The 144,179-nt window shown below is 39.0% G+C and overlaps 2 long non-coding RNA genes across 2 annotated transcripts; one reads left to right on the top strand and one right to left on the bottom strand.

Annotated features, from left to right (window-relative positions):
• Positions 1-10,485: 10,485 nt before the first annotated feature.
• On the bottom strand, positions 10,486-20,581 carry LOC134419871 (uncharacterized). Its single transcript, XR_010028184.1, has 2 exons — positions 20,148-20,581; positions 10,486-11,255 (listed from the first exon to the last, which is right to left on the bottom strand). It is a non-coding gene; the product is annotated as an uncharacterized LOC134419871 (long non-coding RNA).
• A 23,321-nt stretch (positions 20,582-43,902) lies between these two features.
• Positions 43,903-92,369, top strand: LOC134419870 (uncharacterized). Its single transcript, XR_010028183.1, has 3 exons — positions 43,903-44,048; positions 85,412-85,686; positions 92,133-92,369. It is a non-coding gene; the product is annotated as an uncharacterized LOC134419870 (long non-coding RNA).
• Positions 92,370-144,179: the final 51,810 nt, after the last annotated feature.

Genomic DNA, 144,179 nt, shown 5'->3' with positions numbered 1-144,179 from the left:
GTCTTCCAGTTCTGTTTTTTTTAAGGGCTGCTGGCTTAGATCTATCAACCAGTGTCTGCTTTACAAGACTGGATAGGATTGAGAGATTAGTAGCAGTAATGGGAAAATAGGAACTGGGAAGTAAATATCTATTGGAACTTCTTTTTACTGTATAGAGAAATGGAAGTCCGACAAACAAATGTTTACTAGATTCAGTTTTCAAATTATATATTAAATAATAATAGTTCATTGATTTTTTTGTTCCCCACAGCCCACTGGGGGATCTATAAAATTGTCTAGAAACTAATGCTTCCAAGTTTTAGTCATAAAGGATATGGAGAGGAAAGGCAGAAGAGGGTTCCATCGCAATAGTTTCTATGATATCTCTATCCAAGGGTCTGAGGGACCATCAGGATAGGCAGGCTATGTAGTGTATCATTTAACTGTTGTGAAGTTAAAATTACACAGTTCTGCACAATAAACTTCCTAAGAGTCTTGGTCTACCCTGACCTGCTTCTGTTGAGTGAGCACAAAACACACTCACAGTTTTCATTTATGGAGAATAACGAAACATATTTGAGAGAGGGGCAGCAAAGACTCAGATGTATCTATATAGTTCCTTACAATCTACAAAGCAAGCAGAAGAGAATTTCTGGTGGGCTTGATTTATTGATTTTAATCTGCAGTGAACTGACAGAATGTTTCTGTCCTGCAGCACACCTGTTAAAAAAGTATAATTGCAGAGAAGTGTATGAAATAGATCATGGAAATGTTTCCTTCTGGCTTTTCTTCTTGGCAGAGGTGCTAAATGGTTATTCCTTTCATCATATGGTTCTCACACTGTAAAATATAACCTGCTTTTTCTCTACTGCATAAGTCAGGCAAACTGCCCATGCACTAGCAGAAAAATAAATAGATGACCTTTCTGAAACATTGAAAATTTTCAGGGCTTTTTAACTGGCATTTCATTTGTGTGTGCTGCAGTCACTTGAATTGGCACACTTTCTGTGACTTCACATTTCTCCTTTCTCCACATCAAATATAATTCATTTTGAAAATTAGCAGTGACATTTTATACTGAGGCTTTATTAATCTTTGAAGTTATAAGATCCAGTCTTCCTTTGAGTGGAACATTTATAAACAATATCATTAGAATTCTTCTAACAGGTCCCAATTAAGAATATGGAAAAAAACCCGAGAAAAGATTGTTATGTTAGACTTGTGAAAGTCCAAATCCGGGACAAAAATAGCAAGCACACCCACATGGATGTCCTGAGGACACAGTTCTCTCCCTATCTCCTCTATCTCTGATACTCTACTGGTATGAGGTAGTGATATAACTGTTTAATAAAGAAGTGGCAGGGGAATAAAAAAATATTACCTTAACTATATTCTTTAGAATTTCGTTTAAGGGAGTTATCTTTTTGTATCTAATTCAACTCTGTTTCTGGTTCATTAACAGTTTGGAAATTGCAGATGAATGAACATAGGCATAATAACTTAGAAGGGTTGGTTCATTTAAATGAATAAGTGAGATTGTATGTGTTGTTTATGTTGTACGTGTCCTCTAAAGATCCAGCAGATCTAATAACTTGAGTCTCAGTGATGACAAAATACTACTCTTTCATTATTGAAGCCAGATATTATTTTAAAAATATTCAAGAAAAAAAATAATTATCCCATGTCTTGGGACTGCCACATGAATGTCCTTCGGTGAAAAATTACTTATGTATTCGGTATTTCTTGAATGGCTTTAGTAAAGCATATGAAACATATTAATACAAAATTCTCCCAGAGCACTGACACGTGCCAGAGGGCAGATTAATGAGAACTGGATAGCCAAGCCACCTGCCTGATTTTTGCACTGACAATTCACTGGTGTTTTAAGAAATTGTTAAACGAGTCTGTAATTTTTCATTGCCAGAAGTACAGTGTCTTAGACTTTCCTTGGGTTCTTAATCAATATAAAGGGTAACAAGAGAAAATAGTCTTGGCTGCAGGGGCATTTGTACCACTTCTGGCTGTAATACCAATATAGCTGCCACATTTGTCACCTGACATGGCAATTATGTGTTTCTCAAAGAGGAGGCACTTGGTTTGCTGTATTGTGGCTCCATATTTACAGATGCTTAGTCAGTCAGAAAGATTATCATAGAAAATTCCAGTTACTTACAAAATTGACACATAACATATCACAATCAAAACTGACGTATCTCTTATAAATTTTCTGAGCTCTTAGATAGTTAATAAAGTTGTGCTGTTTTGCTACTGTAAACTTTTTTTTTTTAAAGAGTGGGAGAAGATGCCCATGCTTGTTGAAAAAGCTTTGATTCACGTGAAGATACCCAGATTGTTTGCAAAAGACAGGTCCCAGGCAAAAATCAGACAGATAATAGAAGTTGCCATCCCTTTTTTTCAGTTCTACCCTATGAAATCTTGGTATGCCCCCATTCAAAAGGGGGGAATTCTGTCTACAAAGATTTAAACTCATGCAACCTTAGATACAGAGAATAGAATAGAATAGAATTTGAATATTTGGCCAAATAGAATTTGAAAGGAGTTAAAACTCAAGTAGGCCCACAGGCTAGAATGAAGTGTGTCAAAGGTTTGATCTTCTGATTTAAGAAGTATTTAGGTGTATCCCAGCTACAGTTTTCCCAAAAAGAACTGTCTTCCTTACCCAAACTTTCCAGGAAAGTTAGCATAATTCACTCCTTAGGCACAGGATACTCATAACAGGTTTTTTGCCCAGGGCTACGAGTTTGACTCCTGAATCTGGAGGATTTTTTTTTTCTTTTCAGGATTTTCTGGGATTTGGTGCAGCTGGGCTTTTTTCCCCCTCATTTTGCTACTTCTACTGAATTAATCACTTGATGGGAAGCAGTTGAAACTGAATAAGATACAGGGAATTCAAACTGAACTTGAGCACATTCATTCTCACTGCAGGGCAGTGTGAGAAGCTTCGCTGATGCAGACCAGATTTCTCACACCAGAACAATCCATCTGCCTTCCTCACCAGCCTCCTCAGGGGCCCCTGAGAAGACAAGAGCCAGCCTTGCTCTCTGCTCCTCCCAGCCCCATCATGCAGGTGGTGGGGGATGAGACACCCATCCTACAAGCTGCACTTCAGATGGTGGGCGCAGATTTGGCTGCGTGAGGTTGTCAAGCCATGCCATAGGAGCTCTCTCAGTGCAGCAGTAGATGTGTGCCTGTCTCAGGAGCAACCACCATAGTCTCCATCGTGTGATCATTGAGGAATGCACTGATATATTTAGTGTCATTGTGGCATAACTTCACCTAAGTAGAGGGGATGGGGAGATCTGGCCCCAACTGCTTCCATCAAAGCCTACGGGACTTACTTGTGCAAAAAATAATTCACCCCATTGTAGAATAGAAGATCTGCAGAAAATGTGTTGTTGTGTTTGCTGCGAGGTTTGAAGGAAGTAGCTTAGAGGAAGGAAATTTATGTCTGTTCCTCTCAGCTCAGCGAGAGAGATTGCACGCAGTTCAGTTCTTGCCTACAGAGCTTGTCTCAGGTCAGTGCCTACACAAATTAAATTCCCAAATTTGACAGATGGGATGTGTTTGGTGTGCATGTTCTCAGTTGCGTGCTGTGTCCCTACATGAAGTAGCTGGAAAAGGAGAGGCGTTGGAAAGGGGATGGGTGTTGTTTTGGGAGAAGGTTCCAGGTCTGGCAGGAGGACAGTCAGTGCAGCTTGGGAGGCTGCAGCTCAGTGTGACACAGACCACCCTGAGGGGCACAAGCAGCACCCAGAGACAACCAAGTGAACTTCCTTGGGATCAGAGGAGACTGGAAGAGTTTGGTGCGGTCCAGAAAGCCACACAGCTCTCCAAAGTGATTCCCATGAGAAAGGGTCTCTCTCCAAGGTCACAATGAGGAGAGGAGAGATTTGTTTGGAAAACTGTTTCATTTTCATTCTGTCAGATGTGGTCACTTGGAATTTTTTGCAACTTAAAAGCCAGATTATTTCTGTTTGTTTCATATAACTTATCCCTTCTTCAGTTTGAAAGCCTTTTGCCTTCTTACATTGTCTTCCTACAGACTGAGATCTAGGCAGAGCCAGATCGCACAATTGCTGCCTTTCTATAAATCAGTAATTTCTGGGCATTCAGTATTTCTATAGCTCCTGTCTGTAAAAGACACTATCAGCTGATCTTTGGTGTGGCTTTCAGTTGGTTTTGATGTGATAATAGAGCTGACAATAACTTCCTGCATGTGAAACCTTTGTTCTGCAGCTTTGCTATCTGGGTGCTGCCTTCTGCACCAACACTGTCTGGTTCAATGATTTTGACAGAAATGTCTATATTTTTCTTTTCTGGCCTCTGTATTTTTCTTAGCTACTCTTCTGCATATGTGCTTAGGTCTGTAGAGCTTTTGATGACTCAGCTTGTTTGAAATGTGCAGTTCTTTGTGGTGCAAGTAGGAAGAGACCTAAGTAAAACAGTTGACTGTGACAGATTGTAGGCAGGCAGGGCTCTTCCTGTGCTTCATAAAATCTGCTAGGGTGCACGGCTGTGAGAGGAAATGGCGCCACGAGTCTTCTCACCATATATGGGTCTGGAGAAGTATTTATATTTTCATGTAAGGCTAAGACAGATTTATTCCCAGTTCATTTCAGTTCTTGCCGCTCAGTTCTGTTTTTATTCACACTTGCTCATAGCTTTCACACACTTGCACAATCACATGCAAATTTGAAAATCTGCATGAAAAACTAATAATAGATTTGAAGGTCATGATGTTATTTAATGCTTTAGGGAACGTGGTACAGTGAACATACTATGCAGGAAGTGCATCTTATCAAGCAGGTGCCCTTGCCATGTTCAGCAAATGATACTTCTACGTGGTCCCTGGCAGGCGGTCTCAGAGCTACAAGTGTTCAGTACATCTGGCCCTAATGCTTGGGGACTACATCAGCATAAAGGCTGCCATTTCTAATTACTGCCAAATCAGAAAGTGCAGCAGGAGGATCTTTCTAGTCCCGACTTCTTCCGAGTCATGTGCCGGTCCTGAGCTGTAGCAGTGTGTAATGAGCTGGTGGGCATTTGTTGTTCTCTGCAAGGGTCCTTTCATAGGGCCTTTCAAAAAAGTCTCTGCCCCATCTTTAAGTATTCTTAGACTATTCTCATCTAAAGAAAATGTGGCAGGAAGAAGGAATTAGAGCTATTAAACACTCAGATAAGGAGATGAAAATATAGGAAGTAAATAATGAGACAGGTAGGATAATATAAAAAGAGAGTGCTTTTCAGTCATTATCAGTCTTAATGTTGAAAGTCCTTAAGTCAAAGGTATTAAGGCACATCCAAACATTTGACCATAATCTGCAGTGTAAGAAGGCCCTAGAAGACATGATGAGGTTTTGAGAATCAATGTCCTTGTCCATCATGGCCAGGATACTCAGTGCTTGTGAATATATGAATATGAAAGAATGTTTGTTAAAGAATGAATGAGTTAAAACCATGTGAGAAGGACAGTGACTGAGTGAAGATAATTTTGACTGAAATAAAATTGCCTATTTTTCCTTTCTGGTCTCTCACCAAGTTTAGTCACAATACTTGTGTAACACTGGTGCCATCAGTTAAATTCAGAAATACATAACCAATTTTACATTGTGTTAGTGATGTTATAACATTTAGAAGGGATAGGAGAAGAGGCTCATTATATTTTGATATTGAATATGTGTAATTCAGAACTTAAGAGTGAAGAAGCACCAGGACAGCATTATTGTTCCTTTCCTTGACATGTGAGTAGGTAGGTAAGGAGGCCCTGTCACTACAAATTCAGTATTAAAAATGTATATTCTGTTGAGAATTGTCTACTTTTATTAACAGCAAGTAGAATTGCCAAGTTCATTTTTCAGGGGAAGCGATGTTGCTACTGGCACTGAATGTATTCCTCAACATTTCCAAAAGTGCATTGTTGCATACATTGTTTGTGTAGCATTTATTCATGTTGTTTGCTATGTTTCTCTATGTGATCATAGTGATAGACTGTACTGTTGAATTCACAGTTCTCAGTTTGCTTTTGGGTCAAATGCTGATGAAAAGTGCATCATTCAGCCAGAGCCATAACACACTGCCTCGCAGTTGCTGAGGCTCTAAGGGTTGGTTATTTGCAGGAAGAAAAGGACACGTTCCTGCATTCACACACTGGAGCAACAAATGAGAAATGGGATCACGAACTGGGAAACACAAGGGTTTTATATCTAAACCACTGTCTGGATGCATTTCCCTTGGGGAAATGTGCTTTGGGGAAGTGCTGTTGCTGGTGCATTTCCCCTAAGCACGGTGGGAAGGACACTGCTGTGCTGCTCAGCATTGCCTTTGTGAAGTGCCACGTGCTCTTTACAATGGCACGGACCCCTCTGTGCCAATGGGAATTTCGCCTGCTATGAGCCATTAATACTGAGGTCACCATCTGCTTCTTTCTGCTTCTGGGTGAGACAAGGACTGTCTTTTTTCTTTTTTTTTTTCCACACAGTTTGCAGCCAATGTTTGAGTTTTAATATCTTTAGTAAAGGAAGAGAAAGAGGTGCATCAAATGAATAATTATCCTAGAGGCTTTTTGTGCATTAGTTACACAGGAAAAGCTGTCAGACTGCAGTCCTGAGACCAACAGTGGGAGTTTATAGATTTTGAAAAGGTGGCAGCTCAGACTCTTCTTCTGTATTACAACTCTGTGAATGTGCTGATGTGGTTTTACACATGAAACTATTGCGCTCAAAATTTTAGTCCTGGCACTCATGTACTATCTTCTACAATACAAGACATAATGGTGCTTTCTGATATGAAAATATTTTTCTCCATACGATCATTTGCGCTCTTCTCGCAGAGTTTAAAACACAACCATTTTTATTTTCTAATGTTGCATCTTATTTGTGCAGGAGCACTAATTACAAAGACACAGAGCAGTAGAAAATCTGAGTCAAAATGTCAGTGACGGCCATCAGATTGGAGAAACACACTGTCTCCATTAAAGTGTCGTTAACCTTTGGTTGAATCCAGGACCAAAAGCTCTCAAATTAATATTAAGAGGGAGTTTGCAAAATGAAATGCTGGAAAGATGAGTAAAGAACCAACCCAGTGCACTGACCAAGCTAACTTTCAGGACATTTAGTAGAGCAGCATTGTTAGGGAATAATGGGCACTTTTATTGGTAAACTGAGCACTTTCAGTGTAGCTAATGAGACACAGGAAACATGCAGGTTCCTCATACAGTTTTTCTTACCACTTTTCAGATTAAATTGGCAGCACAACATCTTTCTTCTATATTGTAATACAATATTTAATTTAAGTTTGAGCGTTGGTTTGAGATACATTTTGCATGAAAGGTCTTTCACAGAATAACATTGCTGTATTTTTACACTGTCGGATACAAGAAGCAAATGTAGACACATGAGATATACCACAGAGGTTGTTTGAGGTGAGAGCTGAATAAGGTAGATAGCAGATCCAGTATCCAGTCACTTGAATGAAAAGAACACTGAATGCCTGGGACAAAAACTGCGGAAGTGTGTTTTTGTTAGAGTGCTGTGGGTTGCGCCCCCACTCTCAACTTAATCTTTCCTACTGCAGTTTCTGCTTGTTTAAAGAACTGTCTTGTTGAAGTCTTAATGTGTCCCCTACTCCTTTTCAGATGAATATTTATTGACTCATTACAAGATTTTACAAGTAAAAGCAATGTTGGGGATTATTTGCTTTTTTTCATCATGTTCTAAAACTTCCTAAGTGATCAACAAAGAAATTTTGATATTTCACTTGACATTTAGATTTTGCATAGTGTCATGAAACAACCAAATATTTCCTCTAATGACTAGTCTGGGAATCCCATATAAATAAAGCCATACTTCAGTGTAGTATGTTTGCTTATTTGTTTAGACAGATAAAACTGAGGAGTTTAAACAACATGCCAAGGGTCCCCCAAATCTGACTAGTTTTATTATTTCCAGATGTCACTTTGTAATACCTGTTCATTGCAGGCTGAGGTCAAGAGAAGGGTTTTTCAGTGGTATCAGACAAAGCTGCAGTATGCCTTTTGTGACAACAGAAATTCAGTGTGAGATGAATGCAGCACAGAATACTAAAGCTCAGTATGCCCCAGTTTCGTGGCTGACTGGAAAGCAGGGCTGTTCCAAACTGAAGGTAGAACAGTGGGGGGTTCTCCTTGTACAAAAGTCGGGTTCTTGTTTGTCTGCCAAGTCCCAGCTATCCCCAGGAAGTGGAGCACTTTTAGAGACTGTTACAAATCACCAATACTTGAAATACCTCTTCAGTGTACTATATTCCTTTCAAATATAGGAACAAACATGCAGATTTTGGAAAAATTAAGCCTCTGTTGCATATTCTTACTTGATGTCTTTGAGGAGTCAAGTGATAGCTTTTCACTCATTGCCATTTCCTATGCTAATTCTGGTAAAAGTAGTAGTAATATTGGGACTTAAGGTTTTATATTTCATAGAATCACAGAATGGTGATGTCAGAAGGGACCTCTGAAATCATCTGATCCAAGCCCCATCTCAAGAAGATTTGCCTAGAAGCAGCTGCTGAGGGGCAATTCCAGGAGGATTCTGAACGTGTCCGAGTATGGTGACTCCACAGCCTCTGAGTTACCTGTGCCAGTGCACAGTCAGCCTCATAGGAAAAATCCTTTTCCATATGTTCCAGCAGAATTTCCTGTGCCTGCTTGTGCCCATTGCCCCCTGTGCTGTCAAGGTGCTTGAAGATATCAGGTTATTTTGCCCCAGTATTGACCGGTTACTGGGGTACACGACTGGTTACTGGTTTCAAACTCAACTTGGTGCCACTGATCGCCACCCTGTGGGCCCTGCCACCCAGCCTGCTTTCAATCCATGTCAGTTCTGCTTCACCTCAATTTTCTTCAGATTTTCTTCATACTGAGGATAGATTGTTACTCAAATCTAAGTAGAGCTGAAACAATCATATATCAATAGAAACAGTTTGGTCTTAATATATTTTAATTTTAGATTGTAGTGGTTTGGTAATGCAAATGAATGTGGAGATCTGTCACTATAATTTTGTCCAAAATCCTGGCAGAGTTTTCTTTTAGATAACTGCTAGTAGGAGATAAAATACTGTTGCTTCATATTTGATTTTTTTCCTTCACCTGACTGTTTCAGTACAGCATAGTGTTAAATTTAGTTACCTTTTCTGTTTGCTACAGGAATAGAGAAAGTACTTGTAGAGCACAAAGCTGATGATTGCATTACCACCTCTAGACATGAGAAAGCTTCAGCTACTCATTTTGCTCGTGGCTTCCTAGCAGTTCATGCTAGGTATGGACAGCTGGATACTTTGAGGTGTCCCCAAACCACTGAATTTTGGCCATTTAGCAGTTGTCCAGTTCTCCTCACTGATAATTTGCATTCAGAATAGTGTTCTCTTGCTAATTCCGTAAGTGTTGGACTAACTCCTGTGTTTGTTGGTGGATTGTGTGTTCTTCATCTGAACTTTCAGGTTTTTGCATCAGCTATCTTGTTATGTGGAAGTGTGACTACAAACTTTGTCAAACAAAAACTGAAACCTCTAATGTCCTGTACTTATGCTTTTTCAAATTAACAGAGACTTCTGATGATGAAATTCTAGTCAGGTAATTTTCAGTTTGCTAAAATGAATTTTTTTAATTGACATAAGGCATCTCTAAAATAGGAATGTTATTTGGTCTTTGGAGGAGATTAAAGAATAGTTGTGTAGTTTTATTCTGCTCCTAAACCTTTCATGTCCAGTGTCCCTTTTATCTGTGTCTTGATGTGACAGATATTTTCAAATACTGAGAGTACTTGACGCCTTTTTCCTGAGAAGTTGCTTTTATTTTATTTGTTTTCCTTACCTTCAGTATTTCTGGCCAGAGCACAGAAGAGCTTGCTTGGCATTGCAAATCACAAAAATTCAAGATTCATCAAAATATCAAAGTTTCTTGGTGCAGCATCAACCCTTTAAGTCCTTTGAATTTTGTCTAGAGTTTATAATATATCTCTGTCCCTGGACTGTACAGGGTGTGTTCTTAAGCCTTTTAATGTTGCACAGTCAATGGAAATGCCACAATTAACACGATATTACTTATTTTTAAACTAACCTTTTGTCAACAAAAAATCCCTTTGAGCTGCTCATTTAACTTGTTGGGTGTCATGCCTCTTGTCCCAGGGGAACCCATCCCTCGCTGTCTGTGCTGTGCTGTGACATTGACAGCTTTTTGCTGAAGGGAATATTCACATATTTTTCCCAGGTAAAGAGACAGCAATATGATGAAATTTTGGGAAGCAGATACAATAAGAAAGGCAATCACAAAAAAAATACAGCTGTGGGGCTCACAGGACTTACACATAGCTGTGAGGCCCCTGTGTTCTATTCCTGGCTCTGTCATTGTCTGGTGCTATTGTGAACTAGTAAATTAACCTTGTTCTGTGACTGCAGCACCATTTATTAAGTAGGAATGATAATGCTTAGCACCACAACGGGGCAGTGTAATTCTTTGCTAATTAATATTTATTAAGTGCCAGATTCTCCATAACTCTGCACCTTTGCAATCATTTACATCTGTGCAAAATGAAGACAAAGTGGCTGAAAAGTGCTGTTATATTTTATACCTACTGCTTGCCAGCGTGAAGGGTAGTACCAAGATTGCAGCAATGGAGGATCTGTCTCAAATAATTTTTGAGACACTTTTGCCTGTAGGCACAGACCTACTAATTCAGGAGTGGAAGCACCCCTAACACATATATCCACAATTCTTCTTCTTAGAACATGGCACAGAGCAAAGTTACTGTCATGTTACTTAAGGTACAAACTTGCAGGACACTACTTCCCAGCTTGCTGCCTATGTGCATATTCTTAGATCCTAAGGTAGTTTATCTGCCAGTGCAGAAGGATTAAAGTCTGTTATTTACTGTGACAGTGTAAAAATTAATACCCCAGCTGAACCTTGCAATAACTCTTTTGTACCTCCAGGTTATTTTGATAAGCTTAGTGATCACATATTTTTAATTTTGTTTCAATATTGTAGCAAGTATTTAAAATATGATAAGGAATACAGGAATTCAATGAAACAAAAGAATTTAAAACTTTTGAGTCTTTTGCAGGTCGTTTGCCTGCTTTCTTTTTATATGGAAGAAGGCTTCAGATGTGAGCTTATTTTCCTTCTTTCCTTCAGTAATATTTTCCTTCTGGAGGTCTTTCAGTTGTCCCCAACAGGTGAATAGAATCACTGCTCTGTCATGTTCTTGGTTAGGCTGCCCAGAAGACTGCAAGACAAAATGCCACCTTAATTAATTGATGAAAATTAACAAAGAAAACGAGTAAGAGAAAAACCATCAGGCTAGCACAGAAGATGGGGGTGAGGGGGGGTTGTGATTTGGCAAGATCTTTGCAGAATCTTTTTGGCAGGTTGATACAAATCAATGCCTGTTTGCCATGCCTGGCCCAGCTTTTCTCTCAGCTAAATTTAAAGCTTCTTTTGAAATCTGACTGCATGACTGCACACTCTAGGCTATGGAAAAATGAATAAGAAGTGCCAGTAGTTTTGGAATTAAGAAAAGGAAATGTTACTTACTAGATTTTGCATTTACTGTTCTCATAGGCTGAAGGCGGAAGGTTATTGCAGCTTTATTCCTGTTCAGTTCAGGTTTCATTTGAAAAATTATGGAAATAAGACATTTTGTTCATTTTCTGTCCACTTGTCCTCAATTCTTTGCTTTGCATACAGCACTGGGCAGAATAATGTATATGTTAATCACAAAATTGCTTTAGTGCACATTCTTATTGCCTCTTTGATTATGGGCCTGTCACCAAGAGCTGAGCTGCTCAGAATACTCTCTGATTAATCATGTTCTCATCAAACACTTCACTTGCAGAGTATCAGATAATGATCCTCCTCACAGAGAGTTAAAGGTTTTCCAATAAATAGAAACTGTGGCTGTTGAGAACTCCAGACAGTGTGCTACCCAATAATTAAAGTGATGGGAAACTATTCTGTCTGTGCTTGTCTCTAGAAGATTAGCACATTAAAATATTCACTCTTATGATTCCAAGCAAAATCTAGGGTAAGAGAAACACCAGATGAGGTGATATGAAGTAAGCATGAGCATGATCAGCAAGTATGAATCTATATTAAATAAATGCCCTACCTTGCAGGCTCCATGACAATCCTCCATCTGCTGTTATTGCACAAACAGAAATGTGTTTTCTTGTGGCATCTGTTTGTGTTTGTGTTTGCTCACAGAGAGTATCACGTAGCTGAAAGAGTCCAACTCATCCTGTCATAAACTTTATCCTGTTCAATCTGTCTGCTTTAGCCACTGTAATGTGTGCTCTAGTTCCTTGTCCAGTCTGTAGCTCAAGAAACAGGATTTTCCCTGGAGAGTCCTTTACCTTCTGACACTGTGGGTAATAGGTATTTTATATTGCAGATTGAAATGGACCAGTTAGAAAATAGCTCTTGATATTCTTTAGTACAGAAAATAAAACAGGTTCCAGAAGGCAAAACTGAATGAATTAGAGAGGCAGGAGGGGAAATCTGCTTTCATGCCTTGTCTGCTACATAAATATTTTGAATATTCAAATATTTTTATTGTATATCCTCCTTGATTTTTACACTCTGCAAGGCTGCAAGATGAAGGGGTATGAAAAATCTGGAGCTGCCCATTTCTGTGATGTGATGACGGATACAGGACATACTTTTATGTATACTATATACTTATAATATGTACATTATAAATGCATATTATATTTTGAAAAGACATCAAATCACTAATTAAAATAGTGACCACTTACAGATAAGTCAGTAATCACTCAATAAAAATGATGACAGTAGTTTGTTGAGGTTTTTTAGGTCTTGAGCAGAGTGAGATATACCTCATCAAAAGATAGGGTTTATCAGGTAGCTGAGTTACCAAGAAAGTGGTTTACCAAGCTAGCACATACTGCCCGATTTCAGTACTATTTATGAATTTGCTCTTAGCCCATGGCAATCATAAAGTAAATTTGATTTGGTTTAGTCAGCACTGAAGCAATCTTAAACTGGATCAGATTCCCTCATATTGAGGGAATATGAGGGAATACAGGTAATAAGGGTAAATACCGAGTGTATTTTGGATGAGCCATGGTAAGCTGTCAGACTCCAGTAAGGTGACTGTTTGCCTTATTCCTTTTTCTGCTCCAAGCTGCAGACCACACAGGTGTAGCTGCATTTCTCTTCACAGAGAAAAGCAAGGCACAGCTTCCCAAGGATATTTCTGGGATTCACATTCTCTGAACCTCAGAGAAAGAAAAAAACAATTCTTATTCAATTGCTGCTCCTCTTGCTGTTCACAAGAGGAATGCATTGTGGAAGATTGTTTACAAAGGAGAATTGGTGTTTGGATTCTGGTGTGAGTGTTTTGATTCATTGACCAATTGAAGCCACGTGTGTGTGTTGGGACTGTCGGCTGACAGTCACAAGGTGCTGTTCAGTTGAGTGCAAGGCAGATTCTGTGTAATATAGTGTAATATAATATAGAATTATACAGTATAATAAAGTAATTAATTAGCCTTCTGATATCCATGGAGTCAGATGCATCATTTTTCCCTGCCGCGGGGGTTGCCTTTGTTTCCGATAGAGAGGGAACAGAGAAGAGGTTTAATACAATAGCTGATGTAAAGATCCTGAGTGTCAGGAGACCTTCATTTAATCTCTGCTTTTCCACTCACTTGAAACATGACGCTGAAAAAATCATTACAGACCCCACACCAGAGCGCCTCCAAATTCTGGTACTGCATAGTAATTCTCATCTACTCTTGTAAGACATTTTATATCCTCTGATTAAAGGTTGAATTTAAAGGTGTATCCTTCCATAAAGACTAATTAGGTCAGGTTTTGTTATGTATTAGATTTTTATGAATGGGTCCCTTAACAGAGAAAAATTCTCTATGTTATCAAATAACTGACTAAATGTAAAATCATTTTAAATTGTGGCTTAAGGGCAGCTAACACCAGATACCCCTTTAATCAAAGGAGTGAAAACTATTAATGAGGGTGAAAGTGAGCCCTATATGTCCAGGTTGTGTGAGACTTGCACACTTGTTAATAAAACACAGAGTTAATTCTGTTGAAATTTAATTTTTTGCAGCACAGTGACTTCCTGAAAGGATGGTGAATCATTCCCTGCATGTTTCCTTGGCCAGAGCTAAGAGTCACAGGGTTGGTAACCTGTTCTGCTCTAGGCATGGTGTTAGCACTCCAGTCAGAGCTGATATTCCTTCACGTTAATCTGAGAAACAGCAAAAATGCTTCTCTCTAATCCTTTCTGGGGGAGGTAGAAATCATGTCTGTGATTTGTTTCTGTTCTCACAGGGCGTGCAAAGGGAAATCTGGCCTGTTTCTTTAAATGTACATCCTCCATTATATTTTCCTGGGGGAAAGAAGGCTGCAGATCTGTGCCTGGCAGTCTGAGCAGAAAATGGTAATTCTGTGATAAGCAGGTTTCCTATTCTTTGGGTGGTAATTGCACTGTCCTATGATGGTTGCTAAAACCCCTGTGATTTCTGCAGTGGTGAAATAAAGTGAGCTCTGCTTGTGTGTTTGGGCTGTTGGTGCTGGATTTTCTCTGGTACTGTTAGCATGGTCCCTGAGCACCTCACAGGTAGGGACAGAGACTTGGAATATGGGCCAGTGTAGAACTAGGAAAGAGAGTGGGTCAGATGCATGGATGGGATAATGTTGTCATCTGAAATGGAAAGAAGGGGCAACAAAATGAGAACTCAGGGTCAAAGGTTTAATTTAGAAATTATCATTGGAAGCAGCATTAATTGAAAAAGTCATATGTTTTCTCTTAAATATTCCCAAATTTCAATCCAGTTGTTGTAATTTGGAATTTAACATTTTAATTATACTAACACATTTTAATCCATATTCACTAAAGTTTTATATGTACTGTTGCAATTAAATTTAATCTAAACCTCAGCAAAATCATCACTTAGCAACTTTCTGCAGTCTGCCCATGTTTGTAGATGGGAGGAAAATATTGTTTCAACTGCTACATTTGAGGTAGGAATGGACTGAGCAGGTTTCCCAAACTTTAAGAAGTAAAGAGAATTAAGAATTGGAAATAGAACTGGATTAGTTCCTACAAGCCTCATTAGTTCCTACCAGCCTTGTTCAGCTCGTTACTGAGCCTCTCAGTATTCCACGAGCTGCTTCAGGGAGTTAAACTCATTAGGAAAAAAATCAAAGAGTTCAGATTTCCTCTTCAGAATATAACTATTTTACAAATAAAGGACTGAGTGATCAGTGCTTGCAAGGGGGAGAGAACGAGTGAGGGTGGAGGTTGGCTACCACTGGTAGCCAAACAAAGTCACTGAAATTTTATTCATTGAAGGCAAAGTTGTGCATGAAATAATTTTGAAATGTCACTCACTTTGGTGAGTTTTCTAGATAAGAATTACACTTATGCCAAAATATTGTCATCAAGTCTTTGTTTTAATTTACCTTTGAATTATGTCATGAGGTTTTCTGTTCATGGTTCAGCTTTCCCACTAATTTTTTTTTCATACATTATAAAAAAAAGTATTATTAGAAACATTCTAGTGAAACAAAGCATTTAGCAAAAAAGTTGCTTCAGGATAAAATGAGGTTTGAAGGAACACAGTGTTGCAGTGGCATGGCAATATATGTGTTTGATAGAGAGAAGAGGTAATTTCAAATTATTTAAACCAATGGAAGTGGTTTGTTGATTTATTTGTAACATGTATTTAAAGGACAATTTATGTGAAATACATACCATCATCCAAAGTTCTAGAAATATTAAATTTTTTTATATATTGGTAATTTGTTCTTGAAAGCAGTGTTATGTTTCCTATGTGGTGGTGAAAATTATATCCTCATTGATAATAACAGTTGAATAAACCTGATAATTCATAATTGTTATTCTAACTCATGAAAGGAAAACAAAATGGTAATTGCTGTACCTTAATTTTAAACCAAAAGCCTAGGGAGCTCTGCAGATTAGTAATTCATTCTAGCAGAAAATTTTGAGATATTCTATTTGGGACTCAAAAGGTGCTTAAAATCTTGCAGTTTCCTTTAAAGAAGAATTTCAATAGTAGTAAATAATATTTGTTATCACATTATGCATTTCTCCAGATGCCTAAATGCAGCACAAAAATCAGCAAATATTGTATATAAAATGAACTTTCTTGTGTGTATTCTTTTAGGCATCTGCTTCAAGATTTTCATTTGCACCTGACCATGAAGTTCTGGTTTTGCTGTGGTACCTGGTTTTCCTGGATGGTAGACTGTTCACATTTTCTCTTGTAAAAATGCTTCAGAAGAGCAATAGTCCTGAAAGCGGTACTGGGTACTTCAAGCTTAATGTTCTATCTCAGCGGAGATGAAGAAATCATGCAATGCTGTATTGATAGCAAGATATTAGCATGAGGCCAAGGTTGGAAAATAAATATCACCTTTAATTCTGTTGCATTTTGCATGTAGATTTGTTAATGCATCTAAGAGTATTTAAGCAAATGTGGCTTGTGTAGGAATCCCAGATGAAAAAAACTTAAAATCCTAAATCCTTTTCATATTCACACTGTTGACTCTTGACTTTCTCCTGTTCATATATATATATATATATATATATATATATATATATATATATATATATATATATATATAATTTCACTTTTGATTCATTAGTCATTTAAATAAATTAGTGACTACATTTTTTTTCAGTAATTATTAATTGATATAATGTATGGCATTCCCATGTTAGGGAACCCATGGTCAGTAATTTCACTGCAAGAAGAGCAGGGTAGTCTGAACTTCTGAACTGGGAAGGTGGCAGAAGGATTGTTGTCCTTGCTGCTTTTGTAGCACTAAGAGGATGGAGGCAAATGGCTACACTGTGTTGACTTTTTTACTGGAGCATCCCAGTGTCTGTTTCTCTGTGAAGCAGAGAATTTCTCCTTTCTCTGAAGCAGAGAATTTCTGCATTGAATGTTTTCCAGATTGCACAGAAGCAGAGATAACAAAATTTCCATCAGGATGACCTGGTAGGAAAAGCACGGGGTGGGGAAATCATAATGTGTGAGTGCTGTTCCTTGCTCTGCTACAGACACCTTAAATAACCTTCAACAAGCCCATGAGAACTCTTTAGCATTTCTCCTTGCATGATACCTAATTCTGAAAGAAAATATGAGTTTTATTGTATTTGTCTTTGCCAACACTAAGTTCTTTCTGAAAAGGAGTCATTATAACAATGCAAAATATTAATTCTTTGACTTTTTAAAAAACTAATGACAAAGGCAATTCTTCTTTTTTGTGGTAGCATTATGTGTGCAAAATTAGATTGGTAGCAATGGCTGAATCAGTACCAAACTCATCAGATCTGAGTCAGCAACTTAAAATAAGATTTAATTTCCTATTTCCAGTACTCTGGATTCACTTTTATGCAGAGAAATTGATTGAGTATTTATTGAGCGATACTGCAAGGAAAAACCTTTTATTTTTTCAGCAGTAAAAACCTTTTTTTTTTTTCTACTCTGGATATGTAACCAACTTTGCATTTTATTTTCAATAGAAGCATCAACTAAGCTTGAATAATCCATACTTCTCTAGCCTGCATCTGATTAAAAATGATCAATTTACTGGACCACTTTTCTATCTACTGTTTAATCGGTAATTGGTTTCAAGTGAAAAAAATACTTCTGTCTAAAAAAACACATTAGTCTTCCAGTGTCTGATGGGAGGTGAATACTGAGGAATATTGATGATGCATATGCACAGAAACCTAATTCTCTAATTCCTGTTTTTCTGCAGCCATCTCTTTTTCATGGAAAACATCCTTCAGTCATTCATGAAAAAATAAATCCATATGTTTTAAAGCTGTTAGGAGGCAAGCAAAGACAGCCTGATACACTCAGCGCCCTAATTGTAGTGTCTTCCCAGGTTTTTCTGGACACACAGGCCTTTACTAAATAAATAAATAAATAAATAAATAAATAAATAAATAAATAAATAAATAAATAAATAAATATAAAGTTCCCCTTTTACTGTCTCACGTGTGCTATATTCATAGATTTCCAAGGAAATTGGCCTGGTCACAGCACCCCCAGTGATGGATCTGTAGCTCTGGCTCTTAAAGCATTAGTGGTCTGTGATGAGCAGCACGGGACAGCTATGAAGGATGGATGGCTGATGATTTTGGTGAAGCTCTGTAAGCATTTTCTGCTTATCTCTTTTTAGTGGATCTGATTACCCATTTTTATCACTGATGTAGACATGTTGATGGTCTGCATTTTCTGTAAGAGTAAATGTGTAATATCATAAATTATTCATTACACCTGTGTGTTTCAATCAGAAGAGGACACAATAAACATCAAGAAAAACAGTAATAAGGGCAATGAAATCTGTGTAAGAGTCCATTCTTGTTAAGGTACTGGAAGACATAAGAGATTGCTCCAAGCTGCCCATACACATATTCTGCTTATTTTTATTAGGTAAAAAACCCTTCCTATTAATCAGTGCATGTCATTGGTTCCTTGTGGAGCAATGTGAGGACTGAGCAGAGTTGACACTTTATGAATGGGACAGAGTTACACAAATGTTCCATGACATGACTCATATTTTTTTTCACTTCTAAATCTTGCTGAATAAACTCATTCCTGCATCCAAAATATTATCTTTATTTAGTTTTGGCAGGAGTGATTTATATCTATTAGGGGCTTACTTAAATGCAAAATATGTTTTAAAAATATATATATGAGTAACATTGATTCATCAGGGTTTTTTATGCTTTAATACCAGGCTAAAAACTCTTGGCTATGTTCAAGTAAGCATCTTAATTCAGGGATCATGTCTGTCTCTGATCCTATGACTGTCATCGCTAATGCTTGTATTAACACACTCATATATCATGAGGTTACAGTCAGATCATAAAATAATCACTGGATTTCCTTGTTAACTTTCATAATACAAGGTTATTAACTCCAGAATTCAAACACTGCAGAATTGGAAAAAGAAGTGAGTTTTCATATCTAAAGCTTTAGTAGAACAATTGTACACAAGACTTAATGAAGAAATTAAGAGAAAAAGGACACTTTGTAGTCAAGGGTAGATCCATCCTTTTTCTGATCTTGAAACACTGTAGTATCTTACTCGTTTATCAGATAAATTTAGTCTTAGTGCCATGCCTTTCTTCCCCAAAGTCTTATCAGTAGAATGTGGATAAAAGGATTTGGGAACAGAAGTCAGTTAAGTTTATACTATGACAGGATAATTTGGACTGGAAAGAAGCACAGGAGATCTCCAGTTCCACCTCCTTCTCCAGTCAGGGTCAGCTGTGGGTTGGACGGGGACACTCAGCTGAGCCTTGCAAACCTGAGGATGGAGGCAGCACAGCCTCTCTGGGCAGCCTCTTCTGCTGTTTGACTGCTCTCATGGAGAAAGGTTTTTCCTTGTGTCTGTTCTGAACTTCTCTTGTTCCAGCTTATGCCCATCCCAGCATGCAGCACTGTGGAGAGGCAGGCTCTTTCCCATAACCTCCTCAGGGTGTAGACAGGCTGCTGCTGTAGGGGTCTCCTGAAATCCCTGCTTCTCCATCTGAACAGGCACAGCTTCCTCAGCTTCTCCTCCCAGGACAAGCAGCCCCCAGCTGTTGTAGTGTGTTCTTAAGTTTCTCGTTTTGTCCCCCCATTTTAAGTATTATTCCCCCTTGTTCTATGTAAAATGGTTCTGCCCTCCCCAGTTTTCCCGCCACTGCCCTCTTGGCAGTTACGTTTCCATGGTTACCCCTTCCCCTGGTTTTGTGAGTTAAGTAAGTTATATAATTTCCCCTCCCATAATTTTCCTTATAAGTAAACTTTTCCTCCTCCCTGGGCCCAGTCAATCACCCCCCACTCCTCCTCGTCTTCGAGAACCTTCTTCTCTCTGGAGGTTGTGGTTGGCTGTGGTCCCGGGGCCCCTCCTTTACTTTGTACTTATTGGATACTTTCGTATGTCGATTATGTGCTGTACTTCCCTGTCCCTTTCCCTATTGGTTAGCTGGGCATCCCTCCTTTATCCACCCCCCTACCTTTAAAACCTTGTTCCTCCCTCTGTTCGTGGCCATTTGCTGGTTGGTGCCTTCTCTGGGTTGGTGCTCCCAGACCATCAATAGACTGACCTTCACCCCCAGCAAGTGGTCGCTCCGTTGTCTCGTCTCTCCAGCGCTGCGAACCCGGTCCGCGATCCAGCCCAGCCCGAGGCCGAGATGCCAAGGGGGACAGGCCTTCGATGCAGCTGAGGTGTCGGCCCATATCCTTCAGCTAGCCGGACTTTGGCCACCTACGCCTCGCCGCACCCAGCCATCCTGATGACCCTCTGCTGAACTCGCTCGTCATCTCTCCTGGCAGACCGAACCTGGACACAGCCCTGTAACTGTGGTCCAACATGTGCATAGCAGAGGCAGTTCATCACTTCCCTTGATCTGTGCTGCTGCTGCTGCTGACACAGCCCAGGAAATTGTTGGCTTTCCTTGCTGGCAGCACACGCTGTTCAGCAGTGTCCACCAAGGCTCCCAGGACCTTGGCAGCGCAGCTGCTCTCCTGCTTGCCAGGAGGCACTCTTCAAAGTACGGATCATAGAATGAAGACATGGAATATTTTATTCTGGTTCCCAAGAAAGATATTTTGACATATTTTTGTTCTTTATGTTTTCTTTGAACAATTAAAGGTCAATTACATCGATCCAATTTTGCAGAGAACTAAAGTTATGACAGAACTCTACATCATCCTGTCTGCGTGTCTTAAATCAGTTGTAACTACTAATCTATCCTTTTTCCCAGGAAGATCCTAGCAAAAGTTTCAAACAATATTATTCTATTTATTGAATTCAGCTTGATTGGAATGTGTTATGATTTTCATATTTTACTGATATTTTATGGGAGAGGAAAATACAATATGTAAATTGACTGTGCAGGAAGAAAAATGGTCAGAAGAGGAAAAGTGAAGCAAAAATAGTATCTGCCAGACAACCAGCAGTTATTCTTTTGCAATTGACTTGTAAAACAGGAACAGGATTTGTGTGTTTCAATCATACCAGTAAACAAATAAATGAAGCCCTTATGCAGCATTTTATGCAGGATACTGTGGACTTTATAGCTTGGTTTTTTTGCCATTTGTAATGAGAAAGGGCAACAGATTGGAAGAAGGCAGCATTAAACCATAAATTAATGAACTGTAATGTCTTTAAATCCCATTGTGAGCTAATGTTAGATTGTCATTGGTTAAATGCTTTCAAGGACTGATATTAATAACACTCTAAAGGGAGAGATGTCAGCTCCCTAATGGAATGGGGCCATTCAAGCAATACGTTTGCAGACTGGTCAGCAAGCTAGCAAGAGCAAAGTGTATGCATGGAGACAAGGAAAAGGGAAGATCAGAGGATCATCACTTAATCCTTCCATCTTAGATTGTCAGAGATGAGAGAATAAATCAGTTTTTCACAAGAACACTTTGTCCTGCTGGGCTTGTGTGATGCTGCAGTTCCAGGAACAAAAGCAACAGGGGAAGATATTTATTACAATACTGCTCTGAAAATGAAATGAAAGCAAGTAAAAAATCCTGCTCCCTAATTACAAAACAGAAAGTTGTTAAAAATATCTCTGTGTTTTCCATTGTGACAGTAACATTCATCCTACAGGGGTTTAGAGATTTTCGTCACTTTCCATGCTTAAGTATGGGCATTCATTTTTGCCATGTTTCATTGCAGCTGCTTAAAAAATGGACATTGGAAATAAAAGAGAAACAAGTCTTTAAATGAAAATGCAGAGGTATTGTAGTAGGACAGGATGGAATTTAGCCAGTTCCTGAAATAATAACTGAATTGATTTTTTTTTTCTTTTGAGAAGATACAAAATTATACTTGAAGGCACATACTACCAGGTCTGTCAGAGGATTTTTCTTCTTTTTTTTTTTTTTTTCGTGGAGGTGGAAGTCCCTGTGGGTCAAAACCATATGCTCAACAGAGATTGGGTCTCCCATGCTATCTTTCTACTGTTACAATGTTCTCTAGGTCCAGAAACCATTCTCTCTGAGCTGTGTTAGCTGCGACAGAAGATGAGACTGGTGCGGGGTCAGATGGTTCAGTACGGGCAGTGCACTGACCAAGATACACGATGGGAAAGCCAAGACAGTGCTGGAGGCTGAAGGATTGCTGGAAAGGCATGAAGAGGGCTTCTGTTAATCCCAATAGAAGGCACAAAGTGGGAGGAGAAAAATTCTGAACGTGGGAGATGAGTTGATATTTTTATTGAGAACTTTTGCCTAGATTAGTTATAATTCTGGACATTAAGATTGCTCACATATTTACAGGGATTGGTGACATCTGTACCCAGGCAGCATCTTTCCCTTTGCTATTACAAAAAGGGTGTTCCTCTGGGAGACAGGAATGGAGAAAATGCTTCTATTTTAGAATAAGAACTGTGGAGATTACAGGGTGGGTGATTCAGGGATAACCAAAGACATGCTAGGATGTAATTGCTGTCTGTTACAAGCACCATATTTAAAAAACAAAACAACAAACCAATATTTTTCATAATGCAGGGGTTTCATCTTAACCTAGGAACACACAGCAGTGCAAAGATGATTAAAAGGTTGCATCTTTTAGTTTTTGGAAAACAAGATCAGCAGATCGTGATGTGTTGGTGGGCGGGTAGAGAGATTTAGAGTCTGCATAACAAACTTGGGAGACACAGATATATCCTTTGGGACATTTTGTCTGTGTGCCAAGGAGCACTCCCTCCTGCAGCACACAGTGTGACTGACGGTTTTAGTTAAGGCTTCAAGGTCACACCCTAATGTATGGGGTTGATTAAAAGATTATTCTGCCATTATTGTACCAATTGTACATTGGTATGGCGCAGATATCTTCTAAAATATAAAAAGAGAATAATCTCCTATATTTCCACATTGATCTATTCTAAACCTAATAGTAAACTCACAATAGCCAAAAAGGTAATAACATAAATACCCTGAAGGGTCTTGTTCCCATTAAACTTGAGAGAGAGATGGATGTGCCTTTCAAAGGACTTTATTGGTTAAATGAAATCACACAAAATAGTCCAATCTTCACAAATTTTAGAAGATGGTACTGTGGCCTATAAAAGGAATGTATTAATCTTTAGCTTTCTTAGTTTTTACATGAAAGACTGTAATTTTCTGTTAGAAAGAAGCATTTTTATTAGTTGTCTGAAAGCAGAAGAAGAGTAAATTTTTACTTTTGGTTTAACAAAAATAACATTGTATACTTTCGGCAAAATATTTCTTGGGAAATACACATTTGAATAAAAAGAGGGTGGGAGCTATTAAGAACAGATATATACACTGAGACTGGCGATAGGAGATCACATGGGAACCTAAGTGATTCTGACAGCTTTTCTGTTTTAATGGTATTCTTGTTTGAGAAAACCCTGGATAAGAACTTGTACTTCTTGCAGCTGCCTATTCTGTGTGAAGCAAAGAGTTCAACAGTTCAGGTATTCCTGAATGCAGTTTGCTTAGATTTCCATCATGGAAAGAGAGCTGTGCTTGATCACGGTGACAGCAGAGGCTCTCAACAATGCTGTGCCAGGCATCAGTGCAGAAGGTGACATGTGGCTGTTGTAGACAAAAGGAAAGGAAGGCAGCAGAGATTAAAATAGTTTTTAGGCATTTTTGAGGATGTTTTGCAAGGCACTGCAAAAAGTTTAAATATCAGTGGTGGTCCACATACTCATTTGGAAACCATCACTTCCGAGATGATCACAAGGGCTCATGAGTCAGGGATTGTCATCCACATCTTCTGCCCGGGTGTGCAGTGAGGACTCCAGTCCCTTTTTAGACAGACAGAGAGCAGAAATTGTGTATATGTCTGACTGCCGGCACAACTTTGGGACTGACAGGAATGGTTTCTATTTTTCCTTCCCCATATGGACTTTCAGAGGAGCAGTGAAGAAAAGCAGTTATTTCTGTTTCCCATACTTCAATTTTCTTTGTACAGAGAAAAAATAAAATAGAAAGAAAATTGAAATAGGAAAAGAAAGGAAAGGTGAATAACAAGGAAGGTCAATTATCAGTTGATGACCATGAATATTGAAATATATGTTATCCCTAAAAGACACAACTTGTGGTGGCTACCCCACACTTTACCCTTAGCAAGTGTGAGAGATTGCTTGTCTTTAGCAAGATTCCTCTCATCCTGTCTGCAGGAACTCTTCAACACCATGTCTGCCCATCCCTAAACTATAAATTCAGCTTCCAAAATCAAATCTGTTCTCTTCTGCATCTCTTCAGTCCTGTTATTTCTTATCAGTGTTAGTTGTAATTTTTCTCTTCTCTGGCCTTTTTGTGCAGAGTGATGTCTGTGTTTTCTATATCTGGCAGAGACTGTGCAGATGAAAGGCTCACAGGATGTGTTCCCACCACTCATCCAAGTGGAGAGGTCAGACTTGAGACAGAACTGCCCTGATCTTCTGCACCTCTCTGCTTTCCTGCAGCCCTTGCTCCTGGGAAAACAATGTGACTCCAAAGAAGAACTCTTTTCCCCCATTTGCAAAGGACACTTATGTTTCCAAGGGAAAACTGGAATTATTGGGAGGACTGGAGAGGTGCTCAGCCAGCTGCAGCCATGGTGGCGTGACTCTGAGCAGCACAGGCAATGCTGTAATGAGCAAGATGCTGCCAACTGTTACTTCATCTGCCTTGAGAGTTTGGGAGTAAAAAACGAGGAAAAGGAAGGAAAGTGCAGCCAAAGGCACTTAAATATCATTAGAGTTATGTAAATCAGGCAAGTTAAAAAGACAGAACCTAAGTGTTATTTCCCTCCAGGGGAGTTCTGGGGATAACTGAAAGAGGGGAGCAATGTCTTGAAGAAAGATGAATTGACAATTTTTCTACTTGAGATTTTCTTTGAGTAGATGAAAAATTATCCTATATTGATGTCTTATTTTGCAAGAATGATAAATATAAATACAGAATTTAATTATTTAAGAATAGTATTTATCAAAAGGCTCATTTAACATTTTAGCTGCATGAGACATATAGTAATTATATTTTTTTGGTTACTCTCCCAAACTGATTAAAATAGTTTAATTGTACATTTCTTAAATTATTTTGGGTTGTACATAAGAAATTCAAAGCTCAGGGTAGATAGTAAAAACATGGCTATTAAAGACCATGACAGATATGTATTTCCATGGTCAGGAGCCTTTACAGCTGTGACTTTAACTGTTGAGAAGATATTCCCCACAACTATATGTGTTAACAAGGCTAATGTTCAGCAGGGGTGCAGGAGGCTGGAGCAGAGCATCCTGCTCTGCACAGCTCTGCTGGAACGGGCGTGTGTGACTGATGAGAGCCATCAGTTCTGCTCTGTGGTTGCCCTTCAAGGGAGTTTGGCTCAGGTCAAGATGGGGTGACTCTGTTTATAATTGCATGTCTCTGAATGTCCCAGATCTTTGCATGGAGGTTCAAAATTAGGAGAAACTGAGTTGTGATAATCAGGAGAGTGTGGAAAAATTACTAAAGAATTCTCTTCTCTGTGTGGCAAAGGACACACAGTAGCACTTGTTAAACCAAAACGGTATTTCTATGTCTCAGATTTCAGCTTATGCTTCTTCCCATTCACTGTATGGATAAACAAAATTCTTATCTGAGTTATAGTGCTAAGGACAGAGATATTGACATGTGGGGACATGAATTTCTGCATGTAGCCATCTTACTAGAGCAATGCCCCCTGCGAAGAGAGAGGCTCGGTGTAATCAGAGCTCTCTGCAGTGGGAAGAGAAGGAGCAGATGAAGAGGCGGGGAGTTGCCATAAGAGCTGAGGAGCATCCAGCCAGGGGCAGTGCTGGGTTTTTTGGAGAATATGAGCATGCACAAAGGATTCAACAGCTAACAGAATACAGACAAAGCCTGGGCCCAGTACACAAAGTGCTTTTGCTTGGAACTGCCAGTACATCTGCGCTGCAAAATACTGGCCCACAGAAATAACTAAGAAAGCTGACTGTGGCTGCAGAGAATTTTGCCTGGAAGAAGCAAAATGCTTCTCAGGAGCATTTTGCAGACTATCTTGTGCACCTAAGCCTCCTAACAGAAATCTTCACCTTACATTCTCCGGGATGTTGTGGTTATGTCCTGATTCTCAAAGCAAAGAAGTCAAGACTGATGAAGTTTTGATGGCTGAAAAATCTGAGCATTTGTTACACAGGGCTTTGGCATAATTTGTAGGCACAACCCTGGCCTTCAAATCAAAGTAAAGTGAGGGATTCAGAAACTATTAATAATAAAGAGTAGTAAATGGGGCTGTCTTAACCATGTATCATGGCACTAAAAGTATGCAAATGTTTCTGCCATCATGAGGAGATGTAAGATTTCAAATCCCGTGAGAAGTGGTACGCTACCATAGCTAGGCCGGGGCTTTTGAGGATTTTGTCAGCCCAAAGGTATTCAGCTCTAGGTGTGCAGTTAAGGGTTAAAGACTGGACAGATACCTATGGATTTGTCTGAATAGGAAGAGCAGCAAGTGAGATTGTTGTCATAGCAGTTGCTGAGAGAGGAGTCTTTTTGGAAAATGCTCTTTAGTTGTGTTTTAGCAGTTAGTTCACCTGAATAGTGAATGGCACTTCCAATGCAGCTCATGTGATAGGGGAAGAACAAGAGGTTGGAGGCATGCAAGCCTACTTACTGTTTTGGAAGCAAAATTTTCTCCTCCAATACTGACACTGGATGTGCTCAAAGTTGATTTCTTAGCTTTCTTTGCAGGAAGAGAATAATAAAATACTGAAAGACTTAAATATGTGAAATCTCTTGGAATTACTAAATTTACTACATATGAAGAAAAAAATGCCTGAATGCTTAGAGCTTTAATGACCTTTGAAATTATTTTTTGCTTTGTGTCATGCCATGGATATTGTGTACACCCCACGGTATCCTTGAGAATCTTCTGCTCTGGGGACAGTAGTAATGTGACATGGATATTATAGATTGTGCACCAGGATAAGCCTGTTGCTTTTCCCACTGACTGTGAGGGGACACTGCTTGAGAACACATAAAACTCCAGGTATTTCAACACAAGTGGCTGTTCTTGATTTTTTGTGAAGTTGCATGAGGCTCTCACATCTGCTTGACTCAGCAGTAGGACAAAATCCATGTTAGAGTGACACTGCATAGAGGGGACAGAAAATCAGGCTCCAAAGAAAAACTGCTGTGTTTCAGCCTTACCGTAAGAGGCTGCTCTGATGATATTGCAGCAAGACTCTACTTTTTACTGTCTAACAGATGTGAGCCATAGGAAACTGCACAGGTACCTGCTATTGGGCCACTCCACTTGAGAAGCTTTTGAAATGAGTCATAGGTGCAACCAAGTTGTAGGTTCATAACACTGTTTTATTCATTAGTCTTAGCTGAGAGGTACATCAGTGAAGTTGTGCTTTTAGATGTACAGGAGGAAAGATAAGCAATGAGCTACACTTTTTGGGAACCTGAGAGTTCTACTGAAAAGATGCAAAATGGTTCCCAGGTCAGCAGAACCTCACCTGCAGAGCTGCAGAGGTTGGCAGTGATGAGGAGTCCTCAGACAGCCAAGAAATGGGTAACCTAGTCAGTCTGGACTCAGCACAAGTTAGGAAATAAGGGCAGCTGCCGCTCACAGACTCAAAGTGTGATAAGAGGCAAGGACTTCCATCTGATGGTGAGTTCAGGACTCAGCTGGGTCTCACAGATCCTGACACACAGTGGCGGAGGAATCAAGGGGCTTGACCAGCAGCAGGAGCCATCCCAGAGGCTCAGTGATTTCTCTGTTTCTCTGCTGGGGAGCCAGTGTGGCTCACCCTGCTCTCCAGCACAGTGCAGGTCCTGCTGAGCTCCTGCAGGCTTTGTAAATGGACATTTTCTGTGTGCAGAGGGAGTAGGACACTCTCAAAACCAAGGAGGGGATACTTTATGCTATTCTCCCTTAATTGTTGTGCTCCCGCCTTGGAGTGCTGTCTTACAAACTCCTCCAGGTGAGGAACTTGGGAGATGCTCATGCCCTCTGCAGTTCAAACAGCCCCAGACCACAGAGTTGCTGCCCACAGGGAAGCAACATATGCCAGGCTGAGATGCACAGGTCTGATTTCCTGTTCCCTGGTGATACAGATGATCAGCCTCTGCACAGTTTGTGTAAAACAGTTACCATTCTCCAGAAGATTTTGATGGCCTCTCTGCTGAGATGGAAAAGTTTATCCAGAGTGGGGAATCTGAATGTATGCCACAATCTCAGGAAAAGGAGCAGGTCAGTCATCATACAGAGGTGCTGTACCCTCCTTTAAATCCACTGACCTTGGCTACATTCACATAAGATGAAACCGCCTACAAGTGTGGGGACTGTCCCTTTGAAAGCCATGAAAAGTTGTGGAAGTTGTTCCCTAAAAACCATGCTTTATCTCCAATACTTAATGAGGCCTCAGAAACTTTTATAAAATTCTTGTTGGTACTTGAGGACCTAAAACTAATCCTGACTATGTGTTCCCAGTTTTATTCTGCTATGCTTTGTCACCTTTTAAAGTTTTCTTGCTGAGAATAACCATCAGTTCCTGGATTTTTCTTTGAATGTTTTTTATCTGTCATCTTAACAGCACTCTGTAAGAGAGACCTCATGGCACTGCTTTCCTGCTCAGCTCAAGTTTGAATATGCAGTTTGCATAAGGCAAATAGAAACCACCACATGCTCCGTTTAGAAATATTGGTAAGAAGGCAGAACAGTATAACATAGGAAGAGGCTGCAGATGAAAACATGTTTCCCACAAAAATCTTTGAAAGCAAAAGCAATATATATATATAAATTGCAAGAAACTCTCCTCTAGGGATCCTGGAAACACAAATGCATGAATACTCTAAGATCAATATCAGGAAAGCAAATACATAACACATCTCTTGTGGAGACAGGGAGAAGTCAGATCCAAGGTGCACAATGCACCTGGAGTGGGGGGTGAGGAGGATTTTAGTCAGCCTTCAGGGGCAAGGAATAAAGCCCCTTCTCCCAGCAGGTGACCAGTTAGCCATAAACCAAGTGAAAATGGGAACCTGCCCTCTCTAGCCTCTGATGGGGACCTCACATTGTCTACACCTGCTTCTCATGCACCTCATGAGCATTTCTTTGCCTGCTTCAGTTCCAGATATGGCTGATCCTGGGCTCTGTTAGCAGGATGAAGTTAAACACCTGGCCTGATCATGCAGCAGCTGTAACATAAGGCAGCACTGGACAGTGTTTGAAGTGTGGTATTTGTTTACTGTTTATATGTTTTGCAGATAGGTACTGTGTCTGTCAGCATGTTCTTTTAATCAAAGGTTCTTTTCTCTTGATCCTGTGAGTGCCTCGAGGTGCTCTGTCTCCTGGGACAGCCACTTGTATAGTGATGTTACTAAAGTAGGAGTGAATTCTGAATTCTTTTCTCTCCTTTAGATGATAAGAATTTGCTAATGTGGTGTGGCTGTTTTGCACAGGTGCTGTGATGCATAATCCTGTTTTAAGTGACTATCTTGTGTCTGCTTTGCATTACAGGAGGCACTGAGCCATTGAATTTCTCTTTGGGCAGACCTGATATGTCAGTCCTGGTGAACAGGCATTTCCAGTGTCATGTTGCATTCGTCTGACCTGGAATTCAAAGACTTGTCTTTGAAGACAACTGTTTCTACCTTGGTCAAGAAGAAGTTTATATTTTGCATGAAAAAGATGCATATAAGAAATCATAAAGAGAACCAGAAATCCTGGCTCTATTTAGGCTCAGCTGAAAATAAACACTGCCTTTAACAAGGCCTGAGAGTGAACCTGATTCACTACTTGATTACTCCAAAAGGCAAAGCTTAGGGTTTCAAGTCTATTTTTTCCTTTCTTTTTGTCCTTTTTTGTCCTTTTTCCTTTTCTTTTTTCTCCTCCCACCTCCTTTTTCCATTTATTTCCTTAATAATGCAATTCTATCTCTATTTTTCTTTTGCTTATTCCTACCCCTAATTTTAGGCATAGGCAGAATGGAGTGTGGCTGCTTAGTTGGCTCCATGCCAGTGTTGGACCTGGCAGCCACTTCCTTCTGCCAGGAGAGGTGCTGGGATATGGAGGCTGATAGCAACATTTGGCTGAGGAAAAAAAGGTAATGAAAAATCAATGGAAGAAAAATTTCTCCTTTGAAATGTTTAATTCTGCTTTCCATCCCACCTGGCAGCAATAATAACCTGGCCATGTTTTCTCCTCTAGTGGTGTTGACATTGCTAAGAATACTCAAATCAGCTCTGCTTATAAGCTTTTCTCCAGTGACAGTCAAGACTAGTTTTACTGGAATTAAAGAAAAGCCTGACTCTTCTGACTTGAATGCCTGCTGGATCTGGTTCAGCTTGTTAGACACCTGTGTCTTAATTTAGGGTCCCATCAAATAAAATACAGCCATGGGAATTCTCTTTGCAGGATTCTCCAATGTCTAAAGACATTTTTGATGATTTCATATCTGAATATATCAATGCATCTTAATTGTTTTACTTTTGTGTTTATTTCTTAGCTTAATAGGGGCAAATGGGGAGAAATTTTAAGTAGTCTTTGGAGACTTTAGATTTTTGTTTAAATAGTTAGAAAGCTGAAATATAAATAAAAATGGTGTTACTTTTTAATAAATTCTAGGTTGTTCATATAAACTGAAATTTTCCCTGCCTACCCTGTAGGCTAGCTAATAGCTTCTGCGCCATATTCCAGGCTTGTCTATCTTGTGCACTGTTATTCCTTTGGTCTTGTTGAATACATTTTGCCTTTGGTCATACTCATCTTAGTTGGTGCAGCAGTGAAAGGAATGAGTTTCTCTGAAGGGGGTTGGAAGAGATTGCAGAGATGTTTGTTTAAAGATTTACCAAGGGTCAATAGGAAGTGCATTTGTCTCCTGCTAAATTTATGATGAGTCTGCAGCATCAGTTAGTTGCATTATCTGACAGCCATTGCTTGAATAGTCTGCTGTCTTCTGGGTGGTTTTATAAGTGATCCTTTCTTCAAAGTTTATGTGCATTTGTGAGCTGTAAAGCTCTCTAGCAATGTTTGTGCAAGTTTATTTTTTCCTCCCAGCAAATTTCTAAAGTTGTGCTTAAACAGCAGCAAAATGCTTTTCACTTGCAAACTGCTCACTGGGCAAAGTGAACCTCTAAAAGCAATTCTGTTAGAGGTAGGAATATGTTTTATACAGAAGAACTCCAAGTATAGAAAAACCCAAAATTACTCAATGGAAGCATAAAAAATTGCTGGCATAACCAGGATTTTCATTTGCTGACATATTTTTTTCAATGTTATGAGGTATCTCATGCCCACTGGCAGCTTCCTCAGGTTTATGTGGCACTCTGAAAATCAGCCTAGACTGAGGTTCTCAGCTTGTAAGTGCATTTCAAAACCTAGGCCTATACAAATGTTTATGCTTGGTGTTAAATCAGCTGCAGCCATCCTGGACCATTTTCCTTAGGATTTATTCAGCTTATGTTGCTTGTGCAGTTCTTCCTTTTATAACTCTGTAGCTACCACTGCCCAAATTAGCTAGTTTAATTCTGCATTGGGTTGTATTATAGGCAGCCTAAACCTTTCTCAGCAGAAGAATGCTTACTTGGTATTTTGGGAACTTTTTTCACTGGAGTAGCAAGTTGCCTGTGGGATTAGGAGTCTGCCTATCTCTGCAATCCTGTTGCTGAGTGTTGGCCCCTGGGTTTATCAGTCATTGTGATTTGTGTAGTTATGAAAAACTGCTTGCAAGTGTTTACATTAGAGATGTCATCCTCATCTCTGTGTGTAAATATGTTGCTGTTCCTATTATTTCCCCAAACTGTTGATTGTTAATCTGTCTTTTTCAATGATCACACCCCCTGAACTCCAGTATGCAATAAATTACCTTCTAATCAAAATGGGCTCATTTGCCAAATGTTGCAGGAAGCAACCTGGCAGAAATTTATACTTAGCTGATAAGAAATGTCAGAGCCAAATATTCATATGTTAATAAGCAGAGCAACAATGCTTACATCCACAGAATTCCCTCAATCAAAGACAAAAAGGATTGGTCTGGGCAGATCACGTCCACAGTTTATTTCCACAGTTTATTACAGGACTCCTCTGCCCTTCACTCAATGATTTCCCAGGGCTTGTCCAGCTTAATTTTAAAGGAATCAGTGAGGGAAGATTTCACCGTCTCTTTCTACTCTTGCAATGCTTTCTTCTGATGCACATATTGCACTCTATTTTTCTTAAGTTCACTCACATTGATATAAAAGTATAACTTTTGAATGAGTCTCATAATTAAATACTGTGTAAATTTAAAACTTAACTGATGTACTCTGTAGTTTCTGATCCTTTTTAGTTGTTTTTTTTTGCTTGGTTTTTTTTTAATTCTAACATGTGCTATCAAATATAAACTGCTGAATTGGAACCTAATGTAATCCCTAAGAGACTCTTGCTGTTGTTGTTTTTTTAATGGGATCTAAATTCCTGACTCTTTCATACAAAAGCAAAGTGACAAAGTATTTCAGTGTAACACTGTGTATTGAAAAGAGATGTGCCTAAGAATAGTATGATTGCTATTGCTATTGCTTTGGCCACACATATTTCTATCAGTGACATAAATAATCTAGCAATGCTCAAGAGCTCAATCAGCACTTCACTACCTTCTTCATGGCTAAACAGGGCCACATCCCCTGATTATTGTGCAGTCTTAGTGTTTCTGTGTATTTGTCCAGTAAACAGGACCAGATTGCCACTTTACATTTATTTTGCTATTTATCGAGTGTTAAACTGAAGGAACCTGTGCATCTTTCTTCTGGATGAACTTTTCAGGGATGTGTGTGTTACACATTGAAGTACAGCACTGTCAATTTGTGCAATGGAATTGTTGTCAGTTCAGATCATCTTTCCAAACAGTTCACTGTAAACTTGGTGGAACAAATGAGTGCATGCAGTCTGAAGGGATGGGAATTATGTATCATCCAAGCAATGAGTGAACTGCTGTGATATTATTAGTTTTTTTTTAAAGGCATGAAGGAAAACTTTAGTTGTTGTATTGCATGTTATTGTAAGAGCTGAAAGAAACCTGCAAAAAATTCTACTTAATGCTATTAAAAATGACATTAGGTGACAAGAGTCTTGAAAATCTTTTCTTTTACCTTTCCCCTTGCTCAGACCTAATTGCCTTCTAAATATGCTTCCTTGTGTAGCTCTTGCCCTCTACTGGAATAAAGGAAACACAAGCCTGTGTGTCACCACAGCAGGATTTGAAAATGGTGTCTAGTTTTGCTCTTCCTTAATGGGTGAAATAAGTTTCAATTAAGATTTGTGTTTGTTTTGATCTAGAAAGCAGAAAATATGAACGACTGCAGTGTGCATGATTTCTCTCTGTTGGCTGGAGGTCAACTGTTTGTTCTTTGGTACAACTTTTGGTACAGCTGTGCCCTGTGTTGGAAAACTTTAGATTGTTCTGGTGGTTGGAGCCTGTAGGGTACTTGCAACAAGAAGTCCTAGGAGCTTTTGAAACTCTGTGCTGTCTCCCTAACTAGCAGCATCTCCTCTCTTTTTTTATTAGAACCAGAGGGAATCACTGTTCTGTGTGTGCTGAGAAGGTCTGCAAACCATGAAATGGGAGATGGGCACAGTGGTTGCTCCAAACTTTAGAAGATATTGACCCTTGCTCTTAATGAATTGCAAATAACAACTCAAATTATTGGTTAAAGAAATAATTGTGCTCCTGTCTGGTTTTGTTGTTATTACCTGTAACACTCATCACATCCCAAATCCTACAGTGATAGGGGCTTTAGCACTTGCAGTTAAGCCTTGCTTTGTCTGGAGGGAGAAGCCCAATAGAAAATTAAATGTATCATTCCTTGTTTTTTAACTTCTGGAGGGTGCCCATTTAATACAAAACTATGGACATTTGTAATGTAGCCCATTTCTGGCAATGGCAATGGTTTTGGGGTGCCTCTGTAATGCTGCCTCTGGAGCAGCAACATGTCTTGAGCTTGTTACTGCTGTGGTTGTCTCTGCTTCTGTCACAATATTGCTGACAACTGGCTTCACTCTTTAACCCTCAGCCTATTTTCAGCTCTAGCCAGCTCTGCTAGGTAGCTAGCTCCCTCATTAGGAGATGTCCTCCTGTCCTACACTACTTCTGTCTCCTTGATCCTGCTCTCATTCTGTCCCTCTCTTCCCCCCATTTCCACTTGTCCCTTTCGCTTGCTGGGCTTTGCAAAGATTCTTCCATAAATGGATGCAAAGGTAAATACGTTCCCTATCATAAAAATCTGCAGTCTCAGCTCTTCTTTTTGGTGTGTCAGAGGTTTAAACACTGTTGTTTCCATTTGCATCTGGTCTCTGAGGCAAAATTTTCACCTCTCTGTCTTAAATAAACTGTGTTCTCAAACATAGAGAATTTTAGCCCTAGCCCTTTCAGAAATTACTCTCTCAAATTCTTCTGTGGAGGAGGAGAGGGAAAAGAAATCAATAATTTTACTGGGAAGGAGGACAGGAAATCACTGTGTAAAATCTTGCAAAATCCTATAAACCACAGAGTACTGCCAAGACAATTCTCTGGGTATCATCTGTGCTCCTTGGTAAAGAACAGGCCAGAGGAGAGGCCAGGTTACCCTTCAAGGAAATAATCCTGGAGCTGGGAAGCAGATGAATTTCTCTCTTCCACCAGAATTAGAAATTTTCCAAGGCAGGGACAGTAAATGGGCTGCATAGTAACAGTAGCAGGAACATGCAGCTAGTAAATTAAAGTTAAGTAGCTCAAACATGCAGCCTAATATTAATAATACTAATTAATATCGTTAAGGTTGCATGGCCAAGCCTGTCTCAAGTATTTCCAGCATGAAGCATGGCCATGCAGCCTTAATTCATCTGTAAGCATGTATTCTTCACAGTGTAATCCCTGATTGCATTTCTCATTGGTGGTTCCCCAGGATGGTATTGCATCAGCCTCTGCACAGCAGCTGTCCAACAGAGGGGTGAGGTAGGAGCGGGAAAGGAGCACTGCTGCTGTAGGCAAATGAAGTGTGCAGAGGCAAGGGTGTGCCTCAGGACCAGTACTGCAGGCAAACCAAGTGTGCAGAGGAAAGGGTGTGCCTCAGGACCAGTACTGCTCAGTACCTTCAGCAGTGACACAGACAGGGACATTGAGTGCACCCTCAGCAGACCTGCAGATGACACCAAGCTGATTGGAGGGGGTTGACACACCTGAGGGATGGGATGCCATCCAGAGGGACCTGGACAAACTCGAGAAATCAGGAAGTGGGACCACAGGAGCCTCATGAGTTTGAACAATGCCAAGTTTGAACAATGCATGATGCTGAACCTGGGCCTGGTATCAATACAAGCTGGGGGTTGAAGGGATGGAGAGCAGCCCTGCCAAGAGGACTTTGGTGGTACTGGTGGGTGAAAAGCTGGGCATGAGCTGGCAATGTGCACTGACAGCCCAGAAAGCCAACTTTATCCTGGGCTGTACCTAAAGAAGCCAGCCTGTGGTCAGCAGGTCAAGGGAGCTGATTCTCCTCCTCTCCTCTGCCCTTGAGACTCCATCTGGAGTACTGCAACCAGCCCTGGGCTCTCCAGCACAGGAAGGATGAGGACCAGGAAGGTGATCTGAGGGTTGGAACGCTTCTCCTGTGAAGACAGACTGGGAGGCTTGGGGTTGTTCAGCCTGGAGAAGTGAAGGCTGCAGGGAGACCTTTCAGTGCCTAAAGGGAGCCTACAAAAACAAATAGAGACAAAAGTTTAGCAGGGTCTGTTGCAACAGAACAAGGGGTAAATCTTTTAAATTGAAAGAAACTGAAAGACCTTTAAGTGTTCCCCAATAAATTCTATGATTCCATGGTTTACAAACTGTCCTGGGCAACACCATTCAACTACTCTTTCTGTGTTATACAAAGCCTTTCCTTTCAGTTATGCCTCGTCAGAGGTGACTATTATTTTTGTGTGTTTTTCACCTATAAGTTGACTCGCAGAAGCAGTGACTACATAGAGATGTAGCTGGAATCTATAGACAGATAAAGAGCAAGAAAACGAAAGAGTTGTCTTGCATCACATGGTGGACTCAACCATACATTTATGAGTCTTACAGATATTTGTTTAACTTGTTCTTAAAACCTGGGGTGACAAATCCTCCAAGCAAGCAGCTTCAGCATGCTATTGCAGTGTTTATTAAAAAAATTCAAGTGTTTTATCTTGAATATTCATCTTGCAGTAATGTATATGACAAGAAAAACAGGTTTAAGAGGATATTGAGATCATACTATAGTAGGGGTTTTGGCGAGGCTTGGTTTATCTTTTAGTAGCAGCCTTTTACATCTTTGGAGACTTTTGGTTTCCCTCAGCCTTTTAAGGCTCTTTGGAGCTTATCTCTTTAATCTGCTTCTTATAGGTGATGTGTCTTAACTTTCTACCATTTTCATTTCTCTCACCTACATGTTCTTTGACTGAATTTTATTACTCTTGAAGTGTCTTCCATCAAATGAAATATTCCTAATGAGGTCTTATCAATGCTAAGTGCAATAGAAAAATAACTTCATGTGTCTTGCAGGCTCTTTACAATGATACAGGAAAGCCACAATTTGCATTCGTATCTCATCTTGGATTTTAATAGGAATGAAACAGCTGTTCCACTGATGGTGTTTTCAGAAATGGATGGAACAGTGTGACTGGAAACTTCCAAAATAATTCAGCTTGAGGGGAAAAAATGCTTCAAGCCAAGTAGTTGGATTGTAGGCAAAAAGAAGGCTCAGGTAATCTTGAAATAAGTTGACCTTAACTTTACCTGTAATAAATTTACCTGTAATAGGTGTCTATGCAGACCTTCAGACAGATTTTCCTTACCACCCCAGGGAAACCTTAAATATCCCTATTGAATGAGTGGTCAGAAAGTAAGTAAAATGGCATGAACTCCATCAGCCAGTGACTGTAATGGGAACAGATTTAGTATTCAAAGAAAAATAGTTTGCCTAGGGAATTGTCGTCATCATCATGTCTTGCACTATAGGGTATAGATGTGTTTTGGTTTTATTCTTTTGAGAATTCCAATGAAAGCTGACTAAATCAAAATTCTCCTCACAGTGGATTGAATGCTGATGAAGATATAATTTACCATGTTACAGCTGCTTGCAACATAGTGAAGTTATGATGTGTGCCTCTTTCATGTATAAGTAGTATTCTTTCCCAAAAAATAAATCTTCGGTATTGATTGGTTGGTATAAACACATCAAATATTATATCCATTATCTGCTTCCCTTATTCTGAAAAGCACTTGACTCCTACTCAATCCCCAGCTGAGAGGCTCAGTAATTCTAACGAATATTTGAAATAAAAAGCAATGACTACTGTCAGCTTTTTCCAACAGGTTTTTGGGTTTTTGTTGACAGGCTGTGCAGGGGTGCACTGTGGTTCTTAGGCCCTCATCAAGAATTTGCAAGAATCCTTGTAGTACTTTATTCTATGGTTAAAATCTTTTGCTGTTTAATTCTTGGTGTCTGCTTCCAAGTGATTATTTACTCAAAGCTGGCATAAGAAATGGACTTATGTAAAATGTTATCCACAAATTATGGTGTCCAATTTGTATTAAACCCCATCAAGTAAAACAGTGCATTAGTTCAGGGTTCTGGATAGTTTGTTGTGATGGTCAGTCACTGTCAAGCCTTGGCACTGTCAGGCTCATTAACAAGATTGCTCTAAGCTGCTAGAGAAACTGTTGCATTAATTGTCATCATCAATGTCAAGAGGAATAAGGTCTGAGCTTTGAAAATGGTGGCAAGGGAAAATGAAGGACATAGTCTTAAAGGTGTCTTACTGCTTCATTCAGAGCAGCAATTACCTTTCTCAGACCCAGATGTCAAGACAGACTGGATACAAATAATATAAAGATTAACATTTCCTCTGATAAATATGTTCGACTTCGCAGGGATGCTTCTGACATCCAGAAACATGAGCATCATAAAATCAGATGCAATTCAAGTGGAAGGCTGAGTTGATCTCTACACATGCAAACACTCCCAAATGCTTCTTTGGGAGATCAGATCTGTGTCTACTTCTAGGGAATTTTGCAAATCTTGGGTAGAACACTTCTTACAGAATGTAGCCTGAGTCCTGCTAGGTAAATGGAACATTTTCCTTCTTCATTTAATTCTCTGTTATCCACGTTTAGTTGCTGTCATTGATGTGACTGAGCTGAAGCCATTTATCATGGTTCTAAGTAATCCTTTATTAACTAATTAAGACAGTGAACTTCTAAAATAGCTTCAGTATAATCCCAACAGAGAGGGAAGCCATGCTAAAACTCTTATAAGTGAATTGCTGTCACCTAGTATTCTTTTGTATTCTCTCACATCCTTAAAGCAATCGGAGTCCCTCATATTTTAAGGGGACTGCAAGCACGCGTTTTGTTGACAAAAGAGGATTTTATTTTGTGACAGACATTGACATTTCTCTCTTACCTCTTCCTGGGAAACTGCTAACTCAGATCATACTCAGTTGCCTGCATGCCCTCATCATGGTTCTGCCTGAAAACTCTTGAGGATAATAGCTCAGCTGTGGATACCATTGCAGTATTCATGGTCCAATTGAGGAAATACTGTAGTGAGGAGCATAAGCATCTCAACATTGTCCGTATTGATTTGACGAAAGCATCTAGTGCTTTCACTTGATCTACTTTCTGAGAGTTGGTGTGAACTAGATTGTTCTGATATTCTTTTAGCCCTTTCTATTAGTGATGGGAGAGATCCTGTGCAATAGAAAATTTTTCTTCAGTGGAGTTTAATCTTTCTTCTGTGGAACTTTGTATGAAAGATGGAGTAGAGCAGGGTTATCTACTCAACTTCTCATTTCAGTACTGTGGATCTTGACTTTAGCATGCGAGATATAATGAGGGTAATTTCTTCAACCCAAGCAAATTTATTCAAATCTAAGTTTTGTGAAACTCGTCAGCAGCAGATCTATATAATTTCACTGCTTTATAAGATCATCTAAACATTTTTACCTTGCAAAGAGAATCTAATGACAAGGATATATTTTGCCTTTCTCAAAGCCTTCTCTTTGTTGCAGTTACAGACTGAAAAGTACATATATTCTTGATATTTTTTTCTCTCTTAATTGATGATTAAATACCTCGGTGTTCCTGGAAAATGAGCATTTCATGAAAGACATTTAAAAAATTTCTTTTGCATGAAGTACAGATCACCAATTTATCCTTTGATTGTCTTGGCACAGGCTAGGCACGGCATGGAGAGGCAAATTCCAGAATGCTCAATTATTGGAAGATTTCTTCTGAGTTAGCCTGCTTGTGGTGACAAACCACCTAAGTGACATGCAAGGACATCCCTAAGTTCTTCCTAACTGCATGCCAGATCAATGATTGTGAGGATTAAGCTTTGAGACATCTGGAGACACATCTTTCCTTATACTAGCATAGCTCTTGATGTGAAACATGCAGCTAACTTGGAGGTCAAGCAAAAAAATAAGTTGAGGGATTCTTTTGCCACTTCTCACTCATCTAAAAATCATATATTCATCTTCTAACCATGCATGTTATGTGCAGGATTGGGAAATGAAATAAGGCCTATTACCCCTTAAGAAAGAGAAATTAATTAATTTCATTAATAAAATGAAAGAGAGAACTAGAGGGAATTAACTGGGTTTTGAGACGGGGTGGGAAATTTTCTTTGATATTTCTATGTGGCACAATGATGTGCTGTGGTCAGTGCCTTTCTGAGTGAATTGAAATTAGCTGTTCCTGACAGCATTTTAAAACAACGACTGTGCTCTATTAGCATGATGCATACCTGCACTCTTAAGCATAATCTGCATTGCCTTGTGATGGCAGGTCTGTGGTGTCTGTGAATTGATTGGATAACCTGAGCCCAGCTAGGGCGGCAGTGGCACCTACATTGCAAAAACCTCCTTAAACCCAGGCATCTCAAATCCAACACCCTGTGCTAAAGGACTGAACTGCCTGTAGAAAGTACTTCTCTTCTCTTCTCTTCTCTTCTCTTCTCTTCTCTTCTCTTCTCTTCTCTTCTCTTCTCTTCTCTTCTCTTCTCTTCTCTTCTCTTCTCTTCTCTTCTCTTCTCTTCTCTTCTCTTCTCTTCTCTTCTCTTCTCTTCTCTTCTCTTCTCTTCTCTTCTCTTCTCTTCTCTTCTCTTCTCTTCTCTTCTCTTCTCTTCTCTTCTCTTCTCTTCTCTTCTCTTCTCTTCTCTTCTCTTCTCTTCTCTTCTCTTCTCTTCTCTTCTCTTCTCTTCTCTTCTCTTCTCTTCTCTTCTCTTCTCCTTTTGCCCTCTCCAACAGGAGCACCAATGTGAGAAGCCCTGTGTGTGGGTGTTATGTGGTTGTGTAGCTCAGACTCTAAACACAGGAGTTGAGTCTCTGAAGCCATTAAGCTTTCCCTAGAGCTAAATTCATTGTATATTTTATGTTTTGGAAATCATAGTGTAAACTAACAGGCTCAAGCAAAGCTGAAGAGAAAAATATAAAAATAAAGAGGCATTTGCAGGGCAAAGACTGAAAAAACAGTCTAATCAGATTGAAGGGGACTTTGTATCCAGTGCTGCATACAGTTAATAAGATATAGCTGTGTGCCTTGCTGTACTGGGACTTCATGGCCCTGTGTCTGGGTTGCTATTGTATTGAAAAAACAGGGGAGGCGTGAGGAGAGGCAACAAGGATCTAATCTTTGAGAATGTGTCACAGAGGCCGCCCCCAGGGAGGACACCAGATCTACTTGGCTCTTGCTCAGCTTTGTACATCAGCACAGCTCTGTTACAGTGGTGAAGAAAACACCCCAGATCCCTGTGCAGTTCTTCTCTCTGGTGCTGTTACAGCCCCTGCCTGTGTTCTGACACTGGCCATGAGGACCTTTATTCAGACTGAGAGATTATTGAGTGGTGTGCAGCTTAGCCCAGGTTCTTGTAAATGCTTGAAGCTTTCTAGCTCTGGTCAAACGAATTTCTTATTATTGTTGGTGGTGCTGTCTGAATTAAATTTCAAAGCTTAATGGGTTTTAGACGTATGTACCAACTAGATTTCAGACAAAAAGGCAAACACCAGTGTCGCAGACATTTTTTCACAGAAATAATTTCTTTAAGATTTGTGCATCTTCTGGGAAGCAAGAAGAAGAATGTAAACAATTGTTATCAGCTGCTGTGAAATGTAGCAGGTGCTCTTGTGATTAGATCATGTTCTGTGTTTACAATTGGGGGCCAATCACAAGACCAGCTCGAAAACAGATTCTCTAGACACAGAACTTTGTTATTCATTCTTTCTTTTCTATTCTTAGCTTAGCAAGCTTCTGCAACTTATCTCAGTATTCTTTTTAGTATAGTTATAATGTATTACATATCATATATATCAATAAATCCAGCCTTCTGATCAAGAAACAAGATTCTCGTCCTTCTCTCATCCCAGCGACCTCCTCAAGTCGCTGTAATACACCAGAAGTTGAAAGGCTGTAATGGATTAACAATACACAGGGCAGTTACATGTTCTGCCAGGTGAGATCCTGTAGCTTCATCATTACTATAACAGGACTATTTGTAAATTAAATTACAGTCCTAGTGAGAGACTACTTGTAGAGGTTTGTTTTTACTTTTTAACTCTTGGACCATATTGAAATGTAAATGTAAAATATCAAGGTATTCGGCTGATTGAGCTGTCTCAGCTCTAAAGTTTGGTCTCAGTAGTTAGGCAGCATCTCCAAAAGGGTGCCCTGTAACTGCAGCATCTCTCTTTTATCTTGTAGTTGCTCAGGAGGGAAGTGGAATAGGAGATGTTGTGCAAGATTTCTGGGCAGAGAAGAAACAGGACCCTAAGATGGCTAAGGTCATCTGTCACTGAGGCAGCGTGTTCAAACAAATGTAAATTAACGTTGAACTTATCCAAAACGGAATAGCTGATCTTATCTGAAAAAAATCAAAGTCCTTATGCTTTGTATCAGGTTGGCTCAAATTTTTTTGTTTAGGCTTTACTGAAGGAAAGCTGTAGATCTGTGTACCTTTCAAAGTGTTCCTGCAGAAAGTTTCCCTAAAGAAATATTCTTTTACTGAAAAATTCTTCATCCTGCTCTGTCACTCAAACCTAGCAACCTCAGGGCCCTGTAAAAGTGGTCAATTTCTAGGATCAATGAAGTCTAAATATATAATTAGATAAGTGATAGGGACTAAAAGGAGCCACAAAACAAAGAAATTAATCTGGTAGTTTGTCACATCTTTGTCAGGTAAACAAAACACTTCTATTTGAAATTTCATGTTGTTACAAATTTCTACATTTGATGTCTGTGGTGGGTTGTCTGTGGGAGAGAAAATATAAGAAAAGGCTTGTGGGTCAAGACAAGGGCAGGGAGAGATCACTCAGCAGTTACCATCACTGGCAAAACTGACTCAGCTTGGGGAATTTAATTGAATTTATTACCAGTCAAATCAGAATAGGATGATGAGAAGAAAATCCAAATCTTAAACATGCCTTTCTCTCACCCCTCCCTTCATCCCATACTTAATCTTATTTCTGATTTGTTACCTTTGCCCCACCAGTGGCACAGGAGGATGGGGAATGGGGATCATGGTCAGTTCATCCCACAGTGTCTCTGCCACTCCTTCCTCCTCAGGGGTCCCTCCCAAGGGATGCAGCCCTTCATTAGCTGCTCCAGGCGTGAGTCCTCCTGGGGTCACCAGTCCTGCCAGCAAACCTGCCCCATCGTGGGCTCCTTTCCCCAGGGTTCAGAGGTCCTGCCAGGAGCCTGCTTCAGCTCAGGCTTCCTGTGGGCTCCTTTGGGCATCACCAGCTTCAGTGTGGGGCTCCTCCATGGGCTGCAGGTGGATCTCTGCTCCACTGGGGATCCCCGTGGGCTGCAGGGGCACAGCTGCTTCAGCGTGCTCTGCACCATGGGCTTCAGGGGAATCTCTGCTCCTTCCACCTTTTTCACAGACCTTGGTGTCTGCAGGGCTGTTCATCTCCTGCAATTCTCACTTCTCTCCTCTCTGGCTGCAATTTGGTTCTGCACAATAACGTTTTTTTCCTTAAATATTTTATCCCAGAGGTGCTGCTGCTGTCACTGATGGGCCTGGCCCTGGAGAGAAGCAGGTCCCCCTTGGAGCCAGCTGGTGTTGGCTCTGTTTGACATAGGGGAAGACTCTGGCAGCTTCTGACAAAAGCCACCTCTGTAGCCCCTCGGTTTCCAAAACCTTTCCGCGTAAGCCCAAATGCAATGCCAAAGCGTTTGGTCCTGAACCAAACCCTAAACCTTTCAAAGCAGAGATGGAAATACTGACGGACAAGGCAGAGCAAGCCCGAGTACCTCTGATTGAAGAGTCCAGGGTGACAAACATTTTGAGAAGCGTGTGCCTGGGTGAGGTGTGGGTCAGGATGTCCCATCAGTCACACTCTCCCAGACTGTGACCAGGTAGTTCAGCCCAGGGAAGGCTGAAAGGCAGCACAGAGGAACAAGCTGAATTGCTCTTCTCATGCTGGGATGAACTGGCCTTCAGAGACCTGTGAATGGTAATGCTGCCTAGAAGGTTGAAACTGCAACTATTTTGATTTGATGTAGCTGAGTGAAATAGATTGTGGAAGACATCTGCTTTGGAAATGTATCTGGCACAATAAATAATATTTACATGACTCTTCCAGGAAATACCGCTGTGACATTTACTGTTGTTTGTTGGGTTTTTTAAAACCTGTATCCTGACTTAACCTTTTTTGAGACTGAGATATCAGCTGCTTCAGAGAGATAGCTGATACTTGCCTTTCCTCCTCTGAGCAGGGGTTTTATTTTTATCACGAGTGCTACAGAAGACATATGGCATTTCACAGGCACTTCCAGATAGTTACTCAAAGGGTTTTATAATTTGATCCCTGATCCTACACTGAGTTTTTCAAGAACCATCCATTGAGGCTTGCAGAGCCATGGCAAAGAGAGTAAAGTGCCCTGAGATTTTAGGGTTTAAGTGCATGTAGTACAACATGGGAAAACAAGAATAGGAAATACATCCCACACTATAGCCCCCACCAAAGGACCTGAGCAGTAAGGAAAACAGCAGTAAGTGTCTATGAAATGCTTATTCTTACCTTGGCATCTTTTTACTTCTTTGTTTAAACAGAGCACATATGTAACACAGATTAATTAATTTGTAGACTAAAATCTAGAAAAAGTGGGATGAAAAGTCTTGTGAAGATGAATAGTAGAAAACAGATTTCCAAGAATAAAATAGAGAAATGAGAATCCAAAGTTTTGGGGTTGGGATTTTGTCTATGTACTATGGATAATATAAATTCACATAAATTTTAGTGTAGCTTTTTCACACTATTTTGGCAGTGATCTTGACATTTTAATAGAGTCATGGAAGTGTATAATAATAGTGTATGATTTTTGGGTTTTTTTGTTTGTTTGTTTTTTGTTTTTTGTTTTTTGTTTTTTTTTTTTTATTTAATGTAAACTATTTGACATAACAGTAGACAATATAGCATCTTGAAGAAGAAAAATGCGGGCTACAAATAAGTATCCTAAATTAAATGTAGCAATCATTTAAGGGAGTCTTGCTCATAATTTTTTGCCATGTGACTTGCAGCATTGGGAAGTTGTTTAAGGAAGGAATTGCTTCATGTTGTAGTTACAAAGTACTCCTCCACTAAAGGACCTTGAGATGAAATTAACCTAACAATAATAAATATGTACAAGGAAAATATCATTGTAATGGAAGAAACCAGTTGAAAAAGTATTAATGGATGTGGATGTAAGTTTCCTGACAAGTGTGTCTACAGAAAAGACAGTTACCTGCAGAATACTCCGTGCTTTCTTACCAACTTTGGAACTACTTTTTATTCTTCCCTCCAAAACTTGTGGTCAGTTCTTTTCCTAGCTTTTCTGATCTGTGTTTGCTAGAGTGCATGCCCTTACCTGTCTGTGACTTGTTAAAACAAAATCATCCTCATGAGGTTCTGGTGTCATTGTCATTGAGAAAAACCTTCAGCACAAGAGAAGAGCTCAGCAACCTCAGTGCACATTTCCAAGACTTATTGGTATAAACAGCCATCTGACATCCTTAAGATTTCTTAGACCTTTATAGCCTTTCCATTTTCTCTGTTTTCATGTTTCCCATTAATATCAGCTACTTTGTGCTGCTGCTAGACTCTGTGTGACCTTCCTATGCTATCTTGATCTCCTCTGAGCAGAAATTCTCTTTCTGCAAAAGGCTGATATTCAAATCACCACCAAGTGACAATGATGACAACTTGATGTCATTGTGACAGCAAAGTGAACCCTTCCATGCGTCTTTGTATGCTTGATATGGGCATGAGCAGGATACACACTCAGCTGTTGCTGTTAATGTGGTGAAGGCATGTTAAAATGGAGAATACGAATTCTTTTTGTGATAGTGGTTTTTGTTTTCATGCTTGGAATTTCACAGCATGTTGGCTTAACTCTCGTCAGTCTTCTTTCTTCCTTTCTGTCCATTTACACAAGCCTCCCTCTGGCAAATAATTTTGTGGGGATTTTAACAACTTCAGGATTTTCTCCTCATTCCCCATTACCCTTTCCCCTTCCTACCCACACCTTTCTTTTCATTATTTCAGTAAATGAAAATATCATGTGGAGATACATTATGTTGTCAGATAACATTTAGTTATCCTCCTTTGTCAGTGGAGAACCAGAGGTGATTGATGAGCACAGACTGCGTTAAGATGGAATCATACCAAGAGAACATGTGTTTATATTTCTAAAACTTGTAGTTAGAGGTTTGAGGTTTAGTAGCCCTTCTGTCGTGGGGTGCATGTGAATCTTTGAGGGAATTAGGGGAAAGATGTATAGGAAGGGTCCTTTATTTGTAATCTTCAAACTTACTCCAGGTCAGCAATGCAGAAAACCTGCTGGTTTTAGAGCTTGTACAGGAAAATGATCACACCCGGTCTTGGTCTTTCTGGACAGAAATTGCTGGGATTAGATTTGTCATGAGTGACACATCTGGCCTCTTTTAGAAGCTGGACTAAATGTCAATGGACATGTGAAATTAATGGTATTCTTTTTATCTTTGTGTCTGTTTCTATTGCAAGTTGCCTGTATACTTTGCAAGTGTACCACAAAAAACCTGTTATATTTCTTTCCATGGATGAGTAAAAGAAGGCAGATCCTAGGACTGCCTACCCAGATCTTTGGACAGTATTAATTTGGAAGGAATTGTCAGAGAGAAGGGTGTTTTGTAAACAGTTTAATCTGTAATCTGGTGCCTACTTATTCCAAGGTGCATCAGTCACAGCTGAGCAAATGCAGAGAAAATGTTTTCAGTTATCCTGATTGTTAGATTGATTATCTCTCAACAGCTCCTGAGTCGTGAGGGCAGTGGTTGCTGTGTTTGGAAAAAGCAGTGAGGGGAAGGCTGATGGCATGCAAGCAATGAAGCAGCATTTGCAGAAAAAGCAGTGGCAAGTGGTCTCATGGGTATCTTCCCTAAACATAAACTGGCTATTTCCCCTTTTCCTGCTTCTCCCTGCAGTTTCCTTGAAAAAATAATCCTGTTCATCACAACTAGAAATTTCTGGAAACGTATCAGATCTGATCAAACTTACTAGGAACATTTTCAAAACTAGGATGAATTGTAAAGGAGGGTTTGAGAGAATAGACTGGAATACTTGCGTGAGTTTTGCATGCTCAATGCATCTGATAATATGTGCTGACCAATTTAGAGAAATTTCCCCCACCACCCACCACTTTTCCTCTCCTTTTTTAAGGCCTAGTATTGTCCACCTTAAATATTCTCAAAAAATGACGTTGCAATGCCAAGAAAATTTTTCTCTCTGATCTGGCTGAAACTGGAAATCCTACAAGAGTGTGATATGTGACGTGGACTAGATAATGCTCTCATGGGATGTGATATTTTCAAGCTGCTTGTTCTGTGTGCAGCTAATCCATTTCCATTGGCATCATGGCTGCAGATTAAGCAGAGTCCATCTGCACACACATGTTACCTTTTATAGGGCAGAAATAGTCCTGTGGGACTGACAACTTTCTCATTTGCTGCTCTGGCCCATATAACTCTGAGTCACAAACCCACGTGAATGGATGTTACTCCTTTGGAAGATTCAGCTTTTCTGGAAGTTAATGGAAAGTATATTTAAAAAACCCTGCTTTTATTTCTTTTGTGGCGAAGCATCCTATATCATTAGCTTTCAACCTGTATTAGTCCAATAAAGGCAATTAGTTTTCCCCATGGCAGAAAGCCTGTTCTGTATTTGGCAACTGCCCTTGGAGCATATCCTTGGAGCAGATGGCTGCTTGCCTGCCAAATAAGATACAAATTAGATTTCCAGATGATTGAGTGACGGTGGCAGAAAAGCAGCCGCTCTCCCTAACTCCTCCTCTCCTGCAAATCCGGTTAATCAGGGAGAGCAGAGCCACTCTCTGCTGGGCGTGCGTTCTGCAGGGAAAGCCTCTCTGTGCACAGGCCCCACATCAGGGAGGTGGGATAAGCTCAAAGGAAATGTTGCGCTCTCTTAAATATTTATTTATAATGAATAGCAAATCTGTCTTCTACACAAGTGAATTGCCAAACCTTATTTAGTCCATAAAGAAGGCAATAAATTAGTATCAATGGTCCCCATAAGTGTCTCCATCCAAGTCCTGCACTGTGTTGTAACTAGGCTGAGCTTCCATGCAGCAGGAGGATAACTGTGGAGCTGTATTGTGTGGCAGAACTAATTATGATCAGCTTTTAGGTTCAAACACCATCTCCCCATTAGCTGCATCTGCATATCTAGCAAATGGAAGTGCACTCTGCTTGGCCCAGGAGCAGCCTAGTAACTTGTGTTTGCCTCACGTATTATTTCTTTCTGTGTTTAAAGTAAGACACAATTTTATATTTAAACATGGTTGTTTCAACACAGTCAAAGGTAAGCAGGTGATTGCTGACAGGTAAAGGTGACAGCTGGACAAAGCACTCTAGTTCCGTTCCAAAACCCTTGGAAACAACCACAGACTCACCACGCACCTATGAAGTGCAGCCAAGATACATTTGGAACCTCATGTTCTAGCTAGATAACTGGGAAAAAAAAGAACAGCAAAAACAAAATAGCTTTGGAAAAAGACTTGAGGGAATAAATAAAAATATTTTTCTCACAGTGGAAAAATAAATTCAGTAGGACCACTAGTATGCTCGGCTACAAAAATGCATTTCCAATAAAGTTAGCAGTTATGCTGGTACAATTGTGAAGGGAATCTGGCTTAGCACAGAAGTCAGGGACCAGACCTGCAGCTGATGTGAGTACATGTGGTCTGTACTGAAGTCCAGGGTGCTATATTTATCTGCAAAAATGTAAAGAGTTGGCTCGAGGACAACTACAGTCTAGGGACGACTTCTGCTCTTCCGTAGTCCATTTGCTCTTCCATAAAATGCAGGTTTCTCTGCATCTTTGCCTTCTCTTCCTTTCATACAAATAGTGTGGAGAGAAAGATTTGTAAACCTACAATAATTTGTCAAATTTTCAATATTGTTTTCTCTGACACATAATTCTTTCTACTTGGTGTATCAATGATTACATAGATGTAAAACCAACTATATTAGTGCTTCTGTGAGGCAAAAAGTAAAATATTGGTTGTAGCTGTATTTTCAGATTGTTTGTAAATTTTCTACCCTTCATTAAAAATGCATACATTGACTTCTGCAGCTGTCCTTCAACCTAAAGAGACTTGGTTAAAGAAATGCATAGATTTATTTAATTTTTAAAGAAGAAATATAGAGAGGATGAAGCCAGAGTTGGCACAAGGCTTTTCAGTGGGGTCAGCAACATTCAGATTTGCCATCCAAGGGCAGCTGGGGAGTGGGGTGTTGAGGCTGGCTCGAGGAGAGGCAAGGAGGACTCAGACGTGCTCAAGGTGGATGCAGGATCTGGGCACAGGGAAGGACAGCTGGAAGACCACTGGAGTTTTTCTCAGGAGACAGAGTTACGAGATTACAGCATCCAGGAATTAGCAAAGCCTGTGGCAGAGGGCTTGGAATAAGATGATCTTTAAGGTTCTTCTAACCCCAACTGTTCAATGATTTTATTGGTAAGTCAAAATTTTAATACTAGCTAGTATGGAATTTGATGAGGAGGAGCAAGCAGGAAGGTCTGTGAGGTTTGCAGTGTGGGGGTTCTTCTTTTCTTCACACTTCTGCTTCACTGCAAAGAGGGATTGTATGGTGAAGTTCCAAAGAGTGCTTTGGAGAATCAACCAGGTTTTCTTCTCCTGCTAATGCTCAGGATGGGGCTACAAATGGGGCAGCAACAATCCCTACCACTGCTGTGGGGCTGCCTTAAAAATGCCTCAGAAAGGCAGAGCTGTGTCAGCAAGAGACCTGTTGTGACAGTCACAGAATAATCCCACAGTGTCAAGGCAGGGTGACTTGCCACCCCAGGCCTCATCATATTTTCTTCATATAGGTTCTCTGGAGGAAACTTCAAAGTTTGGCTGTGCTCTGAAAAGAAGTTAGAAGGGCTTTAAAGTTTCCATGCCTCTTATTCCTCAAAAAAACCCGCTCAGTTTAGAAGTAAAAGAAGGTTCATTGTCCTGCTGTTTCTTTGAATGTTCAAGCTGAACATTTTCTCTGGCTTCCACCTGTTACAAAGGCATTCTGCCCCAGATATAGATCCTCTAATGATATGTGTGCATTGGTTGAACAGCTATGAGGTTTTCTTCTAGTTTAATCTAATTTTTGTTTATGTCAAAAGCTCAAAGTAGACAAAGTTGTTACTGGTTCAGGTGCATTCACAGGTTGTCCAGTGTTAATTTTCAATAGTTCTTCTGTGGAAAAGATATATTTTTGTATATCTCTGTGCACTAGAGATTTAGAAGAAACTTAAAACTCTGAGCCTGTGAAAAGACACTTTTTTTTGCTAGTAAAAGCTGCAGCAGTGGTACACCAGTGTCACTCCATTGCCTGAAAGCAAACAGCCATATTGATTTAAGGTGAAAAAGAACTCACTTTAATTTACCTCCCTTAGCTGTATTGGCTTTGAATTGGTATCACAATAGAAGCCAGTGGTAGCCTTAAATGAATAAGCCTAAAAATCACTAAAATCAGTGCACTAAAATCAATAAGCCTAACAGTCACTACACAAAGAAAATTCATCTAAAAGCTAAGCCTGTGTCCTCAGAGAATCATGTTCAGCTTGGAAATATTAGTGGATATTTCTCCTATTTTGCAAGGTTGGCGAGAGGTTATTTGGTTTTGATTTTAATTAGTTGATGGACAAACTGAGGCATAAACCATAGAAGACACATCTGTTGTAGTGCATTGTCTGTGGTACAGGTAATACTTGATTTAAATCTTCTGGAATTTTTATTTTTACCTTGCTATAGCATTTCTAGCATCTAAGGCCTGAAATAGGAAATGCCCTGGCATATGCATCAGTATGTGCATTTCTATGCACTACCAATAAAATCTGTCTTGAGAGCAGCATACATGCAATATGTAGACAAGAAAATGAATTTTTTCAGCAGAGCTATTTTCCAGAAATCCTGTGGAACGTTTAATCTCCCATGAACCACATTTATTTATTTATTTATTCATTCTTTCATTTCATTTTAACTCTCCCTCCCTTTTGAAGCAGGAATCTTATGCATGGAAGTGACACGCTTGGAAAGCCTGACATGGACCACCAGGGTGAATTGGTGCTATGTACAAAACTATGGGAATATTCAGAGATGGTGGTAGGACAGACCCTGGCTGCCTCTCTGTAGAGGAGTCCATCGCATAAAACAACTGAGAGGTGGATGGCAAATGTTTTTTGAATAATATTTTCTTTCTCTTTGTTATGAGTCAAGTGTGTATGATTTACTAAATGGTTCTAGGACATACTGTGCCTCCTTGGGACTGAGGACCTGATTACAGTATGACCAGATGCTGGAGTTTATCCACTGCTGTTCACGCTCATAAATCAGAGCTTCTCTGTACACCTAACCCTTCAATTACCTTCTCTCCAACAGCAGATTTTTCATGTCAGTGCTGAGCTTTCCTTCCAGGCTCCCTCCCTTCTCTCTGCCCCATTTATTAACCCTTATTAGAATGACTCTGCCCTAGCAGACCTGTTCTGGTGAATGTATTCATACTTCAAGCAGGCTCAGACCTATTTTAATTACTCTCCTTTTGGTTATTATTGCCTCTGTCCTCAGACTATTTTATCTTCTTTCCCCACTTTGAAAGGATTTGAAAAAGGTTTTGCAATTTTGCAACATCAGATGGAATTCTGCTGATCAACTAATACAATTTCTAATATGATATCAGGTCCTCAGTAAATTGCACTTTCTCTCTTCAGCTATCAAGGAAAGCAAGAAAACTTCAAATTTTGTATTACAGCAAAATTGCCCTACAGTTCACAGTATCCATCACTTCTACCTTTTTACAAAAGTTAGGCCTCTGTCATTTTGATAGAGAGCAATAAGAAAGAACAGATAGTAAGCACATCTCAGTAGAAATTTATAATCAAAATTAAAGTCTAAATGCCATAGAAATATTTTTCTTATGTTTTCACAGCCACTGTATTTCTAAAAAACCCTAAACTAACAAATAAGAAAAAACCCAACATGCATCCCTTACCCTCCTTGTCCCCTTCCACTGTGAACATTTTTGCTATTGAATCAAAATCTAAAAATAGTTTTAGAAAAGGTGGATGTTTGTTGTTTTGGTCTAATTTCAGTTAACTTTGAATCAAATGAGACTGGATAGACAATTGGAGAGAATTGCAGACTGACAAAATATGGAGTGGATGCCATAAATAATCTTAACTGTTCTGCTGCCTATCTTCATATGGTGTGAATTGTATATAAGTATTCCATTATAAACAGCTTGGCAGAGTTAATCATGTAATCAGAATTATGTCTAAGCTATGATGCTACTTGTTGCATTTTTATCGTAAAGAAGAGAGAAGTTATGATTTGTTGTAAGCAGTTTGTGGTTAAAATGGATAAATATTGCTGGGATGGCCCTTACATGTTTCATGGGGAAAATGCTGATGACATTTTCAGTTTCTTGCAGAATCAGAACCTACACAACCGTAATAATAAATGTGCTGTACATTATTTTCTTCAGAGCTTTGTGTTTGCTTGATGACTCTCTGATCCATGACCTACTATTAGGATTTCTTACAGGAGCTTAAATTAAAAATACCAGTTAAAAATACCAAATGAGCTGGGCATTTTATTGCTGTATCCATAATGTGCTGTAATTAAAAAGAAAATAGAGGATTTGGGAAAAGTAGAGCAAGATTTATGCTTATGCTTCTGCTGCTTTCATTGCTGATTGTCAACCAGTGAGACACTGTAGCTGGTAGCAGTGTAAACCTTTTCTTAATAATGAGGGAGTAGGCTGAGACTTGCATCAGGGATGGACAATCTTATTTTCATTATCACTATTTTTACATTTACTATTTACTATTTTCACATTTACTGTTTACTATTTTTATATTTTTTTATCTCCTTTCTTCAGTGTTTGTTGTTGCTGTTTGTCAGCTATAGAACACCGAGCTAGGTAAACCAAAAGCTTGAATCACGTACAAAAATTAGCAGGTAACCAGAAACGTTTTCTTTGAACAGTACTGCTCCCTGGTTCATATTGTTCTCTGTATGAGAGCATCCATTTCATGCTCTTTGAAGCTTCTAAACAGAGAAGAGACTTCATCTTGTTCTCAATTGTTTAATTTTTTTTAAAGGTATTTTTCTTCAGTTCAGCCATAAGTTTCTGGTTAAATGCTTCTCCTAAATGGTACCAATACAAGGTCTATTTACCATTTGCACAGATTTTCACTCTGATTAATAATTTTAATTCAGTTTCTAGCATGATAGTAGTTGCTAGCAGCTACTTCAGTGGCATTGTTCCTATCCTGTTTAAAGACCAGCCTTTTTTCTGGGTTATACCATTTCAGATTTTATTACTGAAGTATTTGTGCTGTTCCTTTATTTTTTCAAAATACTTTTTAGTTGTGGTCACTCCTGTTCTAATGCATTTGCCTGTAGTTAGTTGTCTTAAAAGGTAACTTTCTTCAACAAGAAATGCAAAGTTTGTACAGATTTTTTGCTCTTTCTTTGAATATTGAATACTTCATTTGTTTATAGACGTAGGCTCTCCAGAGGGCTAACAGCTGACCAAACTTTGAGAATGGAAGAGCAGTGACTTTGGTTTTGCCCATATAAGTTGCAAGGTTTCTGCATACTACGAAGAAAACAAGCGTTTAAACTTGCAAATGTCACAGTGAATGGTATTTTCTCTGGCATTTATTTATTTGGAACTTCTTCTATATTTTTATATTTCTTTGCTCTTTTTTTTTTTTGTTGTGAATAACTTCAATTGTTGTTGTTTCGTTATTATTTTGTGTGGTTCCTTCACACCAAAAAAAATTGAATTTTTCCTTCAGTTACTCTGCTACAGAAAATCATACAGTTCCTATTGAAACACTTCTGGAAGTCAGTATAATCCCAGTGGCATTCAGAACAACTGATGTGTGCTAAATGGGATTGCAAAGAGAGCCACTCTTCATAAAACCCTACATGCCAAAATCCATTTAATGCTCCCTTTTAAGAGCCCCAGCTGAGAAAGTGCAGAGTTTTGTTAAGCTTCACAAAGTAACATCTTGCTCCCCAAGCAAATGCAGCTAAGGTGGATGGGTTCTAACAACATTGTAGGGAAGAGAATTTTGATATGCTTAACAGTTGCAAATTTAAACGCTTGTTTTCTTCATAGTATGCAGAAACCTACGCTCTGATCTGCTGCCTGCAGGCTTGATGTGTTACTGTCCATACTTTTTGACTTCTACAGGGAAATTAAGTTATATGCAATTAAAAAGGAGCATGTTTGCATATGTCATTCTCAGCTGATTGGCAAACACAGGTTATGCTAGAAAATCACATGGAACTGGATAGCAAGACTCTAGAAAACAACAGGAGAAGTGTTGATTTGGAACAGCCTTTCCTGACTTTGCATCATTTCTACATGAAACTCCTGGTTGGAGGGATCCTAGTGACTAAAAATGGTGACTGAAGCAAGAAGATAAGAGAACAGGTTGTGAGCCAATTAAAGCTGATAAAGAAATACAACATCAGGAAGTGTCTGTCTGACTCAACCCAAAGATGGAAGTCAGGAGATCTTATCCAAATTATCATTAGACTGAGTTTCTGTACATAGTTTTGTATAAAGGTCCTTTGTGTTAAGCTAACATCCAGAATGAAAGGATCCTTTTGATCATTGAATAACCTCTGTCTTTAAATAGGAGCCAAAGCTTTGCTCAGGTAACATTACAGGTTCCCAGAGAAAGGAGTTTAAATATGGTGTGTGTGTATCATCTTGCTGGCCAGATCTTAACATTTGGCAAATGAAGCGGGAGTGTGTTGTCAGGCAAGGGAGGCACACAAGGTCTGGCTGTGGCACACCTGGTGGGTGTGTTCAGACAGACTGACTGGGCCCAAGGAGCAGTCAGACATGTAACATCATTCCTCTTTTATTCCCCTGCTACAGCACAGCATGGTGGCTGTGGTGCTCACATTTCTTGTGCTTTCACCCTGCTCCTTTCCCTTGTGTAACACTCACTCACTGACCACAGCGTCTCGTCTGCTGTCATATTTTCCTGGCATAGTAGACATTATTCCCAAGAACATGCATCAGTCTCCTGATGCTCCTTCTCTACAGAGGAATTTTTGTCCTTCTTTTTTTGGTGCATCATTAGCTTCATAACATTTATTTGGGGCAAGCCTCACCACAGATTTGTGCTATCACATCCATGAATGGCTAGATATGTACAAGTTATGGGTTCTTGCCAGCATTCGTAAAATTGTTTTTGTCCTTTATTTTTGCTGGCTCCTGATCTACTGAAACTAATTCAGTAATTTTAATTGTTTTATTCATTTGGAATTGCAGTATTAATCAAATATTACAGTTGTCTCAACTGCACCTATCTATTCCGCTGTGCTCCCTCAGTGAACACTTGGATGCACAATGATATTACTTCCAACCAAAGAGAAAAATATTTTTGCTTCATATTTCTTCTTCTCTTCTGAGTTTGTTCATTCAATATAGAAGTCTGCTCTTGTCTTACTCATGGAAAATTTTATTGTTACTGCACCATAGTCATGATCAAACCCATGTTTTCTATTGATTGACATTTCAAACTTTTGAGGGAAGTATATCCCACTCCTATCTAAAACTGGAGGAGAGCCAACATCACCGTACAAAGCAGCTTGATTCCTGGTAAGGCTAAATGCTTTATACAGACCTCAGCAGGTTTCCCACCTCTCCAGAATGCACAGAGCACAAAGCATTTCCAGTGCTTCCTCTCTGGAAGATTTTTTTGAATCATAATTTAGCACCATATATGAAAATTCATTTAATCAGTAAATTAAATGCTTTTATGTGATCCTGGGTGTATTTAGAACTTGGTTAAGAGGCTCCCAAAGTAGGCTGAGTACTTTTGTCCCCTCATCCTATTTCTATTGTCACTAATATCTGTAAATCTTAATTGAAATTACAGAGCTGAAGAACTGTGCTAGTCTGTACTCAGCTGGGATGGGAAGTCACTCTCTGGTCCTGGGCCAGCAAAGTAATCAACACTGCTTAACCACTCCTAATTGCACAGGATCAGTGCTTTAAAGTTTGAAATAAGATTGCCATACTTCAAAGTTAAAGTTAAATACAAGTAAGGGGCTGTGGGAGTTTGAGAGAGAGTGATGGAGTGGAAAAGTCCACTAACCAGGACTATGATATTCTGTATCTCTGGATACTAACCCATTAATAGGCAAAGTGCTTTTTTATTTAAATGCTTATTCTGACTACATAGTAATTATGAACTTCTTTTCAGAGTTAACTCTTGGAAAAGGACACATCTAATATGAGGAGATATGTATTTATCACAGCTTGTGCAATGTTGATACAGGTGCTGGGGAACTACAGAAAGTGGTGCCGAGTTAATCTGTAATCTTCTGGTGTAGAAATGATTCTATGTTTAATATCTTGTTGACAAGTTTGGGGGCTGAGGTATCATGGCCATGAATAGTAAAACATAGGATTAGGACTTTGTGCAGAAATTGTTCTGTTCCAAAACAGAAGGAAAAATATCTGCCTGACCCCCATGGGAAATCTGACCTGTTCTCCAGATGAGATTTCAGCTGTGCCTTTGTAGCACTTTCTCTCATGCCTGCACATTCCCTTTACACTGAGTATTTCTGTCTACAGCAGCGGTGTGGGATATGATCTTGCTAATCTGGTTCTGAAACACCCTTCTAATTCTTCACTGCATAACTCAGATGTCTTTGCATGTATGTCCTGGGAAGACGGGGCAGTCCTGTGAAGAATTATTCTGCCCTGATTTTTTGCTTTTGTCCAAGATTTTGGGTCACAAATGCATTTTGGTTCAACTCTCATCTGTCCCCTAGAGCTCAATTTAATTTTTACAGCAAACACCACCTCTGCTGTGCCTCCTTCTCTGAGGTGTTTGCAGCTGTTCCTATCTTTGTGAGTCTCAGTGAAATGTTTGTTTCTTGTGGTACTGCCCAGTTTGAGCTCTTATTGGAGCACTCTGAGGCTCTGCTGACAGAAGGTGCCCTCCTCCTGCCCCTGGCTTTATCACGCACTGTGTGTATTTAATCTCCCCTGCTCTGATGTGGTCTGAGGGCTTCAGCAGGCTGTGCCATCTTCCTGAGGGGACAGGACTCTGGGGACAGACACGCCAGACTGATGGTGAGAGAGAGAGAGAGAGAGAGAGAGAGAGAGAGAGAGAGAGGAGGCTTTTAAATACTGTGTGCTACCTGTCAAAGAAGAAAAACACCGAGAAGTTATAGCAAGCAGGAAGAGTCTCCGCAGACCTGACAGCTGAACTTCCAAATGAGCTGTAAAGTGCTTTTCAGCTCTTTCGTGCATCGGAATTTAAAATGGTAACTGCTCATGAAGATGAGCACTCTCTCTGCCTTCTGCTGACTTCTGCAGAAGGTGTGGGGAAAATGCATTTTCAGGCTCTGCTACAAGGAATTGGGGCACTTGGGTTTAATCAGCTGGGAAACTCTGCTTCAGAGGATAGTGCTCTGTATAAGCAAATATACAAAAATATCTCGTTCGCTCTTCCATGGAGTATCATAGAAATTTGAGATTCCAGAATTTAAATGATGAGTCTCAAGACTCCTTGGCAAAGTTGATGCATCTTGGTTGCTCTGGTGCATGGTCCACAATTTCTGTGTAAGATATTGCAGAGTGGTCCCTCGTGAAAGCCTTAGCATGGACACAGAGAGGTTATCAGACATAAGGAAAAGGGAAAGTGCATACAGTATCCAATTGATAAGACGGTGACCTTATTCTAATCCTATTTAATCACAGAATATAACTAACTCCAAAGGTAAAAGCAGTGATTGTATCCTATGAACAACTCTTATTTGAGAATTGTTGATGCATCTTGCTCAGATAAATGTTTTTTGGTTATTTGGGTCTGGGCTTTTTGTTGTTGTTGCTTGTTGGTTGTTTCCTTGACAGTAAAACCTGTAGTGTGCTTTTACTTAAAATTAGTTATAATGACTAAATAATAAATGAATGTAATAACTAAATGTCAAGAAAGATTTCTTAAATGTATTAATTGCTTGTAGGACAAAGGGAAAATTTTTCTTATATTTCTAACCTATCTCTTATGTAGGAAACATTTTTCTTCTGTACCACTCAACACATCTAAGACAGATGCAAGAAAAAATACAGATGATAGATCATACAGATGAAGACAAATCAAATGTTTTTCTTGTGCCAAAGCATGTAAAGACATGCTAAAAAGTGGAAGGAAATAATGACTAACTCAAATACCTAATTTTTTTTCCTAAAAAAATCATGCCTGATTACTTTTACACATACTCACTTGGAATGATAGTCTTATAAGTCTATAGGATGAATTCTTAATTATTTCTTCTTACAATACATAGGGGACAACTATGTATGAGAACTATGTATGAAAAATGTAGGTTAAGAATACTGGCAATATTACTAAAATCATACATTATTTATCAAGTGCTGTGTCTTGAATTCTGATCTGGTGTCAGCCACAGGAGATGTTTAAAAAATGGACTTGATCAGTATAGTCAGGCAATTGACTCTGCACTTGTCCTAAATTCTTATTTGACTAAAACATTTTTTCTTGGAGACAGCAAAGCATTTCAGTTGGGTTCCTCCTCCAAGTTGATGCTCTTATGGATCCAATTTCTTCTGTTCTTTAAGGTTTTTCTTGGGAGGCAGTTGAGTGGTTGTACTTTGTTTCTGTGTTCAGGAATCTTATCTACTTATTCGAAGTAACCATTGCCTTTCATGCTTGGTGTTTTCTGAAGACTTTCTGGTTTTATTTTTTGTAACTTTTCCTCTGAATCTGCATTCTGATGCCTAAGAAAAAAAATATAGTACTGCAACCACTCTGTGCCCTCTCTATCTCTGTCTTCAGGATCTTTTCCTTAGTTGTTCTTAAAATACACTCCATGCTTTATCTGGGCTTGACAGGATTTACTTTTTTACTTTTTATTGGTTAACTGATTTGCACACACCCATACCTGGAATTTGCTGTGTTGTAGTTTTCTCTAATGCTGTAGCAGGTGATCTTCTACTCACCAATCCTACAACAGTGAGTACAGCTATTATAAAAAAAAGATTATTCTGTTCAACTACAAGGAAAATGAAGGACTTCTTTAACTGTAATCCCTTTTCCCCACCCCTTGCTCCTTTTTGTAATTCAGAAAGAACTCCAGAGTTCAGTTTCAGTAGGGAGCTTTGTAATAATGCAAAAATATAATTCCTTATATGATCCAGCAACTTGTTCCTTTCAGCAGTAATATGAATGCAAAATTAGAGGGTTAATACAGAGGGTTATTATAACCATCAAAATAGCATAAAATTGCTGTTATTGTAAACTCCTTTTTATTGTTCAGGCTTTTGGTCTCACTGCCTTGTTTACCATCACAGCAATTTTCTCTTTTGATGTGATTTCACCTGCTTCCAAATAGAGCAAAACCAGAGTTTTGTTTTGAACTCAGAGAATATTTTACACAGCAAACTCTTAAAATATGGTAATTTTGAACATGAAGTATGCTTAGAATTTCAATAGGGTTCAATCTTCATTAAATCAGTCCTAGGTGAAATCTAGTGTGATATATTCTTTCATGATTTTGCATCCTAAATCAAAGGCTACTTAGTTGAAATCTGAAGCTTTAAATCTTCTGTCAAATTTGACAGTAAATATACATAGATTTAGCTGGTAGTTTGGCAAATATTTGTACTGCTAGAACAAGAAATTTTGAGGGTGAAGTCTTAGTAGAATTACTCAGATTCAATGACGTTAAAGAAGCTGGAGGAATTTTTTTACTCATTTCTTGTAAGTGATTTTGTAAAAAGAACATTTTCCTCTTCCACTGCTGTCCTGATAAAACTGTTGTAAAAGTTAAAACATTTATCAAAACTGCCACAGATCCCATGACCCATAGAAGAAGGACTATCAGACCTTAATTGCAATAGCTGTGTAATTGCAGAACTTCCCTTTCCCTGTTCACCTACTCTCTGACCTTTATGTCAGCTTCTAATTTCCTTCTGTAATTGACTCTTCTTTCTAGAGCAGGAAACTGTGGCAGCAAATGCATTTTAGTGCAGAGGAAGATCCAAACAGTGCTGTAAAATCCTATCAAATTTACTTTAAAATCAAGTTTTTGGGGGAAAAAACAAAAACAAAAAACACAGGTAATTTGAACAAGTCTCAGATGAAAAAGAAAATAGTTCACCTAAATCTTGTTGTGGGCATTATATTTTCAATATATGAAGTTAAGGACTTCAAATACTACCTTCCAGCATGTGCAAAAGACAGCTGTTGGCTCCGACAATTGCTCATTTCAGCAGCACATACTAATGGAAGTCCACCCTAAGTTAACTTTGCCTCAAGGAACAGCTAATCAATGGAGACAGGAAAGGAGAGGAATATACCCTGAAAAGTTTTACTATTCTCATACAAAGTGATGTTTCTGTATCATGCACATTTCTGTATCTTTTCTATGTCACAATACATGTCAACTTTATTTCCTTGAAGAGACTTCCATTTCAGCAGTGCCTGTCCCAGCTTTCTCTGTGTTTATTGTCAGTAAACACAGGAGTGATTGTGAATTCACAGGAGTGATTTGTGAATTTACTCACGAATGCCCTAATCTTAGTGGTTAATCAACAGCACCAACAGTCAGTAACACAAAAAAATCTGGGGTTAAGTTCCAGGCTGCTCCAGTAGGAAGTAATATTTAAATGAATTGAAGCATCTGGTTGTTAGATAATGTTGTTGTCATTTAGAACAATTGAATTCTGAAGAATTACGTACATCTTTTACACACCTTGTGGCCACAAACTCAAAAGATAAAACCAGTTTATCTTGTCAAACTTAACAGACCCATCTACAGCTTTACAGAACCCAGAAGGAAGTACAATAAGATGAAAAGAATAGTTGTAATTTTTCATGTCCCTTGATTCCTGCATTAGGGAAACAAACTGTAATACAGGATGTTTGCTGTAGACATTGTACTGCCTTGTAGTCCATGATTTTTTCTGCTGGCTGTGTGTTTTTTGTTTGTTAGTAATATGTTTAGGTTATTGAGGAGTAGAGGGCCAACCCACACCTTTACTTGGGTGTTTGAATCACAAAATTAATTATCTATTAATCTATGCAGAATTCAAGAACAAAATAACTTCTGTTATTATGCATAACTATCAGTAGGGACTGAGTAGTCTGCATAACTAAAATAAATAAAGCCAACCAAACTCAAATCTTATACATAAAACAACCTCCACCTTCCCCCAGTGAAAAGTTTTCTAGAACTTGGTCCTCCCCAGCCAGAGAGAACCCATGGTGCTGTGAAGGGGAATGGCACAGAGTAGAAATGTGTGTAGGGAAAAGCACAAGCCTACAAATACTGAGTAGAGCTATGGCACCACTAAAGGGAGAATTTCATAATTTGGCTTAATTCTCTCTACTTTGTTTTAAAGAATAATCTTACAATAATTGAAGGGTCAGCCCTTTGAAATGAGGAAAGAAGCAGTTGTTTTTAAAGTTTAGTTAACATACAAACTTCATAGCTACATTCCCTTCTAAAGTTTTACTAATTTGTTTTCCTTAGGGGCTTCCAGAACAAGCATAGCCTCTGCTACCTGGTCTTCAGTATCTTTTGTGTCAAATGCTATTTTGACCACATTTGGCCTCAATGAGGATAAACATCCATCTAGAAAAGAGTCTCCTCACCTTAACCTGTTCTGATTTCCCGTTCTTTCATGGGATTATTCAAGATCTCAGTTCGTATCATCCTTTTTGAATCTACTGTACCTTAAAGAACAGCTGTCTTTGGAAAACAGGTATCCAGCATCAATTTCATTCTCATCAACTAGATCAATTCAAGACACTCCTTAAACATTAAGATAAATGAAAAATACATGTTTACAGAATTTTCTAAAATTTCCCAATTCAGTAAACATTTCAAACTCTTCCATGACTGGCAAGATAGAGTACCTGTCTCTGAGACAATATTTTTAGGAAAGACCATAGCCAAATAGGATGAAAATAACAGAATTGTAGTCCAGTAGCATGCAAAATAAAAATTTTGAACAGCTGTTGAGCCAAAGCTGTAATTCATACATGTATGTATGAAACTGGCATGCATGATCTTCTTTTTCGTTGGATTAAAACACTTTAATACTCAAGAACCACTGAGCACTAATCAGACTGTAGTAAAAATTTGCTAGAAACCAACAATAACATCTAGCTTTTTTATTTTATTGAGGACAATCCAGAGATATCTTACAGTTGAATATTATAGTGCTGAATTAAATGGAGCTCTTATTTCCTTGAAAAGGTCAAAAGGTTTCATCCATATTTTGTAGGGTGCCAGATTGGCTTCAGCAAAAGGAGGCTCACATCCTAAAAATTTCATTATAAGTGTGTTCTCTTTTAATTTTTTCAGAAAGCATTGGATATGGAGAAGATAGGAGATATTCCAATATGAGAAATCTAGTACTTCAATTATACATTATGGATTTGCCTCCTGGTAGTAACTCAGAGCAAAATCTTTACAGAGCCAGTGGCTCTTTGAAATCATATAATTATTTTCATTCCACTTTCTTCTTGATACTCCTTACTGACTTTTCTCCCAACTACAACTAAAACAGAATATTGAAAGTACCCGTGGAATTCTAAAGGAGAAGAAAAATGACCATTCCTTTTCAATGACAATGACAGAACTTTTTATTCCTGTCTTTAAAGTTTCAGATTTGCCAATTTATAATTCATAGTGATGAGAGGTGGCTCAGGCCAAGTGCCAGAATGATTCAAAGCAGCTGACATGCAAAGAGGTGCTCTCTCCTGTGTATATATTTCACTCACAGGAAATAACTGCAGATTTGCATAGAAGCAGTAACTAGATTAGCTTTGGTGGCTCAAGAGCTCAAAACCCAGTTATCCCAGCCTTGTGCTGTGCTCCACATCAGTGAGTTCTCAAACAAATATCTTGGAAAAAGCAAGTATAATGTTTTGCAAAGATGAGTGGGTTTAGTAACTAGAGTATAACCAGAAAATAATACTTTGTATTATTTAGATTGACTTGGAGACCTACACATCATGTTTCCTAAGTGCTGCTGTTTGTGTGCACCTATGCAGAGCACACATAAATAGCATAGTTCCAAGACAAAGGGATAAAATAAAGTTTTTGTGCCTACAGTGTCTGGAAATCGGTGACAGAAAACCAGAAGAGGGAAAAAAAAAAGCTTATATGAGATAAATTAGGAAGAATTAACAGAAACTTAAATAGTAAATGTATTCTGAAAGTGGTATAAAAAGCATCAGGAAACACCAAAGGCCACTTCAGTGAATTGGAAATGTGCATTCACATGTAAAGTTGTGAGTCAAGTAAGGCACAGCTGAGAGAACAGATTTGGTAAAAGCTCAGGTGGAAGGGGAAAGGGAGAAGTAATACATAACTAACACAGAAATAGGATGCATAGTTTTTCTGATGTAATAATGCCTCTTTGGACTGAGTGAAAGGTAGAAATAGTAATTAGACATGGCTTGAGGCACGTTGGGTAAGCTGAGCAATGGGAAGTAGCAGAAGAGATTAGTTTCTCCAGGGAACACACAATGTGCACTGGTCTGGCTAGACAGCCTTGTTTCTGCATCTCCTCTGTTTATTGTGCAGCTGCTCCCAGCTGTCAAAGAAAACTCTGTATGATAATCTCTAGGCATATCACTGTTGTTACTTTGCACGTATTGAGGAAAGTACGAACTGACAACCTACTCCCTGCCCAAGCAGAAAAAAGATTTCATATTCAGTTTAAAAGATGCGTTTGCTACTGCAGCTTATGTCCAGCCCAGAATTAGTAGGTTGATAAAGACTTCAAATGGCATTTCATCTAAATATAAAGAAAATACTTGTCCCATCATACTGTCTGAAGATAAGCAATGATCCAAGAGAGGCAATAATGTTTACCTTTTTTGTAGTTATATCATGTAGTGTAAAATATAGGCTAAACTTTGAATTTATCCCTCTTTTATGAAAGAAAAATCACTGGTGTCTGAGGATGGAGAGTATATGGATAAGATACCCATAGAAGCTACAGTGTTTTTAACTTTAGCATTGTGTGCTACCATTTCATACTGTACCTAAAAAGGTTAAGGAAAAAAAGACAAAGATGCTAGTTTCAGAGTGATGCGAAGTAGTTTTTTTTGTTTTGTTTTGTTTGGTTTTTTTGTTGGTTGGTTGGTTTTTTGTTTGTTTGTTTGTTTTTGTTTGGTTTGGTTTTTGCGGGTTTTTTTTGATTTTTTGTTTTGTTTTTTTTAGCTGAATGTTGAATTCCCTCAATTAGAGATAATTTGTAAGGATTATTTCTTCCTAAAATCACCAATATAATTGACAGGGGCTGACTATTATGATGGCAGGTATGCTCATTGAATTCCCATTCAACACAATTTAGAGAGCCCCTGCAGGGAACACAAAGACACTTGGTAGACAAAACAACCAAAGACGTCCTCAGCCAAGGGAGAACAGGTAGAGAACTTCCATTTCCTTGACTAAAATTTCTTTTTTTCCACTGACTGCTCAGTTTCAGCCGATTTCCTTAAACCCTCAACCTTTTGTCTTCTCTTCATTATTTCCTCAAGAACTTTTAAGCAGAACTCCCTTGTGATTATAATGTCTGAACCCTCTTTAAAGTAAGAGCTTTTGTTTAAATAAACTTTCCCCTTTTCATTAAAAACCACTTTCCTCTTGTAAATTAAAACTAACCTTTGGAATATAATAGTGATTATAACCTGATCTTCTGCTCTGCACACTGAACTGGGGCACCTGATCTAGTTCAGAGTGCTATAAAGAATGTTATCCTTTAACTACAGTTTAAACATGATCATAAGTCTTTTTGAAATTAGGTGAACTAAACAGGCTTATTTTCAAGCACAACTTACTAAATATTTTGAAGTCATTTGCATGAAATATCTGAGATATCATGCTCCAAAGAACTGGAATTAAATGGGAAACTGGTTGTAAAATCAGTGAGATGGCCCTGAAGGAAAATTTATTCTCTTAATAAATGTTTTTGACATAAAAATACATTAGTTTCCTATGTCAAGAGATTAACTGTTTTCTAGCTAATATTTCCATGCAAGACCAAATTGCATAATCCTCGTGAAATGAGAATACTTTCAGCCAGGAAAAAAAATTATGTCGCCTATAGCCAAATTTATTATTCACTTTTACTAGACAGTCTTCTTTCTAAATACAAAAGCAAGAGTAACTCATGCTTTAATACAAAACCTTGCTCCTGACTTTCATTAAGACACATATCCCAAGTTGTAGAAAACATGGAGAAGGGAGAAAAATGCCAAAAATGCAGCAGAAATATTTATGACCAAGCCCTTACTTATACTGAACTAAATAACTGTACGACCTTTTATATTTCAGATGTATTTTCAGACTCACACTGCATATAATCAGGCTCATCTTACCCCTAGCTGAGTTCTAGGGATTTTAAACAGCAAAATACAAACACTGAGAGTGGAAGCTTCCTTTTGTACACTTAACAGTTTTGGAGCACAGAGGGAGACACTTGTTTAAGGGGTAAGGCTGGGACAGCAGCAGCAGTATTTCTTAGTAGACAGCATCTAAATATCATGGATCATCAGCTGGCAGTGCAAGTCCAGTCAATGCAGCTGCTGCCAATTTAGCTAAGTCAAGGATGCTACCTACAGTCCTGTATTTTTCTTACCCACCTGCCCTTCCCCAGGGTCTGAAGTAACCGATGGCTTTGGTGCAGGGGCAGAACAGGGAGGTGCAAGTCCTGGATCCACTGAAAAACTGAACAGCCTTGAGCAAACAGCCTTGGGAGGTCTCCAAAATAGTCTCACTGTGCTTGTGCCCCTGATGAAATGCAAATGATATAAACAAAAAGCACTATGTTTCCAGGCTAGAAAAAACAAGAAAAACATGTCAAAATGAGCTGGGCCATGTCTGCAAGTGGCAGTTTTAGGCTTCTACATTTTATGCTGAGGAAAAGACTTCTGTGTTCAGCCCTGTATTTTTTGAGAGGGGGTTCTAGGTAAGAGATTAGAAGAAGAGAAACAAGGCATGGACATAGGATTAGAAGGCAAAAGGAAAAGCTTAAGGTGAGGTGGCTATTTTGAATTCTGTTTAAAAAGTTAAGCAAGAGCAAAAAACCCACCAAACCAAAATTTCTACCTCCCAAACAAACAAAACCTAAATGCCGGCCTAAACCCCACCGAACAAGCAAAAAAAAAAAAAAGAGACAACCCTCCCAGCAAAAAGCCCACAACCCAAAACACACAACCCCCCCCCTTAACATGCAATGAAATGCAAAACTTGCAAAAAACCCAGCCAAACCACAGAAAACAACCAGAGACCAAATGAGCAAAACCCCAAATCCCCCACCTTACAGGGACTGTATTATTCTGTTGTAGGAGTGGGTGTGAAATCCTTCTGTAATTGAGTCAAACCTGCTGCTGTTCTCACATTTACAATAGAGGCCAAATGCTACACAAGTACCAGAACAGGTCTGCAGCTGTAAAAACTACTAAGGAGTGGATTGCCTAATTGACTTACTCTACAGCAATCTAAGGCAAAGTCAAGTAACTTCCCCCTGCTACCCTCCCCTAAGTTTTTACAATTGAGACACACACCTCAAAATTATGATTTATGAATTATAAGAATTGATCCTGTTGCTACACCTGTTACCCTGTGGTTGGAGCAAGCATCTTACTGCAATTCTTCTATCAATTCAAAACAGCTCTCATGGCTAATACTGTGTGACTTATTTAAAATGCCTCTATAGTAATGTGCCATTCAAAATGCTCTCTACCTCCTATTTTTTGGTAGCTGCATTTTCAAAGATAGCTTTGTGCAACTAAATAATTCATCATTTTTTAGTATAAAATAGTCCTTTTAAGAATACAGATACAGGGGAAGTGGTGGTATACTCTACACCCTAAAAATGTGTTTGCAAGACATTAATATTCTTCACTGGGACTTACCAGAAAGTGCAAATAGAGACCCATTTATCACAGTCTCAAATTCTACATGTTCCTTTAAATGCTGATTTTTATTGCAAAGGCTTTAATTCCCCAAATGGAAGCACTAAGCACCAGCCCATTTTGTTTCTGGCAAAACTGGAGGAAAGCTTATTTCAAATTTCTAATTAAAATTCTTTCTTGCTGTGTAAGGAGCCCTGATGGGATTCCTCAGGGTAGTTGGATGGGTTTCTGATTGAATTACAACTGGCCCAATTGCGTGAATATTTCATTTAAATGTTGTGAACTGAAAACAGCAATTAACAACAACCTGAATAATAAAAAGCACTACTTTACCTTCAATCCTCTCCTCTCCCTCAGCTGATTCAATTTAAATGCTTAGTCACTACGAAAAACAAAAACAACCAAAACAACCCAAACCAAACAAAAGCAGAAACAAAAAGCCAAGCAAGGGTGACTATGGGGGAGAGGAGATGTCTACAGTCCTCATCCTGCAAGTCAGAAATACTTTGCCTGGAGTTGATGACTGTGGATGTGACACTGTTGCAGAACTGCCCTCTCTGTGCTTCTGACCTGCCATTTATTCAGTATTCTACACTGTGGTTTTTGTCCAATCTCACTGAAGGTAATTTCAGTCTATGGTCTCACCTTTTATCATTATCAGCAGCAATTTTTTTTTTTACTAGAGAGCCACACTGCCCATAGATTCACTGGTGAACATTTGCTAATCTGGTTAAAAATTCTGAAACTATCAGATTGGAAAAACTCTCCCAGCCCTACACATGACCTTCTGAGTGAATTACCCACATTTACAAATTAACTTTTAGGCCAGGGCAATTTAAAGTGATCCAGCTGTGCCTAATTGCCTGGCTGGATTATAAATATCTCCCAAAGAATACAGTAATATGAGCTGATACTTAGGATGAAACTACAAGAATTTGGGGAGAATTATAGTAAAACTAAATGCCAGGATGATATGCAATTTCTTTTGATATGTTCTAGAAAGCCACTATTGTACGTACTCTGCCTTCAGAGAATCTGTTTTTCTTGCATTTTGCAGCTTTGTCAAATCTAAAAATTAAAAAGCTCGTGAGAATTGGTCTAAATCTGGCCCAAGATCCACTGTTTCAAAAATATTCTTAGGAATTGATGACTGATTGGACCTTGACAACCGGAAGAAAATAAGTTGATTAATTATAACCTTTACTGTTACTTCTTAGTGATCCACAGCATTTAAATCGCTGACTTGATTATCATAATTGCAACAGCATAGTGACTAAATCAGGAGAAGCTGTTACTAGGACTAATGTGTTCCTATAACAGAGTTTTCTATGACTGTATCAATATCCATGGTTCATATTAAAACCCCTCCTTTTCTTCCCCCATTAGGAGCTGCTCAAGTTAAGCTAGCACAGACATACTGGGGAAAAACCCCAAAACCAAAACCAGAGCCATTGAAAAACATAGGAAAGAAACCCAAAAGATAATTAGTCTTCTGAAAGCAGCCGTGATTATTTCATATGTGAAATGGAGTCAGCCCAAGGCACGGCATGAGGATCAATGTTACAAGCCTCAGATGCAATGATACAGCTTTATTCTGGCAGCTGCAAACTCTTCTGGCTCTGTCTGTCCCTTGTCAGCACAGAAGACACTGTCACTTTGTCTGATTAGTGTGGTATTATGGGCTGACTCTTCCACAGAAAAATGAGCCACTCTACTTTGTTTCATATTCTTCCAAGTGATTTGCAGTTGGAAATACATAAAAATTGCATTTACTTGCTTAATGATGCTATTTTTCTAGATTTTGGGGCTTTCTTCTTGGGGGCAAAAATCTGTAGATGATAGAAAATTTTAATAATATAATTGTATGTCTATATTTATATAGGTATAATAATATAATTTGTCAAATACAAATGGAATCATGTTTTGCATATTACATATTTGCACTTTATTGTTCTTTTTTTACAGACTAATCTTCATACTTAAAAGACAATTCGCCCCCTGAATTGTGCAGGTCTCGCTTTGTTTTTGAGCTACTATCCTCACACTAGGAGCAGTTCTCTCAAATGTACTCTGCCTGAATTTCTCATTCTAGTCTTTGCTCCAAACAAATTCAAATCTGAAACAAAATTCAGCTGAAAGCAATATGGCTTGGATTTCAGAAAAGGTCCTCACAATAAGCCATAAGGTTTTATGTTTCTGGTGCAAGTTTGTGAGCCAGATTTGGTACTGCTAGAGTAAGCCACAAACAGTCTTAGAAAATCAATTTGTAAGCTGGAACTACCTTAGACCAAAATCTCCATAAGTTAGGGCCATGCATCAGTGAGCTAAACTGCATTTCAAATCACCTTTCAGCTCTGACACTGAGCTCAAACTTCCACCAACATCAAAAACATTCTGACTGCATTTGGATGCTATGCCTATGAACAACTTCAGAACACTCCTGAGGAGGAAATGTTTAACAATGGATCAATTTTTATTTCATGCTATTTGCATTTAAAAATTTACCTAGAAATCAGTTTGGTTCAAGGCAGACTTTGGCTTCTAGCAAAAAGAGAGGAAATAGAGATGGGTAGGCAGGAGGACAAATTTTAAGATAGTTTTAGAGACAAAAATAGCAAACTGATTTTTTCTCTGTTCTGAAATGTAAAATGATAAGGAAAAAATACCTGGATTTAACCTCCTTTAAAGTTTGTGAGCCCTAACTTGATGTTAAACTTGGTATTTGAGCTGTATGTGATAACTGGTGGCTCAGTCTGTTTAAGTGAAGATTTGATATCAAGTTTTTGCCTTTGCATGCACTGATACCAATCAAAGTCCCAATCTGACTGTGCATTCAGATTTTGTGATTGGTCAATTTATTTTTTTCTTTGTGTATTTATGTTGTTTTAAATTTTGAAGAAGGGGTATTTTTATGGTACTTACAGAACCATTACCTTAAGTCTGATTTTGTTTAAGTATAATTGCCCTAGACAAGGTGGGGGTCTAGAGCCAAACCTCAGAATAATCTACATGTGCCAGGAGTTCAAGGAAGGAGTTGAAAATATGTTCTTCATCAGCACAATGACTGATCTGTTTAAGAGGAAAGGCATCCACTCCAAGACTGACATTTGTCAGAACTGTGTGGGCTTCAGTCATCCACCCTAGCACAATTTAGCTTTAACCAGCCATTTATGATTACAATATTCAGGCTGTGTTCAGGCAGGTGATCATTCATCTCTCCTTAGCACTGGTGAGGCCGCAGCCTGAGTGATATCTCTTTGAGTGCCTCAAAATGAGAAAGACATTGACTTCCTGGAAAGAAAGGTACTGGAAGAGCTGCCATGCAAGGAGACACTGAGAGAACTGGGAATGCTTATCCTACAGAAGTCTCAGTGGGGATCTTATTAAATGTGTATAAATACCTGATGGGAGGGTGTTAAGATGACAGGCTCAGAATCTTCTCAGTGGTGCCTAGTGGGAGCATGAGAGGCAGCGGGAACAAACCGAGAAACAGGAACACACTTCTTTAGCTGTGATGGTGGTTAAACACCTGAACCCTGTTTCTCAGTACAAGAAAGATGTGGGATGTTGAAGCAAGTCCAGAGGTGGGCCACAAACCTGATCAGAGGCCTGGAGCAGCTCTCCTGTGAGGACAGGCTGAGTCACTTTGGGTCATTCAGCCTAGAGACGAGACGGCTCCAGGGAGACCTGATTGTCGCTTGCTGAAAGGGGGCCTACAAGAAAGATGGGAACAGACTTTTTCATACGCCCTCTTATGGTAGGACAAGTGGCAATGAATTTAATTAAAAGAGGGTAGATTCAGACTAGCTATAAAGAAGAATTTTTTCAAGAGCTAGAGAGGTGGTGGATGCCCCAACCCTGGAAACACTCCAAGTGGGGTTGGACTCGGCTCTGAGGAACCTGGTCCAGTAGAAGATGTCCCTGCTCACTGCAAGAGTTTGGACTGGATGACCTCTGAAGGTTCCTGCCAACCCAAACCATTTCGGGATTCTGTGATTCTATAAGAGCTTGTCCTGAGGACTGTGGAGTCTTCATCCTTGGAGGTGTTCAAAACCCATGGGCATGGTCTGGGGCAGCTTGCTCTGACTGGCCCTGATTTAGTCAGGAATGGGTGAACTAGCTGATCTCCAGAAGATCCTTCCATCCACAGTAATTCTGTGCTATCTGTCAATGGAAGGCAAGCTGTGCATGGGCTTACACCAGCAGCTCTTATTGTTATCCCTGGGGTGGAAATCCTACTGTAAACTTTCCCACCAGTGGAGTTACATGGCTTACAAGGAGGGGTGTAGGCAAGGTAGGAGGGTAGAGAGATGCCTTACGTCCCATTCCCAGAAATCATCCTGCCACCACTGCCAAACTGAATTTTTCTAGCTATCATGCACAAATGGAATCATGTTTTGCACGTGCAATGAGACAAAATAATTTTGAGTCTAGATGGTGAAGAGCCTTGAAAATGCACTCTCACACATTATGAGAAGCTCTTTGAAGTGCACCACAGGTTTTAGTTTTGCTGTGGAACTGTTTTACTAAGTCCAAATTCCTGACCCCCACATTATTTTTTGCTCCCTGTGGTATTAGATATGACCTTAAAAATGTGCTGAAGAATAGTGTAAGGCTAAAGCCTTATTTCTAAAAAGAACTGGTTTAAGGATTTACCAGTTTTGTTTTTCCTATGGAAAACATTTTCACCCATCTTTACATTTAAGCTATTTCAAAGAAATTTCATTTTGGAAACACAGGTGAAATATTTAAAGTATCTTGTTTGACTTTTTTGACAATACAGCATTTTGATTTTGCTCCAAAACAGCATGTCTAAATTGAACTAGTCTTAAAAGTTTCACTAAATTCATAGGAAGTCAAATTAGGGTAACAGCTTTTGATTCTAATCAAAGCCAAACCAATTTAATTTTCCCAAGACCTCACAGCTTTTATACATGAATTTCATTTTGCAGTAAACCTGGAATATCTTCTGTTGTTTGAAAACATAAGAAAATATAATACTTAGAGATCACAAAACTTTTCACTAAACAAAAAGACTGCAGTTAATTCCCATTTCTTTACTAACAAAATATACTCCATTTATGTCATTAGATTGCTGTTTCAAAAACCTACTGTCACAAATATAAATTAATATAAATCATCATTATTGTAACAATTCACCAGAAATATCCCATAATTGAGTAAGTACAGGTGTATATTTTTAAAATCTGCACTTCTCATATCCTTCCAGGTGTTGAATAATCTATTTATTTTCTAGTTGAATTTAGAATTCCTGGAATTTCAGAACACAAAGAATCATTATTACTCTTGAATGTCGCTCCAATTTTACTTGGCTGCAATCTTATCTATTCAGATTAACTTTATTCCTGCTAGCTAGGAAAATTTGTTTGTCTGCAGAGAAGCTGCAGGTTGAAAGTACAAAAACATGCAAGATGGGCAATGCTTTCTATCTTACATGCAGCAGGAACATATCTTATTAGACTTCAGATTTTAGCATTTTTATTTCTTGAAATGAGTCAGAGCCAGCTGGACAGCTGTAACTCCAGAGCCCAGTTGGAAGTTCTAGTCACAATACTTAATCTCTCTTTTCACTGTATAAATAGAAAACTAGGCAAACTAAATGTAAAAATCACATAATGACTATCATAACTTATAAAAATAGATTACAGCATGCTTTTGTTCAATTTTTTTATAAATAAGGGGATAACAGAGGAGTTAATTTAAGGGGAAAAAAATGGTCGCCACACATTATCTATTTCTCTGCTTGCCTAGCATATAAAAGTAGCTCAGAACATTTCCAGTGTCTGTAATGTACCAACAGCTAGGTTCACACAAGGACCCAAGTATTTAAGTATCACTTTAAAGACATAAACCCCCAGCTGGGATCTTCAACACCCCTGTCCAGCTGTCACTCTGGAGATAACTAAATCGTGTGCCACTCTGTGTGTGTTTTCCACTAGACAGGCACAATGAGTCCTGGTGGTGATTAAGCTGCTTGGTGTACAGTTCCTGGGCACCCTCCACCTGACACATTTCTCTTCCTGGCTTGGAAAAAAAATCACCCAATTAGACATTTGTGGTTCCACTACTCCACCTGCCTTTGATTCCCCAGAAAACACGTGCTGTGGGGGTGTTTTCCTTTTATCCAGTATCTCCATCACTGAAATCTGTGACCCCTAGCAACTTGCAATAGGCAGCGCATCAGGTGACAATACCCAGGCAACTCAACCCAACCTGTTAGGATGTAAACCACAAAGCAAGCTTAGCAAGACTTCGGTTTTTCCTTATTCTCATGAAATATGCACATCACTATATTCCCTTTAAAGTGTCTATCAGGCGTATTGTAGCTCTAATGCATTTGACACAATTTATTTTATAAATGAAATTTGGAATTTCCCCCGGTAAGGATTGGGTTTCTTTATAATTAATTTTGGAACCATTTGTATTGTACTTATGTGGATTTCATTGTTTAAAAAAGGAAAGCTATTCAATTTTAACTTGAATAACAGTATTTAATTTTATAGATTCTTGCTCAGAAGTCTAAGAAGTGAAAGGAAGATAAAACCTGTTTATATGCTAGAGTGTCTTTCCCAAAGCTACAGGTTTGATAACGCTTTTAGACAAGAGTAGTGAATTCATATCCCAAGGGCATGCAAACTGTTTTTCAGTGTTTTCTTGACTTTTAGAAGAGACAAAATAGAGTGGATCACAATGCACAGCACTTTTTGATTTATCTTGATGTTTAGATTATATGGATTCTGTATGAGAATTTATCATGTACCTTACTGCAAATCAACTGCTGTGTGAAGAGTATTTCAGAGGAAATAGCTCACAACCTGGAGTCTATTCAACAAAGTCCAATCAACTCCCCTCCTGCCCCAGTCCTAATCAAAAAGACCCAAACCTACTGAAAACACACTGACAATCTGAAACAGAGCGACCTGCCCCTCTGACTTCGAATAAATTGCTTTCTTAGTATGCTGTGCTGTGGTTTTCACTTCAAAAAAAGATTGTAGTATTCCCAAATAGCTTTGCAATTATAAAAGAATTCTTCATCTAGCAGCTGGGAGACTTGGAGGTTGGAGGTTAAGAAAACACATCTATTACAGAAGACCCGAGGATGCAGTAATTAAGTGCCACAACTGAATCATAACTAGATGAAATCTCAAATCAGGTTGCATACACACAACTGTATTCCTGCTCCTATAGCACAATACACACTTCTGTCATGACTGAGTAATTTTGCTCATGCCACAGCAGTTCTCATTAAGAATACTTGCAGAGAAATTATCAGGGAAACCAAAATGAAAGTGTACAGTGACTAGATTTTGCTTTCCGCTTAAAAGATGGATATCTTGCCAAGTATGCCCACAAAACCTGAAACACTGATGTAACTGGGAAAGGAGTATGAATTTCTGATTAGGAGTCAGGGGCCCAGACATCTTGTTTTGCTCTTTTATTTTCATAGAATCATAGAATGGCTTGGGTTGGATGGGACCTTAAAGATCACCCAGTTCCAAACCAACTTCTCTCTCTAGACCATTCAGCCTTCAAGAGTTCCAGGGCTGGGGCATCCACAAGGTTTTACGCAACCTGTTCCAGTATCTCACCACCCTTACAGTGAAGAAATTCTTTCTAATATCCAATCTAAACCTGCCTTCTTTCAGCTGATGGCCATTCTTCTTTGTCCTGTCACTATGGGCCCTTGTAAAAAGTCTAGCTTTCATTAATTCTCCATCTTTACAATTAATTTTATTTATTACAGTATTTGTCTTGGAGCTGTCCAGAAACAGGACATTGGTTTTTGCTGAGCACTTTAACACAGAACAGTTGAGGTAATTTCTTTATGGGGAAACTCAGGAGAGAGCCAAACTGCATTTCCAAACTTTTTATTTAGTACATACTGGACAATCATATAAACAACCATTTAGAAATAAGCTTCTTTTTATTCAATTAAATTAACTCAGCCTAAGTGTAATATTGAAGTATCTGTCAGCTTGTTATAGCCACAAAAATCTCAAATTAAAGTACAGCCTTCACAACCAGGTTGGTTTTATCCCAAAACCAGCCTGCTTTATAGCCCTGGAACTCCTACCATACTTCAAGTGATGGTCAAGCAATAGGAACTTGTGGTCTACTCTTTTATTTCAAATAAGAAGCAGAAGTATAAGGGCTTTGTTGCTAACACAAATCTGAGTTACATACCATATGGCCAGTTTTAGATAGCAAAGCACCATGCTAGCAAGAGTTTACAGTACAGAGGAGATCTTGCAATTTAAAACCCAACACAAAGTTCCCCTTTTAGATATGCTTAGAAAGAAGAGAACAGAGGAAAGGTACACAGGACTGTGGCTGCAAATGGCAAAGCTGTTATGTTAGGTACTACTGCAGTTTTCTTTTTCACTGGCCCTGTATATCCCCATGTCCCTCATTTTCATTCTTTCTGATAGTGGCCACATAGCACGCCACAAATTGATCCCATCTTGCTGCCAAGTCCTGGCAGGAGTGTGCAATGTGTCACACTTCTCTGCAAGTTTTGGCATTCTCAGAGCACATCTTCCCCTCACAGGCAGCTGAGAAATAAAGTGCCCCACCTTAGACTTAGTACTGAAATAGAGTGTTTTCCTTCTCTGCACAGGAGACACAAGGACAACCCTGCCCAGCCTCAAGCAAAGATGTGAGGCTGGTTCACCAGTGTACTCTAAGTTTCAGGGTATTCAGCTGGGACCTCAACAGCTTCTGTAGAAGTTCTTTCCCTTGCCATGAAATCCTGAAATAGGGACTATAAAACAAGTCTTGGATCAGCTGAACTGGAGTGAAATATTCTTGACTTGTTGCATCTTGTCAAATCAAGCTAGAGACAGACTTAGCCAGCGACTATAAGATATTCTGGGGCAGGGTACTGTCTCCTGGGTAATGCATCTAACTTTGTGTCAAATCAAGGAGAGAAAAAATTTTATTTTTCCTCTCACCAAAAAACTTTAAGTGTGGCACTGGTGTTCATCTGTCTTTTTAATTTGATGAAAGGGCTGTAAAGTTGGCAGGATATTTCCCTAAACCTTGAGGTTAGATGTCTGGGCCTGGAAAGAGTGGTTCAAGAAAACATGATTAGAGAGGTTCCTGGGGAATTTTCTAGTTCTTGAATCCAATGAGTACTCTGCCTTCCTATATTATGCCCTGAAAAGTTACCCTGAGCTCTTAATAGGCTTACATTAAAAAATGGATCTCCCACAGCCACAGTAAAATGACATGCCTGCATGACTAAGTAGCATTATTCTAATGATAAAGCTGTGCAACCCAAATGTTTCTCATAATTTGCATAAATACATAAATAAATAAAACAATCAAAATCTAGATGTTGCTTTCCACATTGCAGAGTAGAATCTTGATTTGTAGCTTTTTCATCTGCTTTTGTTATTCAAGACTGCTAGACAAGCTCAGCAGCCAAAAGATGAGGGAATGGGTTCGTTTTGTAGTTCTCATTTGACCTGAAGAAAAACAGGACCTGACATCTGATGGAGAATATTTGTCTTAAAGAAAAGATTTTTAATGCACAAAACCTTCAGTGGCTGTAAGGCAGCACAGCCCCTCTGCAGCAAATGCTCATTTCTGCCATCTCAGACTACAGAGCACATTTTCTGGGCTCCCATGCTGTACCTCCCCACCTCCTGTCACAGAGGCTGCACTGATGCTACAGGCATCAGCTGAGAACCCAGGAGATTTTGGATGTCTCTCAGTATGTTTAAAATCCAGTTTAATCTTAGAATGTAGATGGAGGATAAACCCAAAGCTTTGTTTGATTCTTTTAAAATCTCTGGGGACTGTGTAATTCCACCAATATTTGAACAATACTAATCTGTAGAAAAAATCAGGGGGGAAAAAAAATCTCACTCTAATTCCTCCACTTCTGAGCAATGTTTTGAGAATGAGGCTTAAAGTCAGAGGCACACATCCAATTTATTTGAATTTCAATTACACTGTGTCTTTCTCATCTCAAATCTGACAAAGCTGAGGGCATGTGAAGAGCAATGTTTCACACAAAAAAGAGTTTCATACAAAATACTCATAGCTTCACAAATATATTAGCAACCCTGAGGAACTCTAAATAACTAGATCTTATTTAGCCCATGGAGAAAGAAACTCAGCAATTCTGCTCAGATATGGTGCATATTTTTCCTCAGCCTCCACAAATACACCCACTTTTATAATATCTTTTCTCATTACTCTAACAGAACATTTTTGTTACCTCTTGGATATGCAGCTATTACACACCTTCTATCCCACTCCCCTCTTAAAAACAGTGTTAGTTCTATGTCTCAAGGAAATTATAAAATCAATCTGTCTATCATAACAAGCAAGAGAATAATAAAAGTTCTTCGCTTTCAAACTAATTTGTACTAGCAAAGCCAACTAGCCCTTTCTCTGATGCCTTAATTAAATGTATTCATCTGTCTGATTTCACTCTAGAAAAATGAAGAATGAGGCAGAGGGACATGAACATATTTTATTTTACATAGGCACACATGATTTAGAAAGTAGATTTTACATGCTACCGGCATTAGTGGCAAATGTTCCTGCTAATAACAATTCCAGCCCTTTCTGGAATATTCAGCCATATTCAAACATACTTTTAGATAGAGGACACATTGGCTTGTCCTGTGATCTGGATTTGTAGTCTAATTTTATGGCTAAAACCAGACTGTTGATACCTTAACCACTTTAACAAACCCATAAGTGACAGAACTGAGCTGCACATATTGTCTGTCACTGGTAGGCTTCCATAATCATCTTCCTTAAACACAATTTTTTTCAAAATGAGACAGAAGAGAAATTTTGTCTGATTCTTACTACCTTTCAACAGAATAATGCTGCTTATCTGCATCGTGCTGTCTATTCCAACATGAATAAAGTTAGGTTATATCCAGTGTCTGAACAGGAGACGTTTCCCATTGCAAGGCTTTATGAATGGTTTTAATCTCACTACTAAATGATTCAACCCCAGCTAGAGAGACATTCAGAGAACGGCCCCAGTGAAAAGTCCTTGTAGTCTTCTGCAGCATTACATCTATTAGACTCTTACTTGAAACTGTGATTACAGTTCTGTGGAGCAAGGAGCAGATGCTCCCAGCAAAATCCTGCTCAGCCTTAAGAACATGCTAATGTACATTGATTTATAGACAGATCAAAATGTGCTACATGAGATCACCTGACAATTATCGCACAGCATGAAATAAATGTAACAGAGTTTAAAGGATACTACTGTCTATAAGGAAAGTTTACAAATCAGTCACCTCAAATGAAAATGGGAGGGAGAAAGAAAATAAAAAAAATCTATAACTACACATATGCATATATTTAAATGAATATGTGCCAGAACAGTTTGAGAATCAGAGAACCTATCATAAAACCCTCTTCATTTGTCATCTTTTCCTGGTTTCTCCAGTCATTGCAATTACTGGGGAGAAAACCATGGTTAATATATACTTCTGTAGTGCACACCACACTGTCTTGTATGGCATTTTTGGGATTATGGCATTAGGCATGCATTAGCACCACTTCCTACAGCTTTTGTGGAGTGCTCCCTTCCTCAAGACGTGCTAGTGAAACCAGGCTTGTTTTAGTGGGAGCTGGTGCTGGAACCAGAAAGGCCTCCTTCATCACTTTGCTAAGGGCAGTCAGTATTCACCAGGCATACATCCATTTTCAGAATTTGCTCATTAAGACCACTTCATGCCTGAATTCAGAGACTAAAAGCTAGTACAAACCTATTAGAAGCTCTCCATAAACTGCGGCAACAATTGAATGCTACTTGAGGGCTCATATAGATGTACACTACTAAAAATAAAGAACAGAGTAAAATGAAGAGCAGAAGAGATATGAATTTGGTTCATTCAGAAACAAAGTGTTGAACATATCTCTTAAATGAACCTACTTAATGCAGCTAATTAATGCAAATGACTAGAAAGCATATTAGCAGACACCCCTATCACTGACTTGATGCTTTCTGCAAGTTCACAATGTCATCCTCCCTTTGCCAAGCCAGAAGTTGCTGTATAAAACAGCATCTAAATTAAACACTATACAAGAAATGTCCCTAATAGCTTTTAAATATAAAATGTGTGGGAAACAGCTGAGTTGATTCTTATGTTGAGAAGTAGAGAGAGAAAGAGACTGGGGTAAGAATCAAAAAGAGGTTTAAACAGCATTGTATTTCTTCAGGGATTTCAGCTGTATTCACTCTAAGAAAATTTACAGCACTTGGAAGCCCTTCCAGTATCCAATATTGCTGTCAGAAATAATCTGAAGAAGATTTAATGAAGCTGCTGTGGCAATCAAGGTCTACTGAAAGCAATTCTTTCTGGTTGTGGAGACCAAGATAAAAATCCAGTTTAGGAATATATCCAAACTTTCATATGACAAACACAAGATTTATCGATATTTCAAGACAGAGGGAGATAACCGCCACTAACTTTCATGTGTGGTTTTAGAACAATTAAGCATAAAATCTCAAATGCATAGTTTTGAGGATATATTGGTACAGATTTCCCAAACTTTATCTGTATCTCTGTCAAGAAGTTGGAAAATTTTATCAAGCTCACATTTCCTGATGATATTTTGTATTTTCTGGTCCCGGAAGCATAAGGCTTGGCATTTTTCAGGTGTAAGTGAAATCATAGTGATGGTTGTTGTCACAGAAAGTGGAAGCAGGGGACCATATACTTCAAAAATAAAATCAGTCTTGATTTGTTTTGAAAATTTGAGCAATAGGTCTACTTCTTTGTCTGAACGGGTTATTCAGTTTCAGCTACATTTTTTGCAAGATTCTGCAAAAAAAATTTAGTATCCTCCAAAGAGCCTGATATTAGAACCAGTTCCCCAAAACCAAATGTTTTTTAACCACTCAGCTTTTTGTCTGATATAGGAGAAGTGTGACTCAATAATTATATACTAGGCAAATGAAAATAGGGTTTTATGCTGCTGTTTTTAAACTACCAAATCAAAGCAAGCAGTCAGCAAAATACAGCACACAGAAAATGAAAGAGTTTTCTCATTTGCCAATTAATAGGAAGACTGAATGGTGAGAGCATTTTCGGGTTATCTAGCAATATTTGCACCTATTTAAAGCACAAAGAAAAGGCAGGTGAAGAGGCAGGTGAAGCATGCATGGGACAGAGGTTATAAAAATTACAGCTGTATTAAACTCCTTCATCCAATTAAGTACATAAACTGGTGCTGCAGATTTCATCTGAAAAAGTTAGCTCACTTAATATCAAGAGACCAAAAGGAATTTCACTGTAAAGCAGATCTCCCCATACCCTCCCTGCACCTGTCCCCCCAACAAAATGACACCTCTGCAAAATTGAGCAGCCTTATCCATATTTCTTGAGCTGCTGTTTCAGCTCAGAAGGAATGAGCTTGCTCTCTCGCTTCTGACAGTCCCCTAGCAGGATTCTGAAAAGATCCAGATTAAATCAACCCAAGCAGATACAAAGTGCAAACAGAACACTGCACCCAGTCTTAGTTCCATAAAGAAGTGTACTCTGGGATCCACCCTCCCAAACATCTGTCCTAAATAGTTCTGTGGGGAACAGCTTAATATCACCCATTGCCCAAAACCAAAGAAAAATCCTTCAAAAACTTGTTCTGTTTGACCTCCTTGAATAATCTCTTGTACTACCTGCTGCCTCCTTCAAAATTATTTGGCCTGTCTTGCATTGGTCACTTAGCATTTTCTCCTTATGGTATTTTTGATAAAGATTTCTTCCCTCAGTCTTGGAAATGAATTAATAAGGCCATGACCAAGTTCCACTCCTAATCTATTAAATTCTTCCTTCCTTTTCAGAGACTTATATACAGGCAGCAGTTCTATTTTGTCTGGGGTTTAACGCTTACACATACTCTCCACAAGATTTTTCCCCTCCAGTCATTCAATGCACTATTCAAATATTATATTTCTAGCATCAGTTTTAATTCAGATTGACAATAACAATCTTTCCTGAGTTCTTTGACCTTTCCCTCCAGGAACTTATCTCAGTTATCCCCAAGGCAATACAAGGGACAGGCCATTACAGAGCTGGGACAAAGTGTTTTGTTAGAGTTCAGTGCCTGAATCAGCAGTATGCCGGCTTAACGAGCTGACACAAATTATTGTGCCTTTCTGGAAATAAGTGGCCTTCTTGTCTCAGGAGACCAATGTGAAGTGACATATTGAGGCAGTACTGGCATTTCCATCACCACTGTTCCCAGGGCTTGAGCCTAAGGACAAGGGTACCACTCAACTAAACAATGTGCAGCAGCAGTACATAAAATGTACATGCAAAAATTTGCCAAGTCATAGTAAAAAGAAATCCCTTTGACTCTTTTTGAGCCATGGGTTAAAGTAACTGAAAGAAACTGTAAAATGAAATCGTGTTTGTTACATCAGTTTTTACATAGGGCTCTGTGTCTTCTTGCACAGGCCTGGAATCATGAATAAAGCCAGGGAAATCAACAAAGAGCAGGAAACAAAAAAAGGAAATTTGGCCATTTTCCTCATTTCCATCCCTACTTGCCTTCATGTAATGCCAGGTACTTTGGTAAATATCTTAGTCAAGGTAGAACAGTGGTAACAGAGAAAGAGATGTGTTTGTGGGCTAAAAATCCAGTCTGGCCATTTCAAGCCAGTGTCAGTGTCTAACACTCCCTGACCTACAAGATGCTGAGCATCTGGTACTTCATCCTGTGGGTATCCCAGGGAACACAAACTCTTCTGGTATCAGGCCTAATCCATAATTCACTTCGATGTGAGAGCAAAAGAAGATATCAATGAGCTGCAGGTATTCAGGTTACCTTGAGGGACAAATGGGCAAGAATCAGCCTCCCTGTGACAAAATCTCTATTTAAAGCAATGAAACTTTGTATACAGATAGGAAAACCTCAGTTTAATCTGCTTTGGGTTTATGACAGTGTGCCACCGCTAGTAGGACAGAACACAGGAGGAATGGAAGGAAGGAATAGAAGGAAAATATGTTTTTTTAACATCATCTTCCAATTCCTTTTAAGGTTATTTTTCCAGCACCCCATTCTTCCCACCTTACTTCACAAAGAGAAACATAAAACACCAGAACACAGAGGTTTTGCCCGACAGCTTGTTGTGCCCAGACAGAAGGTATTTGGCATCATAGTGTAACAAAAAAGAGCACTACAACAGAAAAAAATCCCTAAAGTCACGAACATCAGTCAGATAAGGTGACTGGAATAGTGGAGCACTCTTGCTGCAAAGGAACAGACATTAGTGCTAGCTTTGAGTGATGTCTCTGTGCCTTCTCAATGCATAGTCCCTGCTGCGCCACGCTGAGACCCCAGGAGTGTCTTCAGTACCTTGCCTTCCTCACTTTTGGTTATTTGGTGACACATGAGCAAGGAGGCTGCTGATCCACTGAGCAGTGGACAACTGAACCATTTTTATTCATCAGCTCCCTCTTTAGCCATTTCAGCCTTTTCAGCTCTCAATAGGTGCTGCCAGCAGACAAGAAGGCAATTTAAAAATTTAAAAAGCGTCAGTGTGTCTTGGATAAACACAGGAAAATAATGCTACATTTTAGTAGTCCAGTCAGAATTCAACTCCCAGCAAAAATGAATTTCACTGCAGTCTACTGCAGTTCTTTCTGACACTGAAAACCCTACTGAAAACGGCCCCTGTCCTCCTGCTGCACTCCAACCCTCCAAGGACCCAGTGCTGACAGGTACCACTGCTTGATTTTTGTTGTGTACCAAGTGCAGAATTAGTCTTTGGTATTCGCTAAATAAAAATCATTCTGTTGTATTCCGCTTGGTCCCCGCTGCCTCTGAGGTGGAGGTTCCCCAGCACTTCTCTCAAAGCACGAGACAGTAATTCTTTATTTAAAATTATGTTTGTCTCAGTCTGTTAAGCATGGTTTTCACTGTACTGTGAGCCTGCATAATACCTGGCAGAGCAGGGAAATAGAACTGTTTATTCTGTCTGACATTTAACAAGAAATTCAAAATGTGCTAAGCAGAATGCCTGTTGAAACACGGGAAGCCAGAGCTGTACTTGATTTCAGTTCAGATTTTCCTCATACCTGCGACTGTACAAAGCTGTGATTCAGCTGTGTTCCACTAAACAAAGAAAAGATTTATTGACATTGAACAACTGAGTATTCAGTATCTGCACATCACCTGGTTTTAAATAACCCAGCTGGGGTATCAGGAGCAAACTCCCTCTGTTGCTTGGCACTCAGACTCTGTGCACTGAGCTCAGCAGGCAGAACTCAGCTCAGCTCAACTCAGGGCTAGCACAGCTCTGCTGTTCTTTCTGGACCAGCACAGGCAGTTCTGCTTGGCCTCTCAGGAGCTGCATCAATGCACCCAATGTGGTTCATCCAAAGAGTTTGGTGTAGAATGGAATTAACCAGGCATAACTGGAGCTATATGATTATACTGGTCCATGATTAGCATCACAGGAGAAAGTGAGGAGACCTAAAGTTTCATAATGCCGGTCAGAAAGTGCTTCCATTAAATGCTTCATGGAAATTCACTGACTTTCAGAGGTTCTTTGGGTGTCTGTTGTTGTTTTGTTGTTGTTTTTTGTTTTGTTTATTTTTGTTTGTTTTTCTTTTTGTGTGAGGATGGCTGCACTTCAATGTTTTTTTAAATTTGCATCTTGAAAGCATTTCAAAGTAATCTAAACCTTTTTACATTTTTGAAAATGAAGAATTCTCTTTTGTTTACAGTGATTGTTTTAAAACTGAAGCAGTTAAAGTTTAAATAAACTATTTTGCTTCAGCTGATACTTTGCTTTAGATTTTTTTATTCAAAAACTTCAAACAAGTCTCAGTTTGATACAGGAATACGTGATACAGTAATATCTGCAATCTCTAGCTTTCTCATCCTATCCTATTCAAACCAGTTCTGCTTGTCAGGAGAGAAATCCGACACAGAGTTTGCTGAATCACTGTGCTGTGTGGAAGGCTCCAGGAAGGCTCCAGAAGGATCAGACAGAGGGTGAACTGCAGCAAGAGTCAAAGAGGCTCTGAGGCAATCACTGGTTCAAGGGAAACTTGTTCAGCTGTAAAATGTCATAAGGATTGAAAAGTAGGTAGTTAGGTGAAAAGCTGCGAGGAAGGAAAGGAGTGAATATATATTGGGGAGGGGGTGGTGGGTGTTGAAACTGAGAAAGAACAAATGAAAGAATGTTCAGGCTGAAACTCCAAGTCATTGCCCAAGGTAAGAGCAATTCCAGCCTGTGCACTCTTTCAGAAAGAGGACATGCTGCAGGATTATGTCTTCATTTAGCTTATTTCCTAGTCAATGATATTCAAAGAGAACATGTCTTACAAGGAAGAGTTCATAAATCCAAATATTATGGTTAGAACCTTCATTCAACCTTCAGTAAATTTAGCACTGGGTAAGAAGTTGCCAAATTGATAGCCCTGAGAAATGAAGCCCTAAATTTATCAAAGAGGAAGATATGCCAGAGATGGTGTAATCGCAGACCTTCTGCATATCTTTGGAGGTCCTGATGGAGAATATTTAAGGCTAAAGAAGGAATTCAAGGCCTCTATCTCTGCAGCGTCTGTCAACAAATGATCTCTTGTTGATTCTACTCTGCTAGCAGCTGAACAGAATTATCATCACTGGAACATTCACAGAGCTATAGTGAAGCTAGTGGGCAGGTGGCCCTGCTCTGGCTTCAAACCACAGAGTTGCTGCCTTCAATCCAGTAATAGATTTTTAAAGTCAAATTGCAGAATCGGAGATGTGCTCCTGCAAACTACAGATCATCAGCGCACTGAATGAGTGGAAATCCTTCCTCTACCTTGCCCTATTTTCTGAGCCCTCAAGGGAATTGGTGACACCCATACTCTGCAGCACTGGAGAGATTGCATCTCTTGTTTGGTTTTAGGCGCAAGTAGCTCATACAATGAGATCAGCAAAGCCCTTGCAAGCCCTGTGGCCAGCCAAGGGTCACTGAGGGGCACAGGCAGAAAACGTCTGTGCCCTCTCTGCTCTTGAGAGGTACGCAACAGTTTCTTGGATGAACAATTAAGTTGCTACTCACAACTGATAGCAGCCTTTTGGAGAGTTTTATTTTATTTTTCCCTCCTCAGTGTTTCTCAAATTGGTAGTGTTTCTATTATAAAATATTTACTAATTTCAAGTTCTTATTCATCTAGATACTGTTTCTCTTTCATTTCAGTTTAGGAATACATAACTTTCTACTTGCTTACTCCCAATTGCAACCTGACCAATGGCAAAAGTTGCAGAAGTTCATGCCTGATTTTTACTGGGTCTCATACAACTCTCTCCCTGCAATGCCTCCTAAATAGTTCCTAATCTGAGAAGCCTACCCTGGAAACACATCCTAAAACCAGGCTCCTTACATTCAATGAACTCTGCATGAATCTTGCTGTGCCTTGTTTCCCCAGATAAACAGAGGAGCACTATCTCACTTCTACAGACAGGATTTTATGAGAATAAATACCCCATTTTTTTAAACTGTTTTGATTCTGTAGTGATCAGAGAATGCTAAATGAACCTAGTCTAAACCAAACTAATGCATACATACATTTGATTTCCTATCTCTTCCCTTCTCACTTTCTTACAACACTTTATTCTTTACTTATGGTGGCAACATTGATATAAAAATCCATCACAGTGGGCCACTGGGGTCCAAGTACCTGTAATAAGTAGGAGTTTGAGTAGTAAATATCTTGCTAATACAGCTTAAGGAAAGCACTCTCTCCCTCCAAATAGGAAATGACAGGCACTGGCTGTGATGCAGACAGCAAAGTTTGTGGGGAGTAGCTGCAAGCAAAACAGCTTTTAGGTTCCAATTCCTTCATCAGTTGTATATAACTTATATTTTATGTTTTCCAGGAGTACCTTAAAAGAAATCATGCAGCAGATGAAAATAAAGTTTTGAGTTACCTGAAATTTGACTTCCAGAGCTCTTCTATGATCACAGATCTATGAGGCAAAGAATCTCACACCAATGTTTCAGCTGCAACTGGCCATCTTGAACTTGTAAAAAGGTTTAATGAAAGCTCAAGCTCTCCTCCCCTGAAGACTTTCAGATTCTGCTTCTGAGATTCATAGATTTGATATGCAAGCCATCATTGGGTTAGAATTTCTCTCCCTTATTTGTTCACCAGGTAGGACAAAGGGGGAATCTTAGAACCATTAGTAGAACTACTGAGGTCACTGATGACCAATCAAAGTTTTTTCTGCACCCTTTATTTCTCATCCCTACCATAAACCTTTTATGCATGTGTGCCACCACAGCTTCAAATCACACAGTATGAAGTGGACATAGCTCTTTGATAATTTATTAGAGTTGGGAAGAATTTCCCTTTCTTAGTCAAATACCTTCATTAAGAATTTTTTCCAGATCATCCTGAAGTTCTGTGAGACTTTTATCTTCTGAGTGTCTTTTTCTACAATAAGCTAAGTTTCCGCTTTGGAGCACAGAACCTGTCTTTCCCATTGGAACAAAACAATGCAATTTTGTGAAATGATTCTGTCATTGAATCACTGCACATTCAGAGGGGAATTATAGCCAGTCATTAAGATGCTAAACCAAGAAAAATAAATCGAAAAAGAATTCACACATAGTATGGATTTTCTACACAGTATTTGAAACAGATTTTACTGCTTAATCCCAGTTAAGGATACCACTATATTGCCAGAGTATGTTTTTTTCTACTTTTGGACATTCTACTCTTTATGTGATTTGGTTAGATTCTTTTCTGTTAAGCCATGCTGGCTAAGGTCAGTACTTTTATAAGAGACCTTGGCAGGAAGTGTGGAAGTCAAAATTCAGCCAGGTACAAATGATGATATCATATCTGATCACAGCATGTTTTCTCTGTTTCTTATTTCTGAAGCAATGACACCCAAGAACACTATCCATTTAAACATTCCACTAAAGTTTATATTGTTGAAGACCCTATGATGTACCTGGAGATTTGAAGACTTGCAATTTTCCACATAGAGCTGTTATAACCATATAGGCTACGAATTCTAAGCAGCAACTTTGTAGAATGTTTTAATCATGGTTTTTACATAAATTTGTGTAATGCTGCTATACTCCTGTATAAACTGGCTGTACTCTCTAACTGCTGTGTTTTAGTGACTACAGAAGCAATCTCTTCTGGGCTGTTGTAGGAGAACTGTAATTATAATATTTAGCTAACTCCACTTGCCTTCCAAACCACGACTCTCAAGTGCTCACTATCTTTGGTGCATTTTTCCCTTCATATTACTGCAATGAGTAGGGAGCTATTATTATGTAGGTATATAAATGAGGACCTGAGGTACAGAAAATTATAGCTCATCTGTAGTCACACAGACAGAGAGAGCTTGAACTAATGTATTTTATTTCCTAGAAAAATACCTCAACAATTCTTCACTGATTCAGTAACAGACCACGAAGGATTTAGAACAAAGTTTATAGGTAAAGCACTTGCATTCTTTTTTCAGCTGTAGGGAACTTGGAGATCTCTGCTGCATTGACTTTTGTGTGTTACAACCCAGCACGTCACATGTTCTGAAGAATTTTTATTTCTTCCCCAAATTGTGCAGGTTGTTTGCCCCAGTGTTTTAAAACCTGTCTGCAATACCTGGTTACTTTTGGGCTTGGGCAGAAACTAGCAATAGCACTTTAAGCTCTTTCAGAGAAGCTCAGACTCAAAATGGACAGACAAATTTAGCTTACTATATTGCTTGCTCTGGACTTGATGTCTAAATTTCAGAGAGGAACAAGCAGCAGCAACCCTCCTACTAGAAGGCCCTAACTCAGACCACTTGTTACAAAAAGCCAGGAGGGCTGGAGAGCAGGTAGTATGAACTCTTTTCCAGCCTCTGATTTGAGCATGAGGATGATACAACAGACACTGTCCAACAAGGCTGAGCGGCCACAACTATTCTCAGGACACAGCTGAGCCCAAGCTGTGCACTGGAGGGTAGCAGACCAGATTTGTTAGGCCAGGAGCATTGTGCTTTCCCTGAGCCATGCTGCCTTTAATTCCCTGTCTTGAACATGCCACTGTCTCCATCACAATGAAAGAGAAATGAAATTAATGCATTCATCCTAAACGGATTTACATAATTTGTTTTAGACATAGTATGTCATCTCCAGATGAAGGGAATAATGTAGAGAATACATCATCTATTCTTCTTCACTGACAAAAGAGCCAAACTCGAAATACAAAAGGAAGAGCAGACAGAGCAAACTGGAGCATACAAGCAAAAGAGACTTATCTAATAGTCTCTTCATTATTCTGAAAGCAAGGATCTAGTGCAGGCTTCTGGCACAAGCTGGATACCTGCTGAGAGTGGGCACATTGAATTATTCATGCTTTTGGTTATAAATAATGCACTGCCTGCATATATCTAATTTAAATAGACCCATAAAGCCCAGTGGATTAGTGACTGCATGCTGCCTAAAAGTAACAGATCATCTAGCCAAAGTCTCTTGGCTATTACCTGCTCTCAGCAAGACTCTTCTGGAGGATAACATTTTAAAGAATTTTTTTCTAATGTTTTTGTTGATGCAGGGATAATATTCTGTATGTAAGAGCTTAAGAAACTCAAATAGGAGTGCTGCACTGTACCAGGACACCATCTGTTTGGTAGTGCTCTTGCACAATTTTGCTGTATGGTCATCTCATAATGATGGTACTGCTCTCTCTAACAAGGAGACTTCACATCTCATACTGCAGACAGAGTAAAAGAGTTGGTAGCCCTAACAAGAAGGGACAATTGTACCTCGTGACAGTTGTTCTTAGGCATCATTTAAGCAACAAAAAGAAAGAATACACTCAAACTTTACATACCATGTTTCTGAGGCAAGATACGAACCCTTTGCACTAGAGTGGGGACCAGTGGCCCAGCCAGTGATGGACACTTGGAGGTACTCAGGAGCTGATGATTCAGCTGGAAGACCTCAGACTGTGAGGGTACAAAAGCCCAGGGTTTCTCTCATTCATGGTTCCTCTATAGAGGCACCAGCTCCAGCTGTTATTCCGTGGCTGCACCGTGGTAAAATGACTTCAAGAAATCTAGACTGAGTCTGAGACCCTGCTATGAAAAACCCAGGGCTGAGCCCTGAGGAAACCTTTTCTGACTGTGAGGGTGTGGGGTGTGCAGGGAGTAAACCCAGAGTCCTGTTGGGTCCCTGGAGCTGCCTACTGTGAAGACACCAGCAGTGAAAGTGTCTGGTGGTGGGAGCATGACTGCCAGAGTGCTCCAGAATGGTCAGACAGGGAAGTTTCCTAACAGTGCTTCACAAAAACATACAGACTGTAGCCCTCACTTCGCTGTACTTGAGTTTTGTCCCTCAGTACCCACCTCCTGAATCTTCACTGTGACTGGCAGGTGTAATGGGCCTGTACTGGCCTAAGAACCCTCCTGCTCTCAAGATAAGTCTCAAAGTAGGCTAGAATCAAGGGAAGTTAGGGTGATTTTAATTTTGTGGTATCCCACAAGGAATGCAAGGAAGATTTGCCCTTCTGAGATAACAAAGACTTTGTAGGCTGACTGCCAGTTTTACCAGCCTCTCTGGGAGAGGTTTTAAATTCTGACTGATGAAAAATGTCCTGTCTTACATGAGCTCCTTTTGTGATATCCTGAGAAGTGCTGTCAATCTGAGCTTATGAAAGCCCAATGCAAGCTCAGTTCTGGGATGGGCAATCACAAGTTTTAGAATTGCATATTGCCCCCTGCCCTTCCCCCAGATCCACTCCTCCATTTCTAACATGCCAGTGCTCAAATGCAGTACATTTTCACAGAGCACCCAAAACGCAGGGCATTTTCACCCCTGCTTCTAAAAGGATGCAGCAAGTGCACATCTCACACATCTCCTCAATGAGTGGACCGGGTCTAGATAAACATAGATCTTGCTCTTGGTTTGCAAATAGTGAGTGCTGAAGGTCTCACCTGGTGTTTTTCCTATCAATCATAAGAGGAATATGTTGATGAAATCAAAGTTCTCCTACAAATATTTTTTTTCTTATTAGCTGGAAGAATGAAGGAGAACAGAAGCAAGGGAGAAGAAACACCATTTTAACTTATTTTTGTCACAATTTTTCTTTTAACCAATTATTTCAGCAAAAAATCAGACATTACAAGGAGTCATGTCTTATTAAGCATTACTGACACAGTGATTACATAGAAGCTTAAATATTCTTCTCTTAATCCATAATGTTAAGTATTGTTTAGTGGTTACTGTTTTTTTTTTTTTTAACATTTAAGCATTCACTGTTTATGGGGGCAAATGATGCCCATGGAATTCCATATGAACACAGAACAACTTTTTTGCTCCAAAGGTGGTCAGACACTAAAACATTGCCTGTAAAGTAATTTTTTGCTCCAAAGGTGGTCAGACACTAAAACATTGCCTGTAAAGTTTCCATCCTCAGAGATGTTCATAATCTTACTGCACACTGCCCTGAACATCCTGCTCCAGCTGACTCCTCTTGAGGGAGGCAGGTTGGACTAGGCAGTCCCAAGAGATTTGTTCCAATCTCGACTATTTTGTGATTCTGTGAAAAGAGAGAATGGCTAATAAATGTCTCAGCTGAGTAAAGGTGTTCTTTGCCCTTCTAACACTGAATTTGTGATTTAGAAATTTAAAGCTTTAAAGCATCAGCTTTCAATTAAAAAAAAAAAAAACAAAACAGAAAACAAAAAATTCTTTGTAAGTTAACCTATAAAATGAAAGCTAAGTCAAATAGCCAGGCTGTTTATTTCCCATTTTCCACAGCACTGTAGTTAATGTCTCTTGTGGGTTCCAGAGGCTGCTGCTGGGGACAGAGGGAATTCTCTCTGGTCAGAGAGGCCACATGTATATTTGTGGCTAAAAGGATAGGACCCGCAAACTCTCTTCCATCAGTATCAGCTGAACAAGATTTCTGCCTTGGCAGCTTGACTTTTAGTCATGATTTCAGCTGTGCTGCAGGCCATACAGCCTTCACCTCAAGAGGCTTGGAGACCCAACAGGAAGTTCAGTATTCCTCTTTGAAAGAGCTTTTTCCATTTGCCAAGGAGCAGCAAAGCTCCTTGCAGCCCTTGTAGCAAATTAGAGACGTGGGACAGTCAGTGTGCGCACAGCCGCTGTGCCCATCAGCACCGAGTCCTGCACGTTCACAGCAGTCTGCTCTTAGAGACACAGGGGCTTCAAGAACACCAGGGATCAACTTTTCCCTGCAGAAAAAGGATGAGGTAAATCTATAAGATTTCAGAGAGTGCATTAATTTCTTATTGAATAAGTATTAGCTATGTGTACTGTTTTTCTTTAGAGTCCAAGGGATTCTCAGCTGCTCTTCATTTGACTGCTGCTCACACAGGGCACCATGGCTTGGTGTTTAGGAGATGGATAGGAGAAAAATCTTGGTTCTGAGCCCCCCGAAGGCTAAGATCAGTTATGCTGCATAATTCTACTACATTTCTGTTCTCAAAAAAAAATCCCAAAAACCCCCAAATAGCATACCATAAAAGTTAAGCCATATATATTAATGGAAGGGAAAAAAACATCAGTGCAGGCTTTATGAAATAAACTATCCTGAGTAAGTTCAGACACTACCCTCTCCAAACAGAATAATCAAAGCCTCATAATGAGATGTAAAAAAATCACCTCCACAACAAATACTGATGGTGGAAAGGAATACTGAAACTCAAGGATGAATTGCATTATTACTGTCACGCTAGCCCTTCCTACTCCAACATTAACTACTTTTAAACTTACACAACAGATGAGGTATTGTAGGATAGCACAACATACCATCGCCAGTGCACCAAAGGAAATTACACAAATGGAAAATGAGGTGGCAAATGAATAATTTGGCAGTACAGCCTTACTTCTGTTCTGGGAAGGGTTTGAAGGGAAAAAAATCACACAAATTATTGTTTGCATCATAGTCGGACATTTGTTTGATAGCTGTTACCTATGATGCTTCAAAACTGATCCAGTTAAAAATTAAAGAAAATCACTTATCATATCACATAGTTGTTATCTCACTTGACAGGTAGTTATTTTTCTCTACATATAAAGCTATCAAGAGTTCTTCTCATATTCCCCATCTACATTCTCAGAGACAAAATTTAAACAACTCAACATGTTAGAAGAAGTTGCAGTTTGCTGCTTGGTGCCTCTCAGCAATCCTAATGCAGATTGAAGGCTTTGGTTTACTACTAGCCTTCATTTCATGTTTTCTGACTCCCATCTGCTAATAGGAATTTCAACATTTGCACATGTCCACTCAACCCACTGTATTTAAAATAAAAATTTATTTTATAGAGTTTAGAAGTAAACTCTGCACTTGGTAGTTATGGATTCTCTCCAAACACAACAATCAACAAGATCTCAAAAGATTTGTGCTGATTATGTAAAATCTTCACATCTGGCTTGCCAGATGTGTGCTTTTTTTTGGCATGCAAGCAAAGAGGCACCACCATCCATCCCAGCACAGTAATTACAGCATGAATTCTTTCTTCAGGAAACAAATGTAAGTACTGAATATGGGTATTAAAGTTTATCTGAATGTTAGACTGGAGTACCAACCAGTCACTCACTCTCGTTGACGTCACATGTGTGTTTTAGCCCACGTGTTCTGGAATACACACCGCTATCTTCTCTTGATGAAGTCATGCACACCCCTGCTCAGTCTGATCAAGAACTAGGAGGTATCAGGAAAGAAAGCCATGGGCAGTTTGGAAGATATTTCCCAGAAGAGATATACCACATGCACTTGCTATGTCTAACATCCAGTCCACAGGAGAGCAGGTGGCACACTGAGAGAAGAGTTGACAGAAAATTTGAGTGGGGAGGAAAAGTAAATCTTGCCTGAGGTGAGATCATACCATCCTGCTGAATACATTGTATCATCTCTGAAACATTCCTCTCTCTATCCTGAGGGCAGCCAGTTCACAGATGACACCATTTTGGGAAATCTACTTTATAAAGATGAAAGCCTCTTGTAGGGCCAGTATGCGGAAAACCTGGAAGAAAAGGTTTTCTGATGGGCTACTCCCACAGCCCTCCCAGACCTCAATAGTTTTTGGTATAAATGGACACACAGATTCCCAGATGAACAGGTTCCTCTAGACCCAATTTATATGGATTAGTAATGTTTCATTATCTCAATACCATAAAGCTGGCCTAACTTTAGCTTATTTACTCAAAACCCAACCAAAACAAAAAACTGAACAAACAAAAACCAGTTAAACAAACAAAACACAAACTCAGAGAATTTGAAATTTTTCAGATTTTCTTAGTGGAAATCTCATCACTTGTTAGCATCCAGAATCTACATTCTCATTTTCCCGGAGGATTTCAGCACACTATGGCGTGCTCATCCTGCACGCTAAACTCACCCAGCTTTCAGGGTGTGAAATGTTTCTCTCACATAATGCTCCTTCCTAACTTTCAGTTTTCCAGAAACCTCTGAGCTCTTGCAAACCAGAGATTACCAACTTAATCAACAAGTCACTTATGGATGACCATTAGATAACAGAAATCTCTGTCTCCAGAAGAAGATACAGGTGTCTAACCTACTATTCCTATCTCCCTCCACCCTCAGCAAAAACTCAGCACAACACAATCCTTCAAAGAAATCTTGCTAAAAGAAGATATTGATCTTTCCCTCCCTTTGCTTTAGCCTCCAGTTTTCTCCCCTTATTAGAAATGGAGTTGGTTTACCCTATTCCTCACACAGACTGCAAACATTAATAATACAGAATAAGATTCGCGCTTGCCTGAAGCAATTTTATTTTCCACTAGCTGCCCACTAAATAGCAGTTAGAAGCTATTCCAGCAAATGGAGTGCTCCATGGCCTAGGGGGATGACATGCCACATTCTCCTTCACAGTCATTGCTTTAGTTCCCATGCAGATTATCTGAATTAGCCACAATACAGCCCTCTTCATTATAGCTATAAGAATGAAGCAGGACTATATGAAATTTTAACATTTTTACAATGCATCACTAACCCCATCATCAGCTCAATATATTCATTAATATTTGGAATATTCACAAGCAGAAGCTGGATAAATTTGCTGATCCATTATAGCGCTGTTTTTGAGAAAAAAAAAATCCAATGTTTCCTCAAACAAATTAACACAGAATTGAGGATATTTTTGCTGTATGACACCTCTTCAGCACAGGACTAAGCACAAAACCCACTTTCAAATGTTTTTAACTGTGACAATTTATCTCTTCCTAGTGTTAAAACAAAAGTCAACCTTTTGTGATTAAAATGCGTCTTCTCCTTCAAGATGTCTATTTGATATAGCTGCAGTGTGAAGCCAGTACAAATTTATCTGAGGCATGAAACTCCAAAAGTCTATTTTCTTCAATTTGTAAAAATACCTAGGTACACATCTGAAAAAAGCCTGCACAAGTGGAATGGACTTCATCTGAACTGCAGGGGGACCAAGGTGCAACACTTTAAATAAAAACCATGAGTGAACTTTACAACTAATGAGTTAGAGAAAGCTGAATGAATGCAGAAAACACACTGTTCAGAATAGTGTTTCTTATGCAAATGCAAAAATTCTTTACCTTACGCGAGTCATAGGACAAAGGATGAAAATCAAATGAGAAACAGAAAGCAATTTGCACTAGAAATAATTAGCGGGCAACTACAAAGATACAACTTCCTTAGATCTGTGTATCAGATATGGATACCAGCACAGGCTCTGCAGAGGGAAGTCTTGTATTTCATCAAATTATTGAAGTATTGGAAGAAATCATGAACAGAAAAACGGCTATATAACCAAAAGGTTTGAATTATTGTTTTGTTAGTTTGTTTTGTTTTTTTTGTTTTTTTTTTTTTTTTCTATAATCTCTCTTACCATAGGCTTTTAAAACAACTAAGCAGCATGGAAATAAATGGGCAATGTTTAGCAATGAGGAAGCAAGTGGATAAAAGATGGAAGCTGGAGGAGGTAGGATATGGATAATTGGTCAGTATTGCAGTGGAGGAAAGTAATTAGTGGAAACTCTTGAGTTTGTGCTATTCATTTTATTGCATCTTAACCTTGAAAGCAGTGCTAGGTGGTAAGGCAAGGAAGTGTGCCAGCAATAGAAAGAGCGAGCATTCAAAGGAGCGAGGATGAGAAAGGACTGTGAAACCTGAAGGAGCTCACAAAACCATTCCCCTGGCAGGTGAAACACAGTAGAAATAAGCATAAAGCAAAGAAAATTACTCCTAGTCTTATACATGGTCGTTAGCATAGAAAAAATTGGAGGTCCCAGCAGCTGGTTCCACAAAGTAACACTCAATAGCAGTGAAAAAAATAAGGAAATGTTTGGAATTAGCAAAAGAAGGATAAAGAGAGCAGGTCACTCTGCCACTGTTTAAATCGACAATTCATCTTATTGAACATAAATATACAAGAATGGTGTGTATAAGGCTGAAACCCTTGGCTTGAAAATCATCTGTTATTAGAAACCCAAAATTTTCAGAAGGGGGAACAGGGATAAAAAAAATTCAAAACAGTAGAAAAAAATGAGTGGCTTCCCTATGAAGTAGGCAATTGGTAGGCAAAATATTTCAGGCAGTGTCAGGGATTTAGGCAGAACAGGTGTGCAAAAATCACACAAGACATGGAAAGGCTGGACACAGGGATAGATAGATGGTCTTTCCAAGGAAGTTCAGCAAATGAAACAGGGGAATTATGGTCAAAGTAGCAAGGAAGGCACAGGGTAGCATGCACCCGTAATATCTTGCTGAAGAAAGTTGTGAATAAAAAAAATGTTTATATGGGTTCAAGGAAAAAAGGGACAAATATTTAGGGGATAGGTACATTTGGCATTACCAGACAGACAAGCTACACCAGAACTGGCAAATCCCCTGAATAGAGGATTAGATTACTGAATAGAGCAGGAGTTTTAGAGAGCATGCACACCTGTGCGTTAAGCCTTGTACATGCTTGCCCCATTTTAACTCTTCCTCAGGTATTTGTATGTGGCCACTCTTCATTTTTGTTGCCTTAATGATTAGCTGCTTCACTTCAGAAAACTGCTTTTGAACACCCTGACACCAATATAAACCCTTTCTCTCCCTCTGCCCTGTAATATTTTCCCTAGGGGAAGTTCAACCCCCATTTCCCACCCTGTGCACTTTAAGATCTCTGCTTTCAATCTAGACTTGTGTTGAAACAAACAAACAAACAAGTTTCCATACTTCCCTTAAAAATGCATCAGCTTTACTTTAAAAGAGTTTTGCTTTATCTTGGCAGGGGGAGTTAGTATTTTTACTTTTATATTACATATATATACTTTCAACCTGGCCATTTTTCTTCTTTCTGCCTCCCTAAGTATCATGAACTCTTCTCTCCATCATTTAAATTCCATTGAGGTGGGCAGTTAAATTAGTATAAAATTATTGAAAAGAAGAAGGGAGTTTAGCTCATGCTATACATGAATTACCTCATTCACCACGGTGAATTTATAATGCTACCTGCAGTTGAATAGTGAAGAGGAAAACAACTGCACAGTTTATAAAGAGGGAATTAGAGGAAGCAGAACAGTTGCCTAAGCTGAAATTTAGCTGCAAGCACTACAAATAAATTTTCCCTTGCTCTTGGGAAAACAATATTATAGTCTTCTGTTCAGGACATTGGCACTGTCAGGGCAGCTCAGTCAATTCTGTTGGATGACATTTTCTTTATAATATTAATAAAAGAAAAAGTTATATATAAATAATTTCACCCAAATTTCATCTAGGAATAACTTTTTTTTTTTTTTAAAAAAAGCTTTCCTTGTTGCTTAAAAAACAGTGATAAAAGTGCAAGAGGAGGAGAGAAAAGTAAAAAGACTGCTAGGGACAAAAAGAATAATGTAACCTTTGAAAATTTGCTAAAGCTTAAGATTTGTCTGCTCAGACACTGCTTCCTACCTCCATGTAATTAGATTTTAATTTTCTTTTTACATCCTTTCCCTCTACAGGTTCTGAGAAGTAATTATTTCAATATCAATTGATTTGAAGGAACAGTCCCAAGTCTGAATTAAGCAGCTTATGGAAGTTTGTCTTGTTCCTGGTTAAACATTCCTGCTATGCAGCTGGGTAAGCTGCTTGCAGTAATAAAATCCAGATGAAATAATGGAATTGTGCTTGTGAGCCCAGGCTTGGTCTGGCTAGGGGGAACTTCTCAAATGTCTGTTATCAATGTCAGGGATTTAGAGAAAGCCTTCCCAAACAATCAAGCAGAGACAGAAACAAGGTATAAACTCAATTTCTTCCCTCCAGTGGGCCTTTCATCAAAACAATATCAAATTTTACACATTTACAAACAGTATGTAATATAAACAGTTCACCTGCCTATATTGTAATAGACAGTTAACTTCACAAACACGAGGTCTTCACCTTCCACATACAAATGCCAGTCTAAAGAGACCTTCAAATTGGCAGGTTTTTCTGTCAGCTATAAGTTCAGGGAACTTAGCAAAACAGAAATAAAAATAATAATTATTTTTAAAATAATTTTAAAAAATCAAAAATTCACACCAAAGATACCCATAGGACAAAACAGTGAATATTTTTGAAGTGTTTGTTACAAACTTACCTTTTGCTTTGACTTTTCTTCTATTTTACTTACAGCCAGGAAAGTAGGCTAGGGAAAAAAAAGAATAAGTGCATAAATTTTGATAACATTAGTTATCAAAGTAAGTATAAGTAGGGGCTAGTCAAGAGCAGAAAAAAAAAAAAAAAAACCCAAACACAGAAAAAAAACGCCTACCACACGTGTGAATTCCTATGTTCTCCTTTTGTGATTCCTGCAAGTCAGTTTGCACCAGCCCCACAGCAGCAGGTTCCTATCAGCCTCTCCTTTCTAGCAAGTGGAAATGGCTGCTCAGATTGGGAAATGCACAGCACATGGGGCAGCACCCCTGCTCTGAGCAACCTGCTCCAGTGTCTCACCAGCCCCACAGGGAAGAGCTTCTCCTCTGCTGAAAGATGGAGAGGGACTTTTTACAAGGGCATTTAATGATGGGACATTAAATATACATAATGTGCACTCATGGAGACAGGATATTTTATTATTGAGGAGGGGAATAAAATCTTTGCTCCATGGAGAGCAAAATTAGAAAACAGCATTGCACCAACAAAACCCAGAAGCATTTTCTCTATGGCCCTGGTGGACACTCCACTAAGATGCTCACCAGACTTCAGCAAGAATCTTCATTCTCTGGATAGTCCATGCCCTTAAATTGAAACAGCTATTGAGATTCCAATGGTATTTCACAAACTCAGCTCTTCTAATCAGGCTTTTTGGGATTCAGATATTCTCACTTTTGCTCTTTCCTGAAAATTAGCCCTCTACAGTCTGACAACTCATGTCCACTTAACAGTGTAATTCTTCCAGAGCTTTTTCATAAGAAAATGCACAATTCTTAAAATTCTGGGGGCTTAAAATTGGGGGCTTAGCTTCTCATTGGTTAAAAATGATGCAACAGCTAAGGAAGGTCTTGGACAGTACTCTCAGTGGGGCTTCTAAAATAATCATGCTTCACATTTGGACACCACACACAATATAATTAGTTGTGGAAAGACACAGTTAAATGGAAGTGTCTTTCAAATCTTTGCCCCTTTCAGTCAGTCTGTTCATTGCTGCAGGTCCTCCCTCATTTTCCTGTGCAAGCCTCCTCATTCCTCATTAATGCCTATTATTAAAGTTACTGTTATGTGAAGTTTCAGCCCATTTAGTTACCTTTTCTCCTACCCCTAGCACAAGCCACTTGATGCCTTTGGTTGGTTGCAGCCCACCCAAAATCCTAACTACTCCACACAGGCTGCAGCTAACTTGCTAGCCAAGGACAGGGAAGCAGACTCTGCATTTCCAGCCAGCACCATGCCACTCAGCAGGGAGAAATCAGACAGAATCCAGGATACAGTGTCATTTGTAAATCAAATCAACATTCACAAATGGAGTTTGCAGGCTGATAATATGGCCATCCAGTGTTTCAGCCTAATTTCTTAACCAGCCATCTGAGACGTACAAACTGACCATTAAACAAGTCCAAAAATCAGCCATCTGAGACGTACAAACTGACCATTAAACAAGTCCAAAAATAGGAGAGGATAAATCCCATATCTGTCACATTAAAGCACTGTGCAAAGAAAGCCATTTATGAAACACAAGAGGCTATTTTCCTGATCTTTTTAAAAGCTCACCTATTCCTCACACTTTATACTTTCTTCTGAGATGATTTTAAAATTGACAGTTCTAAGCACAAACACTGATTATTTAAACACTGTTCCTACTGTTGCTGTACTTGACTTTCCTCAGGGAAGGGCCTGGGAAGGTGCCAAAATATCTGCCAGGAGAGTCACAATCACACTACAAAAGGACTTTCAGACAGATTCTTCCTGAGCCAAATTTCTCTTCAATTTCAGCTGTACCTTCACCTTCCTCTGGAATTGTAGACTTCTGCCACTAACTTGGAAAAAACTTCTGCTCAAAAGACCTTGAATAATCAGGTCATCACAACTGCTCACTGAGGACTTTACGTATTTTTAAATTATCATGTATTTGGGTTAGATAGCAACAGCTAGATGAAAAATCCCAGTATCCCTAAATGGTTTGGGTTGGGAGGGACCTTTAAAAGGTCATCTAGTCCAAACCTTCTGCAAAAGGTGGGAACACCTTAGGTAAAGCTTGAGATGATCACACTACAACATTCACAGTGTCCCATGGGTGAGCTCTGAGGCTGACACACCTGCAGTTTGTCCCCAAGATTCAGCAATTCTCACTGTCAGTGAGGTGGAGGGGTGCACACAGCGTTTGTAGCCACACCGTGCTAGCATACAAAAGTTACACCCTGGGTGTTTGAGGTAAAGATAGGCTTGAAGTTACGTTTTTTTTCTAGAACAGCAGGAGTCAAACTTAAGATTAGATATCTTAAACTATACAAGAACTGGAAACTATCTTAGAAATTAACCATGAAGCATCACATTTCTGTGTCTTGCTCCTAGCTTGAACCAAAACCTTTCTAGTTCAGTACAAGGTAAGAACAGGGGTCACACTGATAACTCCTCTGCACGTGCTGTCATTGACCCTGCTTTGGGTGCTCACTGAAAGCAGGACAAGGACAGCCTTAACAGAACAAGTGATGAAATATGATGATGATGATGATGATGATGATGATAAACACAAAGTGAAGAACTTGACTCTGAGTGCCGTGTCCTCTGACATCAGCCAAACAGCAAGGCATTTAAACACCAGCACAGGAATTTTGCTCTGTTATCTCTCAACTTCTGAAGATTCCCACGTATTTTTGACTCTGCACTCTGGATTTTTGTTGGTTCCCCATAAATTGGGAGTCCTGTAAATACTGGGCTCCAACTGGCTTTCATGTTCTGGATCTGCAGGCCCTGGAAGGTTCTGGCAGCACTTTTAGACTTCACATGTCAGATCTGTACTTGGAGTTGCAGTGCCTACAGCTTGTGTGCAACAGGATCTCAGCAGCCGGATGGGAGTCAAGGTGTATTTCCACACCACAGACATCACTCAAAATGTTCTACTTGAAACATTTTATATCCAATAAAGATTCCAACAAAGTGCTGCTGAAGATTTGTCAGTCAGTTGTACTCATGAACTCCCCTTCCAGGCTGTTAAAATAAAAAGCAAAAAACACAACAGACTGCCTACCTCTTGATTCTCATGCTGCCACATAAATCATAAAAATGTTTAAGTATTGCATCTTCTGAGCACTTCTCTATGGCACAAAATGTCCCATTCTGTGGATAAAGTAGTTCAGATACAGAATAAATAACTTATTTACCCAAAGTGGTGCCATTTCTTCAGAAAATCAAGAAAAAAAAATCATACACAGCTATGGTTTGTGGTCTATTCTGCTATCAGAGATGAAAAAATTTTGGGGTTGAAAATTTATCTGTATCTTTAAAAATAAAATGGACTAACAAGGCTAGAATTAGCTGGTAGTTCTATTTCAGAATCTGCAGTAATGTCTAATGAACATAAAAATATCATTAAGCAGTAAAAGTGCCTTAACTGATATGTTCCTAGATTTATCCATCCAAACTAGAAAAAAGCAGTGGCGGATTAATGCTTTTAGTGTGCACCTATCATCTGTAGGATTCGACTTACAGATGGAGGCATCCAGAATGAGGAATCTGCATTACAGTCTTCAGAGATGATGTACCAGAAGGAAATGTAACCAAAAAGGTGAAACTTGATTTACTGTACTCAGGTATTTTAACAAATTCCTTTCAGACCTAAAATCCTTGATTAAAACACTGAAATTACATCTCAGAGCTCCCTCTGGTAACCCTGAAGACGTATCAAAGGAGTGTGCTATTAGTTAGCACTGCATTACCTGAAGTAAAGGTAGACTTGTAATATATACAAATAAAGGTAAGCTTAAAACATATACTATCTGATGACTTGAAGTAGCCTTGTGAAATATATTGAGACTTTTTATTGTTTTATCAAGATACAAGTGTAGTTGATTGCCAAAATCAACAATAAAATTGAAGAAAAAAATAATGCATTTGTTTATACTTCACAGATTCAACACTTCCATGCATTTGTCTTTTTTGAAGTCTTTTTTTAAAGTAATGATACTTCATTTTAAACTATAGTGGCAGGTTTCATGAGTGGCAAATATTTTAGTGTCTTGCAACCATTTTAAGAAGTTCCCTTCTTCATCCATGTAACTTCATGTATGGCAATTAATTAACATTTGTAAAAGTGAGTGGGAGGACCCTCTATGGAGAAGGCAAGAAGTGGCTTTGGGGAGGAGGAGAGCAGATGATGAATGTGCAGGGTTGATGCAATAGTTAACTGAACAGAAATTTTCTTTGTTGGGGCAGTATCTTGCTAAGAGACTCTCTTCTATTTGTTTCCACTTCCTTACCAAAATTTCCACCCCCTTACTTGTGATGGATTCCAATCTTACCCTTATAAGGCTGGTTTTTGTAAGGAGAATAACTACATGTATATTTGTGTGTCTCTTCTGGTTTCACATCTCCATCAATGGCTCACCAGCCAAGACAAAATAATTTTTAAAAAGCACTTCTAAATTAAAGGGACCATGAGTCAGAATGTACCAACATAAACATATTTTTTTTCTTAACTTTCTTAATTTTTGATGCTGAGAAATAAATATCAATTCTGTAGGTTTCCAGGAATGTAGATACTGGCACATATCCTATGTTACATGTCCACACCACAGTGTAGATCCATTTCTCTCAGAAACATTCCCAGGTGAATTTAGAGTTAATTGAATGGGATAGGATAAAAAAAGCTGAGAAGACACTCTCAGCTTTTTGGTCAAACTAATGAATCCAGGACTGTGAGCTCAAATTTATGCAAATTTTCAAGATGAACTTAATGCTGAGAAACATCAATTCAGCTGAACATGTAAGCAAATGAACTGTTTGAATCATGTGAATGTTCCCACTGGGATCAATAAGCTGCCCTGTGTTATTGCCACAAAGCACACTAGAATAAATGCCCCTGCTGAAAAATGAAAGGTGATGCTGCAAGAAGCCCCATATAACTAATGAAATTCAGAATTAAGGTAGAGAAATGAAAAATAAGAAAGAGGAAAAAAAGAAAACAATAAACAATCTTCAATATTTTACAGACATTCAAACAGTGCTTGTGAATGATGCAAGAAGAGGAACATATGAAGATTTTTGTCAGGGCAGACATGATTGTTCTACTCTGTTTTTGGAGGTAAATTCAGAACAGGCTATTGCCAAAATCAGCACCCAGGTCTTAGCTGCCCAAACTAATTTCCAGCTCTAATTGAGGATCAGGGTCATCATTTTGATCAAAATACCTTGCCAGTCCTTTTTAAAATGTCCGATTCTCAATCTGGTTTTTCTTTCATATCCTGAAGTACTCCTAAGTAAAATTGCCTCTATTCTAATTTTCAGAGCATCAGTCTCTCTGGGAACGGAGATCTTTTTTCTTTTGATCTCTACATGTATTGCTAAAGAAGGTACTTTTGTTCCTGGCACTTTCTTGGAGAAGGTTTAAAAACTCTGTCTCTTTCCATAGTTTCACTGCATTGTCCTCTAGTGATCCCAGCAGCTACACATGCTTTTTGGTGGGGTAAATGCTGCCACACCACCGGCTTTTCCATGAGAAATACGGCTGCAGGTTTGGCTCCTGACCACACCGGACGGTGGAACAAATGTGGGAACTGACAATGCCATCTTATGGTGGACACACAAACTGCAAATGCGCTCTGTAAAAGAGACAGAGAAATGGCTGTAGCCCCGGCTAGGTAAAAGCATGTGGAATGCATAAGGATGCAGCTTAAAGTGTGGAGATGAATAATTGTTAATCACTAGTATTCTTTAAAGGCTTAAACTCAGCAGGATTAATTTAAATGCCAAAGCTGAAGACTTGGCTTGTGATGGCAAGTGGCTATAGGAAAAGAAAAGGAAAAGTGGCAGAGAAATGATCTCACATCCTCTTCTCATTGACTTTAAGTTTTTCTTCTCACCTGTTATGGTCCCTTAGCACAAAACCAGCACTCACTCAACGTGGATGACATGCCCAAAGCGTTTCGATGCACAACAATAGCAGCACTTTGCCCTGGAAGTTGGGATACCCATAAGTTAGGACTGCGTCTGTGAGATGTCCAGAGGTCCAGAAGATGACAGAGAGTGGGGCACAAAGGCCACAAAGGCCACCAAAGAGGTGTGTCCCTGCTGGAGAGGAACTGTGAGTATGCTCTGCAAGTTTCTATAGGAACCACCCAGGTTTTTATCCCTGGACTGTCATCACATTGAAGATCTGACTTTAGTAACTGCCTCTTGGAAGAGGAGGAATACTGAGGCAAAAAAAAAAAAAAGGATATAATTGCTAGTTAAAATTAACAGAAAAATGTTGGTTTTCAAACAGCAATATGCAGAGCGCAGTTGAGGTTCCCCTGCTCAGTGGGAAGGCAGCTCAGGGACATGTGTGTGGAGAAGAGGAGATGGGGTTAACCCTGGTGCAGATGAGGTTTCTGTGCCAGGCCATCTTCATCACTTCTGTGCTTGGAGATGAAAAGCTGGATTCCAGCAAGTCCAGATTATTTTTGACAGCTGCCAACAGGGAACCAGCCTTACACGTGGTAGGCTGTGGTTTCACTGTTGGGGTATTCCTAGTGTTCCTTCTGCTCCTTTATGTCTGGTTTTTTTTTCTTAAAATGCAGTAAAAGTTCCTACAGTAAAACAGCATCATTAACATTTCAGACAAAGCTTGTCTTGTGACAGCAAAAGTAGTGTGAATTAACCTCAGTGAATAATTCTTCAGTGGCTACTCTGAAGCCTTCAGCTGGGAAAGTGTGTGAATATTCATTTTGGAACAATTTATATAATTTTTACCTTTTTTTGTTTGTTTGTTTGTTTGTTTGGTTTTTTTTGTTTTGTTTTACTTTTGCTTTTTACTTTTCTGTTGAGAAATTTCACTCAGGCCAGTGCCCTGAAAGGGAAAGAAAAGTTGCCTGTGAGGAACTGCACACATACTGAATATTTATGTAGAATGACAATGACATTTGACTTCAGGTTTTCTTTAACAAAAACAGTTCCATTCAGCTGTCACCCATATCTCTGTGTTCTGACAAGCCGAGGAAAACATAAAATATTGGACCAAAACTGAATGAGGCTTGTATTTGTCATTTTATTCCCAAAAAATACCGACTTAAATTTGATACATCTTAGTGGATTAACATGTTTTAGAGTGAATTTTAAAATTTTATAACTGTTTTTCTTGCTTCTGTTTTTCCATAGCACAGTTTTTGTCAAGTGCTGTTCAAACACATCCATAAATTTAATTTTTTTTTCCAAAAACCTTGTTTTTTAAGGAGCATGACAATAAACTAACAAATAGACAGGATAAGAAGGGTGTGATATAGAGGAAAAGTGGCTGGCATGATTGCCCTCTTTTTGGTAAGACTATATGTAATAATAGCGCCTTCCTCTAGTAAAATTTGTCCTACTTTACTAAAATATTCTAGCATATCTCTGAATCCTGCAGCTCTGCCAGAGTCACAGTCCATTAGGATCCGGCTGGATCGTTTATGTGATTCGGAGAGCACTGCCAGGAAACTGGGGTAAATATGGAAAATAATATTGATGTCTTGACACATCAGGATCTGCAGCATCAAAACTTAATGAGTCCCTCTTGAGGCTGCACCCAAAATAACCTCTTCAGAATTAAATGGAAAGCCATGGTTCTGAACACATGAAAAAGTCCACTCTGATCAGTAAGCTTGGGAATGTTAAGTGTTGCTTAGTTCCACTATAAAGCCCTTTAGTTTTCTCTGTGAGTTCATAGCCCGATTCCTTCATGTAACTATTTAAATATCACATGATGACAATATTGATGTTGAGTAGTGAGGCACTCAAGAAGCCACAGGTGTCAAAATTAAAGTGGCATGTTCAACTTTCACTCACTACTTCATGCATAACTATCGCTTTCAAGTCATAGCACACTAAATCTTGTATTAAAATAGAGTACTTGGAGCAGAAACATTTAAATACAATCATTTTCCTACAACAGTAAACATAAAAGCCACAATTTATTTGTATAAGATAAAATCACATAAATCATTTTATGATAAATCTGCATTAAATGTCTGAGCAAGAATGTCTTTCAGCATCCTGCTCACAGAAGAGTTTCTGGTTTTCATATCAAAGAGTTATTTGCTTAAAAATCCAAATCAAAACCTCACCCCAACTCAGGAATTTGAATCCAGGCTTGCCTTGCTCCTGATTAATACATACTACCCTCTATGCTGCACAGCTGTACTACATTTTTCTTGCTCTCCCTTTGGTGATGAATCTGAGCAGTCTGTGTGTTAGCTGCAAAGTCACAAGGGTCACATAAATATCTGCAAGATAGGCAGACAATGATGCTTCTGGAATTTTTGAAAAACAAGGGGAAATAACAGAAAATAAAACAACCCATCTGGAATCTAAATCAAGGGTTGTTTACCTTCTAGCACACACAAACAAACCTTCCAAGGAGAACATTCTATCATTCTTGCTCTTTGCGTAATACCTCTGGGCCCTTTTATAACATGTAACTATCAGATGCCAAAAATCCCAACTCACATAGATTATTATTGCAATGCTTGGAAAGTTATTCCAATGAATCAGGCACACACAAAAAAAAAAAAAAAAAAAGAAAAAAAAAGAGAGCTATCTCTGTTCATTCAAAGGCTGTCCCACAGTTGCTTAAGGTTATAGTCTGATTCACTTGGCTTCTCTAGGTTTTTCACAGCTAGCAGAGACCTTGGATGCTCTGAGACTCCTGTATGCCAATCAAAACAAATTCTTAATAAACAAAGAAATCTTGCCTTTGAAATCCAGAGAGAATCATGCTGGCGAGGAGCAGCTATGCAATATTTTCCTTTCTGTCAAAGCAGCAGTAACCTTCTTAAAAGAATTCAGGAAATGCCAAAAAATATCCTTTTCTCATGCTCCAAACCGGATTTTATCCCCTATTGTCTTCACAGGATGAGCTGTTGGAGAATACCAGTGTTATGTGATTTTAGCAATGAGGAGTCAAGCAACTTTATGCATCATGGCTATTTCAGCATCTGCCTCAGCAGAAGTTGTAGCATGGCTTCAGAGAGAAATTGCTCCAGTTTTCACTCCTTTTGAGGTCTGAGGACACTCCACTTCTTCTCATAGCATAGCTTTAGACATCTTGAGTAATGAAGATGCTGAGCTAAGGGCAAGAATAGGTTTAGTTTTCCTTTGGAGAATTTAGTTTTACTACTCAAGCTCAACTTTTGAAACACTCACAGAAGTTAAACTGGAGATTTAGGCCCCTGGAGCGTGAGGGTACTCAAAGTGTTTTAAAAAATTACTGATGGTGAACTCTGCAAGCCCAAATACAGGAGGTTTGGAGGAGTGAGACAGATGATTAGTTTATCTCACCTTCTATTTCCCTGTGCTTGCCAATTGCAGCAATGTGTGAGATTGCTGTCAATGCTTTCCACTGCAGTCTTTAGCAGATTTATATAAAATACACTGATTTCAAATTTCCAGTAACCCAAGCCATAAGTCTGTGTTACCCAAACAGCTATTGTGATTCTCTGGGTTGTAGGGATAGAGATGGCTCAGCTAAGAAAGGCAGCATGCTCAATTTACATCTGTCCTTTGGCTGAGATCAATACCAAAGCCTGAGAGGTCTTGTTGTTTGTTGATTACAAGGGGTTCCATGAGTCCTGAAAAAAGATGTCAACAGCATCAAGAAACTGATGTTTATGGAAAAGCATAGAGAGAAGGAGAGAGAGAATAGCTTTATTCTTGGAGTCCAAGATGATGAGCATCCTTTGAATGGAATGATAAAATCATGTTAAAGGACAACTGTAGACTGTAAAAAAGGTGCCTGTAGAATGAAATGCATCTGCAGGAAAGGCTTGAAAAGTCAAGAGGCTCAGACAGAGTACAAACATCTTTTCTCCCTCTCATCTCTCTTTTTTCTCTCGTAAAATGTGACCTCTCTCCAAGGATATTTCTAGAAAGCAATTATAAGGATTGGAAGGTAAGATAGGAGGGAGGTACAGGGAGCACAGAGCTAACTCCTCCACATGTTGGCCATGAATTTGTAAATAACTGTTTTGATATTGGAGAAAGGAATCGCCTCTTGTCCACACACCCACAGCACCTTGCTCTAAAGGGGATTTGTTCTGATTCATCAATTGACTCCTCTGAAACAACTGGCCTAAAAATGTCCCTCATCCTTTGCTTTTATCTTGTCTGTTTAATCATTGTTTTAAAGAATAAATAATAATAAAAAATCCCAAACAAAACCAAAACAAAACCCAGGAAGGTAAAAAGGAACTTTCTGCTTATTTCTGCAGAGCATTTTGGATTCCACAAATGAGTACTAAGGCATTTTCGAAGCAGGAATGAACACATGTCAATTTTTCTAGTTACTTCTTTCCCTAGCTTTGCCCACTGCTTAGCTTTTCCATCAGTACTGCCTGGGGGTTACCAGCAAACTCCAAAGGGATCCGTGAGGACTCTGCTGAGTTGTTAAACCTCTACTACAGCTGCTGAGGAAAACACTGCTTGGATTTGGTGTGATGCTGGCCAGAAAACTGAAAGTAAAGGTTTTTTGTCCACATAAGCAAATTAACAATTAATACACTAGAAGCTCTCACTAAGGAAAATACAGACAAATTTATACAATGCTGCTCTGTGAAGTAACTAGTAGAGTTTTTCCTGAAAATGTTGGTTCTACTTGATAGCACATGCTAACACATTGGCACAGCCTCAAACACCTCTCCCATCTCTGTCCATGCTGCTCAGAGAGTAATGGGGAGCCACAGAGGGGAATGCAGATGTGCTGACTCAGCAAGCACACACCAGGAATCCTTCCATTGCAAAAAGGTATTCCAGGATTTGACAATGATCAGCTGTGGTTAAATTGGAGCCCTGCATTCACTCTGCTGCTATTGCTGAGCCCTGGGGCCCGGATCCAAGGGTGCTGCCGTATGATTATTTTATTGCTGAGAATAAAGAAATATGCATTTAACTTCTGGCACCTGCAACATGCCTGTAGGTAGTTCTTGTTCAGTAACAGAACCAACTAAATCCTTATGTGTGACTTCTCTGTGGCTCATTTATTTCACTTAACTTCTGCCTTAGCACGAAATACAAAGTATAAACTACCACATTTCAGCATATAGATATATAAATGCTCAGCCCACTAGATTCACATGCACAGAATTGTGAATTGTGCTCATCTATAGCACTGAAAGAGAGGAACATACATACTTGACCCTTAGCTGTCTCTTGTAAATTTGTAATATAGGCACTGGAGTCAAAACAAGTCATTAATTTCTTCCACAGTTCCTCTCTTCCTCATGTGAAATTTCCATTGAAGTGGCTGGTGATCAGTGCTGTCTGCAGCATACCTACTGATTTAAATCACCTTGGGCCAGTTTTCCATAGCCTTGTTTTGGAGCCAAAGGGCTCCAAATGTACATGGGTGAAACCTGTCTGCAAAGTGTAAATAAGCAGATCTAAGAGTTTGACCATCCATAATTGCAATTTCCCCTTTGAGCAAGCAATCAGTGGAGTCCTCCAAAGTGCTGTTCTCCTTTGTTGTCAGCACATGTTTAACCTCATATCCCTATTCAAGGACAAAAATGGACATGATCTGACAGTGAGACTCACACTTTTCAAATCTAGAAAGTGGCCATAGGGGAGATGAATAATATTGGTGCTGTAACCCTGAATCCTGCCTTTTTGGTAGACAAAATTTAGTACTCACTGTATGTGCATGCATGGGAACACCCTTAGGTTCAGTTCCATAAGAAAAACCTAACTTAGAGTTTTTGTGCATAACCTCCAGTGTGCCAACTCACTGCTCTTCTCTGTATGCTACAGAAAAAGGGAGGACAGGGCCCAGGGGGAGACAGCCCAAATGAGGGCAAGGGAAGTGAAAAACAGCATGAGAATAGATGAATTTGGACAGCAATCAAACCAGCCTTGTGACCACTCCTTCCCCCCTCTGTATTTTAATTGCATGGTTCCAAATAATCTCTTCAACTTTGGGAGGAAATCTGCTTGTCTGTGAGTATTTGATCTGGCATTAACTCGGTCAGTATCTGCAACCCCGCTACCATGGGGAGATCCTGGGGTTCTTTAGGAAGAGAAGAGGAGATGAGATGGGATGTAATACACTGGAGCCTGGCAAAAATACTGACTAGAATTGGCCAATAGCCAAATGCTTTCATTCCTGGCAGAATGGCATTAAATGAGACTGCTTGCATTTAATTGAGCATCTTTCTGATTAAATAAATGGGTAAAGAAACCTCTGTGTATGTGCATTTGCATTATATATTTACACATAAATTTTGCCATTCTTAAATACTTTCCTCATTTCCAGCCTATTGGAAATTGCTTTAATGATTACAGTAAGGTTGGGAACACACAAAGAATGAAAGAGGAGAATGTTCATGTCAGGATTATGTTTCTTTGCTTATTCTATGCCATACAGGGCCGAATCCAACACCTCTATGCACAGTGGGAATGAACCTGACCCGTGCATTTTTCGGGTGACAGGTAAAAACTCCAATTAAAAAAACAGAAAAAAATTTTCAGTGTGCAGAAAGGTCTTAATCTTTCTTCTGTGGATATTTTGCAGCCATTCCTTCATTCATTGATCATTCTTCTAGATGACTCTCATAAATTAAACTTTAGTAAATAAGGTGATAGAAATAGAACCTCAGTGCTGTCATGCATAAAGGTTGTCTGACATTCTCTACTGTAACCCTCCTTCTTCAGCTGCCTGGAACGAAGGACATGTCACCTATGTGGCCTTGTGGTTTCTGTGTTTTATCTCTTTCCAAGCTGATTTATGCATGCATCAAAAGATGGCTCTGTGGCAGCTCACTTGCCTCAGACAGGTCTGCTGAGGAATCGAGTGGTAACTTATTACTCAAACTGTTCTTTAGGAAAGCCAAAGAAAAACTTTTGGTGTTTCAATGGCAAACTCCTCTCAAAGGCACAGAATATCTGAACATCAAGAGTGTTCTGCCACTTTAGAATGAAGTTTCAACTTTGGCTAGCATGTATTCCTTTGCTAAAAATGCTGATCATCCAGGGACATGTTATCGTTTACTGAGTAACATGATAACCTTTGAAATCATAAACAGTTACGGAAAGCGCCTGGCAAACAACAGTTGTTGAAGAGGTTTGATCTCTAATGTATGTACCTTTCTCTAGAATTCTAAGATCCACATGTATTTTACAGAAGTATCACTAGATGTTTTTTGCTGCAGATCTTGCAGTCCAGTTATCTCTTAGTTTTGAGGTTTTGAGGTTTGTTGTTCTGTTTTTTGATATTTTTTTGGGGGGAGTGGGTTGTATTTTGGGTTTTTTTTGGTTGTTTTTTTTTTTTTTTTTTATTTGGTTTTGGTTTTGTGTGCTTTTCTAATTTGGTGCAATCTGTGTACTTTTTACTACCACCATTTTCTAGGTATTTAATTTGGGATTCTTTGTCTGTATTCTCTGGTGACACAATACCTGTGGACTCATTTCCAGCTCTGCAAAATTCATGTAAAGAGGGCATAAAAGGCTGTCAAATTAGAATTATGGCATTCACATCGATTTTTCCACTTAGTTAGAAGTGACAGTCTAAGCTGCAGAGCAGTGAATAATCAAATCCTAGGATTCTCAAGTCAGTGTGTTCAGTGTGACCCATGACTGCACTGTGCTTCATAGTGCCTCCACTGTTTTTTGGCATTAGAGTCATGTCTGCAAAACTCCTAATACCCTAATCTCACAGTATTCTCCAGGGCTGGTTTAACCCCTATTGACTACAGGAGGCACGCATCAATACTGATCTGCAGAGAAATTTATCATATGTAAGTTCATCAGATGTTACCAATTCAGGCTGTGTACTGTGTGGGTATGTGATTTAAGTTAAAATCCTACTTGCTTCACTAGGAAGGTTAGTATTTAGGAAAATGGTAGTATTTTAGTTTTCTCCAATGCTATAAAAAGCTTGAGTTTAAAACCAGCAGGTTTCTAGAGATAAAATAATGCTAATAGAGGAAGTTTGCTAAGATCAGACGCGAATTATCTGACTGCACCTAACTGGGCACAGTGTCTGGCTTCAGAGAGCTGAGTGAAATGGAGATCATGAGGCATGAGACTGATGGAAAGTAGTGGCTTAGTTCTGTGGGAAAAACTGATTTCAGAACAACTAAAATTCTATCTTAGCATTTTTTATTCTCTTATCAAAGAGTTGAGAGTTAGGGTACTTTTAGATGATTCATGGTGAGGTGTAACAGTTTTCATTCCCTGATAATTCATATGTCTGTAAATTAGTTTCCGTCTTGGATTTACTCTCAGAAGAGGTAAATATTCCCTGAATTGGGAACTTTTATCTTGGGTAGGAGATATTTCCTGCTTAGCATATCTGGCACTTGGGAATCAAACTTCCCAGTTATGGCTTGCCAATATTTGCTGAGGAAGCAAAGGGCAGCATCCCTTTGGGGGCAGACCTGCCTTTCCACGGAGTACAGTTTGTTTGGGACGTATATCTATGCTCCTAAAGGCTATCCTGTAGCAGACCAATCTGCAGGATGTGTTATTTCATGAAGTGCCGTTCTGTGGTGTGATCTGTCACCTGTGTCACTAACAGCAGCTGTAGTCACATCAAGCAAGTTGGGCATTGTGCAGGAGAGCAATGAGCATGTCTGGGACCTTACAGAGACCCACTGGAGCAGGTAATGCCCATGTGTGAGGTGGGCAGCCCACAGAAGTGTGTGTTATTGGGGTGCAAAGCGTTGCTGATGGCACTGCTGCTGTGGTGTGCTCATGCTGGTGCGTAACATGGATGCACCCTTCCCATCCTGACAGGTCAGGAGACTCCAACAGCAGGGACACGGGCCTGGACCCTGGCTGGGATACTCACTGACATTTATTCTTTCTTGCTTATTTTTTCATTTTCCAATAGCTCCAGTGGAGTAAAATATACTCCTATATATGGAATGGGAGCTTACCAAGAGAAACATTATCAGAGCAATAAAAGGAAGCAACAGTTACAACTTCACCAATGTCCATTCCCGGTGTGAGACATTTCTTTTGAAGCACACTTTTTTTTTACATTATATTTTACCTAGACTGTTTCCAAAAGGGTTTCATTTTCTCATAAAATAACCCTTTCTCCATTGCTGAATTACATGCTGTTATTATGAAAGATAATCTTTAGGCTTTTCTTTTGTAAATCCTTTGCATCTGAGCAGACTTACATTTGTAGATGCTAGGTTATCCTACCTTCCTCTTGGTATAAGGGATTGGAAATGCTTGCCTTTGCATTTGTAATACCACTAGCATTCCCACAAAACTTGGAAATTTGTTTTGGTCAGGTTTGACTACAAGAGTGAGCTGGTGTTTAAAATATTTAGAATACAGGTACTTCCATCTTAGCCAGGTTCACTCATTTCATTTTGTACTTTTCCTGAAATGCCTGCACAAAACCTTTCATCTCTAGCTTTCCAATTAATATTTAAAGATGATCATATCCTTTATGGCAAGGAATTTGATCCTGAATTACTCTAGCCATGCAGCAAATAAGTATTGATCTTCTCAACAGAAACAGAGTGAAATTACAGAGTTATTAAATACTTTTGGGTTTATTTATGCGCTTTCTGTTCTACTTAATACAAACACTAGATTATGTCAGGTGTTACAAGATTATAATCCTATCAATTATAAACCTTTTGGGCTTTGAAACTGTAAAACTTCAACTAAAAAAGATAAATATTGTATAGACTAAAATGGACAAGTTTCATCTGACAAAAAATTTAAGAAATAATAAAAAAGCCATGGGTAGTAAAATAGCCCAGAACAGTTTTCATTTTCCATTTTTGATGCAAAGTGGCATCCTGAAATGACTATAGAACCTAGAAGTGGATAAATAACAGCAGAGGGAGAGGCACAGGCACAGAACACAGGAAAAAAAATTGGTTGAGCCAGTGTGCTCACAAAGCCACAATAAGAGACTCAAGAAAACCAACTACAGCACTACTGAATTTTTCTTACATTGTTAAATCCATCCATGGCCCTCAGATTATTTTTCAGAATATGAGGCAGCTCTTGCCACATTCCACTAACCAGAGTACCTGCATTTGGCATAGGTGGCATTTTTAATTGTATTAAATGAATTTCTTAGGGTGTGGAGTATTGTTCTCCTCAGTGCTTCACATTCTGTAGCCATTAAGAAAGATGATTTGACTGTTAAAATTGTTTAGCCATAATGAACAAAGAAGGGCTATTCTACAGGTAACAGAGGAAAGCTTTAGAAGTTTCCAGTTTCTCTAACTATGTAGAATGTCACCAAGACTTTTTAAACTCCAGCACCAGTAATTGCCTGTGCCCTTTTCAAACAGAACTGCTTACTTTTGATTTCAGCATTTGCTGTGCCTTTCTCACATAGCTGTGCACCATGCTAATACTGTTGCTTTATCAGCTTCTCTCCAGCCTGTTCACCTCACCAGAGAAGCATTGTTCTTTGCAGAATATCCCCTGATGCTTTGCCAAAGCCTAAATTTGAACAGCTTGAGTGAAGAGATTTCTAATGCTTCCCCTAAGAGGTTGATAACACTGTAATTAGTCTTTCTGTTTAGCAAATAATTCTAGCTTTTCCCCTTTCTTTGTTTCATAGATACTTTCCTATATTCACAAGCAATACTTTTGATTTCTTTAATATTGTCCCTTCAGTATTTTCAGGCAGATTTCCTACTTCTGCCTCCTCAGTTTGTACTTATTTTATGCATACTTAATTCTTTTAACCTTTTCCTTATGAGCTTCCTTAGCTTTTGGTATGCCTTTAGAGTAGCTGAAAACATTAGCTCTTCAGACAGGGTGCACGTGCAACACTGATCATGGTGACTTTATTAAGATTACATAAAGGGCATTACACGGAGGACATATTTTGCTAAATAATTAAATGTTACTGGAGAAGCAGCTCCTTTCAAGAAAATCTTCTGCAACATCACCAGGCAATTCATTGTATCCTTAGAATTCTCCAAGGATACTCACAAGAGGAAAACTGCATTGAATTAGGGATTAAAAGCCCTATAGTGTCCTCATGAATCTAGTAGAAAACAAAAAAAAAAAAAAAGCAGTAATATGCCATTTTTGACCCATATGGTATTTATGTAGACATTTCTTGAAGTATACAAGTGTTGAGTTACATGGATGAAGGAATAAACCACAGTTTTTGATTTAAAAAGTTAATATATGAGACTGGGGCCAGGGAGGGGGGAACCAGTTAAGCCACTTTGGGGCACGTGCTATCACAAGACTTAAAATGGTTTTAGTTATAGAAATTTTTCGTTTAAAATACTACCTGGATAGTTCAAATGTCTACTGGAGAATCATTGTGCCTATTTCAAGATCTAATTAATTTTTAGTCAATTTTCTGAAAATATTGAACAGAATTATTTTAATCTTGTGGAAATCTCAGTACAGCCTTAACCATAAAGTTATTTCTCACATTTTCATCCTTAAAAATCTCCAAAGTTTTCATATGATTTAATTAGATAGGTGAAGTATTTAGATATTTTTTTTCCTTGGAGCAGTTGTGCATATGTATGCTGGCTGTGTGAGTTCCTAAATAACAAAGGCACAGTCAGAACTTTGCTTTGTTAAACCTGTACAAGAAATCCTAACTTATTTTATCAGTCACCAGTACCCAAAGATTAAAAGTACCCAAAACAAAAGAAGACAGACTTCATTTTCCAGACTGAAAGTTTTAAACACCAAACAGACACAAAGGGACACTTCTCAAACCAACATCTGCTCCTGGCTAATGATTGTCCATGACTTGCTACAAAAGTGGTCCCTTTGTCCCGCTTACCTCAACTCAAAATTATGTTTTGTGTCCTAAGAATAAATTCCAGCCACTTAAAAAACACGTGGCTGCAGATGATGGCATAGAACAACAGTGTCCAAACTCCATTTATTTATGAGTCTGTGCTTCATGATTCCAAGTTTTAGGAGGTGAGTGGAAGTGCTGCAAGGGACCCTGTTTTTCCTGAAGAGGGTGAGGGCGAAATAAGGAGATTATTCCACCATGCCCATAGACAGAGAAGGGTTCAGACAGAGCATGCTTTTGTAGTGTGCCATCACCCTTGCCCTGCACAAGGGCCTGGAATAAAACTCCATATCTGCTACAGGAGGAGCTGGAGGCTCAAGGAAGCAGTGAGGGGTGCTGCTTTCAGACACAGCCCAGGCACCAGCAAATGGAGAGGCACCTCATCAGCTCCTGTCCACACACTGCAGATGCTTTGCTTTGCAACACGTTGTTCCTCCTCGCAAAGCTTCCTATTGTCAAGTCCCAGCTTCCTAGGAATAGACAAAACAACAAAGATTCTCTCATACCATACTTTTTTTTCATTTTCAAAGAAATTAGGTGGGAAAAATCTTGCAACTCAATGAACATCAGCATCCTGATCACAGAGTCATGGATCAATTTCCAATCTTGTCTTTCTGACAATTTCCATGCTTTAAGAAGCTCTGTTTCTCTTTTGCTGCTAAGAATTAGACTCACAGCTACTTCTCCTCCTTGCCATCTTACTTTTATCTCTCCTCCTGACCCAGCATATCAAATAACCTCCTTATTCTGTGATAGGAAGATACCCTGGCCAAGTTGCTTCACTTTTGGCCACACGTGACTCTTGCTGAAGCTGTTAGTATTTATACTTGTCTCCCTCTAAAAGGAAGTGTAATTGCTTTTAATGAAACTAAGGCACTTAAAATCCATTAGCTTTTCACAGATCTAAGACAGCCTGTGGAGCAAAGCTTGCCCCAATGGCAGCATGAGAAGTTGAATGTGCTCTGTGACATCTCCAGCCAGGCACAGCTAAACCAGCTCAGTTTCTGAGCAGTGACAGCATGTTGACAGTGAACAGCCAAATAAACAAGGCAATAAAATATAAAATTAAAATTTGCCCCTAAAGGAGGCATAGCTGTAGAAGCTGAAGATTCTAAATGCTATTTCACATGGATGGTTACTCTTCTAATGAATCATTCCAGTGGATTTCCTATGTTGGCTACTTTCTGTTGAAAATAAATACAACATACAAGAAGAAAAAAATAACCCTATTAACACTGCTTTTGAGACCTTTCTGTATTTTCTTATTTTTTCATTATCACTGTATAAAAGTAATAACACACATTATTATCAGCTTTTTTTACTTGACTGAACAAAATCTATTACTTCAGTCAAAGCGAGCTTCTATAAAACAGCAGAAGTCTTACTTTGGAAAAGTCCAGTCTTTGGCAGTGTTTTACAATGGCAATATAAATTCTTCATCAAGAGATGAATCACCTCTAACAAAGCACTGGGACATTTATTCCTTTCTGCCATTATTCATATAGGACCTCTAAGCCAAGAGGTAAATGACATGCTATATCATTTGAAATATCACTTCCTTTATTCCTAATTCATCTTTCCCCCTTTTTGACAAAATGCCAGTGATAATTGGAATTGTCTCCTTAAATACTATAAATATTGTTTGTTCTTACAAGAATGTTGGATTTTTGTGTCAGAAAGAGAGAAATTCATATCTCTATGCCCAAAATGATGATTGCCTGCAAATATAATGTGGCATTTTCAATAAATATATCATTTGCATAAGAATAATAAACAAAAGGAAAGCCCTGAGCAGACTCAGGTGCTTTCCTTCTACTGAATTAACTGGTGTGTTTTCAGAACCTTTATTGATGCAAAAACATTCTCTCCGAATATCTAAAAATTATTCTGGGGCAAATATGAGTAAATACAATGAGTCGTAAATTCTTTGGCTCAGGGCTGTCAGCACTTTTGGGGCTGAAAGGGAAGAAAAGTAAGTATTCTTACCAAACTCAGATACCAGGCTCACCAGTGGGCTGGTTTGGGCTGGAATAGAGTTGTTTTTCCTCACAGTGGCTAGTACAGGGCTATGGTTTGGATTTGTGCTGGAAACAGTGTTGATTATAAAGGAATGTTTTAGTAGATGCTGAGCAGTGCTTGCACAGATTGAAGGCCTTTTGTGCTTCTCACACAGCCCTGCTGCACGGGGCCTGGCTGGGCATTGATCGGGTGGTGGGGAGTGATTGTTTATATTTGCATTGCTTGTCTTTCCTGGCTTTTATTATCTCTGCTGGGGTTGTTTTTCACCTTTACTTACAATATTATTGTTGTTGTTGATGCTGCTGCTGCTAATGCTAATAATAATAATAATGATACACTGGTTTTGTCTCAACCCATGCATTTCCTCACTCTTACACTTTCATTTCTCTCCCCCATGCTCCCTGAGTGAGCAGCCGAGCTGCTACTAATTCACAACAACCATAAAGGGCAAAAAGGCTTTGTTTGATATTTTTTGTCTTCCATTGGGCGGCTCAGAAGTGAGAACTGGGCTGGAGCACATCCCAGACCAACACGAATGTGCAGGGCCAACACTGGAAAGAGAGTGTGCAGTGATTCTCGCCAGGTGGATTACACCTGTCCTGGGGCCAGGGGAGGATTCTTGCTGCCTGTGCTCCCCACCAAGGACAACACCTCCTGCACAGGGGCAGTGCACTCAGCTCCTTCTGGCTGCAGCAGCCAGTCCCTCAGGGTCCTGCAGCTCTAGGATTAGCACAGCTAACCTGAGCTATGGGCCAAAGCAATTTTTCTGGTGGGTCATGAATTGGACATTACCGTTCTACGTGCCTAATTCATACTGATTATAGCGCAGTCTCTATGCATAGATGGTATTGGAATTTTCATTAAAGCTTGAAAAAATAGGCTTTTCCCTTTCAGTCATTGCAGAGTTCACTAGACCATTTTGCCAGTGTCAAAGCAAGTTTGGAAAATGGAGAATGATTGTGCTGTGTGGGTGTAAGAGTGGGAGAAAGATAGGAGAAAGAGGAAGGGAAATAAACCTTGAGAAAAAAAGATCAAAATAAACCCCAACAAAAAATAATTTCACCCAAAACTCCACACCAAAGCAAAAACACTCTTAAACTGCCTATTTTATTGAAAGTAAAAATATGTACTTGAACTTCTATGTACTTCTAGCATTCTTCTTCAATATGTCCCACCATAGGGTTACACAATCATTGCAGACAAATTTGATCTCCGATGGCCAGTTTCTGATTAACTCAATGGATATCCAACCCACAAAATGATTAAATCTGGAAACAATCTCATGCCCAGGTGTGCACTGTTGTGGTGGAGCACATTAAGTCACTAACAGCTTGTTATTGCACCTGTTTTGGAAAAAACAGTTCACACCAACCTTGCAAGAACCCTCAGCTTGAGGAGACAGAGCCCTTCTACAAGTAATCTTGCTTTGACTTAGCTTTTAATAACAATTCATGTACTATTAACATTAATTAGTTCATCTGTTAATCATTCAGCTCAACATATAGCATAAACTAAATTAGTAGTGTATGAAATTAAGACCAAATACCTCATCTAATAAGTATTTAATGTAAAAAGGCTGTGCTTTTCCAAACTGCCAGTCATATCTGGATTTTGTATTCTCCAAACAACCATTAAAGGGCTAGAATTTAAAAATATTTTGAATTGTTCTTGTAAATCAGGAGCCTAAGTTCTACTTGCTAACTAGAAGCCTTTTATTTCCCATGGTATTTTGGAATCTAAGTGTCCAAGTCTCATTTTAAAATGGGATTTGGGTACTTTTGGATATTTAATTTCTTGTCTAATAGTCTATGACATTTTTGGTACTGTCAAGTTGGCAAGTCTTCTAATCCTACTATATCACAGAATCATAGAACCCTTAGAGTTGGAAGGGATCCCTGGAGGTATTCGGTCCAACCCCCCTGCCAAAGCAGGGCCATCCAAAGCAGGTGAGACAGAACCTGGTCCAGGTGGGTGATTATTGCCTCCAGAGAGGGACACTCCATCCCTTCCCTGGGCAGCCTGTTCCAATTCTCTGCCACCCTCAGTGTAAAGAAGTTCTTCCTCGTGTTTAGTGTTGTAGATTACTTCTTCTCCTCCAGCCTCTCTTTCATATCACAAGCTTGGAGGGATGCCTGGAAATATTTTTCATCTTCCTTTAGGTCTTCTCAAAACTCTTCAAGTGGAAGGGATTCAGAATGCATTTTTATGAATATTTAAATTTTCCTTGTATGCCAGGTAGCAAATGTGTAAAACAAAGGACTGCTATCAATAAGCAGATACATTATATGCTGAGCCCATGTCATGAATCAGAGTTTTAAGACAAATAATCAGCCACATGACAAAGCCAGAATCAACTGACTCCAGTGGTTCCTGATATACTACCAGCCAGAAGCCAGAGGGCATTATATTTCTTTGTTAGACAACATTTCACTTCCAGTAAATATTCATTGACTGTTAATTTCCTGAGTAGCTGGGGTACTATTATAAATTTTGCCAGTTCACGTAAGTCAGCAAAAAGCAATGAAAGCCAGCGCTTAATATCACACATGGACAGCCTAAGTCAGCACTAGAGTTACAGGAAAGCAAAGACACAGAATAAGCTTTGCTAAAGTCTTAAGGAAAATTAGGAACAAGAAAGAAAGGAAATAAAACTTTCCCTACACTTGTTTGTCCTATTATTTTATTATGCCTTCTTCTCTGGGCCCTACAGCTCTTCTCCATCTGGCCTGCAGGCATAAAACTCTGATTTAAATAGAAGAAAGACACTAACTACTTTTGAGAATTTAGCCTGAAATATTTTGGATTAGGCACAGTCATTTAAATTTTAAAAACTCCAAACACAATTTTTAATGTCTAGACCATCTAGATGACTGAGTCCTCTAGATAGTAACATAATTTTAAATTCTAAATAAGCTATTATAGTTAATGACAAGAAGACACAAATCAAGACAAAAGTAGCAGAATTTTTAAAGTGAATAATTTTGTGCAGATGCTGATGATATAACTGCTTTAGAAGTCCTCCACTTTGTTGTGCATGCCCTCTCTAATTTGTCATTTCCCTCATCTGCTTTAGGCACTTATTTCTAACAAGGCATACTGCAGAATACATTATGAGCAGGGTATTAAGAATCATGAGTATCATGTTTTAATAAGACTTCTCCCTCTGACTTCCTGAGTGAAAAGTGTAAATCACTTCACTCTGTATACTCAGGTTGCCCGTTTATATAATGGATTGTAGCTCTACCTGGACCAGAATGTCATCACCTGCAAGCACCACTTTGGGAGCTTGGTACCCCTTTAACAAACACTTGAGTGCTGCAGCTGTGATTCTGATCTAATCTTCATGGCAGAAATTTTCTTCTACATCTTATTACTTCTAAAAATCTTGAGGAGCGTGAAATATGTGGACCATATATTTAATAGTGATGACAGAGAAAACCATAATAAGACAATGTTCTAGGAATTATTTGGTTTATAGTTGGGCATTTTGCTGTTTAAGAAGTCCAAAGAGCAACGTGCCAAAGCACATTGATCAGGGCATTTGGCAGTCACCAGCTGTTGCAATTTGGTGTGCTCTGCAATTTATTGTTTGGGATCATTTGGTGTCCCTGTGGACACCATGACCCAGGTCAGAGCATGATAGATCCAACTGGAGCAATGATCAATTCAAGTCTACTCTTCCACTTTCTATTCAGCATAATATTACACTTTCAGAATTTTCCATTCAGTGACCTCAGTAATTGGAAGGCACTAATTAAGTAATTTCTCACAAGGGTACAATATTACTGTCACAACTTTTTAAAGAAGATAAAACTCATACTGACAGTCACTGAAGTTCAGCCATAGGGCAAGGTGAAACTTTTAGACCAAATATTTTTTATATCCAACAAAAGGAGATTTGGGTCAATGGACATGTTTAATTAATTAATGTCAACTTTGTGAAGTGATTTAAAATTAGTGGAATGGAGACAAATTTTTTTAAAAGTCAAATAATTGAAATTCCAGGCAATTTAAAAATTATTTTAAAATTGTTTTTTATTTTGAAATTAATTTCAATTAATTTTTTAAAAGTATATAAACATATATTTAAAGTTGAATTAAATTCAATTGTGATTTTTTAAACAAAATTTGTACTAACATTATTTGCAATGGTGCTGTAATGAACTGAGACCAAGGACGTCAAGTTTTCTAGCTTGGACACTTTCTTGTGCCAATAACACAGGAAATAACACGGAGCTGACAAAGACTGGAATGCCAATGCCAATGCCAATAACAACAACAACAACAACAACAATAATAATAATAATAATATTTGAAAATGCAAAAGATAACTAAATGCCTACAAAAATGTTATGCTTCTTTCATAAGTGGAAAAATGTAGGAACCAAGTATTTAAACAAGGTCTTTGAATTTTAATTAGGAGATCAATTGGAAGGTGATAGCCTTCAGGTATCAACATTGAACTTTCTGGAGAGAAAATTCTGCAGGTTTCAGGCTGTATCTGGTGAGCAAAGGCCTGACCTTCTCCCATCTGCTTTTCGATTCATGATTATCTTGGAAATCAGACTTATTACCAGAGCCTCCATTGGTTAACATAAGAGAGTATCATCCTAAGGAACCATCCTCCAATATAACCTTAATAATAAACAAAAATAATCCAGTGACACTTCTAGTGAAAAAATGAAGCACTCTAAACCTGTGGAATACTAAATTCTCAATGCACTTTTATAACTAGGAGATTCTCTGTCATTTCACAGAATGAGTCACTGCTGACCATCAAGTGAGAAGGATAATGGAGGATCAGATTGTATCAACTCTAAAATTTACATCACTTGTTAGTACTCTCAGGGAGAATGCAGACATGGGCTGTAGCAGAATGGAACAGAATTTTTAAATTTTTTTTATTTTTTTGGTGGTATGGAGCTCCTGCTTTAGGACTCATTTACTTGATCTGGGATTTATAGATTATAAGAATTACTAAGACCCCTCAAAAATATTTTCTGTTCCATTCGGAGGAGCACATACAATTACAATTTTTTTTAAAATCATAGATTTAGGCCAACCTTTTAGATAGTTATAGGAACCTTAAAGTTAGGTTGCAATGAAACCTGTAGCCTAGGAAACAATCAAACACTGTCTTGGAAGGAAATCTCAGGGATGACCAAAGCTTTAATGTCCACACTGCCATGAGACTATCACATGAGATTTTACTGGCAAAAAGAATAAATTTAAATTTAAAACAGAAAGAACACAAAGTTGACTTTTAAAAGGTTTGGGATGATTGTATTAATTCCTAATCTGAGAGAAGCTCTTTGCTTTGTGGAAGGGAACATCCCCTTTCTGAAATAGGTACCTTTCTTACATGAGGATTCCTACCGCAGTGTCATTCGTGTCTAACTTCTCTCCATTGTGAAGTCAAGAAAATAAATAACAGTTGTTGTATAATAGAAACCAAATTAAATGATTTGCCACGTGGTGTCTGATAATTAACTAAATAAGATTCCCTCAAACAAGCAAATCTCACTTGTTTTTATGGATACATTAAAATGTGAATCTTAGGCAAAACAAGAACATAAATCTCACTAGAAGATGTTATAATAAAATCAAACAGGGTTCTGAGTAGAGTGAAGGCTTTATTGAAAGCCATAAAACTTCTTCAGATGCCAGTGGAAAAAATTATGACAATAAAATCAGCTCCAGTTTAATGGCTTGGTAAATGAAGAGAACATTAAATGGAGTCCTGCAGGGTGCTTACAGTCCACCCCATTACTATCACCCCCCTACAATCAGAATGCTTCCTCTGAACACCTCACTATGAGTTGTTTACCTTGGGGGCCGCGTCTCTCCCCACTGACAGATGTTTTGCTGGGCAGGGCCTCCCCTCAGAGCAGGGCAGCTCTGGAGAGCCAGTCCCTGGTGCAGTCAAACGCTGCAGCCCTCACCCAGGAGAGCTGCCAGCACTCCGGGGAGAGCACACACAGCAGGCTCAGTCTGTCAGCAAAATGCACTGTAGGATGGTCCTTTGCATATGTGAAAAAGGCCCATTAACAGCAATAATATCCTAAACCAGAATTAAATTCTGTGCTCTAGAGTGCCATTGTTTCCCTTAGAGGGAAAGGAAAAAATCAGCATATAACCATCTGCAGATCTCTTAGCATGAAGAGAGGGAAAACCCCTAATTAAAAATAAAAAACACCAAAAACAATGTGGTGTCTTTTCTGATATACAGTCTGTTATGGTGCCCCAACTTCTAGTCTTATAGTTCTGAGCTTTATTTTGGGGAGAAAGTCCAACAAGGAAGATTTCAGTCAGGATGCAAATGCACCCTACAATTATGCAATTTGTAAATTAGTAATTCAGAGTATCTAAAATCAATGCAGTTACAGAAGAGCACACTGAAACCAGTCCCAGATTTCCTCTTGCTTTATTTTATGGAAATCTCAGCCCTACATGTTTCTTGTTTACAAACACCTTCCATTGGAGATATTGTAAAATATAAGGGAGTCACTAGAACCTGGAATGAGTTTTATCCTTTCTGGAAAGAGCTTTTCCAATCTCAATTCCAACTGTCCGTTTAATATTCCCAATTAAACAGCAGCTTTAAGCTCTCGTGGAATTTTTTTTCACATATAACTATGTGTTTCCCATATGCAGTGAAATTCAGCAAGACAGATGCTTGAAAAAGACCTTTACAGAATGAGAGAATGGTGTATGAAAAGGAGGTGAAAATTTCTAAGCCTAGACCTAGCTGTTCAGGACACAAAAAGAGAACAAAATTAGAACATACCATAAGATTATGATCACTGAATCAAAGAATGGTTTGGTTTGGAAGGGACCTTCAAAGATCTTTTAGTCCACCCCACCTGCCGTGGGCAGGGACACCTTCCACTCGAGCAGGTTGCACTACGCCCCATCCAACCTGGCCTTGTGGGATGGGGCATCTATCACCTCTCTGGGCAACCTGTTCCAGTGTCTCACCACCCTCAGTAAAGAATTTCTTCAAAATATCTGATCTAAAGCTGTCCACCTTCAGTTTAAAATCATTACTCTTTTTTCTGTCACTACAGGCCCTTGTAGGGAATTTTCCCTTCCTGTTATTTATGGGATCTGCAAGGAATTGAAAACCAATTTGAACATCATTGTCCTCAGTTTATCTGTGAGCCTGTATTAGTAGACTAGGAAACTGGAGGTTTCCTATAGCTCTCCCTCATTTAAATGAGTTGATAGGAGATGTGAAACACATAGGCACAACTACATTGCTAAAAAAAAATCACAGAGGAATATAGCCTAAAATGAACTAGATAGAGCAAGTCAACCCTTTAAAAAATCTTAAACATCCTTGTGTGGGCAAAGCTGTGGGTCATGTTCATTTGAGGCACTGATGCATTAAATGAAGTGTTGCCCTTATGTGCTGTCAGCACCATCCCTCTATATTGTGTGAATTCCACATGAAGCTGGCAAATAGCTTTATGCCCACTATTTTCTCATCTCTTTGCTTACACTATTTTCTCACAGAGAAATTAATGATGTTGTTGTTTGTTCAGCAGCACAGGATGAGAGCTAATCTGACAGCTTGTGTCACAACTGCAGTTTGTAATGGAATTATTAAAGAGAGGGACAGGTCTAAAGGCTAAGCTTCAAATATTGTGGGTTGGGGGAGAGAGAGAGGGAAGAACACAGATCACTATGCACTGCAACAATGTGAGAAGCGGGGAGCTAAAAAATTCCTTGAAACAAGAGGAAAGAGCAGAATCAGGTTCCGATTTTGCAAAGGTTTATGTGAAGTACTGGGAAATGGTCATTCTGGCTATCTCACACTTTCTCACCACACACTTGCCCATGCCAAACCCTATGCTGCTCTGCACACATATTGTATTGATTATGATACAATTCTATTATATATATTTTATATGATACAATTCTATTATATATATTCTATATAAATATTTTGCATCTTCCAGGATTTGTTGCTAGCTATTCAACCTTGGCAGCCCCACGGGCTGGAAGCAGGGTTAGATGTGTCTGAATGAGGAGTCAGCTGGGGTGACTGGAAAGAGATATGGGTTGCCTGAGTAGGCAGGGCGAGCTTGCAGCGCCATGGATTGCTGGCAGGTTACACAGGCTCAGCCTGGCTGACTAAAAATGAGCGTGTTACTGATGCCTGTATTACTTTGTGTATGTGGGTGGGTATGTAGTGGTGGTTGTGTGTGTGTCTGTCCCCTGCCTCCTCTCACTTTTCTTCTCTAATTGGAAAAAAACAAATTAGAACCAGAATTTTTGATGCAGCATCAAGCGTGTTTAGACAGCACTGCCAACAACATCATCCAGAGTCCTTTGAACCTGCAGTTTCTGAATTGCAGCAGCAGAAAAATGGAAGACAATCTTTATATTTCGTTTTAGAGAAGGCAACACCTCAGGCTGACTGGGAAGCACCTACAGAAGTAAAATTTAAGTTTGGTTTTACTTTAAGTGTTCACAAAGTTTGAATAAATGCTAATTAAACAGTAAACTGTGAATCAGTCAATTTCCACAATGGAATGGAATTATGCCAGTAGGAGATCTGGAGATGGGCAGCACCATATGACATTTGAAACAAATTTAAGGTATGTTACTAAAAGACAAACAGTTTTCAATTTCCTCCAATTTATTAAAAAAGCCATAATTCATCAAAAAGATTGAACAAAATGAAAATCAGAGTATCTCATGGATATAGCTGTCATTCCTACTATAAATCAGAAAGAGGACATTTGAACTCAGATTTTCTGTGTCTTAAGGTGAACTAAGGCATCATTGTGATTTATGCAAGTTTTCTGGTTGATTTATTCTTTCCCGCTGTAGTGGGTGAATAGAGCAAACAAGAACTTAAAAGCAGTGATTTCAACAGCATATAGCTACCAAATAGCCTTTGTTTCCCTCTTAATCAAAATGAAAAAATTAAAAAACAGTTTTGGAAGAATTCAAATATTTTGTTTTGAATTTTCTGGAATTTGGGATTTGTTTTTTGGATGCCTTTTCCCCCTGTCTGCCTAAACTGTTTATTTTATTTGACCTTTTCCTAGGGGTATGTCAAATTTTATGCTCTGGAAAAATTCCAGGCTTGTTAGTTAGAATGTCTGAATGAATAACTGGTTTACACAATATTACTTCATTTTGGCTTCTTGTCCCATAATGAGTCTTTCATAAAAAGTAAAGTGGAGTCTACTTAAAACTAAGAACAGCAAATTATAATGCAGTGTAATTTCAGCCTGTAGCACTGTCTTCCACTTAGGACAATGTATTTAAATACCCGACTGAGGCAATGTTACATTTCTATTTCTTAAATAGAAATGAATCCAGAATTTTTGTTCCACAAAACAGATGTGAAAGTCTCAGAGAGCATTGGCAGTTCAAAATAACTATAAAGAAAAACTCAGTGCAGGAGAGGCAGGGAAGGGAGGGCACTTGTTAAACCCTGGGAAATCCTAGAAAGTGTTTTCTATCTAATTTATTATATTGCATATATATTTACATATTATGGAAGAAGAATTAAATCCATGGAAGAGAATAGACAAGAGTGACACACTATGAACATGCAAAGTTTATTTGCTGTTCAATGTACTGATAATAAACTGATTACCACAGAAGCTGAAAAGATCCAAATTCATCCCAAGCAGTCTTTCTTCCATGCACAACCCTGCAAATTAAGCAAGGATATTTTCAGTGGGAACTGGCTGTCTGACACACCAGGAATTGGCCGCTGCTAGAGTCTGGAATTGAAGTAAGACTGAACTGTGGCTCAATCTGATGTGACTACACAAAATCAGCAGTGAGAACACTCATCAGGCAACTGTTGGCAGCACTGACAAGCAGGACGGTGTGAAAATCCTTGGCAAGGTATGGGCAGGAAGGAGACTTCCATGGAGAGAGTCTTTAGACCATAGAAAGTGAGAAGGAATTAATCGAGGAAAGAGAGGTTTTCAAATTGTCAAACCCTTCTCCAAATATATAATCAACAATACTGCCCTTCCAGGGAACTGTTTCTGATTTATACGGGAACCAGTATACAGTTGTGACTGGAAACACAGAAATTGTTGGCCAGAGTATATTTAATGAAGTATTTGCTTCACATTGTTTCATTTTTAACATCTCTCTTGTTCTACCATCACTATGGACATATCAGATAATGACATTTTATTCCAACTTTTAGTCATCTTTAAAGTTAAACAGACATGAAAATGTAGATCCTTTGTAGCTGCCAGGAGAGAACATAATAGAAAGTATGAAAGTTGGCTTTACTGAAAAACCCTTGCCTGAAAATGTTAATGAATTAAAATAAACATTTCAATGCTTCACGAGTTTTAACGACACCTTCAATAAAAGCCTTTCAACTTGAGGTTGGGATTTGGAGTCTGAGAGACAGAGAGATCCAGCACAATTCTCAGAATTATTTCTTACATAATTCAGAATTTTCACATCACTAGAGACTGGTCTAATCAATCCATCCTGGGCTGTCATGGAAAATGCCATTTCTGCTTATGATTAATTCAAGATATGATTAAATCAACCTAATTTTTTTGAGTGAAAGTACAGTGTGAAAAGCTCAAGATTTCTATTTCACATGAAGAGGGACAAACTTTTCACAGATCTTGTCTATCAATACTTTAGCTAAGTAGAAAATCTGAGGGCCCCAGGGTAAGAGCAGGGAGGACACTGAGACAGAGGCCAGTGTCTCTTTATGAGGGGGCTGGATTATGTTTTACTCCAGGATAATCCCCAAAAAAAGAAGTTCCTTTGGCAACTAAGTCCTAGAGGACTTTATGTACAATCCTCCTGAATTTAAGCTATGGTTATGCTTATATTTCTGTCATTGTTTCATAAAATATGGGACCTGTAGACTATCACCAAACTTTTTTTCTCTGCCTGTCACGTTTCCAGAAGAAACACATGCCATGGGAAAACACTGCTTCCAAAGAAGGGTCACAGTCCAGTGAGAGCTGACTCAAACAAAAACATACTAAGGCAATAGAATCAACTTTCTTTCATGTTTCCAAACTTTAAAACATGCTGTTCCATACACAAATATTGAATAATACTCAGTACTATAGTCTGGCTAGAAACACATTTTGTGCCAAAAATCTGATTTTTGTGCCAAAAATCTGGCAGACCATTCCTTCATATTGGAAGAGTATGAAATTATACAACAAGGGGAGAAAATAACCCTTTATATATCGGCACCAAAATCTGATATCCAGGACTTTTTCTGGCAAAATTACACAACATGATTCTAGTTTGAAAAAAAAATTAGAACGTTTTATCTGGATAATTTAGAATACTATATTTTTATCATTTTAATATAATAATTTCAAGAGTGAATTTTGATAAATGTGTTCTTTTACAAGAAGTTTTTCTGTTAAAATGTTTTCCATCAGGTTTTCTGTATGGCAATCAGTATAGCTACAAATTACCCTGCATGCTCTACAAGTGTCTTGGACTTCAGAGCTTTTCTGGGCAGATTTCATGACTAAGGTCAGCACATGTGAAAACACAGTTGGAGGAATGTTTTCCAGTTCCCTTTCTTTTCTGAAGAGCAGGGTTCACTTTCTGTTGCTAGAAGAGAAAAAGAGATCTTGAAATAAAGGGTCCACTTATTTCTTGATTTTTGCCAATATATTTGGAATGGGAAAGTCTTGCAGCTAATGCCAATTTTGATGGATACTGATGAGCTTGTATTAATATCTCATAAAAACAGGTACTTGAAGGGACGAAAATTTAAGTGTAACCTCTAATTAGATTTTATTCTTTTTTTTTTATATTGAACAAACAGGGTTCTGGTATTACGCACTTAGAGGATAGAGGATGCTGACACAATTAGTAAATTTTTTTATGTCCACAAGGACCCCTGAAGAGGATGATGAAGAATTCAGTGACTGACATATGTTTGACACTTAAGGATTATTCAACATTTGCATTTTATGTTGTATTTTTTCCATTTAGTAGTTAATGCAAAAACACTGATTCCTGAAAATTCATTGGAATGCTACCTGTTTTCTGAAAGCTACCTAGTGGACTTGCTAAAAATTCTAAAAATGAAATGGACTCTTTTCAGAGGTGCCAAGAGTCCAGTGAAAAGAGTCATGCTCCTTTTTGCTCATATTACTTCAGTATGTGTGGTATTGTCTTATTGAGTTCTACGTGAAGCTTCAAGACACCCAATACAAGTGACCAGTGACATATTGAACTCAGAATATTCTTCAGAGGATATTTTAAGATAATTTTCTCCTCCAGGTAATTATTAATTCTATTATAAAACAAGGCGCTATTAAGAAAACCCCATGACTGACACAAAAGTCAGGATTGTGGAAATACAACAGTATTCATATTCCTCACTTTCCTTAAAAAGAGTGATTTGAAGACAGAAAACAGTGAATGGTGAATTTATTTATGGAGAATGACTTATGGAGTTCAGACTTACTTATCATTATAAGAAACAAAAAGGTGATCCAGAGTAGATGAATAAGAAATTTGTCCAATAATTAGAACTCATTGTAAAATTCTTCATCACACAGAGAAATACTTCATGGCTAAAATTCAGACACTGGCAATGAAACTCAAATAAAGATTGGCTGGAAATAAAGTCTCACTCTGTCAGTGCACAATTTTAATGGCAACTGTGCACTGACACGGTTCAGTTCAGGTTGTGTCCATTTCCTGTACCTCAATTTGATTGTATTTCCCAGAGAAATTCACTAGCTCCAAGCAGAAGTTTCAGATTTTTAATTCAGGAAATAAACAGCAGGATTTTATGGCTGAAAGTCAGGCTATTTATATAATGGTGCTATCTCACTTCAAAAATCTGACTCATTTCCTGAGAAGTTGGATGGATATTGGTTGTATCCCATTCCACAGGTAAAGTTTCATTAACTTGATTAAAGAAAAACTAAACTAATGTTTGAAAAATCTTTGCTTAGTGCCCACGGTGCAGCACAAAGCAAATTTAGAATCATGATAGTTTTCACTTTTTTTTTTCCCGCTAAACCCACATTCCCTGTACTCCATTATCCCTGACACAAATCTCAAAACCTTGTCTAATCATAATCTTCATCACTGCTTTCAGTAAAAGCTAAGTTAGGTTTTGAAATTTTGCTTTTAAGCTGGGAAGGAAACAACTCCAGATGTTTTTAAGATGATAAGTTGTTTAGTCTTTGGAGTAAGTTTGGTTAAGCATCCAATAAAACAGTTAAAGACACACAGATGATCAGTTTATCAAGTAGAGAAAGGATAATAAACTGAAATGAATCTCATTTGCTATTTCAATATGCTTCAAATTACATGAAGATATCTGACTTTGTTTCCTCAGACCTAAAGTTATTTTAAGATGAAAACTACCTGAAGTGGTTAGAGAGACTCCTTATCTTCTGTTTGCAAATTTTTAGTGAACCTGGGCCATGCTTTTGCATAAATCTGAAGCTGACTCTTGCTGAATTTATGAATTTGAATGAAAACTGTTTGAAACCCATTGGAGTCTAATGGCTTAAACTGCAAACCAGAAAATGCATATCAGTAGAGACCAATTTCCTTCAAAATTCACTGAGATTGAAATACCACTCCTTGTACTCAATTCCTTCCTCAGATTCCTGCTATGATAATATTTATTGACTGCTACCTACTTTACCATGCGTGTTTTCTTGAATGTGAATTGAAATCTGCAAAACAAGAAGTGGGAAGCAGGAGTGATTCTCATGCCAGTGGTAGCTCCTTCCCACGAGAGAACCTGCTGCAACAGCACCACGGGCTTGCAGGTGCCAGGCCATGAGAAAAGGAGGATGCGAGTAAGAGAACAGAGCAATAAAGGACAAATATTCCCACAGAGGCCTTGGGAAACTGAGCCTCTTTTGGAAAAAAAAATGCTGCTACAGCAGCCTGAGTGAAAGGTTACAGAGCTGCAAATAGTATAACTAATGCCAAGAAACCAGGGTGAATAAGGTGCTTGTGGAATGCAAGGTAACTACATACTCAGTGGAAGAATGGAGTTTTGAGGTGTATACCAGCAATATGGTTTCTTGGGCAGTCTTGCTTCCCTCATGGAGGCCTACTGACTCTTGGACTGACATGGCACATAAACACCCCATCACAGATCCAAATCTCAAATGCTTAAACAGACTTTTCATCTCAGGACACTTCTCCCTGTGTCACCACTGTTGGTTAATGACAGCAAGTAGAATGTAGTCATACAAAACTTAGAAAATAAGCTGAAATAGGGGTGTTGAAATGCCTTTCATTGTATTACTCTAGGTGCAGGGTTTGTGTGTATGCAAGGTGTTTTTCCTGCCAGTTTTAACAAATATGATCGTTACACACAGAAGCAGATATGATTTTGTTCTGCAGAGAATCTAATAGCTCTTATGTCCATGGAAGACAAGATGAAGGCTTTGCATACAGTTAGGAGGAAAGGATTAAAACTGGAAGATCTGGGGAGGAGGGAATAGTTTTTGCTCAAAGTGACCTTGAAGCTGGGAATGGTAAGATTGTTGGTATGGGAAAATTCCCTTTATTATACCTAGTGTTGCTCATCCTCTGCCTACTTTGACAAGTAAAATTCCTGTATAGAGACTACCAACTATCACAGACACTCTTGAGCCTCTTACTGAGAGAGAGAGAGAGATCATAAAAGCACAGCCTTGTGAAAACCTGCGCATGTGTGAAGCCCTTTGGTGTATTGAGGCAGGCAGCGAGCTTCTCTGTGCTCACTAGGATGAACTAAGCCTCGTGTGTCCCTGCCACCCAGCATTCTTAGTGAGGGAATGAAATGAATCTGCTCTTTGCTTTTCAGCTGTGGCTTGGTTGTTGGTTACCTGTATGTACCGATTCACAAGTCCCCCCCACCTGTCAAGTATATAAAACCGAGTATTTCAGTCCAGGAGAAAGGCAATTTTTTGTGCAAATCACCATCAACTACATCCAAAAGATCACACATTATAGTGATGGAGTAAAGAGATTCACAGTGCCTGTCCAAAAAGTGTTAAGAGTACAATGATAGAATTCTGCAGAAACAAATAGTTCAGATTTTCCTCAGTCTGTGAAAACATCCCTGAGGCAAGAATACTGTTTGTATTTTTTTTATGACTCAAGGCAGCTGCCTCTTCTGCTTCTGTTATCTTCGCTTACGCTATACACCTTCAAGCTGCTTTTGGAATGAATGTGCTCTGCTCAGGTCTTTTTATTTTATTACCCCTGGGACACTTGTGAAGCACAGAGTGAGAACAGACTCTCTTACTTGTAATTTAGTCACTCATTTGCATTTCCATTAATTAGTGAGAAGGAAGGAAGTTCATAGAAAGGGACCCGCTCTAAACCAGTTAATTGTGTTTGTGCCAACATGCAGTGCATCAAAACAGGGAGCTACAAACCTGTGCTACAGTTTTCTCCTAAATGTCTAAATCTTGTGGAAGCCAAAGGGCACCAGTGAATCAGATCCACTGTACCTGAGACACACTGTCTGAACACATGAATGTCCTGTGCAAGGACATTCTGGTTACAGGACAAAAGATCATTGTCATCCATGGTCTATGAACAAACAATAGCTTAGTCAAAGAAAAAGCAAGAGTTCTGAATAGATCATTCATCTACAGCAAATCTGCCTTTTCCAGAAAGCCTAAATCTTGCTTGCACTGTAGCTGCCTGTGCAATACAGTTACTTCTGCATTTTCTGTCTTCTCAATTTGTCTGTGGTAGAAAATATAGAAACTATAGCCAGCTCTTGCTTTCTCATCTCTATTTACATCTGAGCTGAGTAGCAGCTATTTGCCCAAAAGACAGCAGGGTCTGCAATTCTTGCTGGTCATTGCACAAACAAGTACAAGGGGGGTGTGACAACTCCTTTGCCTTGCCAGCTTTATACACCTGGGTATGGCCAGGCATGAGATCCAGGAACCAACAGCTGCCTACAGCTGGAAAGCCCTGAGGAGGACCTTGGATTTGCTAGCTTGCCCTGAGGTTACTGCAACAAGGATTCATTTCCACGTGTTAAAAGCCATCACAGATGATCAAAGAGAATGGCATGTGTTTTCCCAAAGCTGCTTGTGGCAGGTTGTCTGTCCGTTTCACACACCCTGTGTGTGCCCAGTCAGGTAAGACAGCGTCACAAAGAACAAATGACTGATGCTCCCAGATCACCCATTTTACTGTACCTATTGTTTATTCAGTAGGTATCTGCCACATGCACCCATACTGCAACTTCACCCGCAGGTTTGCTGAAGTGTGTGTACACTGCAGATTTTAATGCACATATTAATAGTAATTAACAATTAATAATATTAATAGTAATACATTTGTATTGAATCACAGTGCAAAAGCAGAAACTGATAGGAAAGTTTTTACTTTTTATAGAGTTTTGGCTAGTTAGTGTTAGATCCTGCCACATATGATAGAGAAAACACTGGACCAAAAAAAAGCCACAGAGGCTGGATTGTGGCTAAATTGATTTAGAGGCTAAATTGAGGGCCAAGGACTCTGTGTATTTCACTACATTCAGATCTTACTCTTAAGGAGTAGTGAAGACTCCACAGTACAAACTACCATGCTAATATAAATTAATTAACTAATTAATTAATTTTTAAAAGGTTGCCTGGAACCCCACTTGCATTTCCAAGTCAGTTATCTTGGTAGCTGTGGGTACCTCAAAGACAACTTCTGCCCAGAAGAAATAGCCTGAACTTAGATTTTGTATGCAAGTCATGGGATGGCTGTGGGCAGTGCTGCCATGCCTAAATAATTTATGCCATCCTCATTTTCAAAGAACTTGTACACTAGAAGCACACCATCCAGACAAGAGCTCCTGCAGGGAAACCAGCCTGGAGAGGTCTTGCAGCCACACTCCCATTCTCCTTATCTCAAACCCTTATCTCTTCATCAGCAGCTTGTGGGGACCTGTAACCTCTGACCCAGGGAGCCTTTACTGGTGCTCGGGCTTTAACATCTGGAGAATTCCAGCAGTGAAATCACCATCTGTGTGTGCAGCAGTGCAAGATCTGTAGGGCTCTAGTGCTGCTTTTCCTCCCACAGCACAGCCATGCCAAAGCTCTGCAGAATGTCCACAAGTGCCTTCAGACACTGCTGCTTTCTTCACTCACAGCACCGGGCTGTTTATTTGCAGATTTCTGCTATTTACAAAGTAGGAACTTCATTGTTTTTATTGCTGGCTTTGATGGGATGGTAGATGAATGGATACCTCTGACAATTGTGCAATGTCATATTTTTGGTTCGGCCCGCCTTCCTAAGAAAGTGTACTTCACATGCTTGTGCTTTCTGCACAACTGGCTGAACTGCATTTTCCACAGTTCGCTAATTTAGCCCAAATTTGCCTCAGTGTAACTGAATACAGCAGAAAGACTCAAACTGTGTCCTGTAGTGGGCAATAGATGCTGCCCACTCTCTCAGACAAAGAGGTAGGGGATGTTGGAAGGTTCAGGGAACACAAAAGGAATTGAGCACATTTTTATGTTGTCTTTAAGGATTGCTACTCTGCACTTTACACTGTCTTGACCTTACAGGTGAAAGTCTAACCCACTTTTTTCCTCACCTGGCCCCAGAGGGTGACTTTTCACCCAGAACTCTCTCTCTAAACTCTGTAATTTAGTTAGACACTGTTCCCTGCACCTTACCCTTTTGGAAGTGTTAAGAGAATAGAGCAGATGCATTCACCACTTTTCCAATATTTGTTGACATAGGGTATTAATGACTGGCTTGAAGGAGCTGATGGTCTGAGGCACAGCTCCAGTAATCAATAATCCTTGGAACATCCTGAGCCAAGGTTATTTCTGCCCAGAAAAAGGAAATAAGAGACAGGGAGGTAACTTATTTAGCTCATTCATAAAAAATTTTGATTCTAAGCACAAAACAATAACAAGTAAGCTTGTGATGTTAAAAGCAAAGATAACAAGTTGGAATATCTAAATATGAAAATAAGTGCAAATCTTGCCAAAAATATAGCCCCTTGCTGTCAGCTAATGAACTACAAATAATGAATGCATAGTACAACCAAGAGCAGATAAACACACAGTGTAAGAGCCCTAACAATTATGAGTAAAATTTGTATGTTCCTGAAGCCACTTGCTGTATACTCTGAAATGAGCCAGCAACAGACAGTTATGAAGTCCATTTTGGAGGTAATTTCACACCTGAAGGTTTGCAGCTAAGGAAGATGCTTGTCAAGCAAAGTAGATGAATATCAGGTATCCTAAGGTAACCTTCAAAACCACAGCAGATCCAACTTGGCCTAATCCAAAGCAGGACAGGTACTCAATTCAAAATTATTAAATCCTATGAGCTATTCATTCGACCCTTTTTGCTTCTCATGGTGTAGCAGAATGTGTGGAGAGATGAAGCTACTTCAGTGTCATGCTAATGCATCCTTCCTGGTGCTGTGCATTTCTGAAGGAAAGTGAATTGCAGCATAATGTAACTGGGAGCTATTTTCTGTCCACCTAAAAGTTCAGAAAATTTCACACATTATGTATATAGGAGATAAGCTAAAGTCTGATGTCAGCACTGGCCACTGCAGACATCTACAATAGCACAGCCAGATTCTTGCTCACTCTGTTTGATCTTTCAGTTTCTCCTGTACTTTCAAAGGCATCTCTGCAGGTTGGGCATAGGAAGCTGGAAACCTTAGACATTATGCATCCATGCTCAGTTGTGTGCATGTGCAGATAACTATAGAGCTGTGGCAACTGTAAGAAACCTGACTGAATTGGTAGGATTTAGATCTGCTGTGTTTTGGCTATAGGGCCCTGTTCAAACAGAGTCTGGAGCCTGGAACTGCAGTGCTCATTAAAAAGCACCCACACGTGCTTTCTGTTTGCCCTACTGACTATGAGGAAGGACATGGTTTCACCAGAGCTGGCCAGCAAGCAGGATGTGGTATTGCAGGAATTTATTTGAGGTTCAGAGACTAAAGTATTTTCACCTCTTTTGGGTGAATTCAGAAAATGCATCCCACAACAGCTCTGTCTCCCTGCATAAACGATGCCCCTCTCGGAAACTGTTCGTTTTGCTAATCATCTTGATCGTGAACTCCCTGTGCATTCCTTCATGGTTTGGAGGGTTCAGTGGAAGAGCTACAGGAATTAATCCGAGCTCCTATGATTCCAGCAGTATCTTACCAGTGTACCCTTTTCAAAAACAGACGCACTCTGCAGGTCCCAGGCCCTCTATCACAACTGCTCTCCAATGGCCCAAAGGACAACCTGTGCTTGCCAGCTCCAGCTGGCACAAGAGCAGCACTGCAGAAAGAGCCATCCTAGGTCAAAAGGGTGTAGCAGTAATTAAATTGCAGTTCTGTGCTGAAAAGTGACAGTATAAAAAATGCTGCTGTAGGCATCTCTGTTTATTGTGCTTCCTTGACTCCAAATGTACCCAGTGTGCAGCTGAGAAGATCTTCTTTCCTAACCTGCTTCTTTTCCAAAGAGAATGTGAATCAGAGTCAGATCAAAGTCCTTTTCTATTCCCTGCATTACTACTAACAGCAAAGGGCAAAACTGGCCAAAATAGGCCAGTAGAGAGACAGGTATCATCCTGTTACACCAGAATTAGCTCTTAGGTCTGTCTGCCCAGCCTGGACCCAGTGGTTCCAGCACTGTTTACTGCAGAAGGTTCTACTAACTCTCACAGGTGACGGCTCTGCAGGTATAACATAAAGTAACATATACTTACAGCTAACATCAGCACAGGAAACTGATAGAGGAAGGAAGCAGTTTTGCTAGCAAGAAGAGACCATTTCAACACAGCCATTTTTTCTGCCTGGAATGGCACTTTTTGTGAGCTCAGGCCCTAGGGCAAATCACTTCATGATGATGGTAAATGAGCTGAAAGCCAATCTCAGTCAGCAATAAAATGACAGGATAGGATTAAGAAAGAAGTAAGTGGTGATCTATCAAAAATATGGAGTATTTTTGACAAAAGATGTGATGAGGAAGCCAGAGGCTAGAGAGAAGGAAGTAATGAGGATGAAAAACTGGAAAGCCACAAGATGGACAGAGAAAGATGAGGGAATCTAAAAGGGTTCGGTGAAGGACAGCAAAAATAAGGAAATCATCTGCAGAAAAAAAGAATAGGAAGTTACCCATATAAATGGAAGACAGACATTAGAAATTAAAAGAATGAACGAGTTAATTGTGTTAAGAATCAGAGTAGAAGAAGAGAGGGGAAAAAACACTGAACAGGAACGAATTTTAGGGGAAACAGATTAGAAATAGGAGAGTTTTGCATCCCTCAAACATGGAAGCATCTCTCAATATTAATGAAATCTATCCCTGATTATGTAAGAAAAAAGAAAAGAGATGAAAAAATAGGCTACTTCTTTATTTAAAGGGTGGGGTGTTTATGTGTGTATTTTGCTTTAAGTTGCTGCTTCAAAAGCAGGAATAGCTTCATTTTAGGGCATCCTCAGAGCTTTTGTACTGCACCATTTAACAATGTTGTAAAAAGGGTTATCCCACTGGCTGTTCTCCGGGGCACTTGATAGTTAAGGTTTCTGCAAAGCAGAGTCATGTGAAGGCATTGCTATTTTGAGTATGTTCTTTTCCTAGAAGACTTTTCTGGGGCAGTATGTCATTTCTTTTTGACTGCCTACCGTGTTTATTTCATTGACCCCTCTCTCTAAGAAAGACTGTTTGTTAATGTTTATTTTGTGCTGTGAAAAGTCACTTCATCGCTTCAGTTCTTTCCCTTTATATTAATCATCTTCTGCTTTTAAAATAGTATCTATACAAATGAAGAGCTGGTATAAATTAGTCTTTGACACTAATCTTTTCATCCCAAATAATAATTTTCTTATTCTATTTCATGCTCACAATCCATCTTTCTATTCATCTAAGATCAGCCCTCTCTCACTTTACACTTCAGTCATCTCATCTGAAAGAATTAAAACAAGATCTGACCTTATATATAATCTCCCAAAGGTGTATTTGCATTGCCAGGAAAGATGTAACTGTCTGGCTGCTGCTGTCACTGCTGTATTTATATCATGGTGATAACTTCCTAAAGATCAGATGCAGAACTTTTTCTGCCTGGGTTTACAAAAAAAAAATAAAATTACAAGTAGAGTTACACTCTATCTGGAAACAGTTTTAATCTAAATGCATCTAAAGCTCCTCTATGGTTGATGGAAAATAATCTAAATTACTGGGAGAGGGAAGTAAAGCCATAGGGAATGTAATACTGGGGTGGGAGTGAGTGAGTGAGGTAATCAATCAAAGTAAAAGCTCTAAACTCAATGCACCCAGATCTGCTACTGGCTGTGGTTTCCTGTGTCTGCCTTGTGACCCTGAATAAGAAGGATGTTTTTCGTAATTGATCATATTTTATCATTCTTTAAAAACTCAATTTCCTGCTAATTCTCAGACTTTGGGCAAACTTCCCGTGCAGTACTAATTTTTAATATTACATAAATCATGCATCCTGGACATCAAAATTAACACAATAGCCTAAATTATTCATCATAGTAGAATTTACGGTCCTTTAAAGAGGACACAAATGACCACTACAAAATAATTTTATTACAGGTTTAAATACAGTTTCATCTCCTTTTACCATCCCCTTTACATAACATTATAAGCTGTTACACCAAAGGACGCTCAGAAATTCTATTCAACTAAGTAATGTTCTTGTATCTTTGCAAAAGAGATTCAACTATCAGTAAATTTAATGTTATGTGCAAAATTACTCAATTTTCTCCACATCCTTGTACTTTTTCTAAAAGATACTGTAGATAATGATTTGCAGATAAGGAGCTGGATTTCCTTTGTAGAATACAACAGAACAGAAAAACAGTGTGGCTCATGTATATGCTCTTGAAAAGCTCAAACTGAAAACATACTGTGCATAATAGATGCTCTAACTTTAGATACAATTTCAGATGCATGCGAAGCAGAAGAAAAGAATCAACCTTACACTACTAAATGAAAATCCCTATAATAAATCTACAAAGATCATGAAGGACCCAAAAAATCCTTCTTTTTGGATCTGAGATAGCTGGAAAACTCTGTTGATGGTGGAAATATACAACAAGTTGGTGTATGTAAACTGAGTCCATAGAAATATATCCACCCCTTTAACAAATGCAAGAATTATGGGTGTAAGGTGAATAAAAGAAAACATTTGTACTGTAAAGGAGGTTGCCAGGATATCCTTCTGAGAACTTATGTATCATAAAATAATGGGTTTGGATAAACTGCTAGGCCACATTCTGACATTTATATTTATATTTATATTTATATTTATATTTATATTTATATTTATATTTATATTTATATTTATATGGCTATTTAAACCCAGCAATTTTTGTACACAATCTCTTATTCCAAGAGAAGACAAAAGGACATCATTCTTTATCAGTATAACTGCAACACAAGATACAAAACAGGCCATGGTTTCTGAATTCTTAGTCCCAGCCCAACCATGACCAAAAAGGTCAGAGAGAGGGTAAATAAAATCACTGGAGTTTCTCCAGCTTGTAAAAGAAAAAACATGCTTCTTTTGCTAAGGAAAAAATGTTGCTTGGATTAGAGGTAAGAAAAGAAGAAATTTCTTTCTACTACTGCCATTCTCCACAATTAGGAGAATGATCATATTTTAGAAATCTACCTGTCTTTCACTGTAGTCAGGATCTAATGTCTGTGGAACATTTTAAGACAATTCTACTACTGATTTGTTCAATAGGAGCTGAGCTGGAAAAAAGGAGACTGGAACACTTTTCATTACAGTTACAGGTTAGGGAAAAGCACCTGCTATTCCATATTCTCTTCCCCAATTAAGCATGCTCCTCTCCATCAGTATTTCTTAGGTTCTGCTGCAGTTCTGTTGAATTGTTTTTCTATCTATCAGACTCCCTTTTCTTTTGTTTCCATTGTACTGCAGGGCTGTGGCATCCTTTTTGCAGTTTTCACACACTATCTTATATAATCTCATCAGAATTTCATTGGTGACACGAATGTCTCCCCAGAACACTCCTCAGGCTTGCAGATCCTTTGCCAGGAAAGGCCATAAGGTCACCCTGAAGCAGTGTTTCAAGTCCCAAGTGGAAAAAAAAAATCACATGCTACTGGAGGGGGAAAAAACAACAAGAGAAAGTCAACACACATTAAAGGAGGAAACAGAGAGGGGTAAGAAAAGAAACTGAAAGAAGAGTGAGTGTGTGAGACTGATACAAAATTTTGATTTCAGAAGTTAAATATTTTAAAGCCTTATCTGTCTGAACAGCAGTCTACAGAAGTACAGTTATGCTCCTAGATATCCTGGAATGTGCAAGACTGAGGCTTTAGTCCCCCTTCTCTCCCAAAGGTTTCTAGTAGATGTAGTGCTAATGAAATCAGTAGTTACTCCTCTCCAGACATTATGCATTTCCAAAGTAAAAAAGCTAAACTAAATGAGAACATTGTGAAGTCTTTGAGGCAGTTTTAGGTAGCTTATACAAGGGTAAATATATCAGATTTTTAATATACACTGCCCTTTTTACAGTACCTCATCACAATGAATTTGGTATGGTTTATGAAGAGTCATTACCACAAATGTCATAATCGCAGAAAATCAAATAAGAAGTAGATAATGACTATCTCCATTACACAGGTGGCTAAGAAAAAAAAAAAAAATAACCTGGTGGAGACTTTACAGTGAGTTAGAGAGATCAAGAAACATAACTTGGCAGACTGACTTTCTTCCCCTTGGCACCAGGGAGCCAGTAAACAGAGATGAAGAACTGTTCAGCATTCAAATTAAAAAATGTCATACAAGACTTATTACATTCCTAGTGTTCTGCTGATATTCCATGCTTGGGGGTAATGAGGAAGGTTTCAAAACTTTCATGTGTTTGTCTTAATTTTATAGTAATGCCCTTTGCTGAGAGTACAACCGTGGCAGTACATGTAAACTCATAATTTACCTTTAGGCTTTCTAATATTTTGTTGGAAATGTTTTGGAATCTTTAAAATGTCTTATTTTCACTGGGCTATTCACTCAGAAGGCTGCTTTGGAAAATCCTTCTATTTACATTATTTTACAGTTTAGGATTTCTTGCAACATGTAGATAAACATGCCAAATTCACTTACAGTGAGATGTTCAGGGAACTTTAAGCGTGACAAGTCAGCTCCAAGACAGAGATGGCAAACATCTTTTTAGTGACAGAATGATCAGGAATAAAGCCCTAGCCCAGAAAATAACTAGCCAAGAAAATACCTATGTGCTAAGGAAGCCTTTCAATTCCTATATTCCTGATTTAAATTTGACTTAATTTTAATTGCTGCACAATTTAAACTTATTTAATAATGGTAACTCATAGAAAATATGCAAAAATTAAATATAAACCTTTAGTAAATATGAGCATTTAATATTTAATATATTTTGGGTTTTAAAATGCAAGGAAAAGGTATTTTTTGTTACTCAGTCCTGTCCCTAAATCAGGAAAAAAATAATGCAAGAAAAGTGGCACATTTAATACTTCTACTTAAAGAAATATCCATTCAGACTTGCTTTTGGAGAGCAAGACATCAAAGCCCTTGATTTTCTACATTTTAGAAAATAGGCTGGCCACAGTGAAGGTGCTTAATCACTTGCAGTAATAAAGCCCATTTAGAACTTATGACAGTGGGTAAGGAGTTTCTGTTCTTTGGCCATCCTAAGTGATCTTTCACTAGGACATGACCTCCCAAACCTGGATAAAATAACCCAGAAGCCAGGAACGGAGCAGCCTTTAACATGTCCTTCCTCCTCCTCAGGACCAGATGTGACCTCCTCTGAACAAAACTGAGGCGTCCTGGCACGGGCTGAAACTGTCAAGCTGTCAAGCCAAGTAATTCCCGTTCAGGAGATAAACACAGAGCTTTTCTATCCAAGCCTGGCTGGGTACCACCAGATTTATTTTCAAATACAAGATTAAGAACAATAAAAAATAAACCCTCGTCGCAGAAATGTTTTGAGTGTAAAATTCAGGATTCCCCACTGCTTGCACTTTGAGACAAACTGAATTTCACCTCATTTCAAGGCATACACATGGGACAGCTAATATCTGTTGCTTCAGCTGATACATGGATGAACTCAGATCTCATTAAAGAGGCTTCAGAAATAGCACAGACATAAAAGTCATTCTAGAACTGATTATTTCTAATTGACAAATTATCTTGCTACCTCTGTAGAGTAGTCAATCTATTTCCTGTAATACTGTAATTTTAAATAAGGGAACCAGGAAACATCTTGCTTAGGTGTAAGATCAATAATTCTGAGCAAGGAAAAGACAGTGACAAACAAGAGAACAACTTATTTTATGCATCACTTCCTGTTTTAATTAAGACCAACTGGCCACTACCATTCCACAAATATGCTGGAGGTGTGGAAAATCACAAAACAGATCTGTTTGGCAGGAGTCATCTGGAGCGTGGTCAAAGACACCAACTACACCATACACTGCTGGGTGTAGTTGTGCCCCTCTCTTGGCTTCCTCTAAAGCCTACCACTTGGTAATTCTCAGTCATAAGCTCTTGGTGTAAACTTTTATTTAGAACTGACCTAAGACTCAGTTATTTGCTGTGTATTGATTGAGACAGCTGCCTGTACCTTCACTTTGCCATCTGCCCTTAATCCCATGACAAGTATGAGAAGACAAGGTGGTTCACCTCTGTATGCCCCAAGGACAGATGAAATTATTGTGCACATGGAAGTGAGCTCTCCTGAGTTTTCTGCAGTTCAAATGTTTGTGCAAATCACTAGAATGTCTCATCACAATATAAAAAGCATATAAATAGAAAGCAACAACAATAGATTCAACAACTCATCAACACACATAGGGAATCTCTTGCTGTGTACATTGAAACTACCAACTGGTATCTATGTTTCTGATTGCTCTACCTTCAAAACTCACAGTAGCTGGAGGTTCTGCCTAGTTTAATGGCAGCATGGTGTGGGAAGCAGAAGGCATTGTTACTGTCTCATCACACTGCACCATAACACACTTTAGGATGAGGTCAGGAAGCCTTATTTTGCCCAAGTTTGGAAACTGACTCTTTAGAGGTGTCTTCTCCACAGTTTCTAAGGAGTCACTCCAGTCCCTTGTACCCTGCATAGATAGCTCTGTCCTCCTCTTCTAGATGAGCATTGTTATGTTTGCCCAATTAACTCATCACAAAAAAACCCCAAAAAATATTAAAAGTAGTAGCAATTTTAATTGAATAGTGAAAATAAAAAAATATAAAATTGGATACAATATAATTTGATTAAAATAAGGGATAATTTGGTTCCAATAATAGCGCATAAGCAAAAGATAACAGCGGGGTACGGAGTGCAGGGTTCTTGACCCTTGCCACTTCACGTACAAGCTTGCCAAGTGAAAATCACCCCTTTTATGCCATGTGTCAATACCATCCCCTCCCATTTTCGGTTCGTCATATCTCTATCTCCGCCTTCATTTCCACCTTTACCACGCATGCACCACCACTCGGTTTGGTGGTCACACGAGTCTTTGGGGGTCGTCACTGATGAAGGCCCTGTAGTCTTCTTCTTTGTCCTTTAATTCACCTTTGGGTTACACATGCACATCAAGCCAGTACAATGTAAGCCAAGACTAACATATCACTATATCTACATATCAAGGCAATAAATCCCTTATAGTTAGCATTTTCTGGGACCCTACCCGGTTTTTGCTCATTTTTAGCAACTGCATCTTCAGCTTCTTTCCTGTGGTCCTTGAGAACATCTGCTGGGAAGGGGGGTGGGGTGGAGTCCCTCCTCTCCCTTTCTTCTTTGACATTACAACTTTTAACTATTTTATTATTCCTGAATATTAATTACTGTATCAATATTGATTACTCTTTCAATTTTTATCAGCACGAATCATACCTATTTATCACAGCATGGACAGAAGAATGTAACCCTGACATTCAGCCCCACCTCACAGCCACCAACCTAAAGGCCAAGTTAGAGAATCTTTAAAGAACCCTCTAGGCCCATACTCTGGCCCTGAACTGGAGAATAGTGCCTTGGCTCAGTCCAGCTGCGCATGACTGGGTTCCCCTGTGCTCCAAAACCAGGTTGCATTATCCAGCTGCTGATAGGGAATGTTCCCTGGCTGCTTTAGCTCTGGTCCTATATCTAAACCTTATTTGGGTAGTGTGGGACAGTAACACCAAAGTCTTAATACTAACCTGAGAGCAGTTTGAGTTCTCAGATGTAACGAGGCAGTGCCTGGAGAGCCTGTAACACAAGTGTAACACAGGTATCAAAGCT

Source organism: Melospiza melodia, chromosome 6 (genome assembly GCF_035770615.1).
Source record: "Melospiza melodia melodia isolate bMelMel2 chromosome 6, bMelMel2.pri, whole genome shotgun sequence".
Taxonomy (NCBI): Eukaryota; Metazoa; Chordata; class Aves; order Passeriformes; family Passerellidae; genus Melospiza; species Melospiza melodia.
The sequence above is the reverse complement of the archived record's forward strand: the minus strand, read 5'-3'. Positions and strand labels throughout refer to the sequence as shown.